We start from the raw sequence: 115,763 nt of genomic DNA, 5'->3' as shown, positions 1-115,763 counted from the left end.
TAATGCTCACAAGCATCAAACACACACTGTCATGCTTTACTCGGCTTCTAAAGTCTACTATTATTATTATTATTATTAATAATAATATTAATAATAATATTAATAATAATATTAATAATAGTAAGAAAAAATTGACTATATGTATAATAAAATTTTTCTGTTATATTTATATAATTACACATTTATTACACTATATTAAAGTTCTATAATATAATCCTAGTGTAACTTAATAATAATAATAATAATAATAATAATAATAATAATATATTAACTATAATTAAAAAATAGTCATATTAATTACACCATATATATATATATATATATATATATATATATATATATATATATATATATATATATATATATATATATATATGTTAATTACAACATTAAATAATATAAAACATTCCAGCTCCTATTAATAGATTATACATGTTAAAATAGTCAATATAAAATGGATTTATTACAATTTAATAGTAATATTAATTATAAATTATATGCTAAATTAATAATGTGAAAAAATGTATTGTTTTATATTATGTTGTTATAATTACTAATATTAAAATGTCTTACTCTATTGTAAATTATTATTATTATTATTATTATTATTATTATTATTATTATTATTGCTGCTGCATAACATATATAATAATTATTATAATAACTATATAATTACATAATAATAAAGGATTTTAAGCAAACATACATGTTTATTATACTGTAATAATAATAATAATAATAATAATAATAATAATTACACAACAATATGAGAACATTATGAGAATCAATTCTAATAGATAAATTCAGTTAAAATAATTCAATATAGTAATAATAATACTGCTTTTATTCAAGATAATAATGCTGAATAATTTGGAGAATGTTAGGAGGCGTTAGCCATGCTGCTGCTGCTGGTGTGTGTGATTTTGGGTGTTGAGTGTTTTGCAGACAAACTGCACCTGTCCTGTGTTTGCTGCTGCTGTCTGATTGGTTTAGCGTCGAGCGCAGACCTGCCCATGCTGCTGAACACAGGAGCCGTCATTGTTCAGTGCCTGGGGCCGAAAATACACATCATTATAGAGCTGCTGCAGAGACACACACACACACACACACACACACACACACAGAGCTCCTCTGAGCTTTCTCAGCGTCGTCTTTCCCCACTATGCTTTTGGGGGAATGAATTAGGTCTGGCTGTGGTTGGATGATTGAGTGAGTTTTGGTTTTTAGGTGATCTGGAGTCTCGGTGTAGTGACTGAGTGTTGGAGATGAAGGACTTGGAGATGGTAATGAAGCTGCAGTTATCAGCTCCGCTCCAGCTGTACAGCTGCCTCCTTCAGCCTTTTCTCTCTTCTCTGCTATCATTACACCACAACACAACACACCAACCAATGTATCACAACACATTACACAATAATTCACATTATAACACACCACACATCAATACAATACACCACAAAACACCACAACACACCACATTATGACCCAACACACCACACCTCACCAGATGACATAACACATTACAGCACACCACAGCACAATTCAGCATACCACACCACACCAGCCCACAGTACAACACAGCACACCACAGCACAACACAACTGAGTGAACCACAACACACTACAACACACCAAAACACAACTTGGCACACCACAACACAATTCAGACTAACACAACCCAACACACTACAAAATACTGCACCACACCACAATACAACACTACAACTCAGCACACCAAAACACAACTCAGCACACCACAACACGCTACAAAACACTACACTACCCTACAACACACCATATTACAACACACCACACCTCATTACAACACAACACATTACACCACACCACAGCACAACACACAACAGAGATATCATTCTTTAAACACTTTTACATGTTTCTCTTTAGTGCATCTGCATCTATGATGTGTTAGATGATGAACACACACACACACACACACTAAAAATAAATGAAATTTGCAAAAGGTGGAGTCTGACCTCGGGGCGATCAGAACTACAAGCACATGATGTGCTTTAGAGTGTCGACACTGTGATCTGCATCAGGAATAAATCAGTTCAGGGGTGAGCACTTACAGGAAAAACATCATACCATGAAACACTACTGATGTTGATTATTTTCCTATAACAGCATGTCCTGAAGTGTTTAATCACCTCATCAATCAAATAAATGAAATAATGACTTTTTTTAAAATCAGTTTACAGTTACATTTCATTTCCTTTTATCACTTGTTGTAGCATCTATAAACTCTTAAGTCGTTGTGTTACTAGAAACTAAATATTCTGTAAACATCACTATACAGACACATAGCTTTTTTAATCCGGTACTTTATAAAATGTAAACTGTCTACCATAGAAGTCCCTGTGAATAAGCTGTTGCTATAGAAACAATAACATAATGTTAGAACTAGCATTCCGACCAATCAGAACAGAGAATTCAACGTCTTTGCTACAGTATAGGGGAGATCACATCATCAGAGATCACAAAGGCAACATTTCAGGAGAGATGGGGGGTGTGGCCTAACATTTGAAGGCGGGGTTAATGTGTTAGCTACAAATTGGAAAGAATTTAGACAGCAATTATGTTTTCAAAGATCAGTATTTGGGGAAAAAGGATGTGTGTAAATATTTGTTTTGGGAAGAATTATACCTTCAATTGTTTATATAAAAAATAAATCAGTTTTTTTTTTATTTCTGCAGCCAAAAACATTTGCTTTTTTTTTTAATTTGTCGATTTTTTTTTTTTTGGCAGAAAACTATTTAAAATGGTGAAATTGCTGGTGAGAAAAAGCACAGAATTTTTCTCTTTATCTTCTAGCAGTAAGACACATATGTAAAGACATTTTATGAGAGCTGTAGACAGACGGAACACACGGTTTAACACACGGAAATGGAAGAAAGTTTCAGCTCAATTCAAATCTGAGCTTGTTTTGGCTTGTTTTTGAGTTCATTTCTATGATCACAAAGTTGTCAAATTTCTGGAGGGATGAATAAAAAAAATATATGCTGATGCTTGTTTTCTTTTTTTAATTAAACCTAAGACAACTGATCACAGGAAACGTTAAACATTGTGAAACTCGGATTATGTAAATCGGCACGGAGCAGATTCATGTGAGTGTGTGTTCAAAGAGAGAGAGAAAAAAAACAAAAACGTTGCCCTTGGACACGTCTTCCCCAGTCGGGTCCTACAGCGTGATGGGGACTCGGGGGACAGCAAAGGACCTGAGGGAAAACTGGGACTAAACCGAGCAGCTAATTATGAGCAGGGCATGCTGGGATATCAGACACTATCCATGAGATTTCATGGCGCTGAAAGGATGCGTTGCTTCTTCTGAATGTGTGTGATTTTTTATTTCTGTTGACGTGGTTGATTGTCACTGGCATTATGAATGGTGTATGTGTGTGCGTGTGTGTGTGTATACGGCAACGGTGACCCCGTGGTGCTACACTTTCTGCCGCCACAAGCACTTCCATATCTGCACATCAGCACCGACTCCACCGGGAAAAAAAAGCTGGTGGAGAACAGTGACGTAGTTTCACTAGACCCATATTATTAAAATAAATAAATCTTTTAGTAACAGACATTTTTCTTCTTCTTCTTCTTCTTCTTCTTCTTCTTCATCATCATCATCATCATCATCATCATCATCATCATATTATTATTATTATTATTATTATTATTATTATTATTATTATTATTATCATTTAAACCAAAGAGAAAAAAATAAAAAAATCTTAATTCATTTTCTTTTTTTTCTCACAACAGCATTTAATTAAATAATTAATGTTTCTATAGTAACAGCATACACAAGGAGGTACATGCTAAACACACAACATATGTCATTTATATTACTGATGTTTTCTTGTATGGAAAAAATGGAAAAATCTTGAGATGGAAAAGAATTTCCGGAAGGGGTCTCCGCTATCCGAGGCAAAGTTGTAATCTTTAGGACGGAGCAATATAACACTTTAACAGTTTCTCTGTAGCAAAGATAAAAAAAAAGGCTGTTACTATGTAGGCAAAAGTATGTGCACCCCTGAAAACCACACTCTCAAACGGTTACCACAAAGCTGGAAGTTGGAGTGTCTCTTGAAAAATATTGTTGCTTGATTTTTTCACATTTTTGTACAGAATAAAGGACCTGAGTGGTGTTTAGGCAGATTAAGATGAATGAATTTTAGGCATTTGATATAAACGTTAAGTATATAAACGTTATGCATATAAGTGAGTCTTTATGTGCCTCCACACGTGTAGCTGTATGAGTGGCTTTATATTCCAGCAGATGCAGTGTGTTACTAAGAGACTAACACACATCGCTGGGACCAAATTAAATCCTGCGGTTAGAAAAAAAAGCAGCGAGCAGCTGATTCGCTGGAGCAGGTCTGATGAGGCGCACTGGAGAATCCATACATTGATCCAGTGTATTGATCAGCGTCTCTGTGCTCATCTCCATCAGCCCTGTGTTTTGTCCAGCTACATTCATGAGGATGAAGCACTACTGCAGAATGTGCACACACACACACACACCCACACCCACACACACACATTGTGGTCTTGAGTGTGTATACAATACTGATCAGGTCTCCACTTGGGTCAGAACAACAGATTCGGTCCATCAATTCCACACGCCATCCAACACACCACCTGATCCCCCCCCACCCTGCCCGATATCCCAGCATGCTGTGCGAATGGGGGCGTGAACCCACCCTGTTCCTGTCTGCCTGCTGAAGGCTCTCTGCAGGTTACACATGGATTACACACATTTACTCAACATTGACAGATTGTAAAGATGTCAGATTACTGTATCAACACGCAGTGTAGTACAGATTATATCCAGATTACATTACACAGATTTATTACAGATTAGATCAGAATTCCCTCTCTCTCTCTCTCTCTCTTTCTCACACACACACACACACTTATTCACTTCTATAACACTTCTATATTTATAAGTTATATAATTCAATTATATAACTTATAAAATCTTCAAAGTATAAACAATTTATATATAAGTATATAAAATATATAAAATATTTATTATATAAATTATTGTTCTTTTTAGTAGCAACACTGATTTTTATTTTTTTTTTTATTTAGTTTATTAATTATGATGACCAGTATAAATTGATTCTATTCAAAGCAGCAATATATTATTTAATGTATGATTATTGCTAATAAGAGTAGTATATATATATTCATCCAAAAACAATTAAAGCTAAAACAAGCTAAAATATCACTGACTGTTAAGACAAAATCAGATTAAACTGGACCTTTTAGTGTTTTTTTGAATGACTATAAATAAAACACACACACACACACACACACTAACACACACAGCTGCTGTTTCACTGCAGTAGCTGAATTGTGTTGTTTTAAAACGTCAGGACGCTGTAGATGCTGTCAGTCTCGCTAAAAAGCACGTGAGTCGAGTTCCCTCATTCACCCAGCCGCGAGCTGCAGTGTTGCTTAGTAACCACAGCACACGGCTGACCTTATCCACTTGGTCATAAAAATGTATGAAGGCCTCGTAGTAATATTTTTTGGTCTCCTGTCTGTTTTTCTGTCACTCTCTCTCTCTCTCTCTCTCTCTCTCTCACACACACACACACACATATACACACACACAGAGCTGCTGTTGCCGTGAGGTTCAAGCAGTTGGTTCATCTACAGACGCTGATCACATGACCCAGCTCTCTGTTCTTTCCTTCAGATTTCCCTCCAGTCTTTGTGTCTTTCAGCTCTGGTTTCACATCCATGTCAAAACCATGACATATCCGTACTACATAATGAAGCGTCCCACATAAACAAACTCCACCCATCCAATTTAACAGAACAGATTCACTCTGGATTGCGTATATCTCACAGGAGTGCAGCAGGACGTGTCAGTGTGGTTCATCGACGTCATTTTGCTCCTTTCCCTTCCTGATCATCCAACAGCAGGTGGAGTCGATCCTAAAAGACTTATTTAACACCTGCAGTGTGATTCAGTGCACCAGACATCACAGGAGTGGCAGTTGTGTGTAAAATTAAGACCCCCGATGGGCAGGTATTAGATTTGTGGAAATGTGTTTTGGGTTAAAAAGATTCCAATAAAAGCGTCATTTAGTTAAAAGTTTCTCTAAAATCTGCTCTACAAAATTTTCTGCTGATATTTTAGCTGAACTTCTAACTGGTTAAAGGTAGGGTCAGGTATCACCGTGAAGGTAATAAATTAGTCATATCTTAAAATGCTCTCTCCGAGTTATTGTTGTTGTCACTGAAAAGTTCAGCATTCTGTCTGTAGTGTTAAGTGCTTGGTGGTGGAACCCACAGGGCACACAGATGTTGGCGTAGCTGTCTGCAGGAGAACGTAGCAGCAGATGGTACACACTCAGAGAGCACTTGAGGGAAGAGGACGCGAGCTGAAGAGGGAAGGAGGCAGTGAAGGAGGCAGCAGGTTCTCTCACACACACACACACACACACACACACAATCCCATCTGGCCACATTTCCAATGCAAAGCCAGGGGACATCAACGTTTACACTGTGCCAGCCAGACATATCAACACAAAGTCAACATGGCCAAAGGGCTCTGCTCTGGTGACATACACACACTTCACAGCCACTTTATTAGGAACATCAGGTCAGCTGCTCATCAGGTCAGCTGATCATGAGGCAGCAGAAACCCAAGATTTGGGTTTCCTCACAAGAAGTGAGGAAGCAGAAATCAATATACTTTTGAAAACTTTTTTCCATACATTTAAATTTAAACCTTTTTTAAGTCCCCTTTGTGAGATCACCAACTGCCCAATTCGTGGAGGACTGCTGTATGCTCTGATCATTTCCATCACCTACATCAGCTACAGGTTTTCACCTTCTGTAGTGTTCATTACAACGAGCCAATTACATTCCATCTCATGCTTTAGGGAAGATCATATAACACTACGTATGGAGTAAAAATATATTGCAGCTGGAGGCTGAACATTTGAAGATGTGCTGTCTAACTGTCCGTGTGCATCTCTTTCAAACTCAAACGCTCCTCTTTCCAGCTCTTTATTACAGTAAAGCCAAGACAGGATGGATCTATATATATATGATCAGTTGGGATCAGAGCCTGTGCTCCACACTCAGTGCTTGGAGCTCGGTGAAGCTCTGCTCTCACACCACTCTTACTCTTTCATGTGAAGATGAAAGCACACATGTGGTCTCTGAAGACAGTTCATATCGGTTTCTTTAAAAAAAAAAAGAAGCAAAATCTGATGCTGCAATCATGGATAAAATCAAGCATTGATTCCTCCTTTTTCATTCCCGCAGCAAAAAATTAAAACAAGGACAGAAGCAGCGGTGGATCAGTGTCCAGTTATGACATTCAGAAATAATTAGAAAATGCCGGAAACGGTATGATATAAGTGCTTAAATATATGAATAATATTTATGGTCCAAAGCAAATGGTGGGAAAAACAACTATAAAAAAGAAGTATATCAAATCACAGCGATACTGGAGAATCGTGGGCATCTGTGAGCTCCTGGATGAGGAAGAGGGCAGACCAGAACTGACCAGAATTAAATTAGAGAGAAAATCGGGGGGAAAATATAACATAGTATCCCAAAAATATGTCTGGAATAACAGTGTTGTGCTGTTATGGGAAAATAATCAACAGCTGTGTAGTGTGATGAAGCAGTGTACCAAATGACACCATACGACAGCAATGTGCCAACGTTTACTTTTTATTAATTAAAAAATGAAACTTTTTATCCATTTTTAGTTACTTCTAATGGTAAAGAAGTTTATTACCTAAATTAAAGCAGCTGTAAACAGTTGTTCCCACACCAGTGTCTCTTTTTTCCTTTCTTGATGTTAGGTTGCAAAAAAAATGCAGCTTGTAACACTGGGGACTCCTTCCCTAAATAAACATCTCCTTACAGAAAAGAACACAATATCAACCATTTCTCATTTTTTAATCGATCATCAGACCTAGTTCATGTCGAGCATCTGCCCAACACCGACTGTTACTATGGAAACGGTAGAGAATAAGTATGGAGGACACCTTCTAAACAATCCGAAAAGAGAATTTTGACAGCACTGTAATAGCTTTGACTTTGTAATCAGACCTATACCTGTCAGATTTACAAAAGCAATATAAACACATCCAGCTGACCCGAGGTTAAACAAAACGCATCCGAGACAGAGAGCTCGAACAAAGAACAGGGGAAAAAGCCCTCAAGTCTGATAGAGAAAAAAAGGGCTTATTAAGCCTCAGTCAACAATCCAACAGGTGCAGGGAACTGACCAGGATCTAGGACCAGTGCAATACAGCAGTTGTGTGTGCTCAGGTGGGACATGAACAGAAAAGACCATCAGAGCAACACACTCTGACCTCGCCTTTTTCTTCAGCTTTATTCTGTAGGCTTTAACGCAACGTCACTGAACATGTGATCATCTATAACATTGTCAGCTCCTGAATTAATGGCACCCTATAAGAGAATGAGCAGAAAACACCTTCTCTACTTACTTTCAATCCAATGCATATGCAGCAAAAGTACTGGCAACCTATAAGAGAATGAGCAGAACACAATTCAATCCTTCAATCCAGTACATATTTAGTAAACCTATTGGCATCCCTTAAGAGAATGAGCAGAACACACCTTCAGTCGAATACATATTTATTAAAAGCATTGGCACAGAACATTTCAAATGTATTCTAACAGTATTTTTTTTTCAATATACATATTTGTAAAAAAATTTTGTAAACTTCTTTTGGTTCCCTTGTCACTGATGACTATAAGTAAAAGAAAGAGCTTTAAATACAATAGAGCTGTTATCAAATTTGTCACACAGGTGTAACAAATAATTCTAAAAATAAAACTAAAATCATATTCAGCTCAGGTGAATTTGTTTGCTGACAATACGACACAAAAGCACACAGATCTTAAATCTTAAGGGTGCCAATACTTTAGATAACTTATTACAGTACAGAAATAATATAACAACTTGAATATGATTTGAAAGAAAAATAATTGTGATAAACCTACACAGCACCCCCATGTGTCTAAGTGCATGAATTTCTTTAAATAAATTAAATCTAGATATTATTTATCCCCTCATTTTCAGGAAGGGTGCCAATAATGACCATGAAGTAAACAATTTGACCAAAAGTGTGCGAAAGTGTAAGAATCCAAGTCTCGTACGAAATCTAGTTCAGATCACACACACAGGAGATTTTCAGGTGAAAGACGAGGTCACGCTTCATTTGGTCTTAATCCACAAGACCATCAAGTTCATCCCAGAGAGCTGTAATTACAGCGAGCAGCATATTGCACATAAACACTGACAGATGTCACACGTCTAATACAAGCATTATCTGCTTAAGGATGTTTGGGTAATTTTGTTTTTCTGCATTGAGACACTGTGAGGAAAGAGGACGGGTGGAGTCGAGGGATTGGGCAAAGCGTTCAGAACTGGGTCGAGTTCAACACCATTGCATGAAAAAAACCCTCAAACAAACACTGCTGTGGTGTGCACAGTGCACTGGGGATTTAACTGGAGATGCCATGATAATTTATTTTTTTGTTTTTGTTTAACACGGATAATAAAATCTCAATATCAAAAAGCGTCTTTTTTGATATTTTTTAAATATTTGATATATTTGATATATTTTTTTTTTAAATTATTTAAAAACTACTAAAGCACTTCTTGTTTTTTTAAAAAAAACTGTAGCTTTGTTTATTGTAGATAAGTTTAATGAAAATATATCAAATAGAATTCTCAAATATAAAATAAAATGTAACATTTTATATCATAGTATAAACATCATAAAAATAAATCAGACAATTTTTTTTTTAAATAAAAGTTTTAATTTGGAATCAAATGCATTCGCTTTGGATCAGTGCCATCTGTAGAGGTAACTGATTAAGAAAACGTTACCTGGTTTGAACCGATAAAATGTTCAACAAAACACAAATACATAAATAAATAAGAGTTAAACTCTTCCTTTTTACTTTTTTTTACTTTTTTGAAAGCTAAATTAAATTTGTTAGTAAATTTCACAAGGAGGTACAAGCAAATAGAACTGATTTTAGAAATCATTAGAATTAAAATAATAATTAAATAATAAAACAGCTTCCTGTTTAGTCCACATCCACCTCAGGTTTAAATCCAAGTCCAGATACAAATCTGGATATGAATTGGTGCGTTAAACAGATCACACGGTCACGGGGTCACAGATTATAAAAAAAATAAAAAAACATTGGGTTCAAATCATTGGGACTTTAATCTGCTAGTTAATAAAAACTGTAAATACAAATAATATTGATATTCCTGAGCCAATTTTTGTTGCTTGCTAGCAGTATTAGCTTTGTAGCTGTAGAATACAAGTTATGCAAAAATGTTGCTTAATACTCGTAAAAAAAAGGTTAGGAAATATGAATAAGAACAAACAGAGGTGATATTAACAATACAGACTGTTACTATTAAGGCAAGTGACGAGGGTTATTAATCGGTTATCGATTGATCTATTTAATGACAAAAGGTCAAGACTAGGGTTTAAGGTGATCTCGGTTGTCTTTAGTTTTCTTCATTTTGTTCCTTTCTTTATTAATCTGCTAATGAAGATGCCACAGTAAAAAGGTGGAAACATGAACTCGGTGAGATACAGAAAGAACGACTTGGGTGTTTTTGTGCGCAGCACCGAGCCGCAGTAAGGCTTCATTTTTAATCAGACGCTGCGTCAATCACTTTTCCAGAGGATGTGTTTGGCTGCAGCCTGAGGGATCCCGTGTGACCCAAATACAGAACTGTCACCGTGCCGTGATATAATCCACACAAAACCCTGCAGATTCAATTCATTCCACTAAAATATTCGTCATATTTAATAAAGAGGATTTTTTTCCTTTATTTGTTTATATTAGTTTTGATTTCATTAAGAAATGTTTATCAGTTAAATTTGATTTTTATGTTTAATATTCACATAAAATCTTTACTATATCTGTACTATACATGTATATATACACACACAGTGTATATTTTTTCTGTATTTGTAAGACTTATTATAAATCTTACACTGGTTCAATGAATTTTACTTCCTGTAGCTGTTTTATTCACGCTGCGTCTAATTCTGCGCTTAGATTGGATTAAACATCTGCAAGAAGAAACAGGAAGTGACACATTGTGCCTTAGATGAGTTCTTGCACTTAGTAAAGTGCACTAAGTAATCCTCACCACATCGAGTGAGACTGCATCCAGATTGCTGAGCTTAGCATTAGCTGACCTACAAAGTTCACACATACACACCCACACACACACACACAGATATTCAGCACAGGACTCTCACTGTTCTTGCAATCTATGAGCCCTGACGTATGACATCGACCTCAAGAACAGAGAGAGAGAGAGAGAGAGAGAGAGACAGAAAGAGAGAGAGAGAGAGAGAGAGAGAGAGAGAGAGAGAGCAGTGAAAAAACCCATAACTGCCCAGTAACAAGCTCTCTATCCTCATTGGCTGCTGAGACATGTGCGTTTGATCGCACTCTCAGACCAAACGACACAGACACAGTTTGATCCATGTACATACAAAGTGTTTGTGAAAGATGAAGCACAGTCAATCTCATGAGTGCCATTTAACTCTGAGACCTGTCCAAGAGCTCCACTTGCTCCTCACACCACAATAAAACTCACTTCTCATCAAAGAACATCAAGAACTCTGGAAGTCTCTTACAGAGATCCTTGGATTGGGACTGTGCCAGTCATGTGATGTTATACAGGTTTGCAGCATTCATGCGCAAAAAAAAACCCCTTAATTTAAACACTTTATCTGCAGCTTCAAGAAAACAATTCAAACATGACAAGTCACTGAAACCTCAGTAACATGGCAGTATATTTAGTACACTGCACACAGTATATTTAGTACCAATGCAGTATATTTTGTAACACTGCGGTGTATTTAGAACACCACACACAGTATATTTAGTACCACTGCAGTATATTTAGAACACCACACACAGTATATTTAGTACCACTGCAGTATATTTAGAACACCACACACAGTATATTTAGTACCACTGCAGTATATTTAGAACACCACACACAGTATATTTAGTACCACTGCAGTATATTTAGTACACCACACACAGTATATTTAGTAACACTGCACTATATTTAGAACACCACACACAGTATATTTAGTACCACTGCAGTATATTTAGTACACCACACACAGTATATTTAGTACACCACACACAGTATATTTAGTAACACTGCACTATATTTAGAACACCACACACAGTATATTTAGTACCACTGCAATATATTTAGTACACCACACACAGTATATTTAGAACACCACACACAGTATATTTAGTACCACTGCAGTATATTTAGAACACCACACACAGTATATTTCGTAACACTGCACTATATTTAGAACACCACACACAGTATATTTAGTACCACTGCAGTATATTTAGTACACCACACACAGTATATTTAGTACCACTGCAGTATATTTAGAACACCACACACAGTATATTTCGTAACACTGCACTATATTTAGAACACCACACACAGTATATTTAGTACCACTGCAGTATATTTAGTATGACTGCAGTATATTTAGTACACTACACACAGAATATTTAGTACCACTGCAGTATATTTAGTATGACTGCAGTATATTTAGTACACTACACACAGAATATTTAGTACACTACACACAGAATATTTAGTACACTACACACAGAATATTTAGTACACTACACACAGTATATTTAGTACCACTGCAGTATATTTAGTATGACTGCAGTATATTTAGTACACTACACACAGAATATTTAGTACACTACACACAGAATATTTAGTACACTACACACAGTATATTTAGTACCACTGCAGTATATTCAGTACCACTACAGTATCTTTAGTACACTACACACAGTATATTTTGTACCGCTGCAGTATCTTTAGTACACTACACACAGTATATTTAGTACCACTGCAGTACATTTAGTACACTACACACAGTATATTTAGTACCACTGCAGTACATTTAGTACACTACACACAGTATATTTAGTACACCACAGTATATTTAGTACGACTGCAGTATATTTAGTACACTACACACAGTATATTTAGTACCACTGCAGTACATTTAGTACACTACACACAGTATATGTAGTGCACCACACACAGTATATTTAGTACACTGCACACAGTATTTTTAGTACACTACACACAGTATATTTAGTAACACTGCAGTATTTTTAGTACACTACACACAGTATATTTAGTACCACTGCAGTATTTTTAGTACACTACACACAGTATATTTAGTACCACTGCAGTATTTTTAGTACACTACACACAGTATATTTAGTACCACTGCAGTATATTTAGTACACTACACACAGTATATTTAGTAACACTGCAGTATATTTAGTACACTACACACAGTATATTTAGTACCACTGCAGTATTTTTAGTACACTACACACAGTATATTTAGTACCACTGCAGTATTTTTAGTACACTACACACAGTATATTTAGTACCACTGCAGTATTTTTAGTACACTACACACAGTATATTTAGTACCACTGCAGTATTTTTAGTACACTACACACAGTATATTTAGTACACTACACACAGTATATTTAGTACCACTGCAATATATTTAGTACACTACACACAGTATATTTAGTACCACTGCAGTATATTTAGTACACTACACACAGTATATTTAGTACACTACACACAGTATATTTAGTACCACTGCAGTATATTTAGTACACTACACACAGTATATTTAGTACCACTGCAGTATATTTAGTACCACTGCAGTATTTTTAGTACACTACACACAGTATATTTAGTACCACTGCAGTATATTTAGTACACTACACACAGTATATTTACTACCACTGCAGATTATTTAGTACACTACACACAGTATATTTAGTACCAATGCAGTATATTTAGTACACTACACACAGTATATTTAGTACACTACACACATTTTTAGTATCCATCCATCCATCCATCCATCCATCCATTGTCTGTACCCGCTTATTCCTAATTAGGGTCACGGGGGTCTGCTGGAGCCTATCCCAGCACACATAATATATTTAGTATCACTGCAGTATATTTAGTACACCACACACAGTACATTTAGTACACTGCACACAGTATATTTAGTACCACTGTAATATATTTAGTACACCACAACAGTATATTTAGTATACCACACACAGTATATTTAGTACCACTGCAGTATATTTAGTACACTGCACACATTATTTTTAGTACCACTGCAGTATATTTAGTACACTACACACAGTATATTTAGTACCACTGCAGTACATTTAGTACACCTTACAGTATATTTAGTACCACTGCAGTATATTTAGTACACCACACACAGTATATTTAGTACCACTGCAGTATATTTAGTACACTACACACAGTATATTTAGTACACCACACACAGTATATTTAGTACCACTGCAGCATATTTAGTACACTACACACAGTATATTTAGTACACTACACACAGCATATTTAGTACACCAGACACAGGATATTTAGTACCACTACAGTATAATTAATACACCACACACAGTATATTTAGTACCACTGCAGTATATTTAGTACACCACACACAGTATATTTAGTACCACTGCAGTATATGTAGTGCACCACACACAGTATATTTAGTACACCTCACACAGTATATGTAGTGCACCACACACAGTATATATAGTACACCGCACACAGTATATTTAGTAGTGTAACGAAGCATACTGAACCAAAACACCAGAGGGAGCCATCACCCGAATACTGAACTGACTTCCGGTGTACTCGGGTATTTAAACAGCACGCTGCCCTTTGTTCATCGTGATCTCTGCATTGCATACTGAGTGTTTCTCCACTGATTGCCTTGATTATTCCATATATGATCCTTGCCTGTTCCTGGTTAACCTAGAGTTTCGGTTTGTGTTTCGGTTTTGGTTCTATAGTGTTTGTTTGCAGGTTTTGACCCTTTTTGCCTGCCACATTGACTTTCGATTCTTGCCTGCCATTTTGGATAATAAAGATCTGCATATGGATTCAGCTACACCTGTTTCGAGTGCATCCTTACAAGTAGACTGCACACAGTATATTTAGTACACCGCACACAATATATTTAGTACACCGCACACAGTATATTTAGTACTCCACACACAGTATATTTGGTGCACCACACACAGTATATATAGTACACCACACACAGCATATTTAGTACACCAGACACAGAATATTTAGTACCACTACAGTATATTTAGTACACCACACACAGTAGATTTAGTACACCACACACAGGATATTTAGTACCACTGCAGTATATTTAGTACACTGCATACAATATATTTAGTACCACTGCAGTATATTTAGTACACCACAACACTATATTTAGTACACCGCACACATTATGTTTAGTATCACTGCAGTATATTTAGTACCACTGCAGTATATAAAGTACACTGCACACAGTATATTTAGTACACCGCACGCAATATATTTAGTACACCGCACACAGTATATTTAGTACACCACACACGCTACATTTAGTACTCCACACACAGTATATTTGGTGCACCACACACAGTATATATAGTACACCAGACACAGAATATTTAGTACCACTACAGTATATTTAGTACACCACACACAGTAGATTTAGTACACCACACACAGGATATTTAGTACCACTGCAGTATATTTAGTACACTGCATACAATATATTTAGTACCACTGCAGTATATTTAGTACACCACAACACTATATTTAGTACACCGCACACATTCTGTTTAGTATCACTGCAGTATATTTAGTACATTGCACACAGTATATTTAGTACCACTGCAGTATATAAAGTACACCACACACATTACATTTAGTACACCACACACCGTATATTTGGTGCACCACACACAGTATATATAGTACACAGCACACAGCATATTTAGTTCACCAGACACAGGATATTTAGTACCACTGCAGTATATTTATTACACCACACACAGTATATTTAGTACACCAGACACAGGATATTTAGTACACTAGATACAGTAGATTTAGTACACCAGACACAGTATATTTAGTACACCACACACAGTATATTTAGTACACCAGACACAGGATATTTAGTACCACTGCAGTATATTTATTACACCACACACAGTATATTTAGTACACCAGACACAGGATATTTAGTACACTAGATACAGTAGATTTAGTACACCAGACACAGTATATTTAGTACACCACACACAGTATATTTAGTACACCAGACACAGGATATTTAGTACCACTGCAGTATATTTAGTACACCAGACATGTTATATATAGTACACTACACACAGTAAATTTAGTACCACTGCAGTATAATTAGTACACCACACACAGTATATTTAGTATCATTGCAGTATATATAGTACACTACACACAGTATATTTAGTATCACTGTAGTATATGTAGTGCACCACACACAGTATATTTAGTACACCGCACACAGTATATTTCGAACACCACACACAGTATATTTAGTTCCACTGCAGTATATATAGTAGACTGCACACAGTATATTTAGTACAGCGCACAGTATATTTAGTAGACCGCACACAGTATATTTAGTACACCCCACACAGTAGATTTAGTACACCACAAACAGTATATTTAGTACACCACACACACTGCATTTAGTACACTACACATACAGTATATTTGGTGCACCGCACACAGCATATTTAGTACACCAGACACAGGATATTTAGTACCACTGCAGTATATTTAGTACACTACAAACAGTATATTTAGTACCACTGCAGCATATGTAGTGCATCACACATAGTATATTTAGTACACCGTACACAATATATTTAGTAGACCACACACACTACATTTAGTGCACCACACACAGTATATTTGGTGCACCGCACACAGTATATTCAGTAACACTGCAGTATATACAGTATGATTGCAGTATATTTAGTACAACTGCAGAATATTTAGTACGACCACAGTATATTTCAGGGTCTTGGCAATCTTCTTATAGCCTAGGCCATCTTTATGTAGAGCAACAATTCTTTTTTTCAGATCCTCAGAGAGTTCTTTGCCATGAGGTGCCATGTTGAACTTCCAATGACCAGTATGAGAGAGTGTGAGAGCGATAACACCAAATTTAACACACCTGCTCCCCATTCACACCTGAGACCTTGTAACACTAACAAGTCAAATGAAACCGGGGAGGGTAAATGGCTAATTGGGCCCAATTTGGACATTTCCTCTTAGGGGTGTACTCACTTTTGTTGCCAACGGTTTAGACATTAATGGCTGTGTGTTGAGTTATTTTGAGGGGACAGCAAATTTACACTGTTATACAGGCTGTACACTCACTACTTTACATTGTAGCACAGTATCATTTCTTCAGTGTTGTCACATGAAAAGATATAATAAAATATTTACAAAAATGTGAGGGGTGTACTCACTTTTGTGAGATATACACTATATTGCCAAAAGTATTCGCTCACCTGCCTTGACTCGCATATGAACTTAAGTGACATCCCATTCCAAATCCATAGGGTTCAATATGACGTCGGTGCACCCTTTGCAGCTATAACAGCTTCAACTCTTCTGGGAAGGCTGTCTACAAGGTTTAGGAGTGTGTTTATGGGAATTTTTGACCATTCTTCCAGAAGCACATTTGTGAGGTCACACACTGATGTTGGACGAGAAGGCCTGGCTCTCAGTCTCCACTCTAATTCATCCCAAAGGTGTTCTATCGGGTTGAGGTCAGGACTCTGTGCAGGCCAGTCAAGTTCCTCCACACCAGACTCTGTCATCCATGTCTTTATGGACCTTGCTTTGTGCACTGGTGCACAGTCATGTTGGAAGAGGAAGGGGCCAGCTCCAAACTGTTCCCACAAAGTTGGGAGCATGGAATTGTCCAAAATGTCTTGGTATGCTGAAGCATTCAGAGTTCCTTTCACTGGAACTAAGGGGCCAAGCCCAGCTCCTGAAAAACAACCCCACACCATAATCCCCCCTCCACCAAACTTTACACTTGGCACAATGCAGTCAGACAAGTACCGTTCTCCTGGCAACCGCCAAACCCAGACTCGTCCATCAGATTGCCAGATGGAGAAGCGCGATTCGTCACTCCAGAGAACGCGTCTCCACTGCTCTAGAGTCCAGTGGCGGCGTGCTTTACACCACTGCATCCGACGCTTTGCATTGCACTTGGTGATGTATGGCTTGGATGCAGCTGCTCGGCCATGGAAACCCATTCCATGAAGCTCTCTGCGCACTGTTCTTGAGCTAATCTGAAGGCCACATGAAGTTTGGAGGTCTGTAGCGACTGACTCTGCAGAAAGTTGGCGACCTCTTCACACTATGTGCCTCAGCATCCACTGACCCCGCTCGGTCAGTTTACGTGGCCTACCGCTTCGTGGCTGAGTTGCTGTCGTTCCCAAACACTTCCACGTTCTTATAATACAGCTGACAGTTGACTGTGGAATATTTAGGAGCGAGGAAATTTCATGTTACAATTCAAATTTTCAATGTTACAATCATGTATGTTATTAGTTACCTGTTTTTTTTACAGTTTCTCAGAATTGTTCCTCATTTCATCATGTCCTGTTTTTATGTTGTTTTTTGTTCTTATTGTTTCTGCACTGTGTTGTCTTTGCTCTGTTTGCACCTAGTTGCACACTTTGCACTTTATGGGGCTAGGACAAACTTATGTCCTAGCTCTGTGTTGGTTTTTTTGTGTTTGAACTATATGTTGTATGTTTATGTAGCACCAGGGTCCTGGTGAAACATTGTTTCATTTCACTATGTTCTGCGTCAGCTATACTGTATGTGGTTGAAATGACAATAAAAGCTTCTTGAATCTCCTTGAATTTTGAATCTTGTAGTCTGTGATCCCCTGGGTGGCAGTACTGATGTCCCAGGTATCTTGGGAATGAATGTGCTCAGTTGCTGTTATCGGGAGCTTTTTGGGCTGCATGGGCCCACTTTATTTGAGCTACCTCCTTTGACACAAGATTCAAAAATTTCTTGGGCATTCCAAGACGGTCAGCAGGTCAGGCATGTTTTGGACTGCAGAGGTAATGTGAAGGTACGGGGTTGCAATGTGTGTCGTGTTCCAGGCAGCACATTAAAATTTGTTACTGCCACTTGGTCATCTTTGTTCATGCGCAAGACTGTCTTGTTTGAGCCCTTGGAGACTGGTTTGCCTGTGGGCCTGTGCGAGTAAATGGGGGTACTGTTTTGGTGCCAGTAGTCAACGTTGGCACCACTGATGTAGTCCTCTATCCCACTACGGTTATAGGTAAGTTGCAGGAAGTGTATTTGGTGGATCTCCCTGTTGTTTTGACTGAAGTTCCAGCAGTGAACACTAGAATCTCTTTTTGTGATACCTCTGCTAGGTCAGTGGTGGAGCAAATTAAGGTGATTTAGGGGGGCTATCGGATGGAGATCAGGAGCAGGTTAGGGTTCTCCTCAGAGAGTTCCAATGCGTGTTCTCAGCCCATGAAGGGGACCTGGGTTGTACTAGCCTCCTTTCCCATGTAATCCCCTTACTTTATGATGTTCTGGTTCGACAATGCTATAGATGGCTTCCTCCATCAGAATATGAGCTGGTGACGACTCATCTTAGTCAGTTACTTGATGCACAAATTATTCGGGAGAGTTGTAGTCCATATGCCTTCCCAGTGGTGCTAATCAGGAAGGACGGTAGCCTTCGCTTAAGTGAGACTATTGGCCGCTTAATGCCAAAACACATAAGGATTTCTGTTGCCTCGTTCTGAGGAAACATTAGATTCAGACTGAAGATGGTGCTAGCTCGTCTACAATTTGCAGGCCTCAAAGTAAAATTGGGGAAGTGTGTATTTTTTCGAGAGGAGGTACAGTATTTGGGCCATGTAATTTCATCCCAGGGCATAGCAATGGACCCAAATAAAGTTGAGGCCGTGGCTCAGTGGCCCCGTCCTAGGACTGTGTCAGAGTTCTGAACCTTTTTGGGTTTTGTTATCTATTATCTGCGCTTTGTGGAAGGGTTTGCAAAGTTGGCAGCTCCACTTCACAAAGTTGTAGCTGAACTAATCAGGGGCAAGTCTGTTAAATGTAGATAGGAATTAACAATAAGATGGTCAGAGCAATGCAAGGTCACGTTTCAGACTCTAAAACAGAAGCTTACCACTGCACCTGTTCTAGCACATGCCGACTTCTCACAACCATTCATCTTGGAGGTTGATGCCTGCCATACAGGGCTGGGAGCAGTGCTTGCACAGGAGGCTTTCGGCGAGGCTAGACCCATTTCTTATGCTAGCCATAGTCTTCGGCCACCCGAGTGCAATACTGCCACCTATAGCTCCATGCATCTTGAGTTTTTGGCTCTGAAGTGGACCATGGCCGAAATATTTCGTGAGTACTTTTTAGGAAACAAGTGTATTGTACTCACAGATAACAATCCATTGAGTCATTTAGCCACAGTTGAGCTGGGGGCTACTGAGCAGAGGTGGGCATCTGAATTGGCTTCTTTCGATTTTGTGGTTCAGTATTGGCCAGGTAAAACTAACCAAAATGCAGACGTACTGTCACAGCTATATTCTGGTGAGGAGAGCAGTTCCTTGGGAGTGGTAGTTCCTGAGTTGTTGAAGTGAGCAGTGGCTGTAGAATCAGCTCAGGCATCCACAGTAAGGGTTATGCAGTCTTGGTCTAGTCGTTCTGTGCCTGAACTTATTGTATTACAGGAGAGCGATCCAGACATAGGGGAAGCCCTAAAGTTCTGGCAGCATGGACAATGTCCTTGCCCACAAGAATGGCAATCTCTATCTAAGTCGGTGGCTACGCTTCTCAGGCAGTGGGATGGTATTAACCCAATTACCTCAGAACCATGGACACCAAGGTACGTAACGTACCCTTGAGTCGGTCTGCCAGCGACCAGGGCCGTAACTTTGAGTCCAATTTGATGCAGTAGGTGTGTAGCCTAAGTCTGGTAGCACTCCCTACCACCCGGCTGGTTAGTCAATGTGAGAGGTTCAATCAGACCCTGCACAATTTGCTTCAAACTTGGAAGAAAGAGAGACTGGGCATCTTGCAACACCACACCAGGCTACCGGCAAGTCTCCTTTCTTTTTAATGTTTGGGCAGGAACCAAGGTTGCCCATAGATTTCCTGCTGGGTTGAGTACAAGAGCCCATGGCAGGTACAGGCAGGTATGGCTGAGCATCAGGCATGGATACAGGTTGCTATAGAGGGTACTCGAGAACGCCTGCAGGTGACAGCAAGCCGCCATAAGGCTGGACATGATCAGCAGGTGAGGAAATTACCATTAAGAGAGGGTCAATTGGTCTACCTATGAGACTATGTTGTTCAAGGTCGCCACAAGATCAATGATCTGTGGAGTTCCACTGTATATCAGGTGGTTAAAGCTCCTCAGAATGGTGGGTCCGTGTATACAGTGGCCCCTGTAAGTGACCTGGGTAAGGTTCATCATTTACATTGCACGGCCTTGAAGCCTCGAGCCCAGGGGGAGGCAGTATCGGGGAGTACCCCGGAAAAGCAGATGAGATTGTCAGAATCACTAGGGACTGAGGTAGAATTAGAAGACAGGGATCTGGCTTATGTGGTGTCTGAGGCTCCATTAGTTGCTTAGGAAGGTATCATTGGGGGTAGGTCACCCTCGGAGTCAGTAGCTAACACTGCCTCTTTGGTGGAGCAGGCATCCCCAAGGGAAGGTAGCAGTAGTGATCCAGGTCCATTACCTGCAGTCAGACCCACTCCTGCAGGTCCCTTTAATTCATTTTGTGTGGTCTCACGTCGAACCAGCTGAATAGGGGCAGGTCAGCATTCTAATGTGCATCACTTATTACGATCTGTAGGGAGTGGAGCCCCAAGAGCTCCTGGCTCCCCAGTGCTAGTGTCCAATGCTGTGGTGGCTCTGTTTAGGCCTTGGGATTAGAGTATAAGTGGTGAACTTGTTCTTTGTTCTTTGCAGTACTGTCGCTTTAAGAGTGATCAGGGTAGGTCTAGACTGGACTCTTGTTCCAAGTGTATAAAACTGGCACTAGTGACATCATTGGGAAGCACCCCTACCTAGCATTGCCTCATTTCCGGAGTGCCATGTCAATGCCTGTGAGGTAAGAGTTGTTTGCTACATTCATATGGCGGATTGTTTGTTATGTAGTGTTTACTTTAGGAGGCTGGTTTATTTTTTGTGTGGACTGAGGAGCCAGACGGGATACTTGTAATGGGCATCGCTAAAGGGCATACTCATGTGGGTTAAACTTAATTAAAATTAATCTTTAACAAATGTTTGTTTTAAATAACATAAATAGCAATCTTCTAATTTGCTGGTGTGTTTTGTAGCTACCCAACTAATGGTTGGCTAAGCGACGTTGCAGCAGGCTTTGGGCTTTTGAATTCATATGACAGTCTGAGAGAGTTATTTCCGCATCCGCTGGTGATAACTATTAGGACACTGGATCGTTTGAAAGAGATTTACCTTATCGTCGTAACTGATCATCTGGACATCGCAATATTGGGTGGTGTGGTTGTCCAACCGGACCGAGCCATAAGCACGGCAGTATTTAGCAGATTTGCTGCTGGATCTGCGCCTTAGGTGCGATGTAATCCTTATCTTCCGTTCTATCTCACAATATTGTGGAACTGGACTGACCAATATTGTTGTTTGCTGTTTTATAATCCTCCAGGTTAAACGAGTGAAGTTATAACATTAAATTGTAGCTGGAAGTGGTGCGTGTAGGTGTGTTCAGTTCACACACAGGACGTAACCATTTCGTTTGTCGTTTGAATTTCTGTCTTGTCTTTTTCTCTTTCATTTTTTTGTTTTTGATCTTTTGCTTTTGTATTTTCCTTAAACAGTGCTGATTTGTTTTATTTTTCTGATAAGCGCATTCATATAAGTTATTTAGTTATTCCGGGTTTCTTATTTTTTTATTATTATTAATCAGTTTGCTACTGGTTTCTGTTTTCTTTATTTTTTATTTTATTTTGTTCATGGTACATGTCATGCTGATGATTGTAAACATTTTTTTGATAGTTCATTTACATTGCAGCATATTCTGATAACATTGAAGGATAATTTTAGAACCACAGCTTTAGTAAAACCAGAGGATAATTTAGTAACGTTACAGGATATTTCAGAAACAATGACATTTTAGTGACACTGGAGGATATTTTAGGCAGCACTGTGTGATATTTTAGTACCACCTCTTTTTACACCAAAGTAACACCAAAAGAACGTTGTAGCAATTATCCGTTAAACACAACCCCCTCGGATATATTCAAGAGACTGGGGGGAAAAAAACACTGGTGTTTGCCAACAAAACATTATTTCCCCGCTAATTTGATGAGAAGACCTCAAAGAACAAACGAATATGGATAAAACCCCACTTCCTGGTGGCAGTGTAATTGCAGAGGCCCTTGTTCTGAACACACATTCATCCAAATGAGCCCCTAATTGCCACATCTGTTAACCCGCTAAAGAGGTCGCACATCTGCTAATTGGCACAAACAGGTAGCAGATGTACGCTCCACTGCTGGGCATATGCCAATTAAAAGACGAGATCCCAATGAGCACTGATTAGACACGTTGTGCGGGAGGGAGGGAATGAATGAGAATATTTTAGCACATCGGAATTGAGACATGTGCTTGCTAAACATATTTATGCATCCGTTTAATTCCGATACAGCCGATGTTCTCAGGAGAGCATCCGAATACAGGATTTGGGATAAGAAAAAGCACAGTTATTTAAGTTTGGAGAATTCTTCTGAGGAAAGAAAAACAAGAACACATCCATATATACAACAATCTTTTTAATCCATTTACAAGAAGCAGTAATGTGTGATATGTACAGAGACAGAGAGGGAATGCAGAGGGAATTCTGTAATATCATTAACGTTTATTGGCTATTTTTAGGTTCTACGTAAAGCACAAAAAGCTGTCTTTATAAAGCAATAAAAGCAGTGCAGGAAGTGAAATGAGGCCTTTTTCTCTGCCACACACACCATTCGTGTTTGTGTTTAAAAAAAGGCTGTGCAAATAAAGCTTCAGTAAATTTGAACAGTCCTGAAAATCAAGTTGGCTTCTTGGAGCACAATACACAGAGTTGTACATATGACTGAACACATCTGGAAAATATTTTATTTAAAAAAGAAAAAAAATTCAATAAAGACATTTTTGACAAAAAAATAGTTGTAATAAATAGTTGAAGTGTTTAAAACTGCAAACGACAGATATCTGACACAAGTTTAATTCAAAATCTTTTAAAATCCTATTACAAAAATAGACATAAATCAATATAAATGATTAGGAAATACTGCTAATAAAACAGAATAAAAATATCTTCAAACTGTCCTTCATGAAGTTGCTCTGAAACTCTGAAATGAAGGTCCACGAGGTCCATCCAATTCACCCAGACGCTGAATTAATATTTCTGGAAGACATGAAATAAATCTAAATAAGATAAACAATTCAGCATTCTGGTGGATCACCTGCAACGAAGATGACTCTAACCATTAAATGAGTTCTGTCTGTGTTTGTAATTTTAAATAATATTCTTCCTTATTTAAAAAAAAACAAAGATGAAGCAGCACTGATGTAGTTGCTCTGTCTTAGCCAAACACCCTTTGTGGCTGATCACAGGACCACTCATTTCACATGTCGTGTCATTTTTTGGTGAAGTCTGGCAAAACCCACCATCAACACACACAGTAAACTTGATGAAAATTTACAAAGGTTAAAGTTCAGGATAATAGGGGCAGAGTTATAGCTCTGAGAGTTTATACAGCACTTTGTACTGCTACTGTTACATGCAACACTACTGAAGTGTAAAAGCACGTGTAAAATCCTGAATTTTGAAGAAATCCCAAGAAATATTTCGTTACTCGGATCTTCATTTCTGTTCATTTGAGTTCAAAAGTTTAATATTTACACACAGACATGTATATGTATACAGAACCGGGTCATTCAAGTTAATTTTCTGCAAGTCCCAATCTAATTATCCAAATCATTTTAATGTAGTGTAGCTGCACCACAGATTTTTTTTTTTTTAACAGACTTTTTTTTTTCTTCGATTTGTTTTCAGCATCCAGGTGACTGATTTAAAACACAAGCACTTTCTATTAATCACAAAAAAACAGAAGAAGGAAAACACAGTGCTAAAAATAAATAGTTTGAATTATTTTAAATTGGCATGACATCAGACTGTCAGACAGTGGTGCTGGACTTGAAACAGCTCCTCATTCTATAAAAACTGGGTTCTGATTCTGGCATAACCGAAACACCTCTGTTTTACTCAAATTCTGCCTCTCACACCATCTGAACATCTGAACAAGTAACAGTTAAATTTGATGTCTGGTTTTTGTTGATTCGATTCATGATTCGGTTCATTCTCTTCATATCTGTAGCGTGATCGTGCTGTACCTTCATTTGCATATAAATCCAGTTGACGAAGATCGTCATGTTTCCATAAACACCCGGCCGGTTTTGGAGAGCGCAACCCTGACCCCAGCTAGTGTCTCCCACCAGCCACCACAGAAAATTCTCTGAAGTGACCAGAGGACCCCCGCTGTCCCCCTAAAAAAATCATTAAAAATTACTCACATTTGCAAGACTATTTAAGACATTTTTTGAAATCTGTGTTGAATGCTGACCTGACACGAGTCCACGCCCCCCGCCAGTTTGCCTGCACAGATCATGGTGTCGGTGATTATTCCGTTATAAACCGACCGGCTGTTACACACAGCCGGGCTGATCAGAGAGATTTGAGCCTCACGTAACTCATTGGAGGCAGAACCTTGACAGGAACATTTAGAGAAGGTTTGCAACATTTCACTTGTCTGGGGTAGAAAAAACACCTCCTTATGGCTGTTATGTCAAGCATCAAAAGCATCTTCTGTAGATCTACACTACCGCCCAAAAGTTTGGGATTACTCAAAAATTGTATTGTTTTCCAAAGAAACACACACAAAATTAGTCTGAATAGAAAATATAGCAAAAAAACAGGACATGCTGACATGTCAGAGTTAGAAATAATGATTCTGATGGAAATGATGAATGTTTCCTTCAAATTTTGCCTTCATCAAAAAAAAACCCTTTCACAGCAATTACAGCCTGGGCATTCTAGCTGTCAATTTTTCAAGATAATCTGATGAGATTTCACCCCATGGTTCCTGGAGCATCTCCCACAAGATGGATTGGCTGAAGGAGTCTTCCTCCATAGCTGAAATTAAGCTGAAATATGCAAGTGATCCCAAACTTTTGAGTGGTAGTGTATGTTTGTGTATGTTCATACCTTGAACCTGAGTCGCACCCCATCCAGTAACATAATACTGTCTTGATGTCGAGAAGTCGAGCCCGGTGTTTGGCAAGCACACGGGTCTGATGCTATCTAAATTAGAAAAAAAAAGAGGGGAATTTTTAGTTCTGCATAAACCTGCTGTCTTTTTCTGATTTTCCGTATTATGTATGTTACTGCTGTCTGTGAAACTACTTCCTGTTTTCACTTCAGCTCAAAACAATGCGCTAAAAACAACAGTTCCCTCAATAACAAAAAACAAGTGGCAGTTTGTATTGTTGTATTGTATTACTTTTTTTTGTCCTTTTAAGTATTAAAGCATTTTTATTCTATTTCAATTTTTTTTAAAATAATAAAACATATAATAACTCACTGGAAATTTGTAGCGGTGTCCACAGTTTCATCAGCGCAACATCGTAGTTATTATTGCTGGGGTCATAGTCAGGGTAAGGAATGACCAGCCTGACCGAGCTGCCGGAGGAGAGCGCCATCTGCCTGAGGGTCAGATACCCAGCATAGACCTCCCACTGATTCGGAGACGAATATCTGCAGGATGATGAAAAAACATCAGAGTGAAATCGGAAAACACAAACACACACAAAAAGAGGAAGGAAACGTTCACATGGGCTTACGTCTTGACGCAGTGAGCAGCAGTGACGATCCACGACGGTGTTATGATAGATCCTCCACACAGGTGATTCCCATTATACTGCAGACTCACCTGCCATGGCCAGCGCCCCAGGCTGCTCACCACTGTCCCTCCGACGATACGTGTTCCAGGAGCATCAGATACTCCACAATCTACAGCAGAACAGCATGAGGAGGATTTCATAACCACAATTAAAATATGACAAAACATTTTAATGAAATCTGACTGGTCCTAGTTAAATAATGTACTAGGTTTTGGTCAGCATTTCTTAGAAACATTTCTGGTTCACTACTTTGTGCTGATGAATCAAATTGTCCTACACAAACTTTTCATGTTCCACTAATTCCTGGTGTGGTTTAAAGGTCACCTTCACCACAGAGGAGAAAGATTTAACAAATCATTTACCGATACACTTCAGGGTCACCGCCATATTCGTTGGGCAACTTGCGCTAGAAGGAGAAGCGATAAATAAAACAGAAATAAATATATTGTTCAATTCCTAACTTTTATTTATATACAATTGCTTTCATCAATAATTTTCTGTTGCTGTTCCACATTTTCTTAGAGATAGGGAGAGAGAGAGAGAGAGACAGACAGACAGACAGATAGAGAGAGAGAGAGAGCGAGATGAACAGCTGCTTAAAGGACCCGAACTTGACTCAAAGGTCCACTGTCTGTGTCTCAGTTTTATCCAGTGAATATTCCTGATTGAATGTAACCATTTTTTCCTGATTCTCTGCTTAAATAAGTCTAAACTGCAGCATGAATCTGAGTTTCCTAATGTGCGAGACATTTGCTGGTGTTCTGAAACTCAGTAGATGTGCTTACTCACTCACATTAGACAGAAGATAGAAATCTGAAAATGAAGTCAGATGCAAATATTTGGAGCCCTGCATTACACACCTAAGGAACCAGGCGCGGCCAAATTCAAATGACTTTAACAGCAAAAAAAAAAGAAATTCAAGTCTAGGAGTAATTCTAGTTTAAAATGCAACACATACTTGTTTGAGAGAGAACTGTGTACAGATCCAGAGCCAAGTGTGTTCGAGTAATCGGCTTTGAGGGCCATGTAGCCATCTGCTGTGCTGGAGCCTGGGTCTATTGTCCCATAGCTAACATAGTCAGATCTGAAAGAAGAAGAATAAGAAAACCATTACACCACGCCGCTCCTGGAGATTATTCATGGCCGAAACTTGTTCAGACAAGTCAGGTTTTACAGGAAGTGAAACATGCTCTCACCCGGAATATCCGATCTGCTGGCACGCTTGCTTCCCGATGTTGTTGTTCCACCTGTCTGAACACACCACCTTCCATTTTTGGTCTTCGTTTGAAAAACTCTGCAGCGTGAAATTCGGACCGTAGAAGCGAACTAGGAAAAAAACCACCACAGATTTGATCATTTATGCAAATATACAGAACTATTATTCAGTGCTGGATATGAAAATGAGTCTTACAGCACTGAGCCTCATCCTCGCCGCCAGGACAATCCGTCCTTCCATCACACCACTGAGACAAACTTACACACGCACTGCTCTGGCCACACCTCCGTCCCAGCTCACACACTCCTGACACTGTTTAAATCACACACAGACACACCACAAATCAGACTGGCCCGGAACATGATGGATCAACTTTGTCCTTACTGACGTGATGTCACAACTCGTCACTTACCAAAGTACCAGATCAACACGGCTGCGATCGCCACAACAATGATAGTGAAGATGATCGCTGCTGTTATGCACAGACACCGAATTTTGCTGATTCCTGTAAGAAACAGCACAATGAAATATTAGCCTGTGACCCACTTTTGGTTCACGCTGAAAGAAAAACAACGCTAAAGCTTTATACAGAATATCTGAGCTAATGGATTTGAAACCAATGACATTAAGAGTTTGGGGATTCTAACAACATGAACCAAAACAACTTCATGTTGTAAACAGTGGTCTTCTTGTATTGGTAGAAACTTCTAGAAAATTTTTTATATGGAAACAGAGGAAATTCCTTGATTTGTTTTCTTATATTTTCTTTTATACTTCTTTATAGATTTTTTTTTTTTTACAAGAAAAAAGATTTTATGGCTCTTTTCGCAAAAATGTTCGTACAAATGTACTGAATCTCGGCAAATTCAACGAAACATTCTCTTTGTTGTTTTTAAATAAATATAAGAGCATTTTTTCGAAGCTTTATACAGCCTTCTTCTGCCTGATCATGTTGTTTCAATGCAACGGAAAAAGATCTTGAAATGAATAAAATATATCCAGTCACAGGTTTAAACAAAATGAAAAATATTGTATAACTTAAGATATTAAGATATGTAGCTTCTCTTGTGAAGAAACTGAAGACTGGGAATAAAGCAGAAGTAAAACTCAGGGGTTGGACTCAGGTACCTTTGCGTGTGACTGTGGTATGAGGATGTCCAGATGTGACAGTGTAGTGCGTGTTGATGGGAGGTGTGGGTGCAGGTCCTGTGTTACTGTACAGAGGTACAGGGGGATAATATGCCTGTGGATTTCTAGGCACTTGCACTGGAGGTCTCTCTTCTCCATAATAAAATCCGTAGTTTATATGAGAGGAGTTATTTTGCATCTGGAAGAGGAGACAACCAATTACTGTAAAATTACAGCAACATACTGTTTTTCAAAAATACAGTAACAAATTCTAAAAAAAATTTGCTTTTCTGGAGTGAAAATCAAGATTGATCACGAACAGCAGGCTGCCGTTAAATTTAATGGAAATATACAGTATTTTATTTTTGCAGTTTAGACCAGTGATGCACACATCACAATAGCCTTTAACAAATAGCATTAACAATAACATTTAACATGAAGGTAAATAACTTTTTTTTTTTTTTTTTTTTTTTTTTAAGCAATATCACACAAGAGGGAAAGCTGTTATCAAGACCCCAAGATTTGGTTGTAGGTAATCAGGCAGTATATGTGTTTTGAGCAGAGGTAGACAGGTGTGGTGTTAAATGTTTGATTTCTTATGATTAGGGAAAGAATGATACCTGACAGGACATGCCGCTATTTGAAAATAATCCACATCAGGGCGATGTGACATTCCTGAAGCCTGTCATTCCGCTACTATTTTGACAGCAATTACCGTGTTTCATTGAATGTCACGTTCTTAACTCGGCAAGTAACACAAGTTCACTCCAGTTCTCACTTATGCTATAGCAGCCACTTGCTTTGATTATACGCTTTAATTAAATAATCTGTTATAGAAAATTACAGATATTATTATTGTTTAAATCATGGTTTATGTAATTGTAATTGTTTTCCGTGTGGAAAAGGCGTAACTACATTTTGTGACATCTTCGTGACAGGAGCTTTTACGCTTTGTGGTTTCTCTGAAACATGACGAACTGTGTTTACTGAAAGAGAGAGAGAGAGAGAGAGAGAGGCTGGTGTGGGAAAGATTGTTTACAGCCGCTATAAAGTGAAAACAGGAACTAACTCGTTTTGTGGGCATTGCACAAAAATAAACGTAACTATTAATGGATAAAAAAATGTGTTTGATCTTCATAACATAAAACATGTCATTATTTGCTAAGTGGAATTAAACACAGTAGTTGCTGTAAATATCAGAGTAGTAACAGAATCATTGATTATTTTTCTATAACAGCATGTCCCTAAGTGTTTTATCCCTCACTTTAATTCCATATGTAGGATGAACAGATTTTGTTTTATTCAACAAACTAAAACTAAAAAAGACACTAATTCCTCCTCATTTAATGGTAAAAAATCTATGAAGCACTGATAGTCAATGAATTCTTAGCTTAGAACCATCTCCAAAAGTATTGGAAGGTCAAATCTTTTAGCTTGTGCTACACACATGAATGCATTTGGGCTTTAGATCAAAAGATAAATACGAGATGACAGATTAGAATTTCTGCTTTGATTTCCTGATATTTATTCCCATGTGTGAATATTGTGTGAACCCACCTATTTTTCACGTGAGCTAAAGCATTAGTGGCTGACAGGGGTTTCTTGTTGCCTGGGTTTTAACAATTAATATCTCTTTGGTTGGAGCTGTGGGTTTGTGAAGACTTGCATTTGTTGTTAAAAAAGTGAAAGAATTAATGAAGAAGAGCAAATGATTGGGAACTGAAAAAAGCACAGCCAGTACAACAACTTCCTAAAAAAAGCAAGACGCCTGACCACCAGATGTGGAACAGGTCGGCCGAGTATCCGGCAGGTTGGGCAATGAATTTAAATGCTAATGCTTACATGTCCTTTATAGAAACAACCAGCTGAGCCATAGCTATAATAATTAAAGCATTATAATAGAGCCTGTTTCAATAAAAACATCACAGAAACCACTTTTATAGGTATTGTTGAATCATTTAGCATTGTTATAAATAAGTTATGAATATTCATAAGCCATGTGGAAATGTCAGTGTTGGCGCTCTTACCTAGGAGACTTTTTTTTATTGACTTGTCTGTTTTTTTAACCGTTAGTTGTACAAAATGTACGTAACATAGTGACGGAAACTTCATACCACACCGTCATTCCTGGCAAAACAACGAACAGCCGAAACCACAGCATGAGTCATGTTACAGGTATATGGTGTTGATACAAACACTGTAATCAGGTATAATAGGATTATTATTAGTAATAAAACACTATTCATTGCTGACCTCAATTATTCAATTACAAACAGCTCCGTAACTACCGGGAAAGGAAATAAGCTTACCGGAATATTATTATGGAATAATTATCTTTACCGATATGTTAAATTGGGCAGGGTTCTTTCTATTAAATGATGATGATCTTATGCATGCTTGGACACCTGACCATCACACCTATATGTGGCTCTTCCTCATACAGGAGCTTGAAGTCACAAGCAGATACATGTGTGTAGAATGATTTTGTATCAGACCTTTCAGTTGAAGTAAGGGACTCAGTCCTGTTCCTGATCCAGTGTGATGACATATAAATAAATGGTAAAAATATATATATCTTGACTGTAATCCCATTAAACACCTTTGGGACTTTGGGTGCACCAGCTCTTCTCGCCTAACATCTGAACCCGACCTTGCTCACACTCTTGTGGCTGAATTCCCACAAGCACTAGTGAAATCTACGGGAAGCTTTGGGAAGCCTTTGCAGAGGAGCAAAGGCTATTATATCAGGGTGATCAGCTCCATGTTAAAGCGCAGGTTCTTGCAAGGTGACGTTCAACAAGCACATGTGGTGTTCGCATACTATTCAAAATAATTTAATACAATTTACGATTTGGATTTGCATTTAAACAGAAGGTCTTGGCCAAGAGACTTCTCATTTCTCAGAAGATTTAAATCAGGCTTTACTCCAATTTATAACACAAATAAAACTTCAACATATAGTTGAATGCTTTAGGATTATTAGGACCGTCATCTGTTTCTGAAGCAGCACTGACGAACACAGCTATTCCAGATGACATTTCTAAAAATTCCCAATTGGTGTGATGAAGAGCAGTGTGCTGGATTGGTTAAGAATGTTACTGTATCATCCTGGCCTAGACCTCGCTTATCCTAGTTCAGTCAGAAGAGCTGTATTGATAAATCCCCCAAAATAACATTAAAAAACAAAAACATTAAAACTAAAACCTTCCTTTAATTTAATATATTTTATTTCCATATGAGCTCAGTTTCTGTTATTTGTTATGTAGAATCCAAGAGCTTAAATAAAATAAATAAAGAAACAAACCAACAATATCTTGAACTTTTTAGGATGTTTGGTTGTGAAATAAAACTATTCCCAGTGAGGTATTCCTGTAAGAATTCCCTTGCTGTCTTTAATGTAGCTTCATCAACCTATTAAACTGGTTCGCACCTACACCCTGAGCTGCCAGGTTCAGAAACCAGTAAACTAGTAAAAAAGTGTGCAGTTTACAGTGTAACAGCCCTGAAATTTCTATTCTGCTTCGGTATATAAAAATAAATTAGCAATAATAAAAGCTGTTTTAAGAGAACTTACCTCTGAGCCTTGTTACTGGTCTCCTGCTCCCTCGTGTCTGTGTCCCTCCTGTTTGACTAGTGCTTGTCTCCTCCTATCTCACACCGTGTGTCCACCTTTCCTGTATTACTGGTAATGAAAGGCCAGGCGGCCACACCCCTTCCCTGTGCAAGCTCTGGACTATTGGGCTATTGCTTCAGTTATCACCTCTGAGTAAACAGCCCAATTTCCTGACTCATGCAAGTCAGAAACTCAGTAGTGACTGAAGTCATACACGACTGACAGCAAAACAAATGACAATGTGGTTGTGTTTGCATTTCTGTGGAGTTCCTGATATGCGTGTGCGTGTGTGTTTTGAATGTGTATTTGTCATTTAAATAAAATAAAAGACTGCAGTAAGGTAAAGGGAAAATAGAGGTATTTAGAAAATAAAAGAGAGAGAGATTATAGGGTTTTGGCCTTTAGTGAGTTGTTTTTCTGGATATAAATATTCATGAGCAGGGTTGCCAGATTTATAATTAGTTTTATTTAATTTTAATTGAAATGATTATTTCACCTCATTATTTATTTATTTATTTATTTATTGTTTTATCTTTTAATAATCTGTACAAAGGAGTAACATTTATACAATAAAGGACAATGCTCACATTTACTGTCGTTGTCATTAAATTATGAACATGGTATTCCCTTGTTCACGGTTGTGGTTAAACGGTTTCGAGTTGCGCTCCTGCATTGCTCTGCACTTTATCGAGTGTTTCTCGATGCTTCGAGTGAGATGGGTGCAGATGAAAAGAACACCACGCATTAATCATTCATCAGATTTTACCCAGAGCTAGGAGTTTATTAGTTACTAGCACTTTGGATATGCAGAGTTTATTCGCTGTAGCAACAGAAGCTTGTTGTTGGTTTGTAACTTAATGCAGTTTAGCACAAGGTTTTAAGTGACCGAGAGCGAGCATAAATGCAAAATCTTTATTTGTTTACTTTAGGCAGTCTGTGTTTTGCAGCTAATACTCAAAGTCTTAGCTACAGCTACTTCATGTCTTTACCTCTTTACCGTTGAACTCTTTCTGTTCACTCAGAAGGTTTTGACTGGGTTTAAATAGAACTATGTTATATAAGATCTCATTCTAATACATCATGCCGGCACTTAACACAACACTTCTCCAGTGCCAGAGCTTATAGGTAAAAGTTTTCCTTTTCTAGCTTCTCTGTGAAATGTTCATATTTTTTCTCAGAGTTGTGGGTCATTGAGGGAAGTGTTAGTGTCAGTGTTAGGGAACATATCAAATGTCCTCATGCACTCGTGTTGGAACAAATCACCTGAAATGGAAAAACGCAGAAAAAAAAGCTTGGCTTTGGTAAAGAAGGAGAATAATCCTGCTTCATCCTGTGGGCGCACACACACACACACGCTAAAAGACACCTGAAGCAGGTTCGAGAAACTAAATCTGATTGCAAGTCAAGTGCAAAAGTTTGTTTTATATTTATATTATACAAAAATATTATATTCATATACTCTATATTTTATATTTATTTTTGTTTCCTTTGTTTGTGCAGGAAATAAAATTTAATTTTATTTATAGAATTTTTTTTCTACATTATAGAATCCTACATTTTATGACACACAGTGTGGTAGCATTTCGCTGCATGTTGTACTGTACAGTAAATTAGACCAAAATAAAATCTTAAATAAAAATGTATCATTTCAAATGTTTACTTATTTCTGTCTGAATGCAATATAAATATTTATTTTATAATTGAGGGAATTATAACCCTGCTTTGTAGCTTCCTTGAATTATTTTTTAATTGATTTCCATTTTAATATCATTTAGTTTTCGGTCATTTAATAATCTCAATAAAGAAAGGAAAGAGAGGAAATCTGCGTGATTATAGCTTGTGAAATACTATAAATAAATGTTTTAGTGTCCCAGATTTTATTGTTTAGATGCCGTTTAATCTTAAACTTTATTGCAATTTAATTTCCAGTGACTTGTTGTAACTGCGCCAGATGTTTTCTTCTAAACTCACATTGTACTGATGTGTTTTTTGAACGATGCTGATAAATTGAATATAAATTAAAAATAAAACAATGCTACTGTTTCCTTGTTCTCTCCCTGAACTGTAATCTGACTAAGCAGGAAGTACAATACATTTTCCTGAATCAGGTGACAAATATGAGGAGTCATAGTTCTTTAGTTGATGCTTGAAATATAATCTGTCTGGTGTTAATGTGTATGGTGTAATTGTGCAACTTTCTAAAAATGCGGCTACAGCATGCAGATGCAGAGCGTGGGCCAGATCTTAAATGGATCTCACCAGCCCTGGCGCCATTTTCTGCTTCTGGTAACCTCCTGCCTTTGAGTCTGAATTAATCGCCTGATGCATCTAATCATTGCCTCAATTCATGTTTTCAAATAAATCATTATTTATTAGAAATTCCGACTCAACTCATAGCAGAAATAGTAGGAAAAAAAAATTTCATTCTGATTTAAACGAAAACAAATTCTTTCCTCTGCAGTGGATTTCACCCAAAAAAATACAGATTTCTGAAAGATGAAATGAATTAAAAGATATATATATATATATATATTTCAGCAGCACATACAAGCCAGTGAAAATAATCAAAAGAAAAAGAAACAAAGTCAGTCACTATCATTTACCTTGTTGTATAGTGTTGATAGGATGCCAGTAGATTTCCGGACACTACACTGCATACAGACAAACATTTATAAGCTCGTTCACATATACGAGCAATTTATGACAGTAAATTCACCTACCTGTATGATCTTGGGAGGTGAGAGGAAATCAAAAAACCCTGAGGAAACCAATACAGAAACGGGGAGAACATGTTCACACACTGGTCTCTGGAGCTGAGAGGTTTTTTATGAAAGGACAACACAGTCACTTTTACTTGTTTTGTTCATTTTTGGGGGAAATTAACAACTTTGAAGACAATTCAGAACATAAAATCTTTGTCATTATTCTGAAACCTTTCACAGCATCTGAATTCTCAAAAGCTGCCCTGAAACACTGCAAGGGATAAAACTGAAGCACTCCACCTTCAGCAACAGCAGCACCTGATCCTAATGAAGGATGCGATGGTGAGAGTTACAGAGCGGTGCCGCCCTCTGCTGGTCATTATATGGAGCTGCAAGAAAGAGATTGATCCGTTTAACTGACTGAAGATTAAGGGATCGGAATTCAAAATCTTTTAAGTGAGTCAGATCATCTGGCACAGCAACAAAGGTCGACTCATCAATAAGAATCGACTCGAACAAAGATACGATTCGACACAGGTTATCATTCTTCTTTGGCCAACTATGGCTGAAATTGTGCTCACCAAGCAGAGTTGATTCACCAGTTACAGTTATTTTACTCGGCTACCAAAAGGATCTTCCACATTTTAATAAACTATGCATTTTTGTTTTACTCTTTCCTGTTTATTTATGGCTGAAAACTACACGCGAGTCAGATCATTTGGCTCATCAATAGGAGTCGACTCAAAAAGAATCGACTCTGTCAGTAGTCAAACTGCTCACTGCATTATTATTATTATTATTATATTTTTTTTTATTTAAACCGTACACATGAATAAATTTACGAAACCAGTCGTAGTTCTTTGTTAACTTTGGCTGAAATGTCAAATCCTACTTGTGTAACAAAGAATAACACCTTACTCAGATGAAAACTATGTGGCGGAGAAGCAAGAGACATTCAAGTGAGATTTTCAAAGACATAACATTTTTTGACTTTTAAATAAATAAATAAATGAATGAATGAATGAATGAATAAATAAATAAATGAATGAATGAATGAATGAATGAATGAATAAATAAATAAACAAACAAACCGAAGTCATGTGGAAGAACTCAAGATTTTGTTTATTCGATTGTTTTTTTTTTTTAACTTTAATCCTGAATGCACTGAGTATACTCAGTTTTCTGAGTCAAAGTCACTTTGAAAGAAAGCTTCTACCGAAAGAAATAAATATAAACATTAATATTAGTCGACTACACACAGAAAAAACAATTGGTGACCTGCTTTGTTTCAGCTTCAGCATTTTTTAAAATAACCTCTACACTGGAAAACAGAATCAGAAGAAACTTTAAATAATGCTAAATCATAAATATGCTACTTGATGAACGTTTAAGATGTTCAACAACAACAGAAACAGAGAAATTAAATAGCTCTCTGATGCAAACAGAGGGAGTGACCTATTCTGGAGTGACCTTAACCACAGAGAGTTGAGTTTGTGGAGTCGTACTGTCCGGTAATTTGACCTCAGAGACGTTGAGAAAGAGATTAAAACAGGCTACAGTTTCTGGATGAGAATTGACGAGGCTCCGCCCCCGCCGTTGCAGATACCCGCCAGGCCGTATTGCCCAGGCTGCAGATGGTGCACCATGTGTCCCACTATCCTCGTTCCTGACATTCTGAGGGGAAAAAACAAAAACACATGAATTAGGAAACAAAGTACAGGTATGAACCTATATATATATTATATATTATACCTATATATATATATATATATATATATATATATATATATATATATATATATATATATATATATATATATATATATATATATACACATATATACATACATACATACATACATACATACATACATACACACACACACATATATATACACACCTATATATATATGAATTAAATCGGATTCTGTTAACGATCCTTACCCGATTGGGTGGCCGAGAGACACTGCACCACCGTTGATGTTCACTTTGCTGGGGTCGATGTCCAGCATCTTAATGTTGGCCAGAACAACTACACTGAAGGCCTCATTTATTTCCCACATGGCCACGTCCTCCTTCTTTACACCGGCAGCGCTGAGCACCTACACCACAACACCGTTCAATACTGAAATCGCTCAGAAACTCATCAGATAAACAAACAGCGGCTCACCTTGGGCACAGCGAAAGCTGGAGCAATTGGGAAGTCGATTGGAGCCACAGCAGCATCGGCAAATGCTAAGAAATAAATAGTTACGTTTAATTAAGAAATGCAGAGCAGTTATATCACTTTTTCATTTAAAATGCATGTAATCTCTCACCTACAATCCTTGCCAGTGGTGTGACGTTAAGTCTCTTTGCCGCGTCTGCCGTCATGAGGACTACCGCAGCCGCGCCGTCGTTCAGAGTGCTAGCGTTGGCTGCTGTCACTGTGCCTGTGAGTCATATACACACAGAGAATAAATTACTACGTTTGGTCTGGTATCTGTTCATATGTCCGTTTTCTGGAGTGCTTATCCGAGACAAGGTCACATGTAACCTGGAGTATATCCTATCCCAGGGGACTCAACCTTTCACACACTATAAACGATTTAGAGATGATGTCTTTTGAACTCTGAGAGGAAACTCTTGAAGCATGGGCAGAAGATACAAACTCTACACATACACCTGCTTTTCAAGGTGTGTTATTAAGAAAGGGAAAACTGTCTGAATTTCTTATTTAGTCAAGATATTCCTCTAAATGTTGGACATTTATACGTCTTGATAACAGCACTATGGGGGGGATCTACTAAAGCAATCTAGTCTCAGTATAATCTATTTAAGATTCGCTTCGCTTAATTCCGTATAAAAATAGAGTTTTGTTTTTCCAGGCTGTTATGAATTTTACTTCCTCTACCAAAGCTCTTAGATGCTCAAGGACATGTTAGTGATAAAGTAATAGCACCTTACTGTTCCCTTTAAGTAGCTGCAGAGGAGCACACCTAATGTGAAACACTAACAAATTCATCGATTTTAAAATTTTTAATTTATCTGATGCAAAAAGAGAATGAGATTATACCGTTCTCTTTCTGGAAGACAGCCTTCAGTTTGGGCACTTTGCTAAAATCCACCTTCCTCCACTCTTCATCCTCCTTCACAACAACATCTGGCTTGCCTGCATGAAAACGCTTAATGTTAAACAGTTCACAGAAACCAGGTTCCTTAAAGGTGCGGTCTGCAATTTTTCTAAGTGTGATAATCACATGACGACCACAAACACTTAGACAAAACAGGGTTTGTTGGTGGCATTTCAGACTTTTGTAAGTATTTTTCAGGCTCTGAAATAAGTGCCTTAGCGCCACCTCAAGCCACTGAGCTGAACTCTGAACTGCATTTTTCCTCTAAGGAATGTCCGAGAATTATGTAGTATAGCTTTAAAAGGTTGGTTGTGATTGTAGTTCACTTTTTAAGGCTCACAATGATTTCAAACAAAATTACAAACTGCACCTTTAATGTCATTCCAAGCCTCTGACTGAATGTATATGAAAGAATCATTACAGTTTCGTCCACTTTGTGGTTCAGTAATAAGCAGTCAGAGACCTCTTTGTGGGATGCTCACTGGAACCACCTCTTTAGCTAGGATGCCTGACTCCCATGCTGCCTTGCTGCGCGTGTACGAGTTAATGGCGAAGGCGTCCTGCTCCTCTCGGGAAATGCTGCTTTTCTTGGCCGTGTTTTCTGCACAGTTTCCCTGAACACGGGGGAACACAGAAGTTATGAAAGAGAAATATGAAGTTAACCTCAATGCTATTCTTAAAGCAGGAAGGAGACTACCATGTGGAATTTGTTGTAGACGTCAGTAAGGCCGTCCTTCACGATGAGGTCCTCCATCTTCACCCCGCCATAAGGAGGTGCCTCTCTCGCCATCACGTAAGGAACCTGGGACATGCTCTCCATGCCTCCTGCCACCATCACGTCCTAAAAATAACATTAATGATTTAGTATTTTGATCAAAACGATTTTCGTCTGTAGCAACCGTCAAGGAGCTACATAGGCCAAGAGGAAGTGGCTATATTTCAAGGGTTTAATATAAACAATGGTTTTGACTGATACCTGGTGTCCACACATCAGACTCTGTGCAGCCATCATGATGGACTTCATGCCTGATGCACAGACTTTGTTTACTGTCGTCGCTGGTGTGGAGAGAGGCAGGCCTGCAAGGTGAAGAGCCAAAAAGAAAAATCATATTTTGTGGATTCTCCCTCTCAAAATATCTCTCAGAAACCTTTCTATCAATGAAGATTTATAAGGTTCATAAGGTTCTATCAGGGTTTTGAAAAATTGTCAAAAAATATTGTTATTAAACTGTTAATGAGAGTTTATCTGCTTTGTTTGTTGAGGATCCAAAATTTACAGCTCATCCTAAAATCACAGAAAAAGCATACAATTCCAACATCTTCGAATCTGTCTACTTCTGAATAATGTTGCTGTTGCATGAGATTAAACCAAGACAAGGCTGTACAGAATTCAAGGATTTGCAGTATGTGTGCGTTTGTCAGCTGCCCTTTTGTACCACAGTCGTACCGGCGCCTAGAAGAGCTTGTCGCGTTGGAGCTTGTCCTTCACCTGCCTGCAGCACGTTACCCATGTACACCTCTTTCACCTCCTCCAGTGGGATTCCTGCAAGCAGCAGACCAAACATTTCCACCTCAGGCTACTCTATACAGCTTCATACGTATCATTATCATACATACAAACATTAGGCAACACTTGTCCTATTATTCTTTCAGTGAAAATAATCAGGTGTTAGATTTCAGTAGGTGTTTACCTGCCCGCTCGATCGCTCCTTTAATGGCAATGGAGCCCAGTTTGGTAGCAGGAAGTGAAGAGAGGCTGCCTTTAAATGACCCCATAGGGGTGCGGGCTGCACTGACAATAACAACTTCCTATTGGGGTGCAAAAATATAATGTTTTTTTGATTAACAGCTGTTTTATACAGAGAGGAAGATAAAAGGTCTGGTTCTGTGACCTGTTTTTGCACAAAAACAAAGTCTGAACCTAATTATTTTGTTAAATTTCATGACAATTAACTCAAAACTATCCATAACAGCAAAATATGTGCTGATTTTAACTTTAAAAAACGCCATACGTCACTTCCGTACAAAAATTAACAAAAATCATTACCAGAAGTACAAAATACATATACATATATATTTTTTTCTTGCCAATACACCTTTACGGTTTGACACTGTGTTGCCATGGTAATAAAATGCAGCCATTTGATTGGACAGTCATTTCAAGACAGGGATTTTTTTTTTAAATCAGGGATTTTCGCATTAAAAAAACACAAGCATTAATAATTAATATATATACAGATTTATATCCATCAACTCACATTGAGAGTCGGGCGTGAGGTGTAGGTCCTGGACACATATTTGTGTGCCTGTAAAGAAATGACATTTTTTGATGCAAACATGTTTATTTATTAAATGGTAATTTAGTAACACAACAAAAATCAGTAATACAAAGCTACAAGTGAAATATAACCTCTTTTTTCCTTTTAGAAAGCTAGAGGCCTGTAGCTGTTTTCAGACACGGGCTGCACCTAAAAACCGCACTTTCGTGCACACGTAGTGCACTTCATAATCGTGCACACGCCTTTTCTCCCACTGCGTATGAAGTGCACTTCAATTGAAACACAGCGCCGTTTGGGATACAGCCCCGGCTACTGCTCGTACTGTGGAGGAATAAACCACCATGCTAGCTGGTTATACATTGCTTTGTTGACTCAAGGGGGCTAAAGGAAAGTTCAGAAATCGACTGAACATATAACTGCGGTTTAATTTTTTTACTTACCAGCCTTCGACAGAGCTGAGTACGAGTGCTAAGGAGTGACATCGCGGCGAGAAAGCAAGTTTCACCTTCACCTCGGGAGAAAAAACGCTTTCGGAGAGCACAGCCAATCATATTGGGAGGTGTGGCTGCGTCACGCCTCCTCATAAGAACTGTGGGTAGTGTAGTTTAATTTGTAATTGGGCTTTGTAGTCATACAAATTCGTGTGTGTGTGTGTTTAAATAATTTATGTTGGGATAATTAGAAAAAGAGACCTCTGAGAGTTCACAAGAAATTTTATTTATTTATTTTTATTGTTTTTTTGTTACTTACAGAGAGTTTTATTTAAAAAAAGAGTTTAGTTTAGAGTATGTACAGTGTGTAATATTTAGAAACAAAAAATCGTTAGAAAAATTGCTTTCAAAATAAATTACTCATGTCTATTTTCTCATGTCTAGTTTCTACATTTCCGGACTTATTTTTTCTGGCCCCGCCCATGTAGGAACGCAGCTACTTGACCCCGCCCCTTTTCATCAAGACATGCCAAAAACGTCTGAAATGCTGCCTAAATTTCTACTCTATAAACACAAGGGCGTATTCTGTAACTTATTATAGTGTGTTCTGTTAAATGTTTTATATTGTGGCAATTTGTTTAGTAGCAGTCCAGCCATCCGTAATTCAGCAGCACACGATTCACGCTTCTGTAGCTGTATTTGTATTCCGTTTGTCTGGCTCCGTCAGAGAAATACAGGAAACCTGCATAGAAATTATAATAATAATAAAAAAAAAAACTTACAATAAACTTAATTGTACACACATTCATTAAATAATACTTTTTTAAAATCCCTGTAAAATGCCTTGAAACGCGCCTGTTTAGACAATATGTTGACATAATTTCTATTGAATACCAGAAGTCAAGTCGGGGCGCATCCACTGGGTCCTCCCCTTTTTTCCATAACCACTAGCGTTTAGCTTTAGTGGTGTAGAGTTGTTGAGATTTGTGCTTCCATCTAACCACCCTACCCCATAGTCCAGATGTGTGAAGCATATTAGCGATATTTTCACATTCAGAGTGGGCACAGTACTTGTTATACATTCCTTGATAAGAACCACGAGTGCGATCGTCAGTGGTGCACATACTTTTGCTCATACCGTGTGTGTATGCTTACCGTAGTTTTCAAAAGCAGCATCCACTTTGGAGCCAATACCTGGGAAATCTGTTTTAATGGATTTTGGAAAACCAGCGTCCATTTCTCCAGAGAGTTCATCAAAGCTGAAAAAAAAAACCAATAACACATTTAAAAAAAAGTACAATTAATTTTTCTTCCTCTTCTTCTTCTTATTATTAAATAATCCATTTTTTTTAGAATTAATTATCCTTCATGTGAAATTCTAATTACTACTACTATTAAAAATAAAAATAATAATATTAATAATAATATTTTAATATTCAATCTAAAATATATCCAAAATTCTGTTATTTATTTATTTATTTATTTATTTATTTATTGTTCTATTTATTATTACCTCCAAAATTTATCCCCAGTAAAGAACAGTGTGCGTCTCGTGGATTCCACGTGCACTGCAGCGTCAATCTTCATGACTGATGCAGGAAAGCCAAACTGTGAAATTTGCTTGGGATATCCGGGTAAAACGGAGGTTGCTGTCACACCCCAGTAGTCCTGACCTGTGTGGTGACACACACACATTTACACTCTATGAATATCTCCTGTGTGAATACCGGAATGTTTAAGGTGTGAGAGATTGAAATCCAAACCTTTGAAAAAGTAACTGATGCCTTTTCCTTTGAGATTATAAGCTGCATCCACAGATGTGATGGAAGGCCACGTGGATCTGATTAGAGTCTGGGGAATATCTTTCATCAGGCTGTTTTTCTTCCAGTAATAGCTTGTAAGAAAGAAAGATTTATCTATCAAGAGATGAACCGGAGTGAGGAAAATATAAAATGAAAATCCAAGAAACACTTTCATAAACATGTAATGCTGCCTTACTCATTCTTGAAGAAGTAAAGCTCGTTTTTTATGTTGGTTGCAGCATCGAACACTAAGTCCCGGTTGCATGGCTCTGGTGGATTGGGTTGGGGTTGTGAAGTTGGTTGTGGACATGTGCACTCGCACTTACCACCACCTCCACCATTACGTGCACCATAGAGCGCCTGGATTCCTTGTTTATCATCCAGAGGCAGCTGGTATCCCTGAGTGTTGACGTATTTGTATGTAGGGTACATGAGAGCCGAGGAATCTTGTGAGTGATCCAGTCCTAGAGCGTGGCCGAACTCATGTGCAGCCACCAGGAGTAGGTTTATACCTGAAGCACAACATGTTTAAACATTTTAATGTATTGTACATCTGTGGATATGAGAAAACCCCTACAGCAGACAGTTTATAGCATTTTCAAGTACTCATTTCCATTAGAAATGCTATTTATTTATTTATCTTTATTTATATATCTATGTGCTGTACCTGCTGAGCTCAGAGTCCATTTCTCATCCTCATCGAAGTGTGTATCACCTCCTTCATTAGCACCAGGAGACATGGCGTGAGCCAGAACTTTACCCGGCCCATCAAACGGGTGAAAATCTCCATGATCTGAAGAAACAAAACACATCAAACATCATGAATTTGTCCTAAACCACACCGTGTTCACTGCATAGACCAAGAATTATTTAGGAGTGCCTGAGATTTGCTTAGATATCAATACAAAATGATGGACTGGCAAAACAGTGCACTAGGAAATAGTGTATGTGTGTGTGTGTGTTGCTGTTTTGGAGAACACCTAGCACACCCACTTCTGGCTTTGAAGAGAATCATGATGTCGGCCGTGCCGCTGTAGATCTGCTTAAAGTCGAGCGGAGTGACGTCGCTGTACAGTTTGAATGCCTGAGCAATTGTGTCATCCACTTCCCTCTGGCTCAAATCTGGTGTGTACTCGGTTATTCTGAAATTTGAACATTGTAGACAGTGTAAAATAATATGATTGTCTAAGAATTTGTTTTTAGGGAACAGCAGTGAATGAAATCAGAAACACCATCATCAACCAATGGAATCTTTCAAATGCAGATGTCCCTCAAGACTAAAAGCAGCCACTCTTTGATCTAACCATGCTTGGAGAAATGCTTTCTGCCCTATGTTGTGTACATGAGCTAACAGCTGTTGCTTTAATTGACAGCAGAGAGCAGAATAAGTTTGCAAAAATCATAACCTACTTATTCCATCAGAAGTACCTGTACGTGATGGTCTGCTTATGCCACCTGGGTTTGCCATAGAAATGTCCGTAATTGGAAACATCAGAAACACCGCAGCGTGGCTTCTTCATCACCTCAATGGTGTCTGTGTCTAGCTTTCCTGTCACCTGAAGCCCAAAAAACTCCTGCATTTTCTTCAGGGTAGTTTCAAAATCCTGCATGTTGACTTGACTCATGTGGATGGACGAAGCGCTGGAATCCGAGTAGAACTCTTTTAGATATTCCTGAAGAAACAAGACACAAAATCAACCAGGTAAAACTGAGCTTCAATCAATTGAAATATATTGGAAATATCCATAACTGTGTACCTCAGCTTTCTTCTGATCGTCTTTGGACATCGCAGGAGCTCCGCTGCAAAGCGACAGACATGCTGTGAGCGCCAGCACGAGAACAGCCGTGTCCTTCATCTCCAAGCTCTCTTCTTCTGGTGTCCTGGGTGGATGATTTATATCTGCAGTATCCACCCACACCCACCCTCTCCTGCATAGCCATTCGCTCTAACCTTTCCCAAAAGCAGAGTTAAACTTTGGAAGAGATCAATAATGTCCCTAATCAGGACAAACAAAAAAGGGGGACCGGTTCTGTCCTCATTAGAGAATGTGATAAAAACAGTGTTTATAATTCTTCTAAAAGGATATAGACCAGTCTTAGAACCTCCAATTCTGTGTGTGGACCCTGAAAAGTGTTATCTAGATCCCTTCAAGTCCGTGAACTATTCCATGCAAGAAATCTTCAAGGAACCAAAGAACCCCTTGAAGAACCCTGTTTAAGAGTCTGTGGTTGATTTGTGCAGGTAAGAGCAGGCTCATGTTCTCTGTTCTATGTGATTGGGTGATTTTTCTCTTTTCTATAATGATTTACAATGATTTTTTAACTTTTAGCATTTTTATTGCCTTAATTTAGTCAAATAAAGGTTTTATGAGGATGCTTTCAGCCCTAGATGTTAATTTATCAGTCCTTTACTAAAGTGTGTGTAAATGTTTGCATTCGCTAAACTGAACTGAAAATTTATATCAGATTTAAATTTCATGAATGCATCTAGTGAAGTACCAAGAATGTTCAGAAGTGAGCTCAATCACAAAATTTCTCACAATTTATAAGAAATAACCTGAACTGACTAGGTCAATAGGTGGGATTAGAGGTCATCCTGAAGGAAATCGAACCTCACAATAGCAATGATAGCAAAGCAATAGCAAAGATTTCAGTTTTGATCTCTAGGTAATGGTTCTTAAAGATGGACAAGAAGCCCATATAGAAATGTAAATGAGCACATGAAGTTTAAGCAATGTGTAAATGACCCGATAAAGCATGCTATATGTCTTTACATTGAGGCTGTAAGTAGTGAATTGATGTAAGAGATCAAAAAAACATACACTGTACATGTGGGACACAAGGTCCTGGGATTCTGGAATATCTATATTTGAAAAACATGTTATAAAGTATACGGTTGTTGGTAAAGTCGTAATTTATGCACTGGTGGCTGCAGCAAAAGGAATGTATCTTCATCTCCATCTCACTAAATATTTACATACAGGCTCAAATACTGTCCTGTTGACTCAAGGGGACAAAAGCAAAATAGTCATTGATTGAACTTGGACACACTTTACTTTTTCCATTCACCCTGAGAAAAAAACCCAAACAACAAACAAAAAATGCTGTCAGAGAGCAAGCTCCGCTGTGTCACACCTCAGCACAAGTATTGTGGGTAGTGTGTGTGTGTGTGTGTGCGTGTGTGTGTATAAAGATCTTAAAAAGGTTTTGGAATGCTTAAAATGATATGTGCTAGTATTTTATTTTGATTTACAGAAGATGAAATAGCTTAGTTTAGAGTTGTAGTATATACTTTGTAGGTATTCTGTTGAAGACAGTAGAATATTTCAGTGCATTATGGAAAATAATAGTGCACAATGCTTTTGAAATATAAAATGACAAAAACCCAAATATTGCACACTGGTTATTATGGTGTGATTTCAGACATCACGGAGAAGAACTGAAAATTGCATACTGCTCCTTTAAGTCTAGCTCAGGGGTAGGCTAGTTCGGTCCTGGAGAGCCGCAGTCCTGCAGATTTCAGCTCCAACCCTAATCAAACACACCTGAACAAGCTAATCAAGGTATTCAGGATTACTAAGGCTACAGTTTTTTTTCAGGGCTGGAGCTGAAATCTGCAGGACTGCGGCTCTCTAGGGCCGAACTTGCCTACCCCTGGTCTAGCTGCTTTTATGAAAATTATAATAAAAAAAATCCTCATTTTGCTCATACATCCTGGCAGGCATGAATAAAAATCTATAGATGCTCAGTAATGAAATAATCAGTAATATTGAAATCAAACGTAAGATTTTTCACTCATGACATTTTGCTCAATAGCAATTCAGCCATCCGTAATTCAGCAGTACACGATTCACACTTCTGCTGCTGTATTTGTATTCTGTTTGTCTGGCTCCATCAGAGAAATACAGGAAACCTGCAAAGTGAAAAGAACATGATGGAAAAAAAAAATCAATATGTACATGAATCTGTGTTTGTATAAATGAAAACATGCATGTGATCCAAATGATCCTTTAGATTTTAACGTGTATTTATACCGTAGTTTTCAAAAGCAGCGTCCACTTTGGAGCCGATTCCAGGGAAATCAACGTAAATGGGTTTGGGGAAACCGGTGTCCATCTTTCCAGTGTTCTCATTAAAGCTGACCAAAATATATTAGATTGAATTAACTTAAAAAAAATGGCTTAGATGCTTTTTATTATTATTATTATTATTATTATTATTATTATTATTATTATTATTATTATTATTATTATTAATAATAATAATAATAATAATAATAATAATAATTTTAAAATTGTGTTTGTATTCAATCTAAAACACATCCAAAAATATACCTAAAATTCTATTTATTATTACCTCCAATATTTATCCCCAGTAAAAAACAGTGTGCGTCTTGTGGATGCCACGTGCACTGCAGCGTCGATCTTTGTGACCAATGGCCGAAAGCCAAAATGTAAAATGTTCTTCGGATATCCGGGTAAAACGGAGGTTGCTGTCACAGCCCAGTAGTTCTGACCTGCACAGTGACACACACACACATTTACACTCCGTGAGTGTCTGCTGTGTGAATACTGGAATGTTTAAGGTGTGAGAGATAGAAATCCAAACCTTTGAAAAAGTAACTGATGCCTTTTCCTTTTAGCTCATAAGCTGCATCCACAGATGTGATGGAAGGCCACGTGGATCTGATTAGAGTCTGGGGAATATCTTTCATCCGGCTGCTTTTCTTCCAGTAATAGCTTGTAAGAAAGAAAGATCAAGTTTATCTATCTATCTCTCTAAATTTCTACAGTCAACTCCAGAAATTCTTTACTTCAGATAAAAAGAGTACATTTTTTTCACATAGAAATTTGTTTTCAATAATCTTTTCTCTTAATAAAAACATGACAAAATTATTGACACCCATAAACAATGTTTTAAATAGATCCAAATAGTGTGGACTGACCTAATTGCAGCTTTATGGAAAATTAAGTGTATTACACTTACAAAAGAAACCTTGATTACCTCTGTCAGGAGGTAAGGATTTACCATGATAGTGTCCTCAAATATATATCCAAATCTTAATGTCCACATATTTAATAACTGAAATGATCACACATTGCATGTTATTCATCATTATGAAGGGTGCCAATACTTTTGTTGACTGTAGCTATATCTACCAGTCTATTTGTCCAGTTCTTATACTATAAAAAGGAGTGAAGTTAAATTAAGAACTAAAAAAAAAGACAGATTAATGGTGTCTTACTTATTTTTGAAGAAGTAAAGTTCGTTTCTTATGCTGGTTGCAGCATCAAACACTAAGTCACGACTGCACCGTGCTGGTGGTTTTGCTCCTGGTTGTGGATTTGGTTGAGGCTGTGGTTTGGGTTGTGGTTGAGGATTTGGGGTTTGACGAGCACCTTGGGGATTGAGCAAAAGGAAATTGTAAGAATGTATTAAACACTGTATTGATATTCCTCATCCTGACTACTGTTACACGCACCATAGAGCGCCTGGATTCCTTGTTTATCATCCAGAGGCAGCTGGTATCCCTGAGTGTTGACGTATTTGTATGTAGGGTACATGAGAGCCGAGGAATCTTGTGAGTGATCCAGTCCTAGAGCGTGGCCGAACTCATGTGCAGCCACCAGGAGCAGGTTTATACCTGAAGCACAACATGTTTAAACATTTTAATGTATCGTACATCTGTGGATATGAGAAAACCCCTACAGCAGACAGTTTATAGCATTTTCAAGTACTCATTTCCATTAGAAATGCTATTTATTTATTTATCTTTATTTATATATCTATGTGCTGTACCTGCTGAGCTCAGAGTCCATTTCTCATCCTCATCGAAGTGTGTATCACCTCCTTCATTAGCACCAGGAGACATGGCGTGAGCCAGAACTTTACCCGGCCCATCAAACGGGTGAAAATCTCCATGATCTGAAAAAAAAAGAACATATTTTACATTATGAAAATGTGTTTTTTTTTCTCAAACACCTGGTCCAGTTGGTATTTCAGGAGTATTAAGGACATCAGTACAAAATGGACTCCTAAAGACACCCAATACACCCACTTCTGGCTTTGAAGAGAATCATGATGTCGGCCGTGCCGCTGTAGATCTGCTTAAAGCTGAGTGGAGTGACGTCGCTGTAAAGCTTGAACGCCTGAGCAATCGTGGCATCTACTTCCCTCTGACTCAGATCTGGCGTGTACTCGGTTATTCTGAAATAATGAATAAAATAATATTTAAACCAATTTCATACTCATATTTGTCTCCTCACCCTGCATTCACTAATTTAGGTAACTGATGCCTAATGCGTGATACCTTTAAAAACATTTACAGACAAATTCATCTTTTGAAAATGCTTCTCATGAGGAATCCTGAGGAATGGTTCAAGCTTATCATTTGTTTTTGTGACTTTAAAGTGTTAAAGAATTGATCACAGCGGATGTCTCACTGAGTTTGACATAGTTGCCTCAGCTCCTCTTGTATTCATGCTATCATCATGAAACAGCAAATCATTAATAGTAAGCTGTAACATCATCAGACTTCTTTATCATGTGTGCTTTAATATCAAAATATATCCACATATTACCTGTATGTGATAGTCTGCTTATCCCACTTGGGCTTGCCGTTGAAATGTCCGAAGTTGGAAACATCGGAAACACCGCAGCGTGGCTTCTTCATCACCTCAATGGTGTTGGTGTCTAGCTTGCCCGTCACTTGGAGTCCAAAAAACTCCTGCATTTTTTTCAGGACAGACTCAAAGTCCTGTACTTTTACTCGTCTCCCACTGATGGACGGAGTGCTGGGATTCGAGTAGAACTGCTTCAAATATTCCTAAAGAAACAAGACACAAAGTCATCAAAGCATGAAGCAGAGTAGCATTTTTAGCTATGGACTTAATAGAAAAAAAGTACAAGCGACTATAATAGATTATTAAAAACAGCCAGTTTACCTCAGCTTTCTCCTGATCTGCTTCGGATGTTGCAGGAGCTCCACTGCAAAGCGGCAGACACGCTGCGAGCATCAGCACGAGAATGGTTGTGTCCCCCATCTTCAAGCTCTCTTCCACTGGAGTCCTGGAGGGATGATGATGAGTTTATATCTGCTCTATCCACCCACTCCCACCCTCTTATTTACGATCAATCTGTTTACCCTTTCCTGAAAGCAGAGCAGTATTCAGAGATAGAGAGGCAAATCATGTCTTGACAAGCCCAGAAACATAATGCATGTGGGGTTTTTAGTCTTGTCACGCAGATAGAAGAAGCCCCTGCACATGTAAACAGGTGATGTCATTGATATGGAACATGAGATTAAAGATAAATGGATATGAACATATTTCAAAACATATATAGATATATTTGTTTATTACAGAGTGAAATAAGGAAAATTTCCCAGACATCTTAATACTCTTAGATAAAAGGTCAAATCAGAAAATATAGAAGGTGACACCTGGACAATGTTTGGTTTATTTAATTATGCAAAAGTTATTGCTCTGTACTCAGGACACAAACTGATAGGTGTAAAAGCTCTACATGGCTAGGTTTACATTCAAGGGGTTCAAATCCCAGCCTTCACCATCGTAACTCTCTGCTAATTTCTACTTCAAGCTCTTTTTAATAAGAAAAAGCTACTGAGGTTGTTTTTTTTAAATGAGCAGTCTTGTTCAGAGGTAACTACATGACTTGCATGTCATTACAAACAGTTAACAGGTAGGGTTAAAGGTCATCTTAAAGGACAGTCAAGTCAAACTGAGCATGTCTGATATCTATATTTAAATTGGGCAATTTTTGTGCCAGTGACGTGAACTAAAAGCCCATATAGAAATGTAAATGAGCAGAAATATATGAGTACACATTAATGTAAATGTGGTTAGAGAGAGGGAGAGGGAGAGAGAGAGAGAGAGAGAGAGAGAGAGAGAGAGAGAGAGAGGGAAAAAGAGAGAGAGATGTCTTTATATTATGGCTGTAAGTAGTGGAGCAAGCTGAAACATGGAATACATTTTGGACACAATGTAGATTTTTACAAATCATAAGCAGATCTTCCTGGGATTGTCAGAAAAGGTTTACTTCAACGGATGCAGCTCCAACAGGAATGTATACCTGAACACACACACACACACACACCTGACATGTTCCAGCATGACAGAGATACAGATATATGTTTCTTTGTTCATATAAGGTCATGAGCTCCCTAACAGAAGTAATTAAAGAATAATTAATAATATTACCCAGAATCTACTGAATACTATAAGTAATTCAATAATCTTACAGTTTCTATTATTATTACTTCCTTTTTCTTATCATTATTGTAACATTCTGTTAAAATCGTGTTTCTGAAATTGTGTAATTCTTTTTTTTTTTTTTTTTTTACATTTTTTTCTCAGGCATTGTGTTAAGCTTGATAGAAAATAAATGAGTCAAAAGTCAAAGTATATTTTTTATATGCAATCTTTATTTATTTATTTATTTATTTTACAGCAAAAGCAAAAAGGATCTGGAATTATATATCTCAACTAATTCTTATGATAAAACAAACTAGTGAATAAGTCACAAAAAAACATACAGTAAAAGATTAACTTATTATATGATCAACTGAGATCTACAACAAAAATCACTAGCACTTCAAGAAGTAGTTGTTATCAAGCGTACGCAACACCTTCTTGGTAGAAGTGTTGTATTCAAAAACGTTAGTACCGCTGTAGAGGTAGGTGAAGCCTGAAAGACAGAATTGATATAATGTCAAAATCTGCTAATTTACTGTATATAATCATAGGACATTTAAAAAGACCATAATATTCAAAATGATAAATGTATTTATAAAAGTACTGACCCCTGTACTGGAAAGCAGCAGTGATTTTCCCAGTGACTCCTGGAAAGCCTTGTTCTACCAGTTTGGGGTATCCAGTGTCCATCTTCTTCTTGTTTTCATCATAACTGAGAAAGTATTGGAGTTGGTTAGTTCCTAGGAAAACTGGACAGATTCTCAGAAGTGGTCAATATTTATACTACAGCACAGTTAATGCTTAACTCTGCCATGCTTTTTGTTTTCTTGGTTAAGCTTAACATTGCTCACAAATAGCTTTCCTGATTTAAGCGTTTTCTTATCTATTGTCTGTCTCTGTATTTTATTCCACTCTAGCAATGACATGTATATCCTACCTGTAGTATTTGTTGTCCACAAAGTACAAGGTCTTGCCAGTGTTTTGGTTGAAAAGCGCAGCGCTGACCTTCTTCACATTGGCAGGCAGACCCAAGCTGCTAAGGCTCTTGGGAAATCCACTCACAAGGTCATAAGCACTGAAAGCCCAGACGGACTGATCTAAAAAGGACAAGTTCATACGATTATTTCAAGCTGCTTTACGATTAATTACATTACAAACATTCAATTAAAAGCAGTAATGAATATTCAATTACCTTTGATGAGGTACAGCCTGTCTTGCACAGTGTTCTCGTATGCAGCATCGATATTATCTGGAGCCTCAGGCCAGAAGCTTTTGATCAGCTGCTGCTGGACACTGTTGGTCCCAATTAAGCGCCAGAAGAAGCTGAAGGACACAAAGACATGGTCAAGACGTGAAAATTATCTCTCGAATGGAGTTTAACATCACCTATAGAAGGGTTTATTTTTTGTTATTGAAGTGTACCTGCCCTTGAAGAAAAGCCTCTCTCCACGCAGAGTTGCCACAGCGTCGAGGACCAGCGTACGGTCGCAGGCGCTCGGGGTGACTGGAGGTGGATTGGGTTTACTGGGATTGACAGGTTTATCAGGGTTTGGACCTGGTGACATGTTTGTGAAGTTGATGTTAAAAATATATATATATTGCAAACAAAAGCAGGCTTTTGGGCTGCTCTCAAAATTTAAAGCAGCTGTGTGTGTGTGCGTGCATTTTAATATTTCTAAAAATTTTTAATAATATAACAATCATGGCTAAGCAGAACTATTTTAAAACATGGCTACAGCTATGTATGATACCTGAAGAACTGTTAGCTTCTAGGTAGCTTCATAACAGTCAGTGACTACTAAAATATATATTATGTATATTATTATTATTATTATATATATTATATATTACTTCTGTTCATTCAAACGATTCTTTGATTGAGCCGACTCATTCACACTTTTGCTATTCAGGAAAGCGACTTAAATAAACTGATTGCTTCAATATCAGTTTTGTTATTATTTTTAGCTTAATTAATTAAATAAACAACACTGTATTTTTGGCAATAAATAGTTAAAACAACAATGTAACTGTAGTGAACCAAACGTTACATTATAATAGGTGTACGTGTTAATGAATGTAAAAGTAAATATTAGGTGCTCTAGTATAATTAAGGTAATTTTTGGTAAGGTGTGTTCTTACCATAGAGAGACTGAATGCCTTTGACATCATCTGCAGGCAGAACAAATGTTTTTGGGTCTCTGTAGCTGTATGTCGGGTACATGAGGGCCCCGGGGTCACTGGAGTGAGACAGACCCAGAGAGTGACCAAACTCATGAGCCGCCACCAGGAACAAAATAAATCCTGAAGAAAAAGGACATGGTCAGTCTACAAGGTTATGCTGAAGGATTTTATGGTATTATAGGTCCAGTGTCTATTTTGTCTCACCATTACTGGAAGAGAAGGTGAAGCTTTCATCTTCATCGAAATGTGCATCTCCACCAATGCCACTAGATGGGGCAAAAGCATGAGCCAGAGTGCCTGATGGTCCATCAAACGGGTAGGCATCGCCATGTGCTGTGAGAAAGAAAGGGTTTTAATGAGTGCATTTTATGGTTTAAAAGAATATTTCAAATATTTCAGGAACAGGAGTGCTGAAACTCGGCATGTCTAGTCAACATTATTAACACTTGCTGGGTTGAACAGGATTGGTCAAGCTTTGTGTGGGAGACAGCAACAGTAGGATTAAAACACACACATACACACACACACAAAACAAACACACACACACAAACAATCCCGAGCTATTCCATAATAGTAACTACAAATTCTGTCAGGGACAAGAAATCTGAGGTTCTTTTAAATTTTTTTTAGTACAGAAAAACTATCAGATGTTTATTAGATGGTTAATGATTAAATAAAGTGTTTCATTTAAAAAACCGTCAGCCAACTAGCTACAAAACAATAATAAAAAAAAACAATAAATGTGTGGTATATTTTAATATATAGATAGAATACAATAGAAATATGTGTAAGAAACTACAGACTGTCTCAACCCAGATTCCACTCCACAGTACACATCTGAAAGAGCTCATTCCCAAAAAGATTTACATATCATATAGAAATATGTTTACTTCAAGTCAGTTAATCTTTACATAAGCTTAAAGCAGCCTTACCGAACATTTAGAACACTTAATCCAATCAATTATTAGTATGGGAGCGTCAGCAAGACATCAAGGACCATCAGTTAACAAAGGGTATACGTTACCATTTAGTATTGCCTGACCATTTGGGTGATAACACCTATAACAATACCTAGCCAAGGTGTATGTGACCGTGAATACCATTTAAGGACATCTGGCTAGATGACAGTATCACCTGGCCATTTGGGGGACACTCAGTTCTTACAATAATTTACATTTAAAGTACACACGGGAAACACTGTATAAAATGTTTGAGCAGGATTTGTCCTGCGTTCATTTTGACTCCAATGAACCCAAAGTACTTTATGTATTTTGTCACTGCGACACTGCAATAAACTTCTTCATTAAGTTGTTTGACGCCCTCATCATTTTATTTTTCTTACATTGGCGAGCCACCCAGCAAGGGATTTCCGAAAAAAGCAGGGAAAGGTAAGAAAAACGGATTTTCTTCTTTTACGCTGTTTTGATTTAGGGAACCCCCTCGTTTAAAAAAAATCTAGAGTTATTGAGCAGAAGCAGAAGGACTTCTTAAGCCTATTCTGTACATTTCTGTCTGAGATTCTAACGGAACTGAATCAACTCGATGCACTGTGGTGACAGAGGTGTATTGGAATCGTTGTTTCTAAAGTAACTGAAGCAAAGTGCTTAAGTCTAAAGGTTTCTAAAGTAACTGAAACTTGTTGTGTAGACACTTCCAACACTTGAGGTCATGAAGTTACAGGAAAATAATCAATTGTCAGATACATACTAGTTAAAAATTCCTACCAGTTACCATTGGCAACATATGTAATTTTCTCGTGTTTGTGTGTGTATAGATGTTAGTGCATGAACTTACATCCTCTTCCGAAGGAGATCATGATGTCGGCTTCACCGCTGTAGATGCGGGTAAACCTCAGAGGAGTGACGCGAGCCCAGACCTGCAGAGCTCTCTCGAGAGAGTCGTCCACTTCAGCTGCAGACATGTCAGGAGTGTAATTCTCGATCCTGTAGGGAAAAAAAACACAAACTAAAATCAGTCTAATGGATGGAAAGATTTGGAGGCGACATCTGAGCTCTCTGCAATCCATTACACACTTCTTGTGGTTCTCACCTGTAGGTCAGCTGGTTTTTTTGCCATTTGAGGTCTTCTCCGAACGTGGAGTACGCACCCACATCAACAACACCACACCGTGGCTTCTTCATCATCTCCAGGGTCTGGGAGTCCAGCGTCCCTGTCACGGTGAGTCCAAAAAACTTTTGCATCTCAGCTAGCTTGAAACCCAAATCATTGAATCTTCCTTTATTATTACTTGTAGTGAGGTTGTAGAATTTCTTCAGGTAAGCCTACAAAAAAAAAAAAAATAAAGGTTATTTTAGTGTTGTCAATAGATTCCTGGTGATTATAGAATGTAGAGTACATTACCTCTGCAAAAGCATCATCTTGCTCGGCTTGTTTCGGGATCGGACCTGACTGAACGGTGATCGCCAGTGCGATGAGAAAGCAGCTTGTGTAGAACATCTTCATGGATGTCTCCTCCTCAACGATCTTCCCTGTGTTGGTTTGGACTCGGAGGCTGAGGGGATTAAATATACTTCAGATGCAGACATACATTTCGCAACAGGTTTAATCACAGGCTTAATGGATCAGGCAGGAAAAATCTGGATTTGACAGGAATGTTTACACCCAAATTATCAAACAAGGCAAACATCTTTCCTTAGTCTTTCTCAAATCTGCCTGCTTTCATTTTTTAGTTTTTATAATACTATAATATATAATTACTTATTACTGTTGTCATTGTGGAAATGCACACATACATGCACATTTAAGTGTAATTTAAATATGTATAAATTTAAGTGATCTAACTAGTAACATGCACTTTTTAATTATTATTTTTAGTGCCATGATATTTATATGGATTGTGACTTACTGATATTAGTCTGTAATGTACAGGATATATGGTATCCTGTATATTCATTCAGTATACAGTATACAATATCCAGTATATTCATTCTTGGGTTTTGGATTTCTGTTCAGTTAATATTGATACATTTCTATATCTTTTTATATGTTTATAAATTCTGAAGATTTGAAACAAAAATTTGTTTCCTCAATAAACATTTCTGTGATGTGTTACAAAAAATACAATTGTTCTGATCAAATATCTAAATATGTTTCATAAATTATTTCTGTTTTTACACATAATTAAATTGTATAAAATGTACTTAAAACAATTACAAGCATTTTCTATGTTTATTTTTTATTATGATTGACATTAAAGTATTTGTTATATGATAACATGATCATTTTTGTAGCTGAAATATCAGATTCCCACATTTTTACACTATATATTTAAACTATATACTTTAAACTATATACTATATATTTATACTATATACTTTAAACTATACTAACTATATATTAAATATGTAATGTACATTGGATATTAATTTTTTATGTTGTTTTCTGCTAATGAATCATGAATAATAAGAACTTATGTGGTTATTATTATGATGAAATAAGAACATTTTGAAATGCTTCTAATGATAAATAATTATTATAATAGTCATCTAGGCCTAGCTGTGAAAACAAATAATATTAAAAAAACAAACAAAGAAACTAGTAATTAGTTCATGCAGTCTATTAGAAGCTAATTATCATGATTTATTACACCGTAATGATGAAGATTGGCAACTGAAGACCTGACTGTAGTCTTACTGAAACATGTTGAAAGTGCACGTGCGAGTCTGTGCATGTCTGATGCGCATCTTCAGGGAAATGACACGGTTGTTTGGGTTAATGCTATACCTGAATCCCAACTGTCTCTCACAAGGGCCATGCACACAACAATTTGTCATCTATTCTTGTCTGATCTCGCCACGTGACATTGTGAAATTTGTGTGACGTCGAGAGTAAGGGGCCAGGATTCATCTCCAGAGGAAGTGACCTTTTTTGGTCTTCTCATCCCAAGACGATGAGGCGAGAGAAGCTTTCAGTCGTTTTCCTTTTATTTTCATTTTATATGACTGATTTAAAAAAAAAAATCTCTGTCTAATGTTTATTTTTCATAGAAGTGTGAAAATGAGGCGTGGAACAATACAACTTTCCGTGTCGAATGCTCACTGCTCCAAATATTTGTATACAGATTTAATCCCAAAGTGGGTGTGGCCAAAATGTTTCTCTGTTTAGATGAATCTGTTTAGGGAGTAACTATGACATAACAAGAGTTAGTTATTGTGGTTTAAATTAGTGTACTTTCTTTGTTCCACAAGCTTCCTATCTGACTACTTAGTACAGAGTAAAAAATGTAAAAAATTATTTTTTGCATCCTTACCCTGTGAAAAAAACAGTAAAACAAGAACAAAATAATAGTGCGAATCATATTTGTATCTTGTTTTCCAAATAATGTTTTTGAGTATTTACAGTAAATAAAGAATACTCTATTAAATAAAGCACAAAATGTATATTTTTATGATGTACAATAATTTAAAAAAAAAAAAAAGAAGAAGAAGAATTGTCTAGCTTTACCACCATAGGGCGTTTTTATTCATTCTGTTTAGGGTTGCATCAATTCCAATATTGGTATCAAATACCAGTCTGATACCAGCCTCAATTATTAGTCCTCAAAAATGAAATCCATTACCTACACCTACACTCTCAAAAAGAAAGGTACAAAACTGTACCTTTTAAGGTACAAGTGGCCGTCACTGGGGTGGTACCCTGAATGGTACAATTTTGTACCTCTAGCTGCACCTTTATAACTCGTTTTGGGAACATAATTGTACCCTAAGGACCTATTGTGTGCCTTTAAAGGTACTATTATATTATTGTACCTCCGCGGTACCCTTTTTTTCTGACAGTGTAATACCACTTGATGATATTTGAAGCAGGCCTTTTGTAAGCTGGTAATCAAGTGACGCAAAACCTGTATCTTTGAGCATAATTTTAACAGAGAGTATGAGGAGGCTGAACCGGGTGACCGGAAATGCCAATTCTGAGTCAGGTTTGATTTTAGTGTCTAGTTTAACAGTAAAATGATTCAGTAAGTTACTGTGTTATAGGTTGTTATTAGTCACTATAAGGTGAAATCATGTGATACAGTATTGTTTGGCAGTTCTGTAAATATTTTAAAAAGAAAACTTAGAGTATTAACTCTTACACTGAACACAAATTTACACTGGATTTTAGATCCAGAGATCCGGAAATCACAGGAATGCTTCAGTGTGAAATGGTCTGTGAAGCCAATCCAATTCATTGCCTATTCATCAAAAGATGTTTTGTCACATCTCCCAAAGAAGGGAAGTTCCCCAGAGTTTAAACACGTGTCTGATTCAGCTCTGTGACGTCTTAAGCTTGATGTGACACTTGGATCTGTTGGTTTTAACGTGTCAGGACAGCTTTCCAAACATTATAGGAAAGAAATTCTCTGCCCATGGGCACAAGGCATCATTAGAAAAGGAGCAAAGGTCTGAAAAACAGAAAATCCTCTAGACATCAAGATTAAATGCACACCTGACACTGTAGTGACACAGGATGACGATATCATTCACACACGAGTAACTCACCTTTCATCTAGACAGTTAACTAACCACTTAAGCTTTGGTTTCTGGGTGAAAAGATGAAAAATGTTGCCTAGCTCTACTTCACCGTCACGATTCCATTTAATTATTTTTGTTCTACTAAACATTTTTCACAGATCAAATATTACTGAATCTTTTGTTCTTTTTCAAGCTTAACAAGCTTGAAAAAGAACAAGCTTTTAAGTTTGCAGTCTTGTTTAGAGTAATTTACTAATCCCCAGGGGGAAATTTGGACACAAGAGCAACAGTTTACAAGACTTTGTGCACAATAAACTCACAATACAACACAAATAAAAAAGCAAAAATAAAAATGTACATATAAATAACCCTATATTTAGAGTTATTTATAACTCTAATAAATTACATACCATTTGGATCCTCAAAACTTTTTTTGATTGATTGATTAATTGATTGTTTTTTTTTGGTATTGTTATCGCAAATTAATCAACCTAAATGACTGTATTGTAAACCATATTAATTATTTTTCTAAAGAGATCTCTACAGTCGGTCATCTTCCCTGCACGGGCAAGGGGCGTGTCGCTCTGAAACAATTAGGACTCACCAATAGGAAATTATGTAAATCGTTTATTTTGTTAATTGTGTCGAGTTCAGCTATTATCCCTGTGCGGTGTCATTTAATACACAATTTCAAGTTTATAATAAGTAAATAATAAATTATAATGTTAAGCAGTAATAAAGATAACATAACATAACAGGCGAGCAACAGCACTTAATTTATAACCAGCCACGTATTTGTGCAATATTATGATTCGTGATCATGCGTACTCATACGGATTCCTTGCATTAGAGTGACATCTAGTGGTTAGATATTGCATTGTTTTTGTCTCATTAAGGTGTGCTGCAATACCTGTGCAGGTACAGACGTTGGTTCCAGATTGATTTCGTTTTCTCCACTGAACGGCACTGTATCACATATTCACCACAGGACAGGCATGCTAAAGGGCACTTCACATATTTCTAATCTATTGTAGAAGCACCAAAGTGAGCATTTTCCCTACTTTATTTTAGAATATAGGGTCGAGTACAGAAAGTTGAAAGCTAACCCCTTCTGACCCCTTCTGACTTCAAGAATTTAGCAGCTGCCTAATGAAATTCCTTTCGGATTGGAAAACGCTATTTTGTAAGGTTCTATGTTAAATTTAAGGGTCAGAACAAGGGTTTCTAGTTATTTAGTCTAGTTACTTATTTTTCTAGGATTGATTTTGGTACCTGATTCAGTGCTACAAAATTTTAAAAGTATGAGTTCAGGGTTACAATTGCTTAATTAAATAGATTTTTTAAATAGTTTCCATACAATACATCTGCCATGTCGCTAACTTATAGATAATTATAAAAGGCATAAAAGACTAACACAGCAAGAAGTAGTAGTTTCCCAGCTTGCGCATAAACATTGAGTCGCTAAACTCGAAAATGTTTGTGCTACTGATGAGGTAGGTGAAACCTGAAAGCATGGTACAAACAAAATCAATGATTTGTTTTAAAATAACAAAGTCCAAATTAGTTCCAATGATTAAAAAACTTTAATGAATTCATTATGTACTCACCTTTGTACTGGAAGGCTGCAGAGACCTTTCCTGATACTTGGGGGAATCTCTCGTCCACCGGTTTAGGGTAACCCTCGTCCATCTTCTTCTTGTTTGAATTGTAGCTTATTTCAAAAATATTTTCATTAATCAATGTAAAAATCATGTTGTCTTCTTTTATTTTTATTTCTTTTAAATAACAATACACTGACATACCTGTAGTATGATTTGTCAACAAAGAACAAGATCTTTCCAGTATGCTCATCATACAAGGCAGCGTTAATTTTTTTCTCTTTGGCCGTCAAGCCAAAGCTACTAAGACTCTTGCGATTCACGACATCATAACCACTGAGAACCAAGACCTTCTGACCTAAAGATCATAAACACAAGTGCACATTAAACCATCTGTAGCTTTTGTAGATTTTATATTGCTATTATTATCAATCATAACAATGTATTAAAATTCAATCAATAAATATTTGCAAATATTTTTTACCTTTAAAGATGTACACCAAGTCATCTGATGGATCCTCGAAAGCAGCGTCAATATTATCTGGAAGCTCAGGCCAAAAGCTCTTAATCAGAAATTGCTCAGTTTGAGGGTTCTGAGGGTGGCGGCGCCAGAAAAATCTAAATGATGGTAATATGCATTTATGGTTAGAATCATAAATGATGCTCCAAACAAATTTTAGACAAATACTTTTTACATGCATACTTATCCTTGAAGAAATACATCTCTCCACGCAGGGTTGTAACAGCATCCAGGACCAGATTGCGGTCACAGGCATTAGGAGTGGATGGAGGTGTGGGCACATCAGGCATTTCAGGGTTTGGACCTGTTAGATTAATTAATCGTTGTTAAATAAATGTTTGACATGTCAAGTTTTTGGGACTTCTGACAAAATGACTAATTCCAGAAGCTCACCATAGAGAGCCTGAATTTTTCCAACGTCGTCTCCAGGAAGAAGGAAGTTGTCAACATCTCTGTAGGTGTACCTTGCATTCATGAGTGCTCCAGGATCACTGGAATGGTCCAGGCCCAGGGCGTGACCAAATTCATGTGCAGCCACCAAGAACAAGATGTATCCTGTGTTGTCCCAATAATGATGATTAATTGTATATCTTGTACACTGCACTGTGTATATTTTGATAAGTTTGATATGAGTATATTTACCATCAGCAGACTTGAAGGTGAAGGTCTCATCATCATCAAAATGGGTGTCTCCACCAAGGCCAACAGCGGGGCCAAATGCATGAGCCAAGAGACCATTAGGTCCATCAAATGGGGATCCATCACCATGATCTAGAAATAGAAAACCTATTCTATTACCATTAATATGAATTTAAAGACTTTGTGAAACTTATATTTCATTCCACAAGAAAGACTTGAAAACATGAACACAGGCACTGATACAATAGAAATTGGTATCAATGCCACTAAAGTGGGAGACTAACCTCCTACAGTAAAAGAGATTATGATGTCAGCTACACCGCTGTAGATGCGAGTGAACCTCAGCGGAGTAACGCGAGCCCAGACCTGAAGTGCTCTCTCGATAGAGTCGTCCACTTCAGCCACAGACATGTCAGGAGTGTAATTCTCGATCCTGCACAATAAAATCAAAAACGTTACCTAAAGCATAATTAAATCAATTCATTTTTTTTGATTCAGGGTTCAGAACTCTACATTGCTTTGATACCTGTAGGTCAACTTGTTTGTAGACCATTTGTACTTTTCAGCTCTTGGAACATCTGGAACTCCACAGTAATGCTTCTCCAGCATTTCAGCATCCAGAGTTCCTGTCACGTTTAACTTGAAAAGCTGCTTCGTCTCACTGACCTTGCGACCAAAGGACAGCTTGTTCTCCTCTTTCATGTTGGATGTTGTTTTGAAATAATTCTGGTTAAATAGAAACAATCTGCAATTAGAAACCAGGCCTATGTAATATCATGATGCACAATGCAATGCCATTCCTACCTTTGTTAATTCTTCATCACTCTTCTTAGTAGATGGTGGTACTGGACCTGCGTGAACCATAAAAACCAGGGTCATGAGGACACACAGGTAGTAAGTCTTCATCTTGATAATTCACCAAGAACCTGAGGTAGTTTGTAGGTTTCACTGCCTATCTTTTTATACAGTAATGGATCAGGTATTGAGCAACAACCTGAGTCATGGGAACGATAAAGCATCAACAGATATCTAATTTCAAAGGTTTTTCATCTAGAAATGCTGGAAGTAATACTTATTACAGAATAATACCCATGTTGTGTTGAAAAACATTATCTAGAAATCTCTAGATTTCTAGGTTTTTATGGATTGCTGCTCTGGGGAACAAAAAAGCTTTTACTTTCAGGAAAGACTCTAAGTAGAACCCCATTAGAAACTTTCAGTAGAACTGTTGTGGAACTCCTGGATTTTTAAGTGTTTTTTAAAATTAAATTTTCATTTGTAAAATATTGCCATAAAAAACACAACAGAATGTCATTCCATTTTACCAGACAAGCAGTTGTATGAATTATGATGATCAATGTTTCCGATGTATTTTAAGCAGAATAATTCTGTGACAGATGGTAGAAGATTTTTATTTTCTCTTGTCCTACACTTTAAAAAATAAAGGTTTGTCAGCATGTATGGTATATGATATTTAATATCAAAGGAAAAAAGTTCTTTAGGCTATGAAAATGTTCTTTATACCACTAAGAAAAATTGGGTTCCTCTAAGTACCATTTACTAAAAAGTTCTTTGGTGAACCAAAAATATTTCTCCTATAGCATCAACCCCTTTTTGGGTTCTTCTTGGCACCTTTATTTAAAAGAGTGTAAATAAATTATATATATTAATAGCAAAAATAAATATATATGTTTGTGTCAAATATTACATTATTAATCTTTGCAATTTTCCAACTTATTTTCCCTTGCCAGCATAACATTGTTTGTGCATTTGGTGAGAGACAGATTGCAATTTTAAATAACATATCAATTTATTTAGCTCAGATCATTTTCTAATGAGATGTACAGTCAGACTGGAAAGCTTTCAGAGCTGTTCTATTGTTGTTTTTTTTGCACATTTTACTGTGTTACAGATTTAATTTAAAACAGCTTGAACCCAGGACTTAAAAGGTGCTCTCCATCCCATCTGATTGAGCTTCAGAGGATCTGCCAGGAAGTATGGGGAAACAGCACAAATCCTGTAGAGATTTACAACAGAGAGAAGATCTGAAGCTGTAATGATGCATCTACACAATGATATCCCTAACCTGATGAGATACTATACTTACCTAACTGAGAAATTTCAGTTTGTAATTTTTAATACATGTGGAAAAAATATCTGTGTACGTTTTTGGGGGGTTATGTTTGTAGATAGATGACCAAAAAATACAATTTTATTCATTTTTAAATCAATTCTATACTACAACAAAATGTGGAAACACGTTTCTGATTTGTTTTCAGTAGAAAACATTAGGCTGTGTTGTTTCTTTTTGTCTGTTAAATGTTAATGTTAACAGATCACCCATGACTTACAAACTAACATGTCACATCATACCTTTTAAGACAGGATGTTGAGAAATGCCATTCACAAATGCTACTTCCACTGAATCTTTTTCTAAGCCATCAGGACAACAGCCTACATACTTATACAGCTTTGTTCCCATTAAAGGTAAATCATCTGTAAAAAAACAAAACAAAACAAAACATAAAAAGACATGTTCCTTCACTGGCTTTGCCATTTCCAAGACTCCTGCTTTCCAGTATGGATAATTGGTATCAAGTATGCGTAACATAGCTATAACAACTTCCAGAAAACTATGTATATGATTCATTTGCCTGCTTCTTAAGAAATTCTACAGAATATTACATTTTCTAGGTACAGTGTATCAGGTATTACAGTAAGGTAAAGAAATTTCCCGGTAAAAATGATGACTGTCTTGTAGCTCATTCCACTCTTACTTGGAATTACTCTTACTGTGTCATAAGAGGAAAATAAAAGAAAAATTCTAGGCTATTAATTTAATCATGAACGTGAAAAGTGCTTTTGATCTGCATTCAGTTAAATTAATATAAAAGTTACACAATTAATTAATAAATGTATTTTAAATGTTAAAAAATGTTATTTAAACATAATTTAAAAAAGAACAATAAAATTACATTTCAATGTAGAAAATTACACTTTACCAATTTTTGTTAATTGATGAATAACATGTAATAAGTCTTATCTGTTTACAGATATTTACTATTTAATTTTATTGAACGTTTGCAAGACAGATGATGTCCAAGCAGCTATAATCTATTGAAAGTTTTACATAATAAAAAAAAATCATCTCTAGATATGTTTTTAGAACATTTTTACTATGCTGTCTGTTTACATTTTAAATAATGTGGAAAATTCTCACACAGTGTTTTATTTGAGAAATTTTATTTTGAGAAATTCTTTCAAATTTTACGTGTTGATGTTTCGTCAGTCAATCAAGTGACATCAGATCAACAGATATCAGAAACGACAGGAAGCATTGAAACACGTTAAACTTGACACCTGGATTTAAAAGAGTGAAACTTCCAGGGTAAATGTGTCATGATGGTTTTGTAGGTTGTAGTTTCCAAACATTACAGTAAAAGGAATTTTTCTGCCTGGAAGCATTATCCCAAAAAGAAAATCCTCTATAGAGCAGGATTAAATCCTCACTTGACACTTTCTCAATCCTCACACATAGTTCACTTTTCTTCTAGATGATTAAACAACCACGTGCACTTTGTTTTTCTGTGTGAAAAGATGAAAAATATCCCTTTAGTTCACAATTTATCCGCAAAACAAAATTCCACATTTATTTACTTATTTTTTCTACTTAAGTGTGGATCACATATTACTGAAATGTAAACTAAATTCATTCCTTTTACCATGCTATAGTTTATAGCTTCTTTAAGATATCTAATTTGATATCAGTGTAACAAAGTGCTTTGAGTGTTAATTTCAACACAAAATATTACATTCAGTAGTACAGACAGTTACTAGGTGCAGTCAGGTTATCAATGAGTCGTAAAAATCTGAATAACAGCCACAACAGGAACCTTTAACAAAGCTCAAGAAGGTACAAAGACGGTAAACATTACAAACATAAGCAAAGAGTGGATAAAAAAATCAATTGAAATATGAGAAATTTCTAAGAGACAAGCACAAAAACAAACATCAGGAAAATTCTCAGTTTTTACCCTTTTCTGTGATAATAACAGAACAATTTAGTAAGTGTATCAAACTTTGCACTTTATAAGGCGACCCCTACAAAATTCCAGACTCTTAATTTAAAAATTCCTTTCTTTTAGAAAAACGCTTCATACCAACAAATAATTTGCTTATTTCTGCTCCTCGAATGATAACAGATCCCAAATATTCCACATTCAGTTTATATAATAATAAACTGATAAACAATTTTTAAACAATAATTTATATATATATATATATATATATATATATATATATATATATATATATATATATATATATATATATACACTATATTGCCAAAAGTATTCGCTCACCCATCCAAATAATCAGAATCAGGTGTTCCAATCACTTCCATGGCCACAGGTGTATAAAATCAAGCACCTAGGCATGCAGACTGTTTTTACAAACATTTGTGAAAGAATGGGTCGCTCTCAGGAGCTCAGTGAATTCCAGCGTGGAACTGTGATAGGATGCCACCTGTGCAACAAATCCAGTCGTGAAATTTCCTCGCTCCTAAATATTCCACAGTCAACTGTCAGCTGTATTATAAGAACGTGGAAGTGTTTGGGAACGACAGCAACTCAGCCACATCCAAACTTCATGTGGCCTTCAGATTAGCTCAAGAACAGTGCGCAGAGAGCTTCATTGAATGGGTTTCCATGGCCGAGCATCTGCATCCAAGCCATACATCACCAAGTGCAATGCAAAGCGTCGGATGCAGTGGTGTAAAGCACGCCGCCACTGGACTCTAGAGCAGTGGAGACCCGTTCTCTGGAGTGACGAATCGCGCTTCTCCATCTGGCAATCTGATGGACGAGTCTGGGTTTGGCGGTTGCCAGGAGAACGGTACTTGTCTGACTGTATTGTGCCAAGTGTAAAGTTTGGTGGAGGGGGGATTATGGTGTGGGGTTGTTTTTCAGGAGCTGGGCTTGGCCCCTTAGTTCCAGTGAAAGGAACTCTGAATGCTTCAGCATACCAAGACATTTTGGACAATTCCATGCTCCCAGCTTTGTGGGAACAGTTTGGAGCTGGCCCCTTCCTCTTCCAACATGACTGTGCACCAGTGCACAAAGCAAGGTCCATAAAGACATGGATGACAGAGTCTGGTGTGGATGAACTTGACTGGCCTGCACAGAGTCCTGACCTCAACCCGATAGAACACCTTTGGGATGAATTAAAGCGGAGACTGAGAGCCAGGCCAACATCAGTGTGTGACCTCACAAATGCACTTCTGGAAGAATGGTCAAAAATTCCCATAAACACACTCCTAAACCTTGTGGACAGCCTTCCCAGAAGAGTTGAAGCTGTTATAGCTGCAAAGGGCGGGTCAATGTCATATTGAACCCTATGGATTAGGAATGGGATGTCACTTAAGTTCACATGTGAGTCAAGGCAGGTGAGCAAATACTTTTGGCAATATAGTGTATATATATATATATATATATATATATATATATATATATATATATATATATATATATATATATATATATATATATATATATATTCCAGTTAAAGTCATTAACTTTGTATTGTAATAGTTTCAGTGTTGATAGAACCGAAATTTTATGTAGAAAACACAGACAAGTAGATGGACACGAACAGTTAAACATCCCTGTGCGGTTATACTAAATATAAACACATGCGTCCAATCAAAATTTTAATGATAAATCTATAATGAAATTTTAAAAATTACGCTGATTTATAAGTTGCTTAAAAGCTCCTGGTTACATACTTGACTATATACAGCTGTAGAAAGGACATTATTTCTAATCACACTCTCAGGTGTCCGTTGCCCCAGGCTTGCTCATAAGTTATAAATATAACTTTAATTTTAAACTTTGTCATTTCCATTCATAATGTCCAGTGTTAAAAGCGCTATAGAAATAAAACTGAATTGAAATTAGTGGACCAGAACAAACTGTTGTTCAAATACAATGAAGCAACACCTTTGGACCAATCAGATTCGAGAAACCAACAGCGCTGTGGTCAAATTAAGCAATGAGCCACAAGATGGAGTGATAAAAGCGCTCTAACGTACTAAATAAAATTATGATAGTCTTACAGTCATTGTAGCCTTGTAGCTGTATAGTGTACTTGGAATTCCCTCTGATATGAAAACATGGTGCTGTAGGATTCCCATATTCTTGCTTCCAAAGTATACATCAGATACCATTCCAGTTTGTGGGACTTGATGTAGACTGGTATCACAGAACCTAACCTAATGTCTTCACATTGCAGGGTAGAACGGTTGTGTCTGAAAGGATTACACAGTGTTACCATTATAAATACTGTGTATACAAATAGCAAGTTTTTGCAACATCACTGTGACATCACTCCAAAATAATGATATGCCCTTTTGTACTCCTGTCAGTGTGATTATTCCAAATAGTTCTCATCTTACTGGGAAATTAACGTTATCTGGAAGCACAACAGCTGCTTGGGGTTCAGTGTATTATGGTTGTAATGTGAAAAAAAAATCAATACTGTAAAGATACAGATTTATGCTGTTGCTTCACATCATCCACACAAACAGTATGTTTAAATTTGCATGAAAAGTTTATTTAGAATAGTACAACATAAGGAATTACAGTTGTTAAGGAAATGACTCATAAATTAATAACAATTTTCTTTTTAAATTATTAAATAGTTTACTGTATTATCGGCACATTCACTGTCACTGAAAGACAGGTATAAGATAAAAGCATAAAAGGCATTCATGTCTTTTAACACCGCAGGAAGTGTTTGTTATCCAGCACACGCATCAAAGATGTTTTACTAAACTCGAATATGCGTGGTCCACTGATGAGGTAGGTGAAACCTGCATAAACAAGAGGTGTTAATAATCAGTATTTTCATATAACTAGGTCCAAATGAGCTCAAATTATTTAGGAAATGTATTAATTCATTAAATACTGACCCCTTTGCTGGAAGGCTGCCAAGACTTTTCCTGTCATTCCCTGGAATCTCTTGTCCACCAGTTTAGGGTAACCCTTGTCCATCTTTTTGTTGGTTGTGTCGTAGCTTTAAAAATATTTCTATTAGTAAATAACTTGCATTCTGTCTTCTTTCTTTTTAAAAATATAACAATACTCTAATATGTACCTGTAGTATTTTTTGCCAGTGAAGAACAAAGCCCTTCCGGTATACTCATCATAAAGGGCAGCGGTGATCTTCTTCACACTGGCCGGCAAGCCGAAGCTACTGAGAGTCTTGCGATTCACAACGTCATAAGCGTTGAGAACCAAGACCTTCTGACCTAAAGATCATAAACACAAGTACACACAAAATCATCTGTATCTTTTGTAGATTTTATATTGCTATTATTATCAATAATAACAATGTATTAAAATTCAATCGATAAATATTTGCAAATATTTTTTACCTTTAAAGATGTACACCAAGTCATCTGATGGATCCTCGAAAGCAGCGTCAATATTATCTGGAAGCTCAGGCCAAAAGCTCTTAATCAGAAATTGTTCAGTTTGAGGGTTCTGAGGGTGGAGGCGCCAGAAAAATCTAAATGATGGTAATATGCATTTATGGTTAGAATCATAAATGATGCTCCAAACAAATAGGAGACAAATTTAGACAAATACTTTTTATATGCATACATACTTATCCTTGAAGAAATACATCTCTCCACGCAGGGTTGTAACAGCATCCAGGACCAGATTGCGGTCACAGGCATTAGGAGTGGATGGAGGTGTGGGCACATCAGGCATTTCAGGGTTTGGACCTGTTAGATTAATTAAATGTTGTTAAATAAATGTTTGAAGTGTAAGCTTTTCTGAACAAAATGACTAATTCCAGAAGCTCACCATAGAGAGCCTGAATTTTTCCGACGTCGTCTCCAGGAAGAAGGAAGTTGTCAACATCTCTGTAGGTGTACCTTGCATTCATGAGTGCTCCAGGATCACTGGAATGGTCCAGGCCCAGGGCGTGACCAAATTCATGTGCCGCCACCAAGAACAAGATGTATCCTGTGTTGTCCCAATAATGATGATTAATTGTATATCTTGTACACTACACTGTGTATATTTTGATAAGTTTGATATGAGTATATTTACCATCATCAGACTTGAACGTGAAGGTCTCATCATCATCAAAATGGGTGTCTCCACCAAGGCCAACAGCGGGGCCAAATGCATGAGCCAAGAGACCATTAGGTCCATCAAATGGGGATCCATCACCATGATCTAGAAATAGAAAATATTCATATATGTAGCTTAGAATTGCTGAATACACTAGTAGTATTAACATCCATTTGAAAAAAAAATCAGTCTACATCAGGCAGAGTTTTGAAGACTGAAGCATAAAGCATAAAGCAATTGAGTTAATGTCACAAGCGTACACGTCATTAATTAATAGTGTTTTTTGACTGCTGTCGTGCCTTTAGGATATATTAAAATGCTGGCACTTATGATCTCTAACTTAGTCTATCAACAAAAAAAAAACTCCACAATGAATGTGTGACGAGGAAATGGTACCAGTGCTACTGGATGAAGTAGGAGACTAACCTCCGACAGTAAAAGAGATCATGATGTCGGCTACACCGCTGTAGATGCGAGTGAACCTCAGGGGAGTGACGCGAGCCCAGACTTGCAGCGCTCTCTCGATAGAGTCATCCACTTCAGCCACAGACATGTCAGGAGTGTAATTCTCAATCCTGTAGAATAAAAATAAATTGTAACTTACTAAGTTACTGTGTTTGATACAGAAAGCTGTAATGGGCAACTTTGCCGCTTGTACCTGTACGTCAGTTTGTTGGTGGGCCACTTATTACTTGACGAGTCAGCACTGAAAGCAGCCACATCTGGAACACCACAGCGGGGCTTCTTCATCATCTCCAATGTTTCCGTGTCCAGAGTTCCTGTCACATTTAACCTGAAAAACTGCTGCATCTGACTGAGCTTCAAGCTCATCTCATTGACCTTGCGCCCAAAAGATGGTTTGTTCTCCTCTTGCATGTTGTACAGTTTCTTCAAGTAATTCTGGTTAAATGGAAAAATGTGCAGTTAGAAATCTAGTTCAATAAAATTAATGCTGAATAAAATAATAATAAAACAAGAAAAATTTCAAGTTGCACAGTCCAATGCCATTCTTACCTTTGCAAACTCTTCATCATTCAAGTCATTAGTCAGTGGTATCGGGTCTGAGCGAACCCTGAACACCATGGCAACCAGGATGCACAACTGGTAGTAAGTCTTCATCTTGCTTCTCTTCTAACAAACTGATGTAGTCTGGGCTTTGGTCCGAGCTTTTATAGGAAAAAAGTGGGGATATTGCTCAACAATCTACGTCATTACACATACACAAGACCACAGACGTAGGTAATCAAGGATGACTACATATCCTGAATTTCCCTAAACACAGCCTAAAGCAACTGGGCAACAGATTTAAAAAGCAATTAAATTACAAATGTTTTTTGTTACAAGTAGAAATGACAGTACGACTAAACCTTTGGTAAACTCTTAGAAAAGATTTGGCTTTAGAAAACTAGAACCTTTTATCATTCAAATGTGAATAGTACTCATACTGTAGGAATACTTTTTTTTTTTTTTTAAAATACACCATTGGCTAAATGGTAAACGTTTTTTTAAATATAATTTTAAAATATAAGTAATATTTGGTGCAATCAAATTCACAATGTCCTTTCATGCCAAGTGTTCAGGGCTGTATTACATTTAGAAAATATACTGACTATGAATCATGATGGATTATTTTTTCATTGTTTCTTGCCAACCAATTTGGAATACGTTAACATAAGTTATAAATCATATTTAAATCAAATTATTTTTCCTTCTATCACTTTGTAGTGAGATACATCATTAGCTCCATTATAAGCTATTAATCATATTATCATATTAATGATTTGTCTTTAGTTAGAATCAGTGTAGAATCTGTGATTTTTTTCTGTTTTGTTTTTTGTGAGGCCTTATTCGTTGCCAACACATTCCCGCTTTGTGCTGCTTTAAGCTGGGTCTTTCCCCAGTTGATGTTGAGCCATATGCTGTACAACTCATGCTCACTCAAAACAAGCCACATTACACCCCTAAGGCAGGATGTTGGCAAATACTATTGTCTGTATTTGGGTTTTTCAGCTTGACTGCGTATCTGCTGATATCATCATCATTTCCCTTTAATCTTTGGCTAATTATGTCAACCTTTCATTGTCTGTACCGCTTATCCAATCTGTCCTTGGGTCAAGGGGAGCCTGTGCCTATCTCAGGCGTCATCGGGCATCAAGGCAGGATACACCCTGGACAGAGTGCCAACCCATTGCAGGGCACATACACACACTCTTTCACTTACACAATCCCATAATTGTGCATTGTGTTTATGTTAATTTATGTTAAACACTTGATATTCCAAGAAACAGTTTGTGCCTATGTCTTATGTTCTGGAGTCAGGTGATCTCACCAGAATGGCTGTTTCTTTCTTATTTTCATTTCAGGGAGCTCATTTTTCCTTGCAACTAGTCTGCATATTGTGACTCTGCACCCAGGAAAAGTTCTGGAGGTACAGTATTCAGCTGGACTGACTACCAGTTCAAGTGCCAGTTCAGTTGTAGAAAAATGCACATAATAATTCTTTAACATAATATAGAACTTTCTGAAACCAACTGGGTTTTCATTCATCTAGAGTAATGGAGAAGGTGGTGCTCATAACATGTTAATAGCCCTGACATACTTCTTCACCAAGTGGTTCCTGTTACCATGTTACATATCAATATACAATATACAACTGTATTCTATTATTTCACAGTGTTTGACCAACTATCTTTATTAATAATTCTCAGTTAAATTATGCAAACTATCACTGTGGTGAGAAAATGAGTCCCTGGATATGAAGCAATGTCTTTTTTCTTCTCCAAAAACCTTCCGCAGAATTTCATCATCATACAATTGTGATATGTTGGCAGGATGTCTAGCACATTTGAGATATACAACAGCACAATCTACTGATCTAAACTGTACAGACAATATTATGCAATGTTAAGGTTAGTAAATTTGAAGAAGTGAAGATACTCTGGTTTTGGACAGTCTCATTAAATTTCCTTTTAGCAAGGAGAGGTTCTGCTTGTTCTTTCCATATCTATGTGGGATTCTGAGAGTGGAAGATGCCAACAAGAAGGTTGAGGACCTTGTGAAGCAGGGCTGCTGAATCAAGCGGAGAACCCAGTGTGACTTAGTTGAGATTGGATCGCACCTGCCTCACCTGAATCCACAGTCTACATGAGTAGAGTCAGTAGAGGCACCAGCAGAGAAGCTTTTAGATGAGTGTATATAAAGAAGAAGCTGGGTAGGGGTCCTTTATCAGGTATGAACCACTTTGAACCCCAATCCTCCAATCAACAAACCAGAGCCTTAACCATTTGAACCAGCACAGGCCCAGGATTCAAGCCCCTGGACCAAGTGGGGTTAAGGGCCCAACATTGATAGCTTGGCAGTTTGGAGGCTTGAACCTCAACCTTCTGATCAGTGACCCAGTGCCTTGACCACTGAGCCACCATGTCCATACCTTAGAAGGTGTGATCCCTGAAGTATGTTCAACTGGGATGCAAAGCAGAGTCTAACCAAGGCAGAATGGTTTGTCTGAATTTGAACAGCTGATGATTCCAGGACATGTCACTGCTGATGTGTTTCTTTGCAACAGAAGATGTGATTTTTTTGTGAAGTATTGTAAGGCAGCACCCTCTCCTGGTGGTTATTAGCAAATTCCCCTGACATTCATTTTCTTCCATTTAAAAGCTTCAAATCTTGAAGGTAATAAACATTACTTTGAGCAAAAAAAGCGATCTTGTAGTATCCATTGTTATGCAGAAGTAATATCTTTTTTATTTGCAAATTCATACTTTCACTGACAAGTTTTTAATAAATATTTTTATTCTCTTCAGTTATTTTGCTTGGATTTTTGAATGCTCGAAAAAGCATTATTGTAAACATCTTAGTTATTTATTTAAATGATCTTATTGTGTTTATACTCATGCTCTAATGAGACCTACATGGTCCATTAGACAGATTATTTGCATATTGTGTAAGATTCTATTTATGAATAATTTTGATGATTTTTTAAATGTACTGTTTTAAGAATACTTGTTTTATTTTTTGTTGTTAAATCACGGTAAATTCTGTTATTTTGTCTTGTCTGAAGCAGAAGTCAGTTGAGCCATATCCTATAACTCTTTAGTTAAGACAATGCGATGAGTAACATCATGTCTTCAGTGACAGGATATTGACAAATACCATTGTGTCAATAACGTGATCTCAAATAACAATGTCCCAAATACCACTGTTACAAATACCACTGTCTCAGGTACTACTGTCCCAGTGTAACAAATACAACTGTCTCGAATCCATTTGTCCCAACATCTCCAGTGCTACCATCACTGTCTTAAATATTACTATTCCAATTATAACCATCTCGTATCTCACTGTCCCCGTGTCCTAAATCCCACTGTCCCAAATAATACTGACCCAAATACCACATTCACAAATATCACTGTTCCAAGTATCACCACACTAAAAACCATTGCCCGAATTTACCAAATAAAACTGTCCCAAATCCCAAATATTCCAATCCCAAAGTAATTCCAAACACATGGAAATGTGTCCTTTTAAGTATTACAATGGATGTTGGAGGTCCTAGAAACAAATACACAGTAAAACATATTTTAGAAACAGTAGTGACATATACTTAAGCTCTTATTTCACATCACATCAGGGAATTAAAAATCCTGCTGCTTGTATGTAGTCTCAAATGAACAAAAAGTGCAGTAACTGTAAACATTGACTTAGAGTTAGCTGCAAGAAAACAAACAACATTAATTATACAAGGAAGATTAAGTGGTGGATCAGCTCAAGGTTGAAGTAGGCAGCTAAGTTTTCAGGACAAAATCACAGAGATCACCCTCAGGTGAGGCATGCTGGAATTAATATATAGCTTTTATTCTGATGTTGTTGGAGGATTTTAGCATGGCTTTTTTACCTTTTTTTTACCATTAATGATTTGTCTTTAGTTAGAATCAGATTCTGTGGGGTTTTTCTATTTTGTTTTTTGTGAGGCCTTATTGGTTGTCAACACATTCCTGCTTTGTTGCTGCTTTAAGCTGGGTCTTCCCCAGTTGATGTTGAGCCATATGCTGTAATTCTCATTCTAACTCAAAACAAGCCACATTACACCCCTAAGGCAGGATGTTGGCAAATACTATTGTCTGTATTTGGGTTTTTCAGCTTGACTGCATATCTGCTGATATCATCATCATTTCCCTTGAATGTTCGGCCAATTACGTCAACCTGCAGATAACCAGTTTAAATAATTGTGAATTGTTTTTATGTTTGGTTCCCATCCACAAAAATCAGACACTCAAATTCTGACACATTACTTGGGTAGGATAGGCGTATTAAGAACCTGTTTCATGTATGCCTAAGTTTGTTCACTCAAACTGCCTGAATAATAGCATTATCTTTTGAAATATCCATACTGCTGCATGTTCTCAGATGCAGCATCCATTTATATAAGTTAAACAAAATATTATCAGGTCTGTGTTTTGTCAAAACAAAGGATATACTTGATTTCAAGACATATCAATGGATACAACATTTTATCCTCAACTGCCTTTATTCAATTAAAAAAACATAGTTACATTATTTACATGGGCGCAGTAATATGTTGGCAGTTAACGGAAGCCATAAAACCCACAGTACCTGTGTTATTAAAATTACTAGATTCAAAATTGCAATAGAAACTGACCTTTATTGGCTACAGAACCCATTTTAAGACTTTTGGCTCATTTGTAAATTATCACTTTGTAGCTAAACACATACTCACATATGTATCACATGCATAGCATATTTCAGTTAGAATTTTGTACAGTACTGAAACAGCATTGGTTAAAGTAGTAAATTACAGATTTCTTAAGCAGATTAAGTGTTACATCTTTCTTCTCAGTGCAGGGTTTGCTACCATAGGTCACAATACGTTTCTAGCTGTGGCTGCTTTCAGCCTTTGACTTCTTGTATTGATCCTTTTTCTGCTCTTTAGCCCTGATCCTTGTGCTTCTTTGATGCTCTGCACGTTAGAAATTGGTTCCTGCTGTTGTGGAAAACCTCACCTGGGTTCCAAAAAAACAGTTTGTATCTATATCTTATGCTCTGGTGTCGGATGATTTCGCCAGATTCTTCGCCAGTTTCTTCTCCATTGTCTGGGTTTTTATTTATACAGAGTAATTTAGCAGGTGGTGCTCACATCATGTTACAAGCCCTGAATTACTTCCTTACAGGAGAGCCCTTTCACCTCTTTAGTGTGAAAGACACAAACCACTTCATCAGGTGGTTCCTGTTACCGTTACATATCAATACTGTATTCTATTATTTCACAATGTCTGACCAACTATCTTTGTTAATAATTATCAGTTAAATTATGCAAACTACCACTGTGGTGAGAAAATGAGACCCTGGAAATGAAGCAATGTCTTTTCCTTCTCCAAAAACATTCAGCAGCATTTCATCATTATTCACATGATATTTTGGCAGAATGTCTAGCACCTTTGAAACATACAACAGCACAATCTACTGATCTAAACTGTACAGACAATATTATGCAATGTTAACGCTGGTAAATTTGAAGAAGTGGAGATACTCTGGTTTTGCACAGTCTCTTTAAATTTCCTTTTAGCATGAAGAGGTTCTGCTTGTTCTTTCCATATCTAAGTGGGATTCTGAAGATGCCAACAAGAATTTTGAGGAACTTGTGGAGCAGGGCTGCTGAATCAAGCGGAGAACCCAGTGTGACTTGGTTGAGATCAGCTGCATGGGATTTGCAGGCACCTGCTTCACCTGAATCCACAGTCTACATGAGAAGAGGCATTAAAAGAAGAAGCTGAGGAAGTTGGGTAGGGGTCCTTTATCAGCTATGAACCACAAGACTCCTATCAACAACCCAGAGCCTTAACCAAGCGGGGTTAAGGGCCCAACATTGATAGCTTGGTGGCTTGAACCTCAACCTTCTGATCAGTGACCCAGTGCCTTGACCACTGAGCCACCATATCCATACCTTAGAAGGTGTGATCTCTGAAGTATGTTCAACTGAGATGCAAAGCAGAGTCTAACCAGAGAGAGAAGCTTCTAGATGGCTGTATTTCAGAAGGTGTGATCCATGGAGTATGTTCAACCAGCATGCAAGGCAGGGTCTAACCAACACAGACTGGTTTGTCTGAATTTAAACAGCTGATGAGGATCAGGACATGTCACTGCTGATGTGTTTCATTTAAACAGAAGATGTGATTTAAACCAGTAAGTGTTGTAAGACAGCACCCTCTCCTGGTGGTTATAAGCAGACATTTACTTTTCTCCCATTTAAAAGCTTTAAATCGTGAAGGTAATAAATATTACTTTGTGCATAAAAGTAGTACCCATCCTTATACAAAAGAAATATATATTTTTTATTTTAATGGCCAAATTCATAGTTTTAAATGTTTTTCTTAATGAATATTTTTATTCTGTTCAGTTTTTTAAAATGTTTGATAATACATTATTGCAAATATCTTTTTTTATTGATTTTTTTTATGATCTTATTGTGTTTATTCTAATGCTCTAATGAGATTTACACAGTCCATTAGACAGTATATTTGCCTTTTATGTAGAATTCTATTCATGTATAGAATTCTACATGATTTTTAAAAATGCATTGTTTTAAGTACATTTTATACTCATTATAATATATACTTATTTGTTGTTGTTGTTGTTGCTGTAAAATCATGGTAACATAACTTATATTGTTATTTTGCCTTGTCTGGAGCAGACATCAGTTGAGCCATATCCTATAAATCTTTAGTTAAGACAATGTGATGATTAACATCATGTCTTCAGTGACAGGATATTGATAAATACCACTCAGGTGCTACTATCATAATGTACCAAATACAACTGTCCCAAATCCCATCATCCCAAACATCACTGTCCAAAATATCAACATCTCCAATACAACCATCTCAGTTATCACTGTCCCAGATATTACCATTCCAATTATCACCATCTAAAATCCCACTGTAACAATGTCCCAAATACAACTGTTCCAAATGCCACCACCTCAATTCCCACTGTCCCAAATACTAGTGACCTAAATACCACATTCCCAAATATCACTGTTCCAGGTATCACCCTGGTGAATACCACTGAACCCAAAGTGCCAATTGTAACTGTCCCAAATCCCATCACCCCAAACATAAACAGCTTCAATACTACCATCTCAGATATCACTGTCCGAAATATTACTATTCAAATTATCACCATCTTAAAACCCACAGCCCCAATGTCCCAAATCCCACTGTCACAAATACGACTGTTCCAAATGCCACCATCTCAAATCCCACTGTCCCAAATACTAGTGAACTAAATACCACATTCCCAAATATCAGTTTAATGTTTAGTGTCTTTAATTTGCAATTTGAAAATACATTTAGATATAGTATCTGGCTAATATACCAACATCACAATAGGCTGAAATTCCAATAACATGTTTTATTTCAAAAACACAACTCACACAATACACTTTACAAATGATTCTTCCAGCTGTCCATAAGGCAGTGTGTATAAATAACTAGCACTGCAAGAAGTGGTTGCTTTTCAGCACCTTCACCAGCCTTCCGTTATTATACTGGAAAACCTCTGACCCACTGAAGAGATAGTTATAACCTGAAAAAACATATAATGTGTCACTTTAGTTAAAGTTGATGACTCTTATTACTTAGGAGTTTGGAAATATATTTTTAAAATACTGACCATCTTCCTGAAAAGCTGCAGTAACTTTTTTGGTCACTTCTGGGAAGCTTGTTGTCACTAATTTCGGGTAGCCTCTGTCCATCGCCTTCCTGTTCATGTCGTAGCTGGAAAAAAAAAATACTACTTAACATGTTGAAAAGGGGAAAGTATTTATTTGATGGCTTTAATATAGCGAGACAATAAGAGTTACCTGTAGTATGACCTGCCAACAAAAAACAGCACCTTTCTGGAAAATTCATCATAAAGGGCAGCGTCGATCTGCTTCACTGCTGCTGGCAAGCCCAAGGCACTGAGACTCATGCTTTTCACAACCTTGAAACTGCGAACAGCCCAGACCTTCTGACCTGAAGATCATAAGCACAAGTTAACACTAACTCATATCTAATACCGCTAGTAAACCGGTATTGTTTGCATTGGAAAGCTTTGTTTTACCTTTAATGATGTACACCAAATCAGCTGATGTATGCTCAAAAGCAGCATCAATATTATCTGGAATATTGCGCCAGAAACGCTTGATCGGATATTTTGTGGTTGTGGTAAGCTGTGGGTGACTGCGCCAGAGGAACCTGAAGAACAGAAACTAGTATTAGATGGTCAGACATCTCAAACATGGATTAGAAATAGGTTAATGAGGTAACTTTGGGGTCCATGTGTACCTGTTCTTGAAGAAGAGCTTTTCTCCATGCAGGGTTGTAACAGCATCCGGGACACAGGCATTAGGGTTGACTGGTGGTTCAGGGTCAGGCTTATCGGGATTGACAGTACTTGATCCTGTTGAAGTGATTTTACTTTGTTAATAACATGCTGGGGAAATCACCAAAAGCTTTTCCTGAAGTATTACCGAAACATACCATACAGAGACTGAATTCTATTAACATCATCTCTGGGCAGAACAAACGTGTCAGGAGGGCTGTAGCTGTATGTTGGATACATCAGAGCACCAGGAACATTAGAATGGTCAAGGCCCAAAGAGTGTCCAAATTCATGAGCAGCCACGATGAACAGGTTGTATCCTATGGAAGAATACATGTTGTTTATGATGCATAGTTCATATTGGATTGTGTATGTTTTTTTTTTGTTTGTTTTTTTACAAAACATGAAGCATAATCACCCCGCGAAGATTTGAAGGTGAAGGTCTCATCATCATCAAAATGGGCGTCTCCACCGATGCCAGGGGAAGGGAAAAATGCATGAGCCAAGATACCATTAGGTCCATCAAATGGAGATCCATCACGGTGATCTGGAAATGGAAAATTACAATTTCTATGTTTATTATGGCAAAAAGTGCCATTTTGTTTAGTACCAAAATATTTTTTAATGAAATATTCTGCAATATTCTGCAGGAAAGACTTTTCAAGACAGGACTCTAAGTAAAGTAGGAGACTGACCTCCGACAGCAAAAGAGATCATGATGTCGGCTACACCATCGTAGATGCGAGTAAACTTCAGTGGAGTGACCCGAGCCCAGACTTGCAGCGCTCTCTCGATAGAGTCGTCCACTTCAGCCTTAGACATGTCAGGAGTGTAATTCTCAATTCTGTACAATAAAAATAACGAATTGTAACTTATTAAATCTATTCACCTGATTGTTTCATGACCACAGAATGGTTTAACTTAATAAACTACACTGCTTAGGTACCTGTAGGTCAAGCTGTTTTTAGACCATTTGTTAGAAAAAGCTATGGCCCTGTATGAAGAAACATCTGGAACACCACAGCGGGGCTTCTTCATCATCTCCAGTGTTTCAGCGTCCAGAGTTCCTGTCACATTTAACTTGAAAAACTGCTGCATCTCACTGAGCTTCAAGCTCATCTCATTGACCTTGCGCCCCAAAGATGGTTTGTTCTCATCTTGCATGTTGTACAGTTTCTTCAAGTAATTCTGGTTAAATGGAAAAATGTGCAGTTAGAAATCTAGCTAGATAAAATGTCAAATAAAAGAATATTAAAACAAGAAAAAATTCAAGTTGCACAGTCATGCAATGCCATTCTTACCTTTGCAAACTCTTCATCATTCGAGTCATTAGTCAGTGGTATTGGGTCTGAGCGAACCCTGAACACCATGGCAACCAGGATGCACAACTGATAGTAAGTCTTCATCTTGCTTCCCTTCTAACAAACTGATGTAGTCTGGGCTTTGGTCCGAGCTTTTATAGAAAAAAAATTGGGAATATTGCTCAACAATCTACGTCATTACACATACACAAGACCAGGATGACTACATATCCTGAATTTCCCTAAACACAGCCTAAAGCAACTGGGCTTTTTAAAAAGCAATTCAATTACAAATGTTCTTTGTTTCAAATAGAAATGGCAGTACCACTAAACCTTTTGTAAACTTTCAGGAAGAATTTCGCTTTTGCCATAATTGCCATAAAAACTGATTTTTAGAGGCCACAGAACCTATTTTAAGAACCACAGACTTAGCTCATTTGTAAATTATCATTTAGCTGCTAAACACATACTTGCATATGTATCACATGCATAGCATATTTCAGTTAGAATTTTGTACAGTACTGAAACAGCACTGGTTAAAGTAACAAATTCCAGATGTCTTAAGCAGGTTTAGTGTCACATCTTTCTTCTCTATGTAGGTCACAGTATTTCCTGAGAGGGACTAAAAAGTGTCGTTGACAAAAGCTCTTGCTTGGTCCAGAGCCAATTTAACTCGCATCCGATCTGCTCTGATTTGATCATCCTTTTAAGCCTTGCATGTTTGTATAATACCTAATACTATGTTCTATCTTTCACTCTTACCAGTGTGGTGCTGAAACCCTTCTCCTGCTGTGGCCTCTTTCACCCTTTTTTGCTGGATTTATCCTTGTGCTGTACTCCAGCCCTGATCCTTTTGCTTCTTTTGGTTTTCCACAAAAAATCAGACACTCAAATTCTGACACATTACTTGGGTAGGATAGGCGTATTAAGAGCCTGTTTCATGTATGCCTAAGTTTGTTCACTCAAACTGCCTGAATAATAGCATTATCTTTTGAAATATCCATACTGCTGCATGTTCTCAGATGCAGCATCCATTTATATAAGTTAAACAAAATATTATCAGGTCTGTGTTTTGTCAAAACAAAGGATATACTTGATTTCAAGACATATCAATGGATACAACATTTTATCCTCAACTGCCTTTATTCAATTAAAAAAACATAGTTACATTATTTACATGGGCGCAGTAATATGTTGGCAGTTAACGGAAGCCATAAAACCCACAGTACCTGTGTTATTAAAATTACTAGATTCAAAATTGCAATAGAAACTGACCTTTAGTGGCCACAGAACCCATTTTAAGACTTTTGGCTCATTTGTAAATTATCACTTTGTAGCTAAACACATACTCACATATGTATCACATGCATAGCATATTTCAGTTAGAATTTTGTACAGTACTGAAACAGCATTGGTTAAAGTAGTAAATTACAGATTTCTTAAGCAGATTAAGTGTTACATCTTTCTTCTCAGTGCAGGGTTTGCTACCATAGGTCACAATACGTTTCTAGCTGTGGCTGCTTTCAGCCTTTGACTTGTTGTATTGATCCTTTTTCTGCTCTTTAGCCCTGATCCTTGTGCTTCTTTGATGCTCTGCACGTTAGAAATTGGTTCCTGCTGTTGTGGAAAACCTCACCTGGGTTCCAAAAAAACAGTTTGTATCTATATCTTATGCTCTGGTGTCGGATGATTTCGCCAGATTCTTCGCCAGTTTCTTCTCCATTGTCTGGGTTTTTATTTATACAGAGTAATTTAGCAGGTGGTGCTCACATCATGTTACAAGCCCTGAATTACTTCCTTACAGGAGAGCCCTTTCACCTCTTTAGTGTGAAAGACACAAACCACTGCTTCACCAGGTGGTTCCTGTTACCGTTACATATCAATACTGTATTCTATTATTTCACAATGTCTAACCAACTATCTTTCTTAATAATTCTCAGTTAAATTATGCAAACTATAACTGTGGTGAGAAAACAAGACCCTGGAAATGAAGCAATGTCTTTTCCTTCTTCAAAAACATTCAGCAGCATTTCATCATTATTCACATGATATTTTGGCAGAATGTCTAGCACCTTTGAGACATACAACAGCACAATCTACTGATCTAAACTGTACAGACAATATTATGCAATGTTAAGGTTAGTAAATTTGAAGAAGTGGAGATAATCTGGTTTTGCACAGTCTCTTTAAATTTCCTTTTAGCATGAAGAGGTTCTGCTTGTTCTTTCCATATCTAAGTGGGATTCTGAGAGTGGAAGATGCCAACAAGAATTTTGAGGACCTTGTGGAGCAGGGCTGCTGAATCAAGCGGAGAACCCAGTGTGACTTGGTTGAGATCAGCTGCATGGGATTTGCAGGCACCTGCTTCACCTGAATCCACAGTCTACATGAGAAGAGGCATTAAAAGAAGAAGCTGAGGAAGTTGGGTAGGGGTCCTTTATCAGCTATGAACCACAAGCCTCCTATCAACAACCCAGAGCCTTAACCAAGCAGGGTTAAGGGCCCAACATTGATAGCTTGGTGGCTTGAACCTCAACCTTCTGATCAGTGACCCAGTGCCTTGACCACTGAGCCACCATGTCCATACCTTAGAAGGTGTGATCCCTGAAGTATGTTCAACTGAGATGCAAAGCAGAGTCTAACCAGAGAGAGAAGCTTCTAGATGGCTGTATTTCAGAAGGTGTGATCCATGGAGTATGTTCAACCAGCATGCAAGGCAGGGTCTAACCAACACAGACTGGTTTGTCTGAATTTAAACAGCTGATGAGGATCAGGACATGTCACTGCTGATGTGTTTCATTTAAACAGAAGATGTGATTTAAACCAGTAAGTGTTGTAAGACAGCACCCTCTCCTGGTGGTTATAAGCAGACATTTACTTTTCTCCCATTTAAAAGCTTTAAATCATGAAGGTAATAAATATTACTTTGTACATAAAAGTAGTACCCATCCTTATACAAAAGAAATATATATTTTTTATTTTAATGGGCAAATTCATAGTTTTAAATGTTTTTCTTAATGAATATTTTTATTCTGTTCAGTTTTTTTAAATGTTTGATAATACATTATTGCAAATATCTTTTTTATTGATTTTTTTATGATCTTATTGTGTTTATTCTAATGCTCTAATGAGATTTACACAGTCCATTAGACAGTATATTTGCCTTTTATGTAGAATTCTATTCATGTATAGAATTCTACATGATTTTTAAAAATGCATTGTTTTAAGTACATTTTATACTCATTATAATATATACTTATTTGTTGTTGTTGTTGTTGTTGTTGCTGTTGCTGTTAAATCATGGTAACTTATAACTTTTGTTAACTATTGTTATTTTGCCTTGTCTGGAGCAGACATCAGTTGAGCCATATCCTATAAATCTTTAGTTAAGACAATGTGATGATTAACATCATGTCTTCAGTGACAGGATATTGATAAATACCACTCAGGTGCTACTATCATAATGTACCAAATACAACTGTCCCAAATCCCATCATCCCAAACATCACTGTCCAAAATATCAACATCTCCAATACAACCATCTCAGTTATCACTGTCCCAGATATTACCATTCCAATTATCACCATCTAAAATCCCACTGTAACAATGTCCCAAATACAACTGTTCCAAATGCCACCACCTCAATTCCCACTGTCCCAAATACTAGTGACCTAAATACCACATTCCCAAATATCACTGTTCCAGGTATCACCCTGGTGAATACCACTGAACCCAAAGTGCCAATTGTAACTGTCCCAAATCCCATCACCCCAAACATAAACAGCTTCAATACTACCATCTCAGATATCACTGTCCGAAATATTACTATTCAAATTATCACCATCTCAAAACCCACAGTCCCAATGTCCCAAATCCCACTGTCACAAATACGACTGTTCCAAATGCCACCATCTCAAATCCCACTGTCCCAAATACTAGTGAACTAAATACCACATTCCCAAATATCACTGTTCCAAGTATCACCATGTTGAATACCACTGGCCCAATGTACCAAATACAAATGCTCCAAATCCCAAATAATTCAAAAACAAAGTTGTCATTTAAATATTTTTCCTCCTCCACATATGTAAGCTATCCTTTATATGGTGTATATTGTGTAGATATTGTGTATTTATATCTGGATTGTGTCATTTTTGAGTGACAGGTCAAGAAGGGATGTTTCGAGCCGCATATTCATGGATGCCTAAGTGATTGCAAGCTCTATTTTTACTATGGTTCACTGTCTCACCAGAATTTTAGATCCGCTAATGACAATAAAAGCTTTATTGTTTTGATGTTGTTGGAAGATTTTTCTATGTTTGTTTGGTGTCTTTAATTTGCAATTTGAAAATACATTTAGATATAGTATCTGGCTAATATACCAACATCACAATAGCCTGAAATTCCAATAACATGTTTTATTTCAAAAACACAACTCACACAATACACTTTACAAATGATTCTTCCAGCTGTCCATAAGGCAGTGTGTATAAATAACTAGCACTGCAAGAAGTGGTTGCTTTTCAGCACCTTCACCAGCCTTCCGTTATTATACTGGAAAACCTCTGACCCACTGAAGAGATGGTAATAACCTAAAAAAACATATAATGTGTCACTTTAGTTAAAGTTGATGACTCTTATTACTTAGGAGTTTGGAAATATATTTTAAAATACTGACCATGTTCCTGAAAAGCTGCAGTAACTTTTTTGGTCACTTCTGGGAAGCTTGTTGTCACTAATTTCGGGTAGCCTCTGTCCATCACCTTCCTGTTCACGTCGTAGCTGGAAAAAAAAATACTACTTAACATGTTGAAATGGGGAAAGTATTTATTTGATGGCTTTAATATAGCGAGACAATAAGAGTTACCTGTAGTATGACCTGCCAACAAAAAACAGCACCTTTCTGGAAAATTCATCATAAAGGGCAGCGTCGATCTGCTTCACTGCTGCTGGCAAGCCCAAGGCACTGAGACTCATGCTTTTCACAACCTTGAAACTGCGAACAGCCCAGACCTTCTGACCTGAAAATCATAAGCACAAGTTAACACTAACTCATATCTAATACCGCTAGTAAACCGGTATTGTTTGCATTGGAAAGCTTTGTTTTACCTTTAATGATGTACACCAAATCAGCTGATGTATACTCAAAAGCAGCATCAATATTATCTGGAATATTGCGCCAGAAACGCTTGATCGGATATTTTGTGGTTGTGGTAAGCTGTGGGTGGCTGCGCCAGAGGAACCTGAAGAACAGAAACTAGTATTAGATGGTCAGACATCTCAAACATGGATTAGAAATAGGTTAATGAGGTAACTTTGGGGTCCATGTGTACCTGTTCTTGAAGAAGAGCTTTTCTCCATGCAGGGTTGTAACAGCATCCGGGACACAGGCATTAGGGTTGACTGGTGGTTCAGGGTCAGGCTTATCGGGATTGACAGTACTTGATCCTGTTGATGTGATTTTACTTTGTTAATAACATGCTGGGGAAATCACCAAAAGCTTTTCCTGAAGTATTACCGAAACATACCATACAGAGACTGAATTCTATTAACATCATCTCTGGGCAGAACAAACGTGTCAGGAGGGCTATAGCTGTATGTTGGATACATCAGAGCACCAGGAACATTAGAATGGTCAAGGCCCAAAGAGTGTCCAAATTCATGAGCAGCCACGATGAACAGGTTGTATCCTATGGAAGAATACATGTTGTTTATGATGCATAGTTCATATTGGATTGTGTATGTTTTTTTTTTGTTTGTTTTTTTACAAAACATGAAGCATAATCACCCCGCGAAGATTTGAAGGTGAAGGTCTCATCATCATCAAAATGGGCGTCTCCACCGATGCCAGGGGAAGGGAAAAATGCATGAGCCAAGATACCATTAGGTCCATCAAATGGAGATCCATCACGGTGATCTGGAAATGGAAAATTACAATTTCTATGTTTATTATGGCAAAAAGTGCCATTTTGTTTAGTACCAAAATATTCTTTAATGAAATATTCTGCAATATTCTGCAGGAAAGACTTTTCAAGACAGGACTCTAAGTAAAGTAGGAGACTGACCTCCGACAGCAAAAGAGATCATGATGTCGGCTACACCACTGTAGATGCGAGTAAACTTCAGTGGAGTGACCCGAGCCCAGACTTGCAGCGCTCTCTTGATAGAGTCGTCCACTTCAGCCTTAGACATGTCAGGAGTGTAATTCTCAATTCTGTACAATAAAAATAACGAATTGTAACTTATTAAATCTATTCACCTGATTGTTTCATGACCACAGAATGGTTTAACTTAATAAACTACACTGCTTAGGTACCTGTAGGTCAAGCTGTTTTTAGACCATTTGTTAGAAAAAGCTCTGGCCCTGTATGAAGAAACATCTGGAACACCACAGCGGGGCTTCTTCATCATCTCCAGCGTTTCAGCGTCCAGAGTTCCTGTCACATTTAACTTGAAAAACTGCTGCATCTCACTGAGCTTCAAGCTCATCTCACTGACCTTGCGCCCCAAAGATGGTTTGTTCTCATCTTGCATGTTGTACAGTTTCTTCAAGTAATTCTGGTTAAATGGAAAATGTGAAGTTAGAAATCTAGCTAGATAAAATGTCAAATAAAAGAATATTAAAACAAGAAAAAATTCAAGTTGCACAGTCATGCAATGCCATTCTTACCTTTGCAAACTCTTCATCATTCGAGTCATTAGTCAGTGGTACTGGGTCTGAGCGAACCCTGAACACCATGGCAACCAGGATGCACAACTGATAGTAAGTCTTCATCTTGCTTCCCTTCTAACAAACTGATGTAGTCTGGGCTTTGGTCCGAGCTTTTATAGAAAAAAAATTGGGGATATTGCTCAACAATCTACGTCATTACACATACACAAGACCACAGACGTAGGTAATCAAGAATGACTACATATCCTGAATTTCCCTAAACACAGCCTAAAGCAATAAGGCTTTTTAAAAAGCAATTAGGCTTTTTTTTTTAAGCAGGTTTAGTGTCACATCTTTCTTCTCTATGTAGGTCACAGTATTTCCTGAGAGGGACTAAAAAGTGTTGTTGACAAAAGCTCTTGCTTGGTCCAGAGCCAATTTAATTCGCATCCGATCTGCTCTGATTTGATCATCCTTTTAAGCCTTGCATGTTTGTATAATACCTAATACTATGTTCTATCTTTCACGTTTACCAGTGTGGTGCTGGAACACTTCTCCTGCTGTGGCCACTTTCACCCTTTTGACTTGCTGCATTTATCCTTTTGCTGTACTCCAGCCCTGATCCTTTTGCTTCTTTGGTTTTCTGCACTTAACTGTAACTTGGCTCCAGCTCATTGCCATTTGAGACAGTTTTTCCTTGCAACTAGTTTGCTTATTGTGAATCTACATCTGGATTTTTGTTAAGCTACTTTGTGCCAATATATAGTTAACATTTCTATGCTTACAAATTGGATTAAACAAAACATTTTACAATAGAGCTTAACACTTGATTGAGCTAATTGTTCACTTCAGGTTTGCTCTAACATTGTTTTTTCTTGGCCAAGTGGATTATGGCAGTACCATATTTTGCCTTTAAGTCTCAATGTCACCCTCACATTTTTTTAATAGCTCACGACTTTATCTAGCAGCTACATCACCGTCATGGAAATAGTGTTGTTTTGTTTCACCTTATGTACCAGACAAAAGTACTGAAGGAACTGCATTCAGCTGCACTGACCACCAGTTCAAGTGCAAATTCAGTTGTAGGCAAATGCAATCATTCTTTAGCATAATACATAACATTCTAAGTACTACCACCAGGTTTTCATTTATCCATTTATCTTTAGTGTAAAAGACACAAACCACTGCTTCACCAGGTGATTCTTATTACCATGCTACATAGCAATACTGTATTATATTGCTTCACAATGCTTGACCAACTATATCTGTTAATATTTCTCAGTTAAATTATGCAAACAATCCCTATGGTGAAAAAGTGAGACCCTGGATATGAAGCAATGTATTTTCCTTCTCCAAAAACCTTCCGCAGCATTTCATCATCATTCACTTGTGATATTTTGGCAGGATATCTAGCCCATCTTGCTTGGTGCAGAATTAACAAAGGCACAAAGGCTTGAAACACAGAGGGAGCACTGGTCAGTCCATACAGTATGACTAGGCATTCAGAGTGACCCCTCGAGGTAATGAACAGCATCTTCCACTCTTCCCCTCATGTATTCGTATGAGATATATGCAGTCCTAAAGTCCAGTTTAGTAAAGATCCATGGCTCTCTGAGCTGTTCCAGGGCTGGGGGGACCAGCGACAGTGGGTAAGGTTACCGGACAGTGATGGTGTTTAGGCCTTGGTAGTCTTTTTTCTCAGCAAAGAAAAGGATGTGGATGGTTGTATGAACCTGGAAGTGAACTGGGCGGGTCAGGTGGTTCAATATCCCAATGATGGCTCTCTCTGGTGGGTTGGAGGGGGAAGTGCAGGGGGTGCTGTTACATATACAAAAGCAATCAGTTTTTTATTATTAATGATCAAATTCATACTTTCATTTGTGTGTTTTTTTTTTTAATATTTTGTTTTGTTTATATATTCTGATTTGAATAGTTTTGAATGTTTGTTTAGCTCATGTTATATTTCACTGACTGGTTGGGGTTCAAATCCCAGCACCACCAAGCTGCCATCACTGGGCCCTTGACTAAGTTCACCCACATGAACATTTACATACAAGGCAGTTTCTTTGCATATTATGTAGAATTCTATTTACAAATAATTTTGATAATTTTTTATATGTACCGTTTTAAGTATATTTGTGTTATTTTTTTGTTGTTAAATCATGATAACTTTTGTCATTTTGTCTTGTCTGAAGCAGAAGTCAGTTAAGCCATGTCCTAGAAATCGTTAGTTAAGACAATGTGATGAAATAACACCATGTCTTCAGTGGCAGTATACTGTCAAATACTATTGTGTCAATAACATGATCTCAAATAACAATGTCCCAAATACCACTTTCCAAAATATCACTTTTACAAATATCACTATCTCAGGTGCTACTATCCCAGTATACCAAATACAACTCCCAAGTCCCATCATCCCAAATATCACTGTCTCAAATATTACCATGTTGAATACCACTGCCCCAATGTACCAAACATAATTGTTCCAAATTTAATCTTTGGGTATGCTAAAAGCTGAACTAGACAGCTAAGTTTACAGGACAATTTCACAGAGATCAGCTTCAGGTGAGACATGCTGGAACTAGTATGTAGCTTTTTCTCCTCCACTTATCATTATCCTTTATATTGTGTGTATATATTATGTATTTATATTTGGATCCTTGCATTTTGCTCTAACTGGAGTCTTATTTTCACTCCTGCTCTGTCATTTATATCTTAAAACTATGAATTATGATTGGACTTGGATAAATAACTGTTTAAAAAAAACCATGACAAAATGAGTGCAAGCTCAGGTACAGATGTTCGCTTGAATGAGTTGCATTTTTCTGGATACTGAAGAAATTGTAAACTCTATTTGTTTCCATTGTTAATTGTCTCACAAGCAGTTACTGACGCTACTAAAGAAAAGTAAAAACCTTGTTGTTCTGTTGTTGAAGGATTTTATCATGGCTTGAATTCCAATTTTAAAAACATGTTAAGATATAGTATCTGGCTGATATAGCAGCATCACAGTAGACTAAAATTCCAATAACGTTTTATTTTAAAAACACAACTCAGACAATGATACACAATATAACATGGCACAAGCACAACATGACAAGAAGTTATGATGATTGTGTTCAATGATAAATAAGTTAATAATACACAAAATATATTGCTATGTACATGATTTTATAATTTACTTTACAAATGATTCTTCCTGCTGTCCATGAGGCAGCGTATATAAATAACTAGCACTGCAAGAAGTGGTTGCTTTTCAGCACCTTCACCAGCCTTCCGTTATTAAACTGGAAAACCTCTGACCCACTGAAGAGATAGTAATAACCTGAAAAAACATATAATGTGTCACTTTAGTTAAAGTTGATGACTCTTATTACTTAGGAGTTTTTAAATATATTTTAAAATACTGACCATGTTCCTGAAAAGCTGCAGTAACGTTTTTCGTCATTTCTGGGAAGCTTGTTGTCACTAATTTCGGGTAGCCTCTGTCCATTGCCTTCCTGTTCATGTCATAGCTGGAAAAAAAAAATACTATTTAACATGTTGAAAAGGGGAAAGTATTTATTTGATGGCTTGATAACGAGACAATAAGAGTTACCTGTAGTATGACCTGCCAACAAAAAACAGCACCTTTCTGGAATATTCATCATAAAGGGCAGCGTCGATCTGCTTCACTGCTGCTGGCAAGCCCAAGGCACTGAGACTCATGCTTTTCACAATGTCATAACCACGGAGAGCCCAGACCTTCTGACCTAAAGATCATAAGCACAAGTTAACACTAACTCATATCTAATACCGCTAGTAACCTTGTTTTGTTTGCATTGGAAAGCTTTGTTTTACCTTTAATGATGTACACCAAATCAGCTGATGTATACTCAAAAGCAGCATCAATATTATTTGGAAGATCAGGCCAGAAGAACTTGATCAGATATTGATCGGTGGTGGTAAGCTGTGGGTGGCTGCGCCAGAAGAACCTGAAGAACAGAAATCAGTATTAGATGGTCAGACATCTCAAAAATGGATTAGAAATAGGTTAATGAGCTTAATGTTACTTCAAGGTCCATATATACCTGTTCTTGAAGAAGAGCTTCTCTCCACGCAGGGTTGTAACAGCATCCAGGACCAGATTGGGGTCACAGGCATTAGGGTTGACTGGTGGTTCAGGGTCAGGCTTATCAGGATTGACAGTACTTGATCCTGTTGAAGTGATTTTGTTAATAACATGCTGGGGAAATCACCAAAAGCTTTTCCTGAAGTATTACCGAAACATACCATACAGAGACTGAATTCTATTAACATCATCTCTGGGCAGAACAAACGTGTCAGGAGGGCTGTAGCTGTATGTTGGATACATCAGAGCACCAGGAACATTAGAATGGTCAAGGCCCAAAGAGTGTCCAAATTCATGAGCAGCCACGATGAACAGGTTGTATCCTATGGAAGAATACATGTTGTTTATGATGCATAGTTCATATTGGATTGTGTATGTTTTTTTTTGTTTTTTTTTTGACAAAACATGAAGCATAATCACCCCGCGAAGATTTGAAGGTGAAGGTCTCGTCATCATCAAAATGGGCGTCTCCACCGATGCCAGGGGAAGGGAAAAATGCATGAGCCAAGATACCATTAGGTCCATCAAATGGAGATCCATCACGGTGATCTGGAAATGGAAAATTACAATTTCTATGTTTATTATGGCAAAAAGTGCCATTTTGTTTAGTACCAAAATATTTTTTAATGAAATATTCTGCAATATTCTGCAGGAAATACTTTTCAAGACAGGACTCTAAGTAAAGTAGGAGACTGACCTCCGACAGCAAAAGAGATCATGATGTCGGCTACACCATCGTAGATGCGAGTAAACTTCAGTGGAGTGACCCGAGCCCAGACTTGCAGCGCTCTCTCGATAGAGTCGTCCACTTCAGCCTTAGACATGTCAGGAGTGTAATTCTCAATTCTGTACAATAAAAATAATGAATTGTAACTTATTAAATCTATTCACCTGATTGTTTCATGACCACAGAATGGTTTAACTTAATAAACTACACTGCTTAGGTACCTGTAGGTCAAGCTGTTTTTAGACCATTTGTTAGGAAAAGCTCTGGCCCTGTATGAAGAAACATCTGGAACACCACAGCGGGGCTTCTTCATCATCTCCAGCGTTTCAGCGTCCAGAGTTCCTGTCACCTTTAACTTGAAAAACTGCTGCATCTCACTGAGCTTCAAGCTCATCTCACTGACCTTGCGCCCCAAAGATGGTTTGTTCTCATCTTGCATGTTGTACAGTTTCTTCAGGTAATTCTGGTTAAATAGAAATAAAACTTTCAGAACCGGGCTAAATAAAATCCTGTGTAATTGTAAGTTGCAGAATACAATGCCACGCTTACCTTTGCAAACTCTTCATCATCCTTAACAACAGATGGTGGTACAGGACCTGAGTGGACCCTGAACACCAGGCCAATGAGGACACACAACTGGTAGGAAGCCTTCATCTTGCTTCTCTTTCAAGAGACTGATGTGGTTTGGGCTCCAGCACCTGCTTATATATAGGAAAAGGAATTGTGTATTGAGCAACATCATGAGTCAGAAAAAGATATGAGTCAGAATAAGGTGACATAAGATAAGGAAGGAAATTATGGATGACTACATATTGTTAATTTCCACTGGTTGGAGCTTATAATACCTGGACAAAACATTTCATTTCACAAATGTTGTATAGTTAAAAGATATTTTGGAAAAATGGGTTTGGATGTGAGATCATCTGTGTTGCTAAAAAAAAATTGTACAACAGTTGTATGTTATAATGGTATCATAACAGTCATCTCATGCACTGTCTTTGATCAAAATAGACGATTATTTAAATAACCGTTAACATGAATATCAGATTTTTTCTTTCAAATCTACTTAAACTTCAAGTCAGCGTACTATGCCATTAATCAGCTTCTAATGACGCAGAAATCACATTATACAGAATGCTTTTTTTAGTGCTGTGTGTAGATTTCTGGCTATGAATCATGTTAATAATGTGTGTGTGTGTGTGTGTGTGCATCCTGTGTGCGTTTTTGATTAATGTTTTGGTTGATGATGGCCACTTCTGTAATTCTGGTTTGTCTGGATCCAAAATTGAGCCATATACGGTAAACAATTACTCAACCCATGACGATTGTCCCATGTTTCACTACCCCACACTTCACTCCCAGATATCATTGTATTTAATTTAACTGTATGAATGACCATGGTGTAAAATGCAACTGTATTGAATATAACCGCACCAAATAGTACTTTTAAATACCACTGGTGTAAATACCACTGCCTAAATACTATAATCCAAATACCTCTGTCTCAAATACCACTGCTTCACATACAACTGTCCCAAATATCACTGTATTAACGGCCACTGCCCTACATGCGTCTGTCCTAAATATCATTGTATTAAATACTACTATCCCAAATACCACTGTCTCAAAGAATACTGCCCAATGTACCCCTCTTCCAAATATCACTGTATTAAATTCTACCACTCCAAATATTACTGTCTTAACAACCACTGCCCCACATGCTACTGTCCCAAATATCACTGTATTAAAATCATACAATCCCACCACTGCCCAACATTCCACAGTATCAAATATCACAGCCTCAATTATCACTGTTATATACCAGTCCCAAATACCAGTGCCTAAATACCACAATCCCAATTACCTCTGTCTCAACATCCACTACCCCACATACTGCCATCCTAAATATCACTTTAATATCAGTATTTTAAATACCACTGCCTCAAAAACTATTGCCCTATACACTACTGTCCTAAATATCACTGTATTAACTACCACTATCCATCATTCCATTGTATCAAATACCACTTTCCCAAATACCACTACCAGAGTTACCACTCTATTAAATACCTCTGTTCCAAATACCACTGTCTAATATTCCAATCTACCAAAATACATTAGCACTGTCCCAAATTCCAATTGACCATTTACCACTCAAATTAAATACCACTACTCAAAAAAACATGACAAATACCACAATACTACTACTCCAAACTCAATTGCCTCATGTACTACCGTATCAAATACCACTGCCACAAGTATTCCTGTAAGCAGCAAAGCTGCTCCAAATCCCACTATCTGAAATAAACACTCCAGGAGTATTGTAATCTCATGAGAGACCCTGGGCATGTCTGAACTTGTAAACGGCATCAGCAAAGAAAATTCCAGCCTTCAGTAGATTCATGAGTTCAGATACATCTCATTTTGTGTCCTCTCCTGTTTTATGCCTGCTCTTGCCTTCATGAGACAAAAAATAGAAAATTGCTTTAACTTAATCGGTATGTGATTATTATTAGAAATTAAGTTTAGGGTAAAATGTAATATCTCTGATACACAAAGTGATGTAGATCATTTATGGAACCTCTCCAGGGGTTTAGTAATATTTGACCAGTTCAACTTAACTTTATTAAAAATCTGCAGAAGTTTCAACAAGAGATGGGGCAAATCTGTTGGTCTTTACTTTCACAAATGATAGACAAGTAAATAAACCTTACTGACTCTAATTTTTACCCTGTGCTTAGTTTCCATAGCTTTTACTAACATTTATAAGAATTCTCACAAAGGTTGGAACCTTTACAAAGAATTGCCTAGGTTTGAACCAAAAATATCCGAACATACAGTAATGTCGAATTTATTGTAAACATTTCAAGAAATGAACGATCCTGAATGAATGGCTTCCTGCGAGTATTTCACTCCTCCAAATCTAAAACAAGCACAGACTAAGCAAACAAAACATCTGCATACACCATCTGGCAAACAGGCAGCATCTGGCAAAAATGCTCAGATTTTTAAACCCAATAAAGCAATCTTTGACGGCATTTTCAAATCACTGTATACAAATATAGCTGTGTGAATTCTTGGGACTTCCAAGTAACAACACAAAACCACAAACCATTTCCGACTTGCAAGTTTTTGTCATGGTCTTGATTAATATGTTGTGAGGTTTTGTTGTAACACATTTGGATCATTTCTAACCACTTCCCTTTATTTACCCACCTAGATATTTTTTTTTACAGACAATATTTAAGTAGCTGTAATTTGCTACTATATTGTTTTTATACTTTACGTGAGAGTTACTAATTTAATGCTTGGACTCTTACCTAATTATTTATTTAGTTGAACACTTACAATTAAGTGCTAAACTTTTAATTTCAAAGTACTTCCATTATAAATCACATAGATGTATTCGCAATCATGTCAGTTTGGCATCCAATCTAGTTCATTAATGCAGAAAAATAATTAAAAATTATGCTAATTTCATTAGTGACCTTTTCATGCTCTTTGGAATTATCACTAGAGCTATCTAGTGTGTGTGTGTGTGTGTGTGTGTGTGGAGGAGTCACTGGACTACAGTGACTATTTTTCTAAAGTCAAAACTGGTGCCTCCCTAGAAGGTATGAACTCCATCAAATTAAAAAAAAAAAAAACATATTACAGTTTATTAAACAAAAACATTAATTTGCAAACATGAAATGGCTATATTTCTATAGGTTGGCATGTTTTTTTGCTAATGCCAGTTTAGACTAGCAATTAATTCTACTAGTTTAACTAGCAGTCAATTCATTCACCTAATAGTATTAATATTACAAACCTACAGATGGAGAATGATGTTTACATGCAACATGAAGTTGTTGTGACAGAAGAGACATCAAAATACATCAAACTTCATTTCATTAATTTATTAATTAATTTATTAATTAAAAATTTACTTCCTCTCTTGTAATATTGTAACTCTTGTAATAGTATTTAAAATGAGCAACATTTTTTTTTACTTTCATATTTTTCTTTAACTATAGTGTAAAGTCTCAGTACTTTAGGTTTATGAAAACATGAGCAAGTGCAATATAATAATAATAATAATAATAATAATAATAATAATAATAATAATAATAATATAATAATTATTATAAGAGCAGAATTTAAGGGTTTTTGTCAGCCTTTCTGTTTCTCTCTCTGTATATACAGTATTTTAACACAGAGACTCTAACACTCCAGGAAATGCGATTAGAACAAAACAGTCAACAATGCATATTATGAGTTATGCGGCATTTCTTTAGAATGTAGCATCTCGTGTATAATAATGTCTTGTATTTTGCATATACTGTACATTCATTCCATTATATTACCATGGATAAGTCTCTTTTATTTATTTTTATTCCTAACAATTATTGTAATTAACATTTATTTTACTCATGAATCTTTACGAATCCCATTTCCTTCTTTTCGTTCACTTCTATGTAAAAAGTCCAAGAGAAATCGGCATACAAGTTCACACTAATTTAATAAATATTACAACCCTTTTCTGTGGTAAACTTCCCAAACATTTCTCCTGTTTCTTATTACTGTTATTATTTTCTCATGAACAGGCTTATATTACATAATAGTTAGACTCCATAATAGAAGACTCCATGTTTTTAGCAATAGCTACTGATGGTGAGGTGTATATGATTAAAAAAACAACAACTACAATGTGTTATTGTTATCAGATGACAGGAAGATGATGCAGTTCAGTGCGTTTATTAATGAGAGACGGACTGATCGACAACATCAGTCAGAATCTGAATCACAAAATGTAGGCGTAGAGAAGGTGAGGCACAAACAGGATGAACTGGGCAAGGCAAAAACTCGAAAAAGGAACCAGGAAGTGAAAAAAAAACTCATTACACAGGTTTGGCATTAGTCAGATGCGAGAAACACACTGAGTGTATTACTCTGTGTGCATGTGTGTGTGTGTGTGTGTGTGTGTGTGATGAACATCAATCGGGTGAAGCAAACATTTTTTTTTACTTAATTTTTGCTCCACATCTTCCATACATTATATAATATAATAGTGGTTGGCACATTCGCCTCACACCTCCAGTGTTCTGGGTTTGAGTCTTGCTCCTGCTCACTGTGTGTGTGAAGTTTGTATGTTCACCCCGTGCTTGGTGGGTTTCCTCCGGGTGCTCCGGTTTCCTCCCACAGTCCAAAGACCTGCTTCTAGGCTGATTGGAGTCTCTAAATTGCCTGTAGTGTGTAATTACGTGAGTGAATGAGTGTGTGTGTGTGCCCTGCGATGGGTTGGCACTCCATCCAGGGTGTGTCCTGCCTTGATGCCTGATGACTCCTGAGGCACAGGCTCCCCGTGACCCGAGGATAGATCGGAAAAGCGATACAGACAATGAAATGAAATGAAATATGATTGCTTCTTGAATAATATGTTCAAAATTGATTTATTTTCCATCTGCAAAGTCAATTTCAATCTCAATGACACATTTCATAATCATCTCAGAAATGCTGCCCTGAAACACTAGCGCACACTGTTATGGGAAAATAATCAACAACAGTCCAAAGCACCTGAACTGTTAGGACCTGAAGTGGTTTATTTTTCCAGTGACATCACATCCTGTTTGTAGTGTTTTTATTTCCTCTTTTATACTACAGCAATTTGCTGTAGATGATACTTTTTTATTGATTAAAGAACAGCAGATCATTCGTTTTCTTCATTAATAGTGACCTTTAATTTTGTGGAAATCTCCTAGAAAAATACGTTCCTGTTATCTTTACATTATAGCAGGTATAAATTATGAACACGTCTGTGTTTAATAACTACTGCTCAGGTATAAGAGAAATAAAGCAAATCAGCATGTGCTGTTGTAGAACAATAGTCAATATCCTGGTGGGAGCAGTAACACTGTTTTGCACTGGGATGCATCAAACAAGGTTCTTGATCATTTTCTTCTTGATTCCCCTCACATGTCTGAGGTTTATGCCTTACATATTATATAACTGATCACCAGATTGTGTCATGTAGCTTTATCCTTTCATAGAGAAACCTAAAAATCTTCCAAACATCAAAATCATTTAGTTTTAGCAGAGGCTCTAGAGAATTATGCAAGAAAGCATTACAGCAGCTACCAGTTCCTCCTCAGTCTCCACTATTTCCTGATTTGTCTTCCTGAACACGACTGCACGTGTGTCTGTAAAGTGTACATCACAGTAGGAGTGTGTTTTACGTGAAACTGACGACAATGCTTCATAAGGAACAGAAACATGCGGTTTCGCTTTGACTGAATCATCAATCAATCACTAAAACAGGATGAACAAATCCAATACATAACCATTTGTGCATTTTCCTTCAAAAACATTAACATTAAAAAGATCAAAACAATAAAAAAAACAAAAAATGTATTTAAAAATTTAGGAAATTAAATTTAATTTAAAAAAATCAACAAAAAACAAAAGCTGTTTACATTTAAGCATAAAATATTTAATATTAATCATCAATGTAATTAATAATTGATAATTATTAAACACAATAACAGTCAATATTTTTAAAATGAAGTTTTCAAAAGAAAAACTGCAAAGAATTCAAAGGAATTATTGATCACTTATTCACTTCTTTTGCAGTTTGAATGTTTTCAAGGGGAAAACATCATTTCCATCTCATTTTGTTGTGACTTTTCACACATAGCTTAACCCCGGGTTACCATCTCACTAGACCTTGCTTTTACCCCCGGGATAGAGGAACAGTTCATTTACAAGCATGTGTAATTTAGAAGCGGTGTCTTAGAAGTACAGCTTTTTCCTAGGGGTTACAAAACTCATAAGGATGTTATCAAGGAACAAAACGCCTGGTCTACTAAACGACAAACACCAAAAAGAGGAAAAAAGATGATAAAACTGTGAAGAGGCAGAACTGATCTTTTTTTCACTGACGTGAAAGCGTGAGATAAGTTCTTATTTAAAGTACTCTATAATTTATTTGCAAAAATGAAAGTAGGTTAAGCCAGGGTTTAGGTATGTACACTGTGAAACCTCAGATTACAAAGAGGCGGGATTAACGATTATTCCAGAGTAAAGTATGAGCAGTACAAAAATTTCAAACATCACCAAGGATTCTGTTTGCACAGGGTTTAGAATAACCCAGGGGAATTATTTCACATGTGAAAAGCCCTAACAAATAAATAAAATAAACATATAAAGCAAACTACTAAAAAAATCAAAAGGTTTAGATTTTTCTAAATGCTGGCATAAGATCATTCCTAATCTTTGCACTCAGAAGCGGATCAGCCTGTAAAGTGTTTTGGGAAAAGGATTGGTGTTATGCCCGTGTAATTGTGGTTAGAGTTTTCCAACAGCTGCTTTCAAAAATACCAAGGTATTGAGAAATCTCTCAGCGGTACAATGCTCGTGTGTGAGCATGTCTGAAAAACACATGAATTAGTTCTACGTCAGAGACGTGTCTTTAAAAGAAGACAAACATGTCTGATTGGTGTGGGAAATACTGGACAGATTTCTGTTTACATCATCAATAATACTGAGTCATATCTATTACAGTCTTCCTGGAAGGTGATGTGTGATGACTGTGGGGAAAAAGTATACAAAAATAGTTTTTATGAATCATTCATCTTCACTTTATCCTGGTTATCATTGTGCAGGATCTCATGGGGGAGTCAATATTTATTTCATTTATATCTATTTCATTTTAGCTATATAATAATACAGTTGTATAACTATTTGGTGTAATCATTAAATAATTGAATCAACCTATTAATTAATTAATTAGTTTATTAAATGATTTGAATCTTTTACAGTTTACAGTCACATTAATTATTTACACACTTGAACCAATTTTACGCCCTTTTGTCCTGATAACATCTAAATCAGATTTCGCCTTATGATATCATGAAATGCTTACCAAAAAATTATGTTTATGAATTTATTCACTCCTTAATCTGTGAACACAAGCCAGATATTTAAGAATCTGTGCATGGAGCCACTATGATTAATCAAATTCATTAGCTCTAAAATAAAAATAATCCATTATGATGCTGCACTCTGGAAATGATAACTGTACAGAGATTAAGATTACAGCAGCTATAAAATCTCAGTTGCTCGTAAACATTCTCTTCTCAAACATGAAAAATCTACAGAAACCTAATGACAAAGCTTTACTGTACATAAAAGGTGACTATTGTATTTCTTTCTTTCTTTCTTTCTTTCTTTCTTTCTTTCTTTCTTTCTTTCTTTCTTTCTTCCTTCATTTATTTATTTATTTGTTTGTTTGTTTGTTTACGTATTAACTTATTTATTATTTTAAAGCTCCAATAAATTGGGGTTTCTGCTTCTTGAATTCTGGCCCAGAGACATCCAAATATCTAACAATCCAATACAAACATTGCTGCAAAGATTAGATTGTATCAGTGATAATAAAGCAATATCAGGATAAAGAAAGTTTTTGCATGCTGTGTAAACTTTAGAGACTCTAGACACTGTGGGTTAAAGTCACAGTCACTGAAATCACAATATTTCCTTGTTCCAGTTCATGTTTGATCTGAACATTAACTAAAGCTCCTGAACTAAATCTGCACTGCCGCTATCAGACTGCTGCATGCATGAAAAAGTGCGCAGGTATTCCTATTAAAGTGGCCAGTGAGTGTACATAAAGCTACTTATTATATTCAGCTACCGCATGAATGGATGATGTCAAATAATGTTATCTGGACATTTTTAGTTTTGAATAATCCCACGAAGGCTGTAAAAGAACCCCAGAGGTAATATGTGCCTACAGGTCTGGTGTTGATTGAGGTTGTGTGTGTGTGTACGTGTGTGTGTGCGTGTGTGTGTGGGATGTAAGTGTGGGTGTAAATGGATTTTCCCCAAACTGATGACTGAGTGAAACAAATGACTACATAGTTGGAGCCTTGCCCATGACCATATATGATTATAGCTGTTGATACAAGAAGATAAGTATGTAAGAGTTTCAGGTTGTTTTTCTGTAGACCTTCATCCAAAATAAGTTGGAAGTCAGGCAAGTTGTAAAGAGAATCATTTAAGTAAACACCAGATTTCTGAAAAGAGCTGATGCTGTCAAAAGACTTATTTGTTTTTATTTAGTGTGTGCGTGTTCAACTCTGGTAATCTCACACAAAACCCAGACTCTCAAAAAAATCAATATCTTGTAATGGCATAATGGCAAAGTCTGAATCGTTGGCAATACCAATGCAGTTAGCCACAGCTGAACCTTGTTACCTCTCAGATTGCACACAAAAATTCTGGACTAATCACTAAAGGACAATTTTCACTAAATCAGTATTGCTCAAATTCTGGGAGACTTGGAAATACTACAAAGTGAACTTAAAATAAGTTTCATTTACGCTTCCTCACACATCAAACACACCCAAATTAGCAGACGGATGTGATTAAGTGACACGATTGGATTTTCCCTGAGGACTCAAGTGGAAAATCCTGCAGCAGGCAGTGCTGTGGTTCAGTGTTTACATTCCTGTTTACTGGCAAAAGGATTAAGATGGACTCGACGGGTTTGAACTGATTTGCTGGCAGGCCACACAGGAGCAGGTCTCCTGACGGATGTGTCGCTCTCTGGCTTGTTAATAATTTAGTAACATAATGTCTGGCTTAAGGGGGTTTTTGTTACCAAAAAAAAAAAAAAACCATAATTGTGTCTGACTAACTGACATGCAAGCTGGCTAAAATTATTTTTAGTAATGTCACGCAAGTTTGCAATCACATCATCAAAAAAATAGTAATAAAAGAAGAAGAAGAAGAAGAAGAAGAAGAAGAAATAAAACACATACAGACATCATCTAAAGGAAAAAAACATTAATGACATGGTGATGTGATTTGATGCAGCTCAATGTAAAGTTATTATTCCTCTTATATACCAGCAACTAGAATGACTTGTCTTTATTTGTATCTGTTTATAGTCACATTTAATGTCATGAAACATCCTCAACACAGTTAATGCTCTCATTAATAAAACATTGTCTCCTTAAATGTAGACAATGTCTCATTATAAAAAACTTCGGCATATCACAGATTTTTAATCTGTTTAACTGGAGTGTCCTTGTGAACGAAGTGTTACTATAGAAACACAAATTTATAAGAAGGAGTGGGTTAATATATTTAAAACAAGAAACAATGCTCTATTGTCAGATCTGCTTTTACAGAAAATGAATCAACACCTACTGACCACTCTGAATTTAACAGAATTTAACATCACTTGATAAATGATCAATTATGCAAATATGCTATAAACAGTACACACACACACACACACACACTCAAACACACACAATAAATAATAATTCCAGACTGCTCTGTATTTCAAAAACCTCTTCACTGGATGCTGTGGATGTACTGTGAGTTGGGGAATTGTACCCCTTTATGAGGCTTTGCTGGAAAATAGATCCAGTTAGTTAATAATAAGAAGAATTTAATTCATCAAAATAAATACAGTATGTACCAAACAAAACTTTGTTATTTTAAAGTATATTTAAAAAAACAGATGCTGGATTCCTGAGAGATTTCTAGACTGCAAATCTGAGCTGAAATAATATCTTGTTTAACAATTCATAAAAAATGATTTCTATGTGGACAGAAGCTGCAGCTCACACCCTGATGGAAGTGAACGTAGGAAGGTAAACTGTGTTACTGTGATTGTGAAGTGAGTGATTTTTATGACTGTGCAGCAGTGGAGATGGACACGGTTTCTGAACTCTGATAATAATATGTACCCTGTACTCCCTCTAGTGCTCAAATTCGGAAATGAGAGTAGTCTGAAATGAAGTCACTGTAAAGATTCTCTCTTCTACAATTAAAGATTTATTGATTAATTTTACACAGTAAAACCTGTGCATTTAAAAAGACATGGTACTGTATCTACACATTCAGTAATATAATGGTTGGTCGAAGCTTTTCTAAGAATTATTGCTCTTAAAATCATTATAATGATAATTAAAATCATGTATAGAAGGAGCCTCCAGGGTCAGTGCTTTGTAACAGACAGTAAGGTTTCTTGGTATCATACAATGTTTTGTTTGTTGGTTGGTTGGTTGGTTAGCTTTATTATCTTTAAGAAAACGCTGCTATAAACTGTAACATCTTACAGGAAGTACATTGTTGTGCTATAACTAAAAAGTAAATCTTTATTTTGTAATCAATGGAAAATTGGTGTGGTATGAGTGGAATAAAGCACTTCAGGATACACTGTTAACGAAATCAATACCAAATAACTCTGGACTGCCAAAAGAAAATCCGTCACTGGATGATTTTCCTGTTATTGACATCCTGAAGTGTTTCATTTCTTACATATCTACTTTCCATGTCGCTATTGCTGCTGTTTGAGAAACTGACAATCATAGCACTAAAACTCTGTTTAGCTAAAATGATTACTGTATCTGTATGCTTGGACTGTATAATATTTTACAAGCCAATCTTATCCATTGGTTTTAGTGTTTTTTGCCCAGTCACTGTCACATTTCCTTTTTGTTTTGTGGGGTTAGTAGTTCAAAAGAGCACAGACATAATGTCATGATGAGTTGTTTATGTATGACCCAGCAGTATCCCCTGATTACTAATAGGAAGCATGAGGCTGATAATGACAACAATCTATAAAAAGAAACCACAAAGTCTGTGAAATGTGAATGACTCTTTCTGCTGATTATTAATAGCACACACATGACTATCTATAATAATAATAGTAATAATAATAATAATAATGATAATAATAATAATAATAGTAATAATAATAATAATAATAATTTAAGTATTAAATATTTTAAAGTAATTAATTTTATTTATTTATTTATTTTTTTGAGACAGCCATGTTGCCAAAAAATAAATAAATAAATAAATAAAATCAAGCAGATCGATACAGGTGAGGAGCTTCAGTTAAGCTTTATATCAGAGATCAGAAAGAGGGAAAATTGTGATATCAGTGGCCTGGTTGGTGGTTTAATTATTTCAGAAATGTTTTGGCATTTTTGCCCACAACAAACCTGGTCATTCTGTCTCATTTTGGACAACCTGTGTCTAATATAGCCTCAGATTCCTGTTCTTGAGTGACCGGAGTAGAACCCGATGTGCTTTTGTAGCTCATCTGTCTCAAGGTTTGATGAGGTCTCAGTGGTGAGATGTTTTTTTTTGTTCAATTTGACTGTAAAGAATGATTATTTCAGTAACCATAGACTTCCTGTCAGCTTGAACCAGGCTGTTCATTCTCCTCTGACGTCTCTCATCAACAAGAGGTTTCATTCACAAAACTACACTGATAGTTTTTTGCTTATTTTTTTACTCTGTTCTGTGTGAACTCTACAGGCTGAAAATCCCAGGACATGAGCAGCTTCTGAAAATCAGGCCACCTGAAAGCAACATCAAGAAGATTTTTTCCTTCTCCAAAGTTTGATGTGAACATTTTCTGAAGCTCATGATCACATGATCTGCTGATTGAACAAGACGTGCCTTAATATATTGCTTTCACATATGGGTTTTACTTTAAAGTGTTTGTGCTTGTGACTAGAAGGTTACGGAATGAAAACTCCATGGTCACACCTTTAAACGACTCAGCTCTGTGCTCGACGGATATCATTTTGTCAGGCTTGGTAAACATTACATTCAAAAAGAATTCGAAAGACTCACCGCAACATTCCAACTACATCAACTTTAATGACATGATTCTGAAATGACTCAACATTCAGTGGTTAAACGCTTACAGGAAGGAAGATGTGCTGTGGTTTCGACACGATACGTTCAGTGATTTTACAGAAGGAAGTCAGGTGGTCAGTCAGTGCTGTCAAAAGATGGCACAGGAACAGTATTGGCAGTAATTCCTTCTTTCTTCTTTTTGCCTTCACCACTACTAGGAGGATGAGATTTACACATACTCATGAAAACTAATGTTTGACATTCAAGACATCGAAGCAAGGTCATATAAATAAACATGGCAACATAAAAGTCCTGGTGGAAATATAACACTAGGACTAAATCTAAGGCACCCTTGATATCAGCAGGTTCACTCTAACCAATATATATATATATATATATATATATGTGTTCTATGTTACACTGCAGCTTCATATAGTGACAGTGATATATAGATGAATAAGTAAAACACACCACTGTAACAACAAATATTCACTGTACGAGTACAAAAACGTAGACATTATACATTTATAATCACAATTTCCAGCGTTTCACACTTGAGGTTCAAGTCACTGAACGTGATTTCAGCAGGAGGTAAGACAGGAGCCTGGTATATGAACAGGCGCTGTGCAGTTAGTGCTTTTTGAAGCTCTGTGCTACTTAGAAACATGAGATTAAGCAAGATTCCCTTTACGTGCAGCTGATGTTGGGTCCAAATTCCCAAACTGTAAAAATAACAAACAATGTTTGTGCATAGAGTAGAGAACTGACAACGGACATAAGAACTGTTTTCCTAAATGACTTTCCAAATTAGTATCATTTACTATGCAGTATTTAAGAACGAATTAGATATATTACTAAATTTGTCTGTTTTTTTTCCCCCACAGGAATTACACCGTACTTCACTAGAAATCTTTCCTTCATAAAATGCCTCACCAGGAGGAAAAAACGATGGGAGCAAGCAGTTCATATAAATTAAAAGTAACAATAATTACACGACAATCATAAACGAAAACATCATAGGTTGAAATTAGGGATGCATCGATGGATATCTTCATTATTATCTTAATCATTAGATTTAATACTTAATGTGTCGGACATTTTACTCAGCTCTGTTTGTGTGCTGTTAGAAATGAACTCCTCATGCTGAGATTAAAATGTTATGGTGTTGAGAGTGATTACAAATGAATCGTGAATCAAGCCGTGAATCGTTTAGATGCTGTAAAGGATCCGTGTCTTCTTGCGTGTGCGATTCACACCACACTGTCCTCATTTTAAACAACCAGGCCAGCTATTTTTAACGAATAAATCTCCTAATCTGACTGATTCCTGATACAGATACCAGTATCAATGCATCCCTACTTGAAATAATGCAAAGGCCCTTAGATTTCTTAAGAAAACATTAACATAGTAGTTTCTGAAAAGTAGCACAAAGTGAAATTAATTCATTCAGTCAATTCCTTCAAAGATGTGGATCCATTACCCGAAAGAAAAAGGTTAAATACAGTTTTGTTTAAAAAAAAAAAAAAATAAAAATTCCAGTTGATTTCCTGATTTTAATCTGACTTTTTTCATGTTACTACCATAAAGCTATCTAATCTCAAGCCCCTTTTACTTTCCCCTTCTATGATCCTTAAACTGAATTTAAAAAAATGATTTGCAATAGCTTGATTATGCTGTAGAGCTGAAATATATATGATTAATGATTCGATATGGTTTTCAGTATCAATATCAGGATCAATCAGTATCAAGTTTTGACATAATTTCTAGGTAGATATATATAAAAATAAATAAATAAAAAAGTAAAAATAAATCAAAATCACCCGCTGACATATTGCTCCATCCGTTACCCACTGAGTTCACACTAGCAAGCAACCAAGTCTCTTTAGTTCCCATAAGAAATGATAGACACTAAAATGAATAATCTATGATTTCTATACATCGCTTTTGATTTATATGTTACACGCTAAGCTTTGCACTAGCATGACGCAAGCTAACTATAGCATTGTGCACTCACGGGCGAGACAAACCGATCTCCGGTACCTTTCCTTTCAAGCTCTTCCGTAACGTCTGAATATCTGTATCACGCCCGTAAATAGAAACTCAACAGTGTGTCATTATTTTGCTGTTTGTTAGTGTGAACGTAGGATTTGTAGCCTCTCATGAGAGTGAGTGTGTGAGGCAGCGGATGGTAAAGTATGTCAGTGGTGTGCAAAAATCAAGGGAGTGCTATCTGCTTCCACAAAGCTCTGATTAAATCAGTGATTAATCAACACAAACTGAGGCTTTTCCGTAGCAGGGAAAGTCTCTCCAAACTACACTCAGCAAACTGAACTAGGGGATTGATTGTGGGTACGTCCAGCTGCTGCTCAGGTCCCTGACAAGGCTGGAGGAGAGCGGCCGGGCTTCGCAGCGGCCGAGCTCCGTGATCCACCGCCGTGTTCATCCCCACAACGCACATTCAACTCATCTTTTCGGACTCGATGTGCAGCAAGGGCCAAATGCCACACACAAACTGCAAAGCCAAAGAATGAGAGGATGAACCAAATGAAGTGAATGAAATGACTAGAGAATCAGACTGAAAATGTATCTAGGAGATACAGAGAGAGAGAGACAGGGTAAACAAACAGGTAGATAAATTATACATCAGTAGACAAGGAGAGAGAAAGAAATGCAGAGAAGCAGACAGGACAATGAGAGACAGACAGACAGTTATCAGTTAGTAGATAGATGTGGAGTTTCCATGAAGTATACTGACATATCAGTTCAACGAGGAGACAGACAGATGGATGGATAAATAGACAATCAGTTAAGTAGACAGGCAGGCAGACAATTAAATAAAAAGATAGACAGACAGACAGACAAATTAATAAACATTCAGTTATGCAGACAGACAATCTGTTAAATTGAGAGACAGACAAAAGGTCAAAACAGTCAGTTATATAGACAGAGAGAGAGAGATGAGGACAGACAGACAGACAGTTAAATGAAGACAATTGAATTGATAGAAGGTCTTGCAGGTAGACAGACAGACTGGTAGATGTGTGGATAGTCAGACAAAGTAATTAGACAGAAAAAAAACAGCAAACAGGAATAGATACATAATTACTTAACAAAAAAGGAGGTTTAAGTGCATACACAGTGGTGTGCCAGCAGCCGTATCCAGTGATACAGTGTACTGAATGATCATCTGTTCTCTTTAGAGAATTCAGACTGCGAGCACAATGAAACTGATAAGTCTGGATTAACAGGAGACAAGTGAAGATTCAGCAGGAATGGCATTGATATCTGGCTCCTTCAGCAGATAATGACTGGCTGAAGCAGCACTCACCTTTACTTTCGGTCTGTACTTGAGGTATGTTGTCCGAATCTGGAGGCTGCATTATGAGAGGAAGAATAAAACTATGAACATTCTTTGCAATCAAAATGGCTTCAAAGTTCACAGATCTGAAACGAGACCTGAGGAGTACCTGAGGAGTATGTGCAGGTAGGAGCCGAGTCCTGTCAGGATGTGCCACCATGCGTGGAGCTGAGTCACAGCTCCCACTACGGGAGGCAGCCTCTGTCGCGTGGCTCTGTAAGAACAACACAGACGCAGTGTTTGTTATTTAAAGTGTAAATTAACACAGAAATAAAGCTGCAAGAATCTATACGTAAATCTGTCATTAATTACCTTAAAGTGTCACAGACTATATTATCAATGTTCCATAAAACAAAACCCAACAGGAAGACGGATAATGATGTGTAGCACAGCGCTCTCAACCATGGATACACCCTGAGGCAAGAAGATGACACACTTCAATCAAATTAACTAATAATAATAATAATAATTGTAAAAATCTTTGAGGGTTTCTCTGCCTTTAACAGGTTAATGATGACTAATAAGAAACATCCCAGATACACATACTCACCATGTGACTATGAAAACAGACCGAAACACTAAGAAAGCCACCAGAAAGGCGTACATGACCTAGAAAAAAGAAAAGAATATAAAGGTCAAGCAGGACATCACTGTCTATGCAGTGCCCAAAAAAGTGTGTTGATCGTTCATGCTCTGCCAGGCACCCAGGACTAAACAAACACAAGCTCTCCTACATGCTCAGGTGTCAGGCTTTCTTATCAGAGCCAGCGTTGGGCGCATGCCTTCAGACATAACCGGCTCTACAATGTCATCAAGTCTTTCCGCTTTTTGTTTGGGTGCGACGCTTTTATCCTTAAGCGTAAAAGAGCTTGGAAGGACTTTCACTTAAGCAATATGACCGAGGTAGCTCTCTCTCAAGTCCACTTAGCTTTAATTTAATCAGAGGACCCAAATCCTAGCATAACCATTACCCCACCCTATTGACAGAAGGAACCGAATGTTAACGGATTCACGGCTTACCTGATGAAATACCGGCTCCTTCCACTGCAAATACACCTACATGAGAAACGGCGTGAAAATGGAGGAGATTATAATCATCAAATCATGTATCATTTTTACCTTAAAACACACACATCTGTGTTTTATATCAAACTAAAAAAAAAAATCAGAGCAGCCTTCTTACCACGCTGACCGTAATACTGAAGAAGAGGAGAAGTGCAATTGGCAAATAGTTAACTGCATTTTCTTGCCTGAAGCATTCATATCTGTGAAAAACGGTCAAACTGCATTATTAATTATTTTAATAATATGTCTTCGACACAATACAGAAGATTCTCATTTTGAAACTTTATTATAATTATAAAGTGTTTATAATAAAAGCTTGCTAATGAGATGGTTGAGTTTTTTCTACTATTACTGTAAGCATAGATACATTACCAAGATCGAAGTGTATAAATAAAATATACTATATCACACTAGTTTGCTGTGCCTAAAGTATATACACCGACCAGGCATAACATTATGACCACCTGGGCACCCTGACTGGTCTGCGGCTATGCAGCCCCATACGCAACAAACTGTGATGCGCTGTGTATCCTGACACCTTTCTATCAGAACCAGTATTAACTTCTTCAACAATCTGAGCAACAGTAGCTCGTCTGTTGGATCAGACCATGTGGGCCAGGCTTTGCTCCCCACATGAATCAATGAGCCTTGGCCGCCCATTACCCTGTCGCCGGTTCACCACTGTTCCTTCCTTGAACAATTTTTGATAGATACTGACCACTGCAGACCGGGAACACCCCACAAGAGCTGCAGTTTTGGAGATGCTCTGATCCAGTTTTCTAGCCATCACAATTTGGCCCTTGTCAAACTCGCTCAAATCCTTACGCTTGCCCATTTTTGAGGACAAAATGTTCACTTGCTGCCTAATATATCCCACCCACTAACAGGTGCCATGATGAGGAGATGATCAGTGTTATTCACTTCACCTCTCAGTGCTCAGAATGTTATGGCTGATCAGTGTATAATAAGAACGAATTTGAGAATCCAGAAGCAGAAGATTTACTTACAAACAGTAAACAAAGACACAGCAGCTATAAATCATCGGCAGCTCATCTAGCAACTGTAAAGATAAACCGTGATATGAGAAGCATGTGAAGATTCGCTAAATAATTGCTGAAGCTCTCTGTAGAGCTAAAAGCATCAGCGTGAAAAAAATATTGTATTGATTGTGGAAAAAGCTCATCATCTCACCTGCATTTCATACTGAAGGGTCATGTGGAAGCACCAAGAACCGACGCCAACAGCTGGATCAATAAGAAGAAAATATTCTCATGTGAAATTGCTTTACACACACATGCATGTTATTCAGACATGCCCTGCATTTCTGCCCCGTCTTTAAACACACCCTCGGGGTTCTGTGTGCTCTGGAGTAATGCCACAGATCAAAATAAACAATTCTCATGATAATCATATTGACTACACTGTTCTGGCTGCCAAGCTCGAGTGTGTGTGTTTGTGTGTGTACACACCCTTCCTGCGTTATTCTGCAAGCACACGCCTGCATGACATCCGTAATATGAGAGGGTGTGTAGATAAACAGTGCTGAAACACAGGGATAGAGTCCGCTCCCTTTCTGTAATCTGTTAATAAAGCTAACTAAAGATAATACGTGGTGTGTTGCTGTAAAAGGTTGATTATCTTCCAATAACTGCATGTCCAGCAATTTGGCCAGGATTTACTAATTAAAGAACGACACGTTGTACTTTTTATCTGTTTACAGTTACATTTGACACTCTGTATCACATCAGTTTACAAAGAAAAGAGAAACTGAGAAACCGTGATGCATAAACTCCTGTCATTCCCATGATGGAAGACTTGGGTGACACTGGAAACTCTCTCCACAAACGTTAAATTAATATCTCTTTGCAGAAATCTTCAGCAGATCAAGAAATCTTGCATAAAAATAACACGTTTCTTAATTTTTATGATTATTAGACTGAAATAAATAATGTGAAGCATCCATCATGTGAATGAGTCGTTGATATGGAAACGGTAACATTTTAGAGCGAGGGCATTAATATAAACCTGTTGTACCAGGCCACACCACTGTCAGAGCCGCTGTTATAGAAAATTCATCACGTTTTCAAGAACTCTGAGGTGGTGTAAGCGTTTATAAAGGCTCTACAACTTCCTTTAAGAGATTTAGTGATTTGTTCACGCTTACCCGCAAGTCCTAAAAAGGACAACATGTAGCGGACCTCCAATCCACTTTTGAAGGTTTGTAACGCTCCATAAATGGGAGGAATGATCATTATCAGGTTACTGACTGTGTTCCCTGTAAAGAGAAAAACAAATACAACAAATGAGTACAGTGACTGTGATTTTAATGCACCGTTGTTCCAAGTACCTGCTTATTTTCTAAAAATCTGTACTGGTGCACATAATCAGGTTGTCACACCTCTGAGGCAAATCATGCTGGCTGGGGTGTTTTGAATGAGTAAATTACTTCTGGGTAGGAGAAACATGGGCCTGAGCTGCTCTGATTTCACTTCTGGACTAATTAACGTGTTTATGCTTTGTCCATGCCTGACAGGTCATGTGGATGTAAGTCAGAATCCCCCATACACACTAAACTATAAGCAATGCATTTTTCTAAAGTCTTCTGTTGTTCTCTCATGGTATTGCCATGCAATGACGATGCACTCATCGGCTATTGTACCTTTTGATAATGAAGCATACCGAGAGCCAGCTCATGCAAAGCAATACAGTGGAGTCCCAGTGGATTGTCTTTTGTCCCTTTCCCGCTCTAAATGGCCAATTTTACTGAGTAGCACACATTCCAGACACTCGGTTTGTTTAAGTCAACGGTGAGCTCCTCTCTCTCTCTCTTTCTCTCTCTCTCTCTCTCTCTCACACACACACACACACACACACACACACACAAACACACATAGAGCAACAATAAAAAGGGCCTGTGGACTGCTGAGGGTGAAAAAATTAAAGACTTAAACATCTTAAAGGTACTAACCTACGAAACTAAAGGAACATTATGAAAAGGCCTGAAAGCCATGATTTCATTCTGTATGTTGATGTATTTCCACATAAAACATTAAGTAAGAGTGTGAGACGGCATGATAGATTTACATAACAAACAATTCTGTTTACTATACATTTCTGCTTGTTCAACAACAACAACAAAAATCAATGAACCTAGGGGTGCGAGAAACGAGACGACCCTGTACATCAAGACACCCCCACGTTTGGGTGGGGTTTATACACTCAACACAACATCTGATTGGACAAACCCCAGACTAGTACAGCATGAGTAATCAAAATATGTTAACAGAACTCTCAGAAATGAGATATATTATTATATTTATGTCCACAACACTAAGGTCAATAGGAAGGTATACAACTCATTTTGCTGAAACACTTGATAAGAATTATTCAATTTAGTGAGAGTTGTTATAATCATTAATTATAAATAGACTGTAGCTTTAAAAGACTGTCTTATGAAGAATGATTCCAAATGGCTTCCCATTCGCTATACAAGTACGCTACATAGCACACGAAATAATAGTTTATGTACACTACCTAGTGCACTATGTTTACAATAAGACTTTTATTTAGATTCGGCCGATAATCTAACGTTCACAAGACTCCGACATTCAGGAGGACAGATTTCTTCCCCGATGTTATCGCTCGTCATTTTTACACCATGTCACGTGATTCATAATCAAAATGAAGGTTTTGTGTCCTGAGTGTTTACGGTTTAAGATTGTTTGCTAGCGGGGAGTTGTCCAGAGCTGTCCCAGGCTGCGCGAGCGGACGACCGACCACTCTCTCTTACTGCTAGCTAGCTGTCGTAATTCAGCTTCCTCGACAACCCAAAAAAACAAGCAAACACAGACCACGGATAGTTCGTGTTGCACTTACAGAATTCCGCGATATAAAATGAAACGACATAATTCTCTTCGCACCAGTCCAACGTTGAAGTCGGAGTGCCCCAGTAACCCTGCCTGTCCGCCGCAGGAGCCATGATGAGAAAGCGGGCGGGGCTTCCGCTTGCAATGGAGGAGGGGCGTGTACTAACGGACTCGGAAGAGTAGCCAATCAGAAAGCCGTATTCTTTGAACAGGTGAGATAACAGTGCATCTGGTCGTTTTGCAAAACACACAACAAAACGGTACAATCCGGGAATATATTATTTGTAATTCATGTTAAAGTAAAGTGTGAATATGTTAATAAGTTAATTGAAATATAATTGTACCGCAGGGAGCATGGCCACCTCACAGCTCCAGGGTTTGGACCTGAACTCTGTGTGGGTTTCCTCTGAGTTCTCCAGTTTCCCTCCATTCACCAAAAACAAGGAAGTAGGTGGATCCACAATTCATTATTAAGAAATGTGTGTGTGTGTGTGTGTGTGTGTGTATACAGTTCTCTGTAATGGGCTCACATCCAATCTATCGCTTATTCCCACCTCACACCCAGTCTCCCGGGAACAAGCTCTGGATCCACTGCCACAATGATCAGGATTAACTGAATACAAAATTGATTTTTCCTCATTTTACACATATTGAACAAAGCAGTTTCCTGACAAGAAAAGATACCAAAGGAAACAAAAGAATGAGGTGTATCTTGATGATCTCAGTGAGAAGGATTATATGTATTCAGGCTGACGCCAGGCAGGTTGTGGCGCAAACAATTCAAGATCTTTAACTTCCTGCATCTTTCTTGTAGTAGAGCGAGGCGCTGCTTCGACTCTGGACTTATCTTTTCTCTCAAGACATACCAAAATACCTCGAGTGAACTCTGCAAAGCAAGAATGCATTACATAATCACAAGTGTGAAAAAAAAAACACACGGACACTGGATGCTTTAATTGTAGTGCATTTTATTTCACAGATATTATAATTCTTTCTCAAATTACCTGCGTAATTAAAGTGATGTGTACATACTAGGAGGTAGTATGAGCTGCTCCCTGAATTGGGTGGATGCCTCTTTTCTAAATGGCTTGGGTTCAGTATGCAGGTTGATTCATGTGATAATTCCTCCACCCAGGTTGCAATAATGAGCCTTACATGAGAAACGAACAACCAACGATTACAAAAAAGAGCTCGTTTCTGCCTGCAAAAAAAGCCTTTGTCTGACTTGTTAAAAGTAACCAAATCGTTTATGTATAAGGTAATAAGACATCATCAAAAAGACTAAGACAACTAACTCATTCACAATACTGTTAAGGTACAAACTAGGCGAAGAGTCTTCTTTTGTTTCTCACAAAATTACACCAGTCACATCACAGGTTAGAGCTGCCTCAGCTTCACTCCGTCGGACAAATCTGTGAAATCGTTCCTGCTTCTGGATCCTCCAACAGTTCACTCCTTCCCTCAGGGCAATGCTCTTAATGCTTGGGAGGAGCTGGAGGATGTTAGCCGGCAAAGACGTGAGCCAGCAGTTCAACAAATTGAGCTCCTGCAGTGATGTAAGGCCATGAAAAACCTCTGCACTCAATGTCTTAAGTCTTTTGTTATTCGAAAGGTCAAGCACTTGTAGGTTTTGGAGATCTTGTAAACTTTGAGGTTTGATGGTTTGTAAGTCAGGCATTAAGCTGAGAGAAAGATGGATGAGATATTTCAATCCAACGAAACTCTGTTCATCAATGACAGATATGGGGTTATCATCCAGGGTGAGAAACCATAAAGAGATGTCCTGCAGGTTTGGCACGGATGTCAGCTCATTTCCTGCTAAATTAAGGCTCTGTATGTTGAGAGGTTGTGAAAGTTTACTTCTCGTAACAGATTTCAGCAAGTTATAAGACAGATCCACACTGAAAGGCCTTCCATGATCCTGGACTCGAAAGACATTTAGGTCGATTTCATGAATTAGGTTGTGACTCAGATCTACCTCGGCCAGAGGAAGTCCTGAAAAACCTTCCACAAGGACCTTGATGGCGTTCCAGCTCAGATCTAGTGTCTCCAGATATCGCAATTTGGAAAAAACGCTTCCATTCATGACAGAGATAAGATTGTTGCTCAAGTTGAGACTAGACAGGGTGGTGTATCCGGGCCCAGAGAGGACAGCACCTTCGATAGAGCGGATTCCATTGGAGGAAAGATCCAGCAAAGAAGTTTCTACAGGAATTGAAACCGGAATTATGTTTGGTCCCAGTCCACTGCAGTCCACTCTGGTCAGGCTGAAGCTGTTGAACAATCCGAAACTCTGCTCCTCACACCGACAACCGAGATGGCACGTCTTCACTGTGGTGAATAGGAGAAGAAGAAATGCAGCAACTGATCCTCCCAGGAGGAAGGCCATCGCCTTGGGATGAAACAGGAGATTGCTTTTAATGGCCCTTATATACCTGAGGGCACGGAGCGGATGAAAGTGGCTCAGGCCTTTTGTTCAATTTAACGCCTCTCTTTGACACCAGAGTGTAAATGACAGCACAAAGACAGCTTTTTTGCTAATCACACAGCAATGACAG

The 115,763-nt window shown here is 37.3% G+C and overlaps 9 protein-coding genes across 10 annotated transcripts; all 9 read right to left on the bottom strand.

The window, feature by feature from the left end:
- Window positions 1-23,850: 23,850 nt before the first annotated feature.
- Window positions 23,851-33,109, bottom strand: tmprss2 (transmembrane serine protease 2). 2 transcript variants are annotated; one of them, XM_058412769.1, is made up of 14 exons: window positions 32,959-32,991; window positions 31,412-31,511; window positions 29,385-29,583; window positions 28,669-28,761; window positions 28,452-28,568; window positions 28,237-28,366; window positions 27,999-28,124; window positions 27,403-27,446; window positions 26,981-27,149; window positions 26,722-26,894; window positions 26,346-26,441; window positions 25,705-25,847; window positions 25,475-25,627; window positions 23,851-24,485 (listed from the first exon to the last, which is right to left on the bottom strand). In XM_058412769.1, the coding sequence occupies exons 3-14, from the start codon at window positions 29,581-29,583 to the stop codon at window positions 24,477-24,479; spliced, it is 1,452 nt and encodes a 483-aa protein (XP_058268752.1). In that variant the 5' UTR covers window positions 31,412-31,511; window positions 32,959-32,991; the 3' UTR covers window positions 23,851-24,476. The 2 variants fall into 2 exon arrangements, with proteins under 2 accessions (XP_058268752.1, XP_058268751.1); XM_058412768.1 differs by lacking the exon at window positions 31,412-31,511 and having other exon boundaries at window positions 32,959-33,109.
- Window positions 33,110-36,802: 3,693 nt separating this feature from the next.
- acat1 (acetyl-CoA acetyltransferase 1) lies at window positions 36,803-41,817 on the bottom strand. Its single transcript, XM_058411624.1, has 12 exons — window positions 41,532-41,817; window positions 41,071-41,118; window positions 40,504-40,621; window positions 40,260-40,355; window positions 39,789-39,889; window positions 39,510-39,653; window positions 39,276-39,426; window positions 38,755-38,850; window positions 38,018-38,131; window positions 37,870-37,934; window positions 37,644-37,801; window positions 36,803-37,373 (listed from the first exon to the last, which is right to left on the bottom strand). The coding sequence occupies exons 1-12, from the start codon at window positions 41,673-41,675 to the stop codon at window positions 37,253-37,255; spliced, it is 1,356 nt and encodes a 451-aa protein (XP_058267607.1). The 5' UTR covers window positions 41,676-41,817; the 3' UTR covers window positions 36,803-37,252.
- On the bottom strand, window positions 41,787-50,483 carry LOC131367145 (uncharacterized). The gene is made up of 20 exons (XM_058412407.1): window positions 50,269-50,483; window positions 49,906-50,150; window positions 49,383-49,531; window positions 49,124-49,249; window positions 48,807-48,968; window positions 48,570-48,723; window positions 47,933-48,063; window positions 47,681-47,840; window positions 47,359-47,462; window positions 47,142-47,237; window positions 46,147-46,187; window positions 45,082-45,270; window positions 44,753-44,997; window positions 44,318-44,466; window positions 43,992-44,117; window positions 43,521-43,836; window positions 43,286-43,416; window positions 43,036-43,195; window positions 42,678-42,781; window positions 41,787-42,264 (listed from the first exon to the last, which is right to left on the bottom strand). The coding sequence occupies exons 1-20, from the start codon at window positions 50,365-50,367 to the stop codon at window positions 42,161-42,163; spliced, it is 2,991 nt and encodes a 996-aa protein (XP_058268390.1). The 5' UTR covers window positions 50,368-50,483; the 3' UTR covers window positions 41,787-42,160.
- Window positions 50,484-51,747: 1,264 nt separating this feature from the next.
- LOC131366805 (collagenase 3-like) lies at window positions 51,748-56,213 on the bottom strand. The gene is made up of 10 exons (XM_058411623.1): window positions 56,080-56,213; window positions 55,768-56,000; window positions 55,513-55,661; window positions 53,923-54,051; window positions 53,677-53,838; window positions 52,960-53,092; window positions 52,730-52,860; window positions 52,475-52,634; window positions 52,146-52,249; window positions 51,748-52,030 (listed from the first exon to the last, which is right to left on the bottom strand). The coding sequence occupies exons 1-10, from the start codon at window positions 56,179-56,181 to the stop codon at window positions 51,930-51,932; spliced, it is 1,404 nt and encodes a 467-aa protein (XP_058267606.1). The 5' UTR covers window positions 56,182-56,213; the 3' UTR covers window positions 51,748-51,929.
- Window positions 56,100-63,584, bottom strand: LOC131366808 (collagenase 3-like). The gene is made up of 10 exons (XM_058411625.1): window positions 62,754-63,584; window positions 62,476-62,675; window positions 62,234-62,382; window positions 61,953-62,081; window positions 61,704-61,865; window positions 61,494-61,614; window positions 61,275-61,408; window positions 60,995-61,148; window positions 60,800-60,903; window positions 56,100-56,230 (listed from the first exon to the last, which is right to left on the bottom strand). The coding sequence occupies exons 1-10, from the start codon at window positions 62,853-62,855 to the stop codon at window positions 56,178-56,180; spliced, it is 1,308 nt and encodes a 435-aa protein (XP_058267608.1). The 5' UTR covers window positions 62,856-63,584; the 3' UTR covers window positions 56,100-56,177.
- A 4,980-nt stretch (window positions 63,585-68,564) lies between these two features.
- On the bottom strand, window positions 68,565-80,908 carry LOC131367144 (uncharacterized). The gene is made up of 21 exons (XM_058412406.1): window positions 80,776-80,908; window positions 80,421-80,662; window positions 80,170-80,318; window positions 79,893-80,021; window positions 79,633-79,794; window positions 79,438-79,552; window positions 79,214-79,347; window positions 78,972-79,125; window positions 78,782-78,885; window positions 78,605-78,694; window positions 76,641-76,837; window positions 71,105-71,221; window positions 70,749-70,990; window positions 70,517-70,665; window positions 70,067-70,195; window positions 69,818-69,979; window positions 69,615-69,735; window positions 69,382-69,515; window positions 69,102-69,255; window positions 68,917-69,020; window positions 68,565-68,817 (listed from the first exon to the last, which is right to left on the bottom strand). Exons 1-21 carry the CDS (start codon window positions 80,878-80,880, stop codon window positions 68,723-68,725), a joined length of 2,988 nt encoding a protein of 995 aa, XP_058268389.1. The 5' UTR covers window positions 80,881-80,908; the 3' UTR covers window positions 68,565-68,722.
- A 4,265-nt stretch (window positions 80,909-85,173) lies between these two features.
- Window positions 85,174-92,941, bottom strand: LOC131367142 (uncharacterized). Its single transcript, XM_058412404.1, has 21 exons — window positions 92,818-92,941; window positions 92,490-92,731; window positions 92,239-92,387; window positions 91,962-92,090; window positions 91,703-91,864; window positions 91,501-91,627; window positions 91,271-91,404; window positions 91,029-91,182; window positions 90,842-90,945; window positions 90,668-90,755; window positions 89,092-89,245; window positions 87,446-87,562; window positions 87,092-87,333; window positions 86,841-86,989; window positions 86,564-86,692; window positions 86,304-86,465; window positions 86,109-86,223; window positions 85,885-86,018; window positions 85,643-85,796; window positions 85,454-85,557; window positions 85,174-85,367 (listed from the first exon to the last, which is right to left on the bottom strand). Exons 1-21 carry the CDS (start codon window positions 92,920-92,922, stop codon window positions 85,273-85,275), a joined length of 2,949 nt encoding a protein of 982 aa, XP_058268387.1. The 5' UTR covers window positions 92,923-92,941; the 3' UTR covers window positions 85,174-85,272.
- Window positions 92,942-104,913: 11,972 nt separating this feature from the next.
- On the bottom strand, window positions 104,914-113,364 carry acer3 (alkaline ceramidase 3). The gene is made up of 11 exons (XM_058411834.1): window positions 113,216-113,364; window positions 111,504-111,614; window positions 110,531-110,583; window positions 110,347-110,399; window positions 109,458-109,539; window positions 109,295-109,330; window positions 108,825-108,883; window positions 108,587-108,688; window positions 108,384-108,488; window positions 108,245-108,290; window positions 104,914-107,428 (listed from the first exon to the last, which is right to left on the bottom strand). The coding sequence occupies exons 1-11, from the start codon at window positions 113,316-113,318 to the stop codon at window positions 107,375-107,377; spliced, it is 804 nt and encodes a 267-aa protein (XP_058267817.1). The 5' UTR covers window positions 113,319-113,364; the 3' UTR covers window positions 104,914-107,374.
- Window positions 113,365-114,265: 901 nt separating this feature from the next.
- Window positions 114,266-115,594, bottom strand: LOC131366878 (tsukushi-like). Its single transcript, XM_058411833.1, has one exon. The coding sequence runs from the start codon at window positions 115,592-115,594 to the stop codon at window positions 114,554-114,556; it is 1,041 nt and encodes a 346-aa protein (XP_058267816.1). The 3' UTR covers window positions 114,266-114,553.
- Window positions 115,595-115,763: the final 169 nt, after the last annotated feature.

Source organism: Hemibagrus wyckioides, linkage group LG16 (assembly GCF_019097595.1).
Source record: "Hemibagrus wyckioides isolate EC202008001 linkage group LG16, SWU_Hwy_1.0, whole genome shotgun sequence".
In the NCBI taxonomy this organism is placed as follows: domain Eukaryota; kingdom Metazoa; phylum Chordata; class Actinopteri; order Siluriformes; family Bagridae; genus Hemibagrus; species Hemibagrus wyckioides.
This window is presented reverse-complemented; position numbering and strand designations above follow the sequence as displayed.

Coding starts and splice junctions, on each gene's coding strand:
- tmprss2 (XM_058412768.1), bottom strand. CDS start 29,583: ATGCAAAATAACTCCTCTCATATAAACTACGGATTTTATTATGGAGAA. Junction 28,125..28,236: donor CAGCAGATCGGATATTCCGG/GTGAGAGCATGT, acceptor TTCTTCTTTCAG/ATCTGACTATGTTAGCTATG. Junction 27,447..27,998: donor CACAGTTCTCTCTCAAACAA/GTATGTGTTGCA, acceptor TTCTCCTTCTAG/CGCAAGTTGCCCAACGAATA.
- acat1 (XM_058411624.1), bottom strand. CDS start 41,675: ATGAGGAGGCGTGACGCAGCCACACCTCCCAATATGATTGGCTGTGCT. Junction 39,654..39,788: donor GTCTGATGTGTGGACACCAG/GTATCAGTCAAA, acceptor TGTTATTTTTAG/GACGTGATGGTGGCAGGAGG. Junction 39,427..39,509: donor TCTACAACAAATTCCACATG/GTAGTCTCCTTC, acceptor CCCCGTGTTCAG/GGAAACTGTGCAGAAAACAC.
- LOC131367145 (XM_058412407.1), bottom strand. CDS start 50,367: ATGGGGGACACAACCATTCTCGTGCTGATGCTCGCAGCGTGTCTGCCG. Junction 44,118..44,317: donor GATTCTCTTCAAAGCCAGAA/GTGGGTGTGCTA, acceptor TTGTTTCTTCAG/ATCATGGAGATTTTCACCCG. Junction 43,417..43,520: donor CTTTACTTCTTCAAGAATGA/GTAAGGCAGCAT, acceptor CTTTCTTACAAG/CTATTACTGGAAGAAAAACA.
- LOC131366805 (XM_058411623.1), bottom strand. CDS start 56,181: ATGAAGATGTTCTACACAAGCTGCTTTCTCATCGCACTGGCGATCACC. Junction 55,662..55,767: donor AAAAACCAGCTGACCTACAG/GTGAGAACCACA, acceptor TTTTCCCTACAG/GATCGAGAATTACACTCCTG. Junction 52,861..52,959: donor AGGCTTTTCTTCAAGGGCAG/GTACACTTCAAT, acceptor TGTGTCCTTCAG/CTTCTTCTGGCGCTTAATTG.
- LOC131366808 (XM_058411625.1), bottom strand. CDS start 62,855: ATGAAGACTTACTACCTGTGTGTCCTCATGACCCTGGTTTTTATGGTT. Junction 61,866..61,952: donor CACCTTCAAGTCTGCTGATG/GTAAATATACTC, acceptor GGGACAACACAG/GATACATCTTGTTCTTGGTG. Junction 56,231..60,799: donor TGCAGCCTTCCAGTACAAAG/GTGAGTACATAA, acceptor TAATCCCCTCAG/CCTCCGAGTCCAAACCAACA.
- LOC131367144 (XM_058412406.1), bottom strand. CDS start 80,880: ATGAAGACTTACTATCAGTTGTGCATCCTGGTTGCCATGGTGTTCAGG. Junction 80,319..80,420: donor AAAAACAGCTTGACCTACAG/GTACCTAAGCAG, acceptor TTTATTGTACAG/AATTGAGAATTACACTCCTG. Junction 70,991..71,104: donor ATGATGAAGAGTTTGCAAAG/GTAAGAATGGCA, acceptor CCATTTAACCAG/AATTACTTGAAGAAACTGTA.
- LOC131367142 (XM_058412404.1), bottom strand. CDS start 92,922: ATGAAGGCTTCCTACCAGTTGTGTGTCCTCATTGGCCTGGTGTTCAGG. Junction 92,091..92,238: donor GATCTCTTTTGCTGTCGGAG/GTCAGTCTCCTA, acceptor TTCCATTTCCAG/ATCACCGTGATGGATCTCCA. Junction 91,405..91,500: donor AAGCTCTTCTTCAAGAACAG/GTATATATGGAC, acceptor TCTGTTCTTCAG/GTTCTTCTGGCGCAGCCACC.
- acer3 (XM_058411834.1), bottom strand. CDS start 113,318: ATGGCTCCTGCGGCGGACAGGCAGGGTTACTGGGGCACTCCGACTTCA. Junction 110,584..111,503: donor GTCCTTTTTAGGACTTGCGG/GTAAGCGTGAAC, acceptor TTATTGATCCAG/CTGTTGGCGTCGGTTCTTGG. Junction 109,540..110,346: donor TGTGTCTTTGTTTACTGTTT/GTAAGTAAATCT, acceptor CGTTTTTCACAG/ATATGAATGCTTCAGGCAAG.
- LOC131366878 (XM_058411833.1), bottom strand. CDS start 115,594: ATGGCCTTCCTCCTGGGAGGATCAGTTGCTGCATTTCTTCTTCTCCTA.